The sequence below is a fragment of the Cricetulus griseus genome, chromosome 2, assembly GCF_003668045.3.
Source record: "Cricetulus griseus strain 17A/GY chromosome 2, alternate assembly CriGri-PICRH-1.0, whole genome shotgun sequence".
Taxonomy (NCBI): domain Eukaryota; kingdom Metazoa; phylum Chordata; class Mammalia; order Rodentia; family Cricetidae; genus Cricetulus; species Cricetulus griseus.
The window spans coordinates 244,335,411-244,465,996 of record NC_048595.1 but is presented as its reverse complement, the minus strand read 5'-3'; the positions used below and the strand labels follow the sequence as shown (position 1 = coordinate 244,465,996).

Genomic DNA, 130,586 nt, shown 5'->3' with positions numbered 1-130,586 from the left:
TGAATCCCAGCACTTGGGAGGCAGAGGCAGGTGGATCTCTGTGAGTTCGAGGTCAGACTGGTCTCCCGAGCAAGTGCCAGGATAGGCTCCAAAGCTACACAGAGAAACCCTGTCTCGAAAAACAAACAAACAAAAAAAAACCATGGGAATGTTAAATGTAGAGACACGACAAAAAAGGATGGAAGGAGCCAGTGAAAACTAACCATTCCCGGGTACTACTACTACTCTATTCAAGGACCTGTGGCTACATGTTTTAGGTAGCTTTTTGTGTCAGTGACAAAATATTTGAGAAAATAAACTTAAAGGAGGAGTTATTTACTTTGGCTCATGGTTTTGCAGGTTTCTGGTGATCGTCGGCTGGCTCTGTTGCTTTGGAGCTTGTAATGAGGCAGAGCATACAGCCTCATGGTCAGGAAGAGGGAAAGGGGGAGAGAAAGGAAGGTCAGACAAAGAGAATGGTAATTGGTATTGGGTAATTTTGGGACCCAATAGCCCCTTCAAGGGTACACGTCAGTGACCTCATGTCCATCCAGCAGACTGTGCCTCCCAAGAGTCAGACCACCTCTCAGGAGTGCTACTACCTTGGGATAGGATCTTGTTTCTTTGAACTTTGGGCATATTTATTTAAGACCCAAACCACGATATAGGAGACTTGTCCTTGCATTTTTCTGGTCAAGCAATGTTATAATAGCTTTGGCAACCTTTTCCGTATGGATCCCTGGAGTCAAGTCTGAACTCAGGGGTTGGGGCTGTTGCTCAGTGGTGGAGTGCTTACTGAACATGTGTGGACATCCGGTCTATGTCTCAGCATCCCCCTAACCAAACGAGCACTTCTCAGCTTTGGCCCTCATAGCTATACCATAGTCAGGGCAGCTGACAGGGTGCCTGGAACTCAGGATGCGTGAATAAGCAAGGTTTCTAGGATTCACCCCTGCTACCCCACTAGCATTTTGCCCTCAGGGTTTTGCTACACCCTCCCCACTTCATTTGCCTGCTTCTCAGGAGGGTTCGAAAGAGATTTACTCAACTATGAGATGTGAGCGTTTTAATAAAGCGTGAGAGTCTTTTTGTAGTTGCTGTGGTGTCTCATACCTTTAATCTCAACATTTAGAAGGCTGAGTCACAAAACTTGCTGAGTTTGAGGCCAGCCTGGGCTACAAATAGGAGCTTGCCATCAAGCAATCAACCAAATGCAGGCTAGTGAAATGGATTAACAAGTGAAATGGATTAAACAGTGAGTTAGAGGTTAGCATGGACTGCTTTTGCCCCTGTCTTAAAGAAAAAGACAAAAACAAACAACAGCAAAAATCCCCACAATTTAAAGTCATTAATAAGTAGATTTTGTGTAGTAGAAGCAAAGGTAAGTTAGAAAAAAGCAAGTGCTTTCCATATACAGACATGTGACTCTCAAATGCATATGACTATCTAGGAGTCAGAAAATATTCCTTCTATCTTCTCAAGATTCTCCTACAAGAAAGATAATAGACAAATTATATGAGTAAACATAGTCATATATTAATATGTAGATGATCATGGAAGTTACATAAAACTCAAAAAAAGAAAAAGAAAGGCATTCACGTGAACATTCCTATACACAGACACAGATGCCTTTTAAAAAGTAATAAAATATCTTCAAAGAATGACACATCGAAGGGACACTAATCCACTTGAATATGTGACCCTGCCAGGCCTTGCCCTTCTCACCTACTCCCTCTGCCTTGCTAAAAACCATTAGAATACATTCCTAAAGCAAGCCGCCAAGGTCTATTCCCTTATTTGGCCACTTCCTCCTCCCAGGCTGACTACCAAGGTCTAGCTATAGAAGTATTGTAGTCTAGTAATCAGAAGCCCCGCCTTGGTTTATCTAATTAACATGTCCAAATAAAATTAAGCACCTCATGCTAACAGGGGTTTTCCCTTTTGCTTTTATAAACCACCACTTGCCTGTGTGCCACGCCTGTGTCCTCTCTATCCAGAGGCGGCCCCTAGTCCTCTGGGAATCCCTACTCTTTCCTTTATTCGCTTCCCCTTCTCCCTTGTCTTCTAGCTCCTTTACCATAGCATCCTGGCCCATTCTAACACAGACCTCCCCTTCTCCTCCTCTTAAAAATTACACCTGCATGGTCGTTTGCTGCTCTTTTCTGCCTGAGTCAGAAAGCAGCCACTTTAACTTTTCTTCCCCACTTAAGAGAGAATCTCTCTGTGAAGACAGGTGTTTAGGTGTGGTCTGTGTCTAATCTTGGGTCTGAGAGGAGGCTTCACCTGTGTGAGGGTCTCTTTCCATCACAAAAATTAATAATGAAATACTGAGATGAATTTAAATGAGACTGAATAATTAAAGTCAACAGTAAATTGAATACATTATGGTATCTTGTGATATAGAAGAATATTAAATGGCATGAGAAATTGTTTCTAATATGTTGTACTATTAGAAAGCAGGTTACAATGTTATATATATGATTTTTATGAAATGTATGCAATCATAGTACATGTATACATATGTTTCTACATTAATATACATCAATAATACTTCTGATTTATATAATATATTGTGGTACTGCAGACAGAACACAGATCCTTGCATGCAGGTCAAATGCTCTCTACCACAGAGCTTCATTTCTAGCCCAGGGATAATGTTTCATTTCATTCCATAAATTCTCCTGCATTTAAGGTGGATCTCTGTGAGTTCGAAGCCAGCCTGGTCTCCAGAGCAAGTGCTAGGATAGACTCCAAAGCTACACAGAGAAACCCTGTCTCAAAAAACCAAAAATAAATAAATAAATTAAATAAAAAATTCTCCTGCATTTAAAGATTTTTTTCCTATAAAACAACAGAAGTGAATTCTAGATTTATAGTTACAGCTGTTAAAAAAAACTTTAAAAAGTTTTAAAAAACTCAAATTCTAATAATTAACATTATCAGACTTTTCTCAACTACATGGCTACTGATAACATAGTATCAAGCTGGGGCAGGACCTGGTGGTGTAGTTTAGTGCACATGATTAGGTTGTAAGAAGTCCTAGGTTAAATTCTCATCAACAAAAATAGGGAGTGGCTGATGATAGGATGATAGGAATATAAATGTGTTATATTAAAAAAGAACATGTTTTATGGTTTCCCTCTGACATAATGGACTGTCATCCTGAGGTCACTCTTCGTTACTGAGAGACGTAGTCTTGTGTTGATATTTGATTATGTCTTGTAAAACTGTATGACTTCACCTGCCTTTGAGAGCATTTGCATCTGTCATTTATATGTAGGACAAGCAAGTTTCTGGAATAAGAATTAGAAAAGCTGCTCTGGTAGATGCTCACAAAGGAAAGGATGATAGCCAAAACCAGAAGCAAGGCCCTGTCTACATAGATAGGAGTCTGGTAGGATGAATGAGCCAATTAGTGCCAAGTTCAGAAGGTCAATGGGAGCTCTCGCTACAGGAACCATGTAGGAATTTGAACCCGAACCCTTCTTGTGTAGCCATCTAGACAGTGTACACTGTCTTACACAAAAAAGAAAGGCTGGGTATGTTCCAAAGAACTTACTATCTCAACAAATTCTGTAACTCTCACAGGTTCTAAATAACACTTTTGATTCTTCCAGTGCCGGAGCAGAACACAGTGTATCAGGAAGAGTTGGTCTCCTTTGAAAAGGACCAGCCCATGATGACTCTGGTGGAAGATGGCACCATGCAGTCAGCTGGGTCAGGAGAGCTCACTGAGGCAGGCTCTGGGAATGAGTGGCAATCTGGGTTAATTCATCTGCAGCACCAGACACAGTTGAGGGATAGCCCGATAAATTGGAAAGACCCAAGAGACTTTTATCACAGATGCTAATGGAAGCTAATTTTTAGCTTCAGGCTGGAGAAGCTTAAAAACGTTAAGGTTGCTCATTGTGTCTTTTTTTCCCTCCGTTCTTCCTTTCCTCCTTTCCCTCCCTCCTTCTCTTTCTTTGAAACTCATTTGGGTGTGCTACAATATTTATTTATTTTTGATAGCTATGAGTGGTTACAAAATAGATCTGAAAATTTTACTCATTCCTTAACTAAATACATACAGAGTGAAGTCTGTGTACTTGGTAACACAAAGATGTGAAAACCCAGTTTCTGTCTTGAGTGGACTAATGTGTGAAAAACAGTAGCATGGTAAAAGAGCTAGCCAGGACAGGCACAGGTGTAATGAAGCCGGAAGGCGGGGCACCCAACCCAGGTGGAAGGGTTGGCTCCAGGCACTGTTCTCTTGAGGAGTCACCATATTCCCAGCACATCATTACAGTAGCTCTGGTCCCCTGGGACAGCGGGGGTGCCAATTCTGTTCACAAGATGGTTGATCTTGGTTGCCAAATTGATTGGATTTGTAATCAACGTATGTGACATGTTTTCTTGATCATAATATTTGAAGTGGAAGACCCACCCTAAAAGCGAGCCTCTTTGTCTGTGGCAGCCCAAAATAAAGGAGATGGAAGAAGGTTGCTTTTATTTTTACTTATTTATTTATTATTGAATTTTGGTGGATTGTCTTCACTCTTTCTGGCAAGTTTATCTACTTAGCTGTTTTGCCACTGCTGCATTCCTTTGATGATATTAGGACCCAAATTTAGTCTTCTAAGGTGGCCTGAAGACCAATGGCTCTTTAGGAATCTTCAGTGTATTCAGCACCGGATTGAGACATGCAGACTTGTGGGCTGAGCAACTGCTGTATTTTCAGTCTTTCTAATGTGAGACAGCCATTTTCGGACTACCGAGAGTACCCAGACCTCACTATATAACACGGGGTGATAAAGTGTAAAAGAGACTAGGCAAAAGAAAAGAGGGTTTGGACTTAGGAGAGGAAGGTAGCAAGGGCCAACTATGGAAAGGTGACCAGCAAATATATGGTAAACAAAGGCATTGAGTACAGTTTGTTATACAGGAAAGCTTTGCTCTCTGCTTTCTGGTATGGGAAAACAAAGGTACCAATCCATCCAGGGTTCCCTTTGGGGTCTTAGTTTCTTTAACAAAATAATTTAGAATTACAGTTTGTAACAAAACACCATGACCAAAAAGCAAGTTGGGAAGGAAAGAGTTTATTTGGCTAATACTTCCACATCACAGGAGGTCAGGACATGAACTCAAACCCCCGAGGCAGGAGCTGACACAGAGCCCATGGAGGGTTGCTGCTTACCGACTTGCTCAGCCTGATTTCTTATAGAGCCCAGGACTACCAGCCCAGGAGTTTCCCAACCCACAATGGACTGGGTCCTCTGCCATCAATCATTAATTAAGAAAATGCCTTACAGCTGGATCTTATGGAGGTCTTATCTCAGTTGAGGCTCCCTCCTTTCAGATAACTCTAGTTTGTGTGCCAAGCCACATAAGACTAGCCACCACAGAATCTAAGAGAAAAACCAGGGCAGGGGAGCTGTAAATCCTGGCCGATGTTGGGAAGAGCAAAGTTGAGAGAAATCATGCTTTTTAAATTTGGCATGGAGGTCAGAGAAACAGTGAGAAAGGTCAGAGAGGCAGAGAGCATGCTTAGACCTTGGCCTGTAATAGAAAAACAGATAAAGGAAAAGGAAAAGCATGCTTAGTGCCTGCCCTTGAATCTGAGTTCAGAGGGCATCCTATTCCAGGCTTTTTACTTTTTTTTTTTTTTAATTCTTCTCTCAAACAATTTCCCCTCCCTCCACTCCTCCCATTTCCCTTCCTTGTCTTATAGTTTTTATTGCCGTGAAGAGCACAGCAACTCTTATAAGGAAACACTTAATTGGGGCTGGCTTACAGTTCAGAGGTTTAGTCCATCCTCATCAGGGTGGGAAGCATGGCAGTGTGCAGGCAGACATGGTACTGGAGAGGTCGCCGAGAGTTCTGCATCTTGATCTGCAGGCAGCAGAAAGAGACTGCCAACACTGAGCATAGTTTGAGCACGAGACTTGAAGCCTGCCTCCACAGTGTCACACTACTCCAACAAGGCCATACCTCCTAATAGTGTCACTCTTTATAGGCCCATGGGGGCCATTTTTATTCAACACCCCCACCCAGCCCAGAAGTGTTACAGCTCTGAAGGGTAAGGTATCCTGGCAGTCAGCAGCCAAGGAATACCATAGAGTCACACCACACAACAAACCTCACACAAGTGATTTATTGGGAAAGTCACAACTGGGTGGCTGCCTCTGCATGGGAGAGAAGCAGCAAAGAGCTGAGTAGGAGGCAGGCTTTTATAGGGTTTCTTTGGGGAATGGAGCTTTCTAGGTTGGCCTTGGATTGGTGGGATTTTGTGGCCTGATCTTGACCTTCTTTTTTTTCCTTCAAGGTGGAGCTTGGCTGCCTTTGTCTTTAGGGGCTGGAACCAGTCATTAAGGCCCTTAGAATAGCCTAGGGAAGAGCCTGGTCACTCACAAGCCTGAGGGTCTTACCTGCCCCTCTCTCCCCCAGATCCACTCCTGTTTCCCTTCAGAAAAGAGCAGGCCTCCCAGGGATATCAATCAAACATGGTATAACACATTACAGTAAGACTAGGCATAAACCCTCATATCAGTGCTGGGTGAGGCAACCCAGTAGGAGGAAAAGGGATCCAAGAACAGGTGAAAGAGTCAGAGATACCCCCATCTCCACTGTTAGGAGTTCACAAAAACACCAAGCCAACAACCGTAACATATTGGCAGAGGACCTAGGACAGACCCATGCAGGCTCAGTGATTGCCTCTTCAGTCTCTGTGAGTCCACACAAAACCCTGCATAGTTGATTCTGTGGGCCGTGCTCTCCTGGTGTCCTCAACTACTCTGCCTCCTACAATTCTTTCTCCCTGCCTCTTCCTTGGGGTTCCAGAGCTTGAGGGGAGGGACCTGATTGTGATCTCCAATTTGGGCTTTCTCTGGGCCTAATGATTGGCTGTGGCTCTCTGTATCAGTTCCCATTAGCTGCTTGAGGAGGCCTCTCTGATGACCACTGACTGGGCTAGGCACCAGATCTATGAATATAGCAGACTATCATTAGGAATCTTTTTGTTTGTTTTTTCATTTTTTCTATCCTAGTTCTCAGGGATATCAAAGCCTGGTCATCCAGGCAGTTTTGGTCCTGGGCTTCATTACTTGGTATGGGTCTCAAAGTAGACGTGCCATTGGTTGGCTACTCCCACGAATCTTGTGCCTCAATTGACCCAGCACATCTTGCGGGCAGGATAGATTACAGTCTACAGGTTGAAGGTTTTACAGCTGGGTTGGTGTCCCAATCCTATCACTGGAAGTTTTGTCACAAGACTAAGGATTGCACCACAGATACAGGGTTAGAAATAGAAGCACTGTGCCTTGTTTTTGGTTTTTTAAAGGACATGCAGGACCTGCTTTTCCCAGGTATGTATAGTATTATTTCTTTGGATTATGCTGTTGTTACACAAAGCCTGGGGGGGGGGGGTCCAGACTTTGCAAATTGGCTTCTGGCTTCCTACCCATGTTAATCTTGCTGTTTCAGTCTGCTGTCCTGGCTCTCCAGTCACATTAAAAAAAAAAAAAAAAAAAAAAAAAAAAGTCCTTACTAAGAGAAATGCATCTTCTACTTCCAGACAGAAAAGGGAAGGGCAAAGAATTGTTTCTCTGTCTGTGGCTTCTAAGTTGCTTTTAGCTCCAACTAATCCTTATGCCAAAGTGGCATATTCCCTACCCTGTCCAGCTTAGCTGGTCTTGAACTCCCCATGTAGCCTAGGCTGGCCTTTGAATTCAAGATCCTCCTGCCTCCCTTACTTATTTTTTTTTCTCTGTAATTAGATAATCTGCTCCTATAAAAACACTGTCTTACCCGCACAAAAAGGGCTGGAACCTTAAACATTAAGTAAGGTTGTATCTTTGTATCTCTTTACCAGCTTCTTGGTGCTATGGGTAGAGCAAACAGACAGCTAGAGGTCACAGTAGCCCCCTTTGAGGTTTTCAAGTGTATGGTCTTCATGTCAATTTCTAACTATTGTTTTTTTTTAAGATCGGGTCTCACTATGTAGGTCAAGCTGTTCTGGAACTTGCTATGCAACCCCAAGGTGGCCCCGATCTCCAGCTACACAGTTCTGGAGTGTGGTGACAAAGGCTGTCCCACTAAGACAACTTGTGTCAATTACTGTAGTTATATGGGGGTCTTCTTTGTTTTCCTGCCCATTCTGGGATATATTCATGATAAGTGAAGTGTTCTCAAAGTGGGCTGGATCAGTTTGTTGTTCTTGGTCCAGCACCCTGTTTTCTTGAATTAAAACATGCAACATTTTTAACAAGCATAGTAAAACATACCCTTTAGATACGTAAAAATTGCTTAGTCAGAAAACTCATCTGATAATCAGAACCCACTGGCGTCATTCACTCAAGACAAACAGACGACTACAACACCACACCTCTCACTGGGCAGTATTTAAGCAGAGACCAAGAGCAATGCCCTGCTCTGGACATCTGGAGAGGCAGCACCTTGATCTGCCTTGCAGCTGGAGAGGCTAAGAGACTGGACCTGACCTTCAGCTAAGAGACGACCCACAGGTGAGCAGCCTTGGGGAGACAGGCTTAGGACCTTAGTTAGGAACTTAAAGACTGTGAACTGTGTGATGACCCTCAGCATAATAAAATATAACGTTTGCTATACCAACTATGCATAACTACCTGCTTGCCCCCCCCCATGCCCTCCCAAACAAACCACCAACAATAATACAAAAAACAAACTCAATAACGCCACCATTCGCCCCTAGCTGGGAAAAACTAATAATATTCTGTACCAAGGCAAAAAGTATTCATACCTTACTATTTTTTAAGTTAATTGCTTTCTCTTCTATTTTACTTAGATACTGAGGACCCTGTTCTGCAAAGCTCAGTAGATGATTTCCACTCATCTAGCTATTCCAACTTGTAGCTATTAAACTGCTGTTAAAAATTGCAGACTGCGTCCCAATTTGGCTTTTTTTTTTTTTTTTTTTTTTTTTTGGTAAAGCAGAGTAAATAAAGCATCTCATACCGATGTACAAGACCTTGCTCTTGTACATGTCGCTCTTCCCACATATTTTGCAATCAGAACTGTGTTTTCAAAGCTCCAGGCTAAACCAAACACCCGGATTCTCAAGAGACAGCAGGCCAAGGAATGCTTTCAGCCCGTCCCAATCTCGCCCCTCGAAGCGTGGGACGGGAAGGGCCGCGCCGCAGGAAACAACGGAGGGCGGCCAGAGGTCGGAGCCCAGCGCGGCCCCGGGGACGGCCCCGCCTCCCGAGTCCGGCCCCAATCCGGGTACCCGCGCCCAAGCGGCTCGGCCCCTTCCGGCTCCTCCCGAAGCGGCGAGTGCCGGGGATGCTGCGCCTTGCGGGGCTCCGCGCCTCCGCAGGCCTGGCCGCCGCGGCCAGCGCCCCCGCCACCCCGCGCCCCCCGGGCCTCCGCCTCCTCCTCCGCCCCGCGACCATGGAGCGCCCCGCCGCGGGTGAGAGCGAGCGCACCGCCCTGCGCGCCCAGAGCCGCCCCTGCCTTGGGGCGTGCTCGCCGCCCTGCTCCGCCTCCCAGGCCTCCCGCAGCCCCACGCCCCTCGCGTTCCTTCCCTCCTGCACCCAGACACTGGGCTGTGCCTGCAGTCCGGTGCACCCCCGTGCTCAGGGCACCGTGCTTGCACCCCCGTGCTCGGCACCGTGCTTGCAGCGATGCGTCACGGGTGCACTACTCCACACCGCGGGTGACGACTTGTTTTTTTTACCTCTTCGGATCTCGTGACACATGGCCCAAAGTTTTTGCAACATCCCTCCCTACTGTGTTGGGGCCGTAAAAGAAACCAAGGGGGGGGCAAAAAACCCTCCATTTTATTTTATTTATTTTTTCTAAATGCAAATTGAAACTTCTGAACGCCATTTTGTATCATTTAGGGTTTTATTTGAGGTTTGGAAATGAGCACTTTAAAAGTGGCGCCAATTTGCTGGCGCCCAGAATGAACTTGAGCTTGGGTCGTCTTCTGCTATGTGCTGAACTTGGGTAGGATAATTAGGGGCTGGACTTTGAGGGAAAGGAACTAAAAAGTAATTAGGGGAAAAACAAGTGTTCATTAAGATCGCTATATCCTAAACGTATACAAAGCATAAGAATATTAAAATATGTTGTACAAACATGCTAAGAATGTAAATACTTTATATATAAAGTATGTAAATAGTATAAATGTGTTTATGACTTTCATGTGAATGGAAAGATCCGTATCTTGTGGGGAGATGCCAAAGTGTTTCTGCTTGAGATGATTTTTTTTTTTTTCTTATGACATGCAAGGGTGTGGATAATAGAGCAGACATGGAAGGGGAGAGGACTCCTCCCACCCATTTACAGTGTGGCTTTGCAGTTTAGGATGCTGTTAGCTTATCTTACATGTTTCCCATATAGTAACAAAGCTTAAGGTACTTGTCGAAGTTACTGGGTCCTTACTTTATGTAGTGATCTGTCAATCTCTCCTTAATAATTTATATTGTTCCCTTTCCATGATGAGGAAGGGAAACATGAAGATTAAGTGGCTTGATTGCCTTGAAGTTTAAACATTTCTGGAGACCTGCTACTCTACTGTTTTTAACAGCTAATTGAAGTAGCTAGACCACAATGAACGACAGGCCCTTTTATAGCTGTTTAGCTCAGGGATCAGAAGAGAGCCTTGCTTATACTGGGACTGTATATCACTGTTCAAATATGAAGCCTGTTTTGTATGTCTTAGGCAGTCTGTCTTTATGTTTTCTGTTTGCTTGACTTTGATGATATTATTGGCTGAAGTGGAGCTATGATTTGAATATTTGATTGTAGTTAGATGATATTTTAGAAGGCACTTTAAATATATACATTGACAGTTTTTCTAAAAGTAACATTCAGTTTAAAAACAATTTAGTACAGCAGTTGGAAAGTGTTTAGCATTCAGAAATACATTTTAGCCTTTATTCTTCCTCTTTCTAACTGTAAATCTTGAGAGCATACAGTTTTCCCTCTGCTTTTTAATTAATCTTACGTTTGTCTGTTTTTGTAATGCTGGAGACCAAACCTAGGGATTTGTGCACACTAAGTCTACCAGAGCTACACCCTTGACCATGAATCTTTTTTTTGTTTTTTTATGATTTATTTATTATGTATACAGTGTTATGCTTGCATGTATGCCTGCAAGACAGAAGGAGGGCACCAGATCTCCTTACAGATGGTTGTGAGCCACCATGTGGTTGCTGGGAATTGAACTCAGAACCTCTGGAAGAGCAGCCAGTGCTCTTAACCTCTGAGCCATCTCCCCAGCTCCCATATGTCTATTTGTCTGAGAGTCACCTTTCCCCTGTTGTTACACTCTGTCATATCTGTTGTTGTCAGTCACCAGAGTGAGCATGCAGTGTTTAAATGACCCTCTTTTCTTTTTCTTCCAAGCAAGGTTGTGAGGAGTTGTGTTAAGTGTATATGATAGAAACCCACATTTTTGAAAGAACCTTAGACCATCTTCTTGGTCATGATTTATTGGCACATTGCTTTCTGAAAGATCTGTCTCAGTTTACAGTGCTGCAGTCAATACATTGTAAGGTTTATGGTACAGGGCATACATAGTTGATTCTGAAAATTGTGGGTCATGTACCAGAGTCACTTGATACAGATGGCAGCTCTTGAATCTACTTTGCTCATGGACAAGTGACTAAATTGTCTAGTTGGCGTAATGATAGTCTTCACTGATAACATAGTTGTATGGATTAAGTGATTATTTCCCAGAGTGCTCCTAGTTGAGTGTGCCCAGCATAAAGTACCTACGTGTTGGTTAGTGTTAGTAATGCTAATTTCCAGTTTCAATTCATTTTTGTTATTAGTGTAACATTTACCCCTGTGGTTGTTTGAATTTGTGCAAAAGATAAATTTTGTTTTAATTAACGACAGAACAAATTTTTGGGTGACTAAAATTTTTTGTGCCATGTAGCTCACATGTGCTGGAATTGCAGGTGTGACTCAACATGCATGGCCTAGGTGACTTTAATTTATTTATTTACTTTGTAGAGTTGAATCTCAGCCTGGTACCTGGCAAACAAAGGCTCTTATGGTGGTCTATCCCAAACTTTATTAACTTTTAATTTGAGACAAAAATCTCACTAAGTTACTTATATAGGGTGATTTTGAATGTACAGTCTGGTCTCAGCTCCCCAAATACCTGGGGTTACAGACCCATGTTACCAGGCCCAGCATATCGAAGCATCATAGCAGTCACAACAATGAATTTATGGTTTACATGCTTAAGGATCAACTGGTTGAAAGCAGTTTTTCTGAAGTGAAGTCTTTACACCTTGTGTAAGAGGAAGCATTGTTGTGGTGGATGTATTTAGTTATATCCCTCAGCCTTTGCCCAAATCCTAGCACTTACAACCTAGTTCAAGGCTTCCTGTAAGGGGAAAATAGGCCTTAAAATATACCTAGCCTGCTGAACATCATTGCTTAGCAACACAGTCCACTCTAAGAGTATTGATTCTTTCATGTCAAGATCCTGGGGCCACCTGGAAGCTGGGGCTTACTCCGCATTACGTGGGGGGGGGGGTGATCTCATTTTCCCAGTCTGGGAAGAGAACAACCCCCAAATTTGAATATTTCTATTTAATGTTCACTGCTTTCCTGAATAGCTGTCAGGAAGGAAAGTTGAACAGGTATCAAGATTCTGACCGTATTTCTCAGACTCAAGAGACTCTGTCCATCCCATGCCCTGCCTCCTTGGCTCTGAGATCTTGAACCCACCTCTTGCCCTGCCTCCTTGGCTCTGAGAGGTTTCCTCCAGTCACAGTAGTAGGAATAATAGCCAGCTTTTGCACCATCGAGAGGTTGAAAAGTTGTACTTGAAGCCATTGTGAGTCAGGAACTTTCCACATGGCACATAGACTCAGGAAATAGTATTGACATGCTAGTATCATACTGGAATATCTATCATTAAATGATCAGATTGAGAAAAAATTAGGAGAATCATAGTTGGGTTTACTTCTTTCATTCTGATTTCTATGAATTCTTCATGTTTGTTGTGGGTAGTATATCGATAATATGTTTAATTGTATAAGTACTTTAAAGATTTCTTTATTGTTGATATTGTTATTTTGAGTTACAGTCTTAGTCTGTAGCCCAGGCTGACTTTGAACTCAGTATTCTTTTGTGTGCTAGGATTAGAGGCATGTATGTGCTCCCATCCCTGGCTTACAAGTGCTCTTTTGTTAGAAGCTTTTTGTGTATAAGTTGCCTTTTGGGTGATGCTCCTCTACATGGAGCTGCCTGTCAAGATTCAACATGCATATTGATCTCTTTAAACTTTTAAACTGCGCTTGGGTTTCAGAATGCTAGTATAGACACAGAAAGCTAACATTTGACTTATTCTCATGATTTTCAAGTGTTCTGAGCTGGTGAGTAGACCTATAGTCATCTAAAATTTGTTGAATATATATGTACCAGACACTCTGTCTTAGTTTAGTTTTCCATTGCTATAAGGAGACGTCATGACCAAAGCAGCTTATAAAAGAAAATGTTTAATTGGAGGGCCTTGCTTATGGTTTCAGAGAGTGAATAATCCATGACGATCACCTCAAGGAGCAGGGCAGCAGGCAGGCAGGCAGGCAGGCAGGCAGGCATGCCGGCATGCCTGGTGCTGGAACGGTAACCCAGAGTTTCTATGTTTTGACAACAACTATGAGGCAGAGAGAGAGAGAGGAGGAAGGGAAGGAAGTAAAGAGAAGGAAGGAAGGGAAGGAGGGAGAGGAGGAAGGAGAGAGAGAGAGAGAGAGAGAGAGAGAGAGAGAGAGAGAGAGAGAGAGAGACTGCACCCTAATTGAGAATGAGTTTTGAAACCTCAAAGGCCACTCTTGGTGGCGCATCTCCAGAAAGGCCATACTTCCTAATCTTTTCCAAACAGTTCTACCAAATGGGGACAAAGCATTGAAATGTATGAGCCTATGGGGGCCATCTCATTCAAACCATCACAGCGTATCATACTTCTCAAAGTCTGAATTGTATAAATAGCATTATTAAGAATGTACTTTTAGTGTTTTTTTGATAGTGAACGTGACTGAAAAAGATACTGTCCTTTTTTAAAATCCAGAAAACAGGTGTGTGAGAATAATTTTAGAAATCACTCAAATTGTAATAAAATGTGTATTTTTAGTATGCATATTAACTATGACCGATTATGAGAATTATTATATTGTAAAATAGATATTATACATTTAAAAAAGTACTGGGGCCTTACACTTTGCTAGGAAGGCACTGTACCACTGACTTATATCCCCAATCTTCTATTTTATTGTCTGCCTGGAGGAGGAGAAGGTGGAGGAGCTAGAGTATATGTTTTAAAAGTCAAGACCAGTGGTGCCCAGGCTGGCATTGAACTCATTCTGTGGAAAACACTTGAATTGAGATCATCCTTCTGGGTCTCCTAATCACTAGGACACAGGCCTGGATAATATTGCAGGCCATATTCTTTTTTTTTTTGTATTTGTTTTACTTATTTAAATTTTTGGGGTGCTAGAGATTGAAACTAGGGCCTTATTCATATGAGATACTATACTTCTGAACTACTTTCCTGGTACCATATATATTATATATATATAATTTATTGTGTGTGTGTGTATGTATGTATGTATGCACACACGCAAGAGCTCCTAAATGTGTGTATGGTACAGTATCCAGGTGCCTAAAGAGGCTAGAAGAGAGTGTAAAATTTCCAGAACTGGAGTTACAGGCAGTGGGTGAGTTTCCAGATGTGGGTTCTTGGAGCTGAACACCGGGAAATGAACCCTGGTCCACTGGAAGAGCAATAAGTGCTGTTAAGCACTTGAGCCCTCTCTCTGGCCCTGTAAGGTACCACCTCCTCCCCCTTCAGACTTATTGTTTTATTTTGTGTGTATGACTGTTTAGCCTGTGTGTTCTGTCTGTGTACTAGACGTTTGCAGTGCCTTCGGAGGTCAGGAGAAGGTCTTGGATCCTCTGCAACTGGAATTAACAGATTGCTGTGAGCCACGTGGGTGCTGGGAACTGAACCCAGGTCTTCTGTAAGAGCAGCCAGTTCTCTTAACCCCTGAGCCATCTCTCCAGCCATGTAAACCATATTCTTAATGGAATGTGTTTTGCAATTATTGCATTTGAAAATATAGAGGATTACAACAGAAAGGGATGTATGTTTTCTTTAATAGTCTGCAGGGCAAGTTAGTTTTCATTGATTGCACTGGGTGAAAATTATGTAAGTATTCCAGGGTTTTGTTCAGTCCAAGTTATCTTTTATGTCTACTACTTGAGGCATGGTGAATAGTGGTACCGGGGAGACCACCAACAGGTAAACTTAGCAATTAACTTTATCACTTCAAGTCTTCTTCTCCTTAGCCCTCTAACCATGACATTGTGGGTGTTTCACCCATACCAAGAAAACAAAGACCAAATATGAAATGTGACTTAGTGTATGACATGGGAGGGCTGTTACAAAATACTGTGAGGACGATTTGATTCTCATAGCTGAATTTCAAGAAATGAATATTTAGAACCATGTATTTAAAATCTCTTGTGTATGTGGGAGGGCATGCATGACCTATGTATGGAGGTCAGGGAATGATTAGAATTGGTTTTTTCCCCAGCAACCACATGGTGGCTCACAACCATCTATAATGAGATACGGTGCCCTCTTCTGGTATGCAAGCATATATGGAGGCAGAATGTTGTATACATAATAAATAAATAAATCTTAAAAAAAAAATTGGTTTTCTCTACCTTTGCATGGGTAATGGGAATCCAGTGCAGGTTGCCAGACCTTCATGGCAGAGCCTTTACCCACTAAGCCATCTCATTGGCTCCCAGAGTCAAGTATTTTTAACTACATTTCCAGTGTTAAGTTTAATGGTGGAGTGGAAGAGTTTATGGAGCTTGTAGAAATTAGAACACAAAATGTGAGTGAGAAGGGATAAGAGGGTAAAGTCTGTGTGTGTGTGTGTGTGTGTGTGTGTGTGTGTGTGTGTGTGTGTGTGTGTGTTAGAGAGAGAGAAGCCATGATCAAAATAGACCACATTCTCATATGAAAATGTCACAATGAAACCTGTAATGTATAATTAATATATGCTAATATAACAACACTAAATGAAGCATTTTTAAAGTCCCACATATTATTAGACATGAGAAGAACACAACAAACTAGTGAACAAACAACACACTTCATTGGTTTGTTGTCAAAACCCCACTGAACACTGCGTGTTAGAAAAGGATTAAGTCTTTGGAAAGCTTCCTAAAAATGCACGTTTAAAAACAAGACTGTGTTAAAAAAGCAGGTCACCACCTCTCTTTATGCAGGTTGCTATGTATTGTTCACATAGCTGAGGTGTTTTGGTTTCTGGGTAGTAGTTTGACAGCAACAGTTTAATAATATTTGTTGCTTTTTCTGGTTTGTTGTAGGAGAAATAAATTCCAATCAGTGTGAAAGTGTGCTAAGAGAAGAGACGGTGTCAGGGGAATTAGAAATCAGCACTGAGAATTCTCTGACAGACATGCCATTTGCTACTGTAGATATTCAAGATGACTGTGGAAGTAAGTACTGTATTATTTAAACAAATACTTGGAAGCAGTGGATGATACATTTACTAATGCATTTCATCTTTATTTCATTTTAAATACTTGTCATGCTTTTGAGTGCTAGCTGTTACCTGATACATTATTGTGAAAACTGTCACAGGTGATAAGAAATGGCTCACACACAAAAAAAAAGAAAAGAAAAAGAAAGGAAGGAAGAAAGGAAGAAAAGAAAGAAAGGAAGGAAGAAAAAGAAATGGCTCACAAAATTTTGGACCAGATCATTCTGTAATTACTTCTGAAAGTCATGGATTTGGGAGATCATTTCATGGTTTATAATGACCCACTTTATTTCTTTAGAGCCACTTGCAATTTCAGAAGTACCTACCCATTCATGTGTAAATGGTTAATGACTTTTGGGTATGTGTAGGCACTTTGCTATGCATTGAGAGCATCCGTCCACCCATTCATGAACCAGACAAGCATGATCAATTCAGTTGGTCCTTTAGAGCATTATCTACAAACTTTATGTAACCAGTACTTGATTGAAACACTAAAACAGAAATTTCAAGTCACTGTGGAAATAGAACTATACATGATGGCTGGGATGCTGTCCTCTATAAAGGTGACAGATTTTCGTGTGATTCAGGAAGAGATGAAACCTGTTCACTGTCCAGCTGTACGTACTTCTGATCTGTCCATATCTTACTCATATTTAATGTGTCAGAACAGCTTGCAGTAGGTGTGAGTAATGAGCTCCTTCCAGGATTCCAGAGAGCAAACAGTGTTCTGTAATCTCTGTGGCCTTAGGACTACTGATGAGATCAGTGACCACCATGCATCAGGAAGGAGGGGTGCTTTGGGACCTGTGTTCACTTCATCTTTTAAAAAGGATGGCTGCTTCTGCTCAGGGTAGGGCCTCGGGAAGGATGGCCCTTATGCAAGCAGGATTTTTTTTTCTTTTTGGCAGGATTTGGTATAGTTCTTACTAGAGCAATGGTGAATGTTAATGCCCCATGTAAAATGGGACTTAGGCCAGTCTCCTGAAATCTGTTCTTAACTGTGGAGTATTATAGCACACTTTGATATTGTAGGTCTTAGGAGTTTTAAAACTATTTGAATGTTAGCCTATATTCGGGACTACAGAGTGGAAGATTTCTTCAGTGGGAAGATGGGTGTCAGATTCTAAACTCCAGTTCATCCAGTGGGTAAGGGGAGAAACTGTGTGTTCAGTTTTTATTATTAAATTTTCTCCTTGTGTGACTTTCGTCATTTAAGCTGTGTGAGTGAGACTTTAACTGTAAAATGCAGATTGTAATTCCTTCTTGTTTTAGTTCATATTGATACCATACCGATCAAATACAAATGTGTATAAGGAAGGGGTTAAATATAAAGTGTCCAAGTGTTTCTTTATAAAACCCTTCTTTCCTTGTGTGTGTGTACACAGTTTTGTGTGCTGGTACACCTGTATGCATATGGAGGCTGGACAATGACATTTCTACCTTAGTTTTTTGGAGACAGTCTTTCATTGATCCTGCAGCTCACAGATTCAGCTCGGTTGGCTGGGCAGAAAGCCCTAGGCTTGTCCCTGCCTCCCAGCCCTGGGGTCACAGTCATATCCTGCTATGCCTGGCTTTGATGTGGTGCCCAGGATTAAATGCTGGGCCTTATGCTTCTGCAAGAAGCACTTTCCCCATGGAGCCATCACCCCAGCCCCTATAAAACCTTTGAAATATAACTCTGAGTTGTTTGACTGCAACTTCTTCCAATCCCCCACCCCTTCTCTCTCTTGTTTTTTCAAGACAGGGTTTCTCTGTGTACCTCTGGCTGTCCTGGAATTCCCTCGATAGAAAAATCTGGCCTTGAACTCACAGAGATCTGCCTGCCTCTGCCTCCAGAGTGCTGGGATTAAAGGTGTGTGCCCCATCTCTTATTTTTAATAGTAGCTTCCCCTTACAATATAAAGAAAAATAATTTGTTAACTAGTTAGCTAGAAATTTTTAACTAGGTTTTTTTTTTTTGTGTGTGTGTATGTGTGTAGTAGGAGTTTTATATAAATATGTAAGAACTAGGAGGGTTTTTTTGTTTTTTGTTTGTTTCTATGTGTTGTCCTAGCTGCCCTCAAACTCAATCTTTGACCAGGCTGGCCTCTAGCAAGCTCAGAGATCCACCTGCCTCTTCCTCTGGAATGCTGGAATTAAAGGATTAAACCACTACCTGGCAGAAGTAGGAGTTTTTAAAAATTAAATTAAAAATTTAAATTATGTGTATGTATATAGCTGTATGGGAAGGTTTGTGCATGTGAGTGCAGTGCCTGTAGAGGCCTGCAGAGGGCATCGGATCTCCAGAACTGGAGTTTGAGGCTGTTGTGAACCACCTGATGTAGATGCAGGGAATCTAATTTGGCCCTTTCTTGGCTGTGCTTATGACCATGCAAAGTTAGTCTTTTGGTTCTGTGTAGACAACAGCCTTAAGATTCCAGGTGGCTGGTGCAAGCTGGTGACTCCTTTGGTTTCCCTGGGGTGTGGGAATTGAGAATTCACTGCTAAGAGATTCTTGTTTCTAGCAACTCTGACAGGACCACCAGGAGAGTAATGCTAAGGAGAACATCTGGGGAGTATACCCCTTGCCAGAGAAAACACTTCTCTTGACATTTTAGATGTTGATGTCTCATTTTAGAGATGATGGCTCTCTCAGTGTGCACTAGGTCATCCTTTCTGGGTCTGGTTGGCTGAAATGGGGTTTTGCAGTTTTTGAGGGGGGTTGTTTTTATACAAGAGGATATTTTGCTAGAAATATATAGGAATGTTAAATGTTTTTGAATATTATAATCAGGGGCTGGAGAGATGGATCAGAGGTTAAGAGCATCGGCTGAATATTATAATCAAATACAAGAATATAAGATATACTTAGGGTTATTTACTAGAATACAGAGATAGGCAATAAATATATTAGCCATAAATGTATAAATGAAAGAAAGTCTCATGCATGGTGAAGAGTTAGAGCAGCCTAGTCACACATTTGGCTGGTGATTAGGCATGTTCCCCGCAGACAAATCTAGCTTGAGTGAGGAGGGCATCAGGACTTTTGGGTTTCTTTTCTTGATGAGAGAAGCACATTGTGGCTCAATTGGCTACAAACCCAGGAAGCATCCAGAAAATGTTTGGTGTTGCTGTTCTTTGCCTCTGACAGTGGGAGTTAGCATGGGAGAGTCATTTTGCTGATAGAATAGCCCGGCCTGCTTCCCACAGGAGATGTGGGAGCGAGAGCTTTAGTTTCACTGATTCTAGTTATATGATATTGTCAATTCCAAACAATCAAGCAACATTTTAAAAATTGTATTTTTGGGGGCTGGAGAGATGGTTCAGAGGTTAAGCACACTGACTGCTCTTCCAGAGGTCCTGAGTTCAATTCCCAGCAACCACATGGTGGCTCACAACCATCCGTTATGAGATCTGGTGCCTTCTTCTGGTGTGTAGATATACATGGAAGCAGAATGTTGTATACATAATAAATAAATAAAATCTTTTAAAAAATTATATTTTTGTGTGTGGGTATGTGTGCATGTAAGTAGGTAGATAGGTATATGTATGAGTGTGTGCATGCCAAAACACACATGTGGAGGTCAGAGGACAACTTGAGGGAAACTGTACTCTCTCTCTGCTGCATAGGTCCTGGGAATTGAACTCAGATCATTAGGCTTACTGTTTAGCAACCTTACCTGTTGAACTGTTGCTCCAGCCCTAAGCCACATTTAAGTCAAGATTCAAAAGAAAATATTCAAGAATTGGTTTCTAGTTACATGTGAAATTCAGTTCTATAGAAATTACTAATCCTTATTTTATGCCCTCAAAATTCCTTTTATTTATAGGTGTGTATATTGTAAGACTAAGTCTCTTGGAGCTCAGAGTGGCTTTAAAATCATTATGTAGCTGAAGCTGACCTCGAACCTCTGATCTGCTTGCTCTTGTAAGCCTCAGAACATAAGCATGCATCACTGTGCCGGGCTTCCTCATGCTGAGTTCTGATAAAACTTTTGGAGATTTTTGAGATAGAGGAAATTACTATCTTATTATCTATTAACTAATTAAGTTATATGTATCTATATATCTATATATCTGTATATATGTATATCTATATCTATTTGAGGGGTTCGAGACAGGGTTTCTCTGTGGCTTTGGAGGCTGTCATGGAGCTAGCTCTTGTAGTCCAGGCTGGTCTCAAACTCACAGAGACTCACCTGCCTCTGCCTCCCAAGTTCTGGGATTAAAGGTGTGCACCACCACCGACTGGTGGTTAAGTTATATTTTTGAAAATTTAAAACATAAAATAATTCATCTAAAATTTTTGTATATATACAGATATCAGTGATTATTCTGTGTCAGTTAAAAGAGGTAAGTTGTATTCTGCGTCCTTTATATTATTAATTGGGAAGGCAAATGCTGTATATAGTACTGTGTCATGAATAATGCATGGATATGTTCCGAGAATAGGCTATTTATTTTTTATAACATAATTCTTTATCGATTCTTTGGAATTTCACATCATGCATCCCATCCATTCCTACTTATTTCCCAGTTTGTCCATATCCTCCCCCCACCCCATAGCATACCCTCCCAAAAAACTCCCCCAAAATAAAAACAGAACAACACACACACACACACACACACACACACACACACACACACACACACACACTGATCCTCTTTCTTTCCAACACCTCTTCATTCATCCTAGTGGCATCAGGAGCTGCAGTGTGCCACACACTATACCCTTTTGTCCAATCAGCCCCAACCACGAAATCTTCATTGCAATGAGTCATTGGTCTCATTCAAGTCCTCTGGCACACCATCGTCACTGGACCCTCACCAAACTCCTCTCAGAAATCCTTCTGTTGCCCTGAGTCATGGAGACCTTACAGTTACGGTTCTGCAGGAGCAGTCCCTTAGCACACTCTAATGGGTCATGATGGTGTGGATGTTAAGGGGGCACCCACCCATTAGGCTGTTATTTTTTGTTTGTTCAACCATCAAAGAGAATACTGCAGATGGTTGTGATATCATTAGGTGATTTTTGTTTTAAAGATAGTGACTCCATGTGTAGCCCAGGTTGGCTTTGAACTCAGTAAACTTCCTGCCTCAGTCTTCCCAACTGCTGGAATTGCAGGTGAGCATAGCCACTCCAGGCTACTTGAAAGACTTTTATCTGCTTAGATAACAAGAAAGGAAATATCAAAACAAACTCTCATTTATTCCCAGTATTTTAATGAAGAGCAAGTGTGGAAACAATCAACCCACAATACCAGATGGAGTACTTAATTAAATTAAATTAATTTCTCTTCTAATTCATTCCTTTGTAGTTCTAAATAAGTAAATAGAATTGAGGAAAAATTAGATAATTTACATAACTTGACACGTAGTGCTTTAGTGAAAAAAAAATATATGCAGTTGAGAAAGTAACAGCCCTTGTCAATGACATCAAGTTTATCAGTGCACATTAAATGGCTACTGAAGTCATTATAAAAATTAACAAGTATAATAAATTAAGTTTATGAGTTTACAAGCTGTACTTCTACGGATGACTTTTTGCTAACCAGTAAAATTACTATAAATAATCTGCTGAGAGATCCAGGGCAGACGGCCAAAGTTGTTTGCATTTTGTGACTTTAAGCCATCTATTTTATCAGTAAGCTAGATGATTATATCAATATTTATTTTTTTATCTTTTCATGTGAAAGCAAGTAAATGGAATAACAGCAAATTGTCCTTCAGAACACAGCCTGTGTTCCCAGAGTTGGAAGGAAAATGAAGTGAGGGAGTGAGAAAGCAGAGAGAGATAGAGTGTTTTGGTTCTACAGATGAACTTGGTAATAACAAGAAGACTCTAAAGAAGAGAAAATGTGACAGTGGCTTACAGTGTCACAGGCTGATTGTATCAACAGGGCACTGGATTAGAGGGAGAAAACCCAAAGCAGACTACCGGGGTGTAAAACCGTACCATGTACACATGAGTGGTTATTTTTTAGAATAACGGTTCTTTGACTTCTCCAGAGGTAACGAATTCTGTTCTTAATTTTTTTCTTTTTGGAATCATTATGAACTGATGGATTTGATCGTATCTGATAAAATTCACACTACTAAATTTGTTAGTCAGTTTGATGCTCACATTGTTTCCTCTTCAGCCAATGGAAGATTTTTTAATTGACATTAGAGCCTGTCTGACATGATCTACTTGCTACAATTCAGATCATGAATATCCACAGTGGCCTGAGTATTCAGTTTTCAGTGCTGCTGGGAAGGGGTGGGGCACTGTGATAGGAGGAAGTGGGCTAGCAGAGGAAGTTAGGTTCCCAGGAAATGATGAAATAAGCAAACACAAACCAACCAACCAACCAGCCATCTACTTTCTTAGTATAGAGGGAGCGTGAAGTCAGACATAATGGCTCATGCTCATAGCCCTCAACTTGAGGGGCTAAGGAAGGGGAATTGGTTTACATAGCAAGACCCTTCCTCAAAAAACAAAACAAAACAAAACAAAAAAGACTTCCTATGGGAGACCTAACCCTCTCCATGGAGCAGATGAGAGGAGAGGGGGAAATAGAGAGAGTGGGAGGGAAGGAGGGAGAGGGAACTGGGATTGGAATGTAAAAAATAAATTAATAAAAATTTTTTAAAAAAAAGCAAAAACAATGAGGAAAAAAAAACCTTTGGCATGTGGTAGAGAATGCTTGTGTGTGTTGCCCTAAGGCATAAATCTACCTGACCTCCTTTTGTAAATAAAGTTTTATCAGGACACAGCTATATCCTTCCATTTGTTTTGTCAGAATAAGGTAGCTGAAACACAGACCTATGGTCTGCAAACCTTAAAGCATTTACAATGATGTTCTTTATTGGTGTTCTTGCTGACTCTTGCTTTAGATTTGAAAATGACAGTAACACACCATTGCTGCTTATTACATATACTGCATGACTTCTTCCTTTTTTAAAACTAGGCTATCTTTGTTTAAATGTGTGAGACACTTTCTCACTTTGTTTTCCTCTAGTCACTGATGTACCTCAAATGAATTCAAAGAGGAGCAAAGAAAAAGAAGGCATCAAGAATGATCACATAAAGAAGAGGAAAAAAGCCACGAAAAATTATCAGCCCAACTATTTCTTGTCTGTTCCGATTACCAACAAAAAGGTGATAGCTTCTATTCTAAGTTTTATTCTAAACTATCCTTAAAATATATTAAATGTTTGTCAGCCCACTTGCTTTGAGATTCTAGTAATCTTTTGATAACATTTTAGTAGGACCATGTTGGGAAAGTTTCCATTTAAGTTATAGAAAGTTGTTTACATAATAGTTTTGAAAGAATAATTATTTGAATAATCTCATTTAATGATAACATGGACAGGTGGAAGCCAGACCTTTGGAGACCAAGTACACAGAAGTCATTGACTTCCCTGAAAACACATATCTTGTGACTAGATGAGAAACCAGATTTTTTTTTTTTGTTGTTGTTGTTGTTTTGATTTGTTGCTTAGAGATCATTTCGTTAGAGTCACCCAATGTGTTCAGGTAGGAGGGTTATCAGACTGTGGTATCTGTCAGCCACTGATCTCCAGGGTTGATTTGGTTGATCTAAAAGCCATACTCGAAGGTCCATATCAAGGTGATCCCCAGAGTCTCGTTCAGTGTATTGGAGGTGGCCTTTAGAAGCAGAAACTGTGAGCCCATGGGAAAACAGAACTCAGAAGCCTCTGGGGGAATGGGAAATGGAGCTTCTTGCTTCAGAGGCCTTCATATGATGGGGATCATTGCAGTGTTGTTTCTTTAAACATTCTTCATTGCTATGTAGGTTGAGTATCCCTTGCTCAAAATGCCAATGACCATGATTGTAGACTAGTTCGGATTTGGACTAGTAGGGTATTTGTATGTATATGATGAATATTGGGGTGAGATCCAAGTCTAAACAGGAACATTTGTTTTCCATACTTACCTTCTTCACATATTCTGAAGGTAATTTAATGTATGGTTTCTAGTGCTTCTGGGTCTTGGCTACAACCAGATGATATCAGATGTGAAAATTTTCACCTTGCATTGTAGTTTGGATTTGTGGAGCATTTTAGATTTTATGTTTTTGAATTAGGGGTACTCAACCTGTTTCAATTTAAGACTGCATGTCAAACTCAGTATAAATCTATTAAAATCTAAAAAAACCATTGTTGTATAAGTAGTAGAAAATGGGACCAGCCAATGATCTTATACTGAGATATTTTTAAGACAGAAAAAAATACTGTATCTAACTGAAGCTAATGCAGTGACATGGGCATGAAAGCCCCTGGGAAGAATACTTCACAAGACTGCCTTTACATCCTAGCCTAAGGTCAGGGCCAGATCTAAATCTCATTGTGAGTCTAGTATACTCTCCTTGACTAGGCCAGTGGTTCTCAACCTGGGGGTTTCAACCTCTTTGGGAGTCAAATGACCGTTTCACGGGGATAGCCTAAGACCGTTAGAAAACACAGATATTTACATTATGATCCATAACTAGCAAAATTACAGTTACAAAGTAGCAATGAAAGTAATTTTATGGTTGGAGGTCACCACAGCATGAGGGACTGTATTAAAAGGTCACGGCATTAGGAAGGTTGAGAACCACTAGACTAGGCACTCTTCTAGTGTTGCTGAGGATCAAACCTTGGGTCGTATGTTTGCTAGGTATGTGCTCTACCACTAAGCTATAATCCCAGCCCTCCAGGGGGAGCAGAAAGGATATGTGATAGGTAGGGTTTTAGATGGAGGGTGGTGGTGGTAGGGGAGGACAGGTGGGAGAAGCGAACTGGGATTGTCATGTAAATCAATCCTGTTTCTAATTCAAATAAAAAAAAAGTTGAAAAAAAAGAATTTTAAGTCAAATAAATAAACATCAGAGAAAAACCAACTAAGTTTTGTTGGGTAGTCTGGGGAAACACCCATCTTTGAGATAGAGATTAACCAGATAGAAGATACAATAAGGAGAGAAAAATGACCTTGGATTCATGTTCTGGTTTTACCAGCAGTAAGGTGGTCCTTGGAAGTGTTTCAGTGACATACAGCTTAGAATATGAGCTACTGTGAATCATCTTTGGATGCTTGTCTGTTGTTTTCGTTGGTTTCCTCCTGCTTTAGGACTGTGTACACATGGACATTAGGTGAGAGCGGGAAGTGATGCTCTGATGCTTTAGCCAGATGGAAGCCAGGCATTGAGGAGAAGACCAAATGGTAGACAGCTGGAGTGACTTCCCTGAAGACACATGACTTCTGCTAGCAGAGAAGCCAGGTTTTGTTTGGTTTTGATTCGTTGCTTAGAGATCATTCCACTAAAGAGTCTCCCAGTGTGTTTAGTTATGAGGGCAGTCAGGTTGGGATATCTGTCAGCCCATTGATTGCCAGGGATGATTTGGTTGATCCAGATGGCTAGGCAGGTGTCTCTTCCTCCCTTACCAGCCCGACTGCATCCCTTCCAAAGCTGTGTCGTTGGTAAAAAAGAAGACCTTCCCTCATGGAGGAGGGCCGGTCTTTGTCAAGGGTATATGAGTAGCTGCACACACCTCCAAACAAGCTCTCAACGTGTTTGGTTTGGACTTCTCCACCTTAACTAGGCAGTTCATTTTATTGATTAATTGTACCTGTGATTGGACCCAGAGGGCCTCCTAAGTGTTAGGCATGTGCTGTACCATTGAATTACATCCCCAACACTCTTCTTACATGTTCCTATTGAGAGAGGGCTTCACTCAGCTCTTCACGCTGGGTTTGGACCTGTGATCTCCCTGCTACAGCCTCCTGAGGAGCTGGGATTCCAGGCTTAGGCCCAGTAGGCCATTGGGTTTATATTTCTCCCTTCATGCTTTGTTCTTTGCATCCATCCTCGGGTGTCTCTATCCCCTGGCTGCCAATGCTTGATTCCTCTGCTTTTCCAGTGAGGGTTGATGGGGGTATGTGATGGGATGCAGCACATGAAGAAGGGTACCAAGTGGAATAAGGCAGAGAAACTCTTTCCATCTTCCACTAGGATTTGGTCCACAGGGCATGTGGGAGGAAGGATGATGGAGTCCTGCATGGCTTGGAGTTCACAGACCTGGTGACCTCTTACTTGCCTTACAAACTCTCCTGGTTCAGCTTGGTCAGGGGATAGCCATAACTTCAGATGCTCATTTTTCCAGGCTCCATGCTGAACCCACCACTCACCTGCTTACTTCAGGCTTTCCCCATTGACACCAGGATAGAGATGTACTCCCAATCCCTTCTTTAAAGATGGCTGTTCTGGTCTTCTCCACTTCAGTCCTTTTTTCTGTTTGAGCCTCTCTTGCCTTCTTGACAAGGTCACCTCCCCTAATCTCATTCCATTCCTTAAAGGTAATTAGGGTTTCTGGTCATCACTTGTCATTCTTGCAGTTTAATTGTTTTCCCTACAAGATGTTGTATTGTATTCTCTGTGCCTAAACTGGTGCTTTCCAGGAAGGAGGGGGTGAATGCATTTGCACACACAGACTCCATCCTATTGTCATTTCAGGGACCTAAGAGCATTCCCACCATACCAAACTATAATCAGAACTCTTTTTTTTTTTTTTTTTAAGTGTGGTGCTGGGGGTTAAACCCAGGTCCTCACAGTCCTAGTCCCCAAAGTCTTAAGAATAATAAGTACAAATGCTGATTTTGTAATGTAATATCAGTAGCAAAATATTTTAGAGCGGGTAGAGTGGCTTATAGCCATGGGAAATGCAGCTTAATTTAATGCTGCTGTCTTGGGAGACTTACTTTTTGGGAGCAGCAAGTTTATCAGGCTTACATAGGAATATGGGGAGAAGATGTAAGAATTGGACAAGAGGAGGACATATGTACCAATTCTTTTGCTGAGAGTTTTTTGTGTTTGTCTGTTTTAAAGTATCTAATGTTCACTTTTCTTTTAAACGGACTTACCAGGCTGGGTAGGAAGGCCTGGGAAAGAAGGACCGTTTGTCACATTGTTTCAATGGAAGAATGTATTCCAAGTTCCAGTTTAGTGACCTGCAAACAGGCTCTTGGAAGCCAGTACATTCACAATGAGTTGCTCTACTTTTGGCCTCAGCTTCTTGGCACCCAGTTTTAAAGAAAAAAAAGAGAAAGCATTCAGAATTACATGGCTCTTTGATTTTAAACATGTTTTTAGTAGTTAAGAATTCTTTGTTATAGAAATTTTTTCTTTTTTCTTTATTTTTTTCATTCATTTATTTAGCTCATAAATAAAGTCATGCACAATTATGATACAGAATACAGTATGTTCACAATGGCATGGCTAAATTAAACCAATTAACATGTTATATCAAACATATTCATCATTTTTGTTTTGAGAACACTTAAAGTATACTATCTCACAACTTTTAAAATATAGCACATTGTTATCAAGCATATTTATCATGCTCTCAGTAGACCTCAAGACTTTACAGAGTCCATGCCTCTTGTCCAACTGCAGTTTTATATCCTTAAACCAATCGTTTCCCCATTGTCAAAAGAACCACATTGAAGCCTAATAGCCACAGTTCTGCTCTCTGTTCCCATAAGTTCATCATTTCTAGGTTACACAGAAAATTGAAATTGTGTGATATTTGTCTTCCAGTGTGTCACTTATTTTTTTTTGGCAAGCATATAACTTTACTATTTATTAAAGATGAAATCAAATTTGCATGCTCAGGTGAGCACTCACTGAAAAACCTTGGATTCATCACATATTTGAGTTTCAATTAGCATATATATATATTTATATATAAAGAGCAATAATGGCAATATGTTATGCATCAATAGCAGCAACAGCTTTTCCAGGTTCTGCAGTCATTTGAACAAAATTGTAGAGACATCCTGCACACTCCATTTTAGAAAAACAAAAAACAAACAAAAACAAAAAAACAAACAAACAACAACAACAAAAAAGTAAAAACAAAATCCCAGAAAACAGCACAGTTCTGTTACTCTTGTGGTACTTGGCACCATTTTTTTTTTTAAATTAGTTTCTCAGTCATCATCTGGGAGGAGACCATTCTGAGCAACATCATTAAAAACAGCTCTGATAAAGCATGGTCTCTACTGTGTATCATAAAGCAGAGCCACATATGAGTGAGTACATATCATGTTTGTCTTTTTGTGATTGGGTTACCTTGTTCAGAATGGTTTCTTCGAGTTCCATCCATTTTCCTGCAAATTTCAAGATTCCATTGTTTTTTCTGCTGAGTAGTACTCCATTGTGTAAATGTACCACAATTTCTCTATCCATTCTTCAGTTGAGGGGCATCTAGGCTGCTTCCAGTTTCTGGCTATTACAAATAGTGCTGCTATGAACATGGTTGAACAGATGTCCTTGTTATATGAATGTGCTTCTTTTGGGTATATGCCTAGGAGTGGAATTGCTGGATCTTGTGGTAGACTCATTCCCATTTTCTTGAGGAGTCGCCATACTGATTTCCACAGTGGCTGCACAAGTTGGCACTCCCACCAGCAGTGGAGAAGTGTTCCTCTTTCTCCACATCCTCTCCAGCATAAACTGTCATTGGTGTTTTTGATTTTGGCCATTCTGACAGGAGTAAGATGGTATCTCAGAGTTGTTTTGATTTGCATTTCCCTGATGGCTAAGGATGTTGAACACTTTCTCATGTGTCTTTCAGCCATTTTAGATTCCTCTATTGAGAATTGTCTATTTAGTTCTGTACCCACTTTTTAATTGGGTTGTTTGGTGTTTGGGGAACTAGCTTCTTGAGTTCTTTGTATATTTTGGAGATCAGTCCTCTGTCAGATGTGGGGTTGGTGTGTTATAGAAATTTTTAATTTCATATTTTTAAGAAATATGGTTAGAAAATACATTAGAATGTCAGCAAGGTAATATACTAACTGGTAGCATAGGAATATGTTTTGCTGTTAACATGTACTTTCATATTAGTTTAAAAGAAGGAAAAATTGATGGCTTATAATAAAACTTGTTCTTTAATGGCTATGACTGTATAATTATTTATCTGGCTGTTGACCATGTGCAGATTTATGTGCTTTCATATGAGAGATAATATCTTGTTGGTTGTCTATGTAACAAAGTAGCCAAGATTACTGACTCATAAAGAGAAATTTTGGCTCCCAGGTTTGCAAGTTGCAGGCCTTGATGGATTGGCATTACTTTGGGGCCTAAGGCGAGGTTACACCTCATGCTTGGAGCCTGTGGTGGAGCAAAACTTCTCTCTTGGCAGGAGATAGAAGACTGAACTGGGTTCAGAAATCCCTTCAAGGGTACTCCACCAGTGATCCACTGACTTATTACTAGGCTCTCAAGGAACCACAGCTCAGAAATGCCACCTTGGGGACTAAGCCACTGACACATGGGCCTTTGGGGGACATTCATGATCCAAACTATTGTAAACAAATCAGCATTGAAAGACATGCAAGAACTCAAGAGAAGCTGCTCAAATTAGAAGTATACTGCTTTAAGTGTTTTGTATGCTAATGGGCAAACTTCCTCCAGGACTTTTTTTTTTTTTATTTAAATTAGAAACAAGCTTGTTTCCTCCAGGACTTTTTAAAGCATTTAATGCTATTTTTCTTCACTTTTGTAATGTGAAAGCTAGTCTTAATGAAAGCATGGGAGGTTAGTGAGTTCAGCCCTGAAAAGAGAAAAGTATTCAAAGTCATCTAATAGTAAACCCTTGGTAAAGAACACATTTCTGTTTGAGGTTGACTTTATTCCAGTATTGCTATAGTATTAGTTTTTCAAATGTTTTTCATGGTTGTTGACAGGCAAGGAAAATGAGTATTTAGCTCTCTCCCTGTATTTTGCTTGCATGTATGTCTGTGTACCACGTGTATGTCCAGTGCCTATAGAGGCCAGAAGAGGGCATCAGCCCCTGAGAGTATTTGGCTAGGAAGTAAAGTTAGGTAGCATATCCCCCCCCCCCCATCTTAGAAATCAAACCTAGGTCATCTTATGTGCTAGGTAGTACACTACTCATGAACTATACCCAAACTCCTGGATAGCATACTGATAAAATTTTAGCAACTCTTAGTGAGGCAACAGACTGAGCAATGAGAGGGTAACAACTCTGAAGGATTCTAAAAACAATGTTCAAGATGAGGTCAAGGATAGTCTTCTACTGTTACTACAATATAATTTGTGTCTCTCATGTGGAAACATGCTAATTTATACCATTTTCAAAACTTACATTTACATTGAGTCAATTAGAAGGTTTCAAAGACATAAAGATGACTTTTCTAATTGCATTAGTGTAGGCATGTGGACTATGAATTAGTGGTGATGCCTAATAGATGAGTGTTTGCTTTTCAGTTAACTCAGTGAGTAGAATATTTAAGATTTCAGTCAAATTTTTATGTGTAGACGTTTCTTCTAATGTCATATTTAAGTGAGACTGTTAGTATTAAGTTTGAAAGTGTACTTTGTGCAGATACACTAGTGGCGGGGGATTAGGAAGATGGGTAAGGTTTAATGGCTCTGAGGAATTTTAAACGGTGACTGTAAAAATTAGCTGCTTTTAATAACATACAATTAAGATACTGGAGTGTTGTTCTTGTCTTTTATAGATTGTAATTGGGAATAAAAAGCATTTAAAAAGTCCTAAGATGGTATCAGGGAATCTATAAATTAATTGGAAGCATCAAAGCATAGTTAGAAATATGTTGCTTGATTAGATTAGCTTTTAACTTTTCATAGGTTTAAGTTAATCCTATATTACAAGTGTCATGTAACTTCACAGAAATAAGAGTCTTCAAAGTATTTTACAGTTTTGCATTTTTAGTTGTACAATTACTGGATACTTCAAAGGCACACATGTTCTAAAGCTACCTCCCTATGTAAGATGCTGCACTAAAATGCTGACGATGAGCCTGAGGTCAACTTCATTTGGCCTGAAGCTTGTTCCTGGCTATCTTCCCACAGAGACGGTTCTGGCAGAATTTTTGTAAGTTGACATAAAGGGCAAACCAGGAAGAAATTTAGATCAAGAGGTGCAGTATCCGAGGTCCACAGAAACATCTCTGTAATCTGTAAGCTGCTAGTCGGGGGACCCATGGATTGTCTTTACTCTCCCATGTGAGGGGGAAATTCGGGTGGGCAGATTGTGACCTAAGCAATGGACCTTTTCTTGATAGATCTGAAGTTTTTCTGCAGTGGCCTTTTGGTGCTGGTAGAATACCTGCTGTATGAGAGAACTGAGTTAGTTCAGATGGTATTTTGGTAGGGAACATAACATCAGATTCTCTGCATATTAAATAAGTGAATTTCCTCACGAATTACAGGGCTGACAGTGTAATGATTGAGTCAGATAAGATGGAACTTTTCTGAACCCACAGGGCATACAGTCTGTGTGTACTGCTGATCATTAAAGGCAAAACCTACCAGCTTTCATCAGCTGGACTACCACAGAAGGAAAAGCAGAGGTCCTCCACTGTGAACTGTTCAGAACTTTCAGAAACATCAGATAACAGTGTTAGGGTCTAGAACCACCAAGGATCTTAGAATTACAATTTCGTTTATTGCAGATAAGTATACAGAAGCCTTCTACTTCCTCTTAGGTTTTTACCTGGCAGGATTTGTAGATAGGTTTTTCTTTGGGTCTCCAGCTCACAAAAAAATGACACAGAGACTTATTAATTATGAAAGCTTGGCCTATAGCTTAGGCTTGTCCCACTAGCTCTCATAACTTAAATTAACTCATTTCTATTCATTTATATGCTGTCACATGACTTGTGGCTTTTACCTCTCCTCATGTGTTGCTCCCTCTGCCTCTGGCTGGGGACTCTGCCTTTCTTCCCTGAGGACTCTCTGTTCAGAAGTCCTACCTTTACCTCCTGTCTAACTATTAGCTGTTTAGCTTTTCATTAAACCAGTCACAGTGACATATCTTTATACAGTGTAACCAAATATCTCACAACAAGGGTTAGAGTGCTTCAGGGATCAATTAGTAGGACCTAGTTTTGACACCCACCCCACCCCACACAATTAGTGAAAGTCCTTGGACTGTCTATAGCTTTAGGGGGTGGGGCAATTGAAGCAGTGGCCAGTATACTAGAACATTTATACCTGGACTTTTCCCTATGTTGTTTGAAGAGGAAACCCACAAGTGACTGGAGGCTTAGAGAGATCTGGGTTTCTATTTTATCAGTTCCTGTTTGTGAGGAAGAGAATAGCTCTCAGACACCAGAGAGTCAGAGAAGCCTGGAATTACTTCTTCCTCCGAAGAGAACTTGATGTATGTCCTCAGGATAGAAGGTTCTTTTCATCCCACTGTGACACAGTAGGAAGGTGTGCATTTCTGAGAGTGGTGCAGAAGACATGTGAAGTGGCCAGACAGAGATTCTAAGGATTTGACTTGAACGCTCCCCTCCCCCAATGAAATACTATCTTTATATTGAAGGGTGTGTTGATTTACCATAGTAGAGTGAGTGTAAGGCAGGGAGGATGGGCTTCGTTTTCTTTCAATAGTGTGTGCATGATTTCCCATTGATTTTGGTCTTAGCTTGCCCATGCTTGTGTGTAATGTAGTGTCTAGTGGAGCCCAATTAGCATTGATCTTTATTTCAATAGTTGAGACCCTGAGGGTTCACCTGCTGGAGATTTGTCTCTACCAAAAGGCATAGTCTCTTTCGAAGACTGATAGCATAATGGGCAGTCTTTTCTCTTTTAGTGTAACTCTGTAATGGTGACAAAAATCTATAGGCACAGGGTTCTTGGTTTAGGACCTCTTGAGATAAGACTTGAGAGGAAAACCTCTTGGTCTTTGACCGTGTAGCATTTTTTAGTCACATGGACATGAGGATCTGGATTCTTTTCCTTATTTATTAATTTTTTTTATATCTTATTTAGTTTGTGTGTGTGTGGGCATCTGGTGATCAGAGGAAACTTGTAGGAGTCAGTTCTCTTCTTCCACCATGTGGATCACGGGGATTGAAGTCAGGTCCTCAGGGCTGGTGGCAGGTGCCTTTAGTCACAGACTAAGCTGGTCCTCATCTTGTTCTTACTGCTCTTTTAAACTGCTTGACTTCGGTTCAGGCTTATGTTTCTCTGCATATTGCCAAGCCCTCTGACAAACATCCATAAAAGTCATGTCAGTGCCAGTAAGAAACACTAGTGCTTTGAGTCTGGTTAGCTTTGCTGTGTGATGCTTTTATTTATTTGCAAAGTTTTCTTTTTCTTTTTTTGGAATAACGAAGTTTAGAGAATTAAAAAGAGAAATACTCAAGCTGTGTTTTTAATGGAGATGTTTAACAGCGAGATTCCTAATCTAGCAGTGCAATCAGACAGTGAGTCATCTATTTGTTTTCCTGCTTACACGATTGAATAATAGACCATTCAGTCTTCTGTGGGAGACAATGGGAATTGCTTGCATAGGCCTTTGGCTTTTAGCTGTTTAGAAGCGGCTGTTGAAGAGGGGTCAGTATTTCCCTCAAGCATATGCCACCTGCTGGAGCTATCTCATGGGCCTGGTGCCTTGCTTTAGTTTGGGTCCTCCACGTTCTTGGAGGTCATTGGGATCTCCCTTGAGTTCTGATCCTGCCACTAAACTTGGAAAATCTTGGGCACAATAACATTTTATTAAGTTTGAGTAAGGAATGATTTGTGAATCAGGGACACCAGACTTAGAAGAGGTTTAGTATTCTTGTTTCCTTGTGTCAGAGGTAAGTATTTATAGGAAAAATGTGGGGGTAAAATAAAGCAATTGATTGTACTTATGAAGTTGCCTTTTATGGTTTACTTTGTTGGAACAGCCCTAGTCACATAATCATTGTATGTTAGTTGGGGGCTTACGATTGGCTGAGGTTAATTTATGTTTCTGTCTAACAAAACGAGAAATGACTAGAAATTTTGCTGCTTTTTTTTTCTTCTTCAGTTTAAGCCAAGTTGAGACTATTTTTTTTTTTTTTAATCACCTTGGACAATTTTAAGGCCAGGTTGGTGTCACTTTACCAGGGTCCATGGACATGGGAAATGACCTGATGGACAGAGACGGGCTTTATTCTGACCACAGAAAGTACAGTGGGGATTTGTAACAAGGAGCAGAGGTGAGGTCAGAGGATAGAACATGGCTAAGAAAAAGCATAGCTTGACAGGACCACTGTCAAAGTAGGCCACAGGAAGGTGTTCAGGATACCAAGGATGGGAGATTTTCTCCAAGATGATGTCACAAGAGTTTTACTCAGAGGGGGTTCTACAGGGACAAAGGAGGACCGGTGGGCCCAATTAAGCAGTGGACTTGGAGCCTGGATTAAGGAGAAAGTCTAGGTCCCAGGACATTGTCTTATGATTTGCTCAGTACATTCCACAAATAATGGGGCCATTGTTGAGGATAACACAGGGGCTCCAGAACCAGAACAGCCTGCTATGCTCATGGCCCGTGCTCTCCTTATCCCCCCCCTTTTTTTTTCTGTTTTGTTTTGCTGGATGTTGCCTATTGCCAGCCCAGCTTCTCCTTTTCTCTTAATAATTCTGCAGTCCCAAGGCTTTTTAGGAATTCTCTTAGGCCTTTCTCTGGGCTTGCTGTTTTACTTCAGATTACTCTCCAGTGCACTGACATTTACAGCTTGACTAGCATCTGTGGCTCTAACAGGAAATGGAGGAGGGAGATACATAACCCCTCTTCCTGTTCCAGAGGAACAGGTACTGAGAGGGAGGACAGACAGGCAACCCAGCCTGCAGGCTTTCTCCTGGATGCATGGTGTTATAATGCTTGGATTTCCTTTAGCTCTGTCTCCATGGTTATGCCCCACCCTTCACAAATCAGGAAGAAAATGCCAGCAGCTATTCTTATTGGAATTCCTCTTATCCCAGAGAATCTTCACAGCGATGAGGAATAGGCCCAACAATTCACTGTGGGACAAATAAATATTACTTCTAACAGAAATGGAATGTTGCCTGCTGATTTGGCCTTTCTCTGAAAGAATAAAGCTTTTTTTCCCTTAGCTATGGTCATGATTAGTGAGTCAGACCCATATTACCAGGACACATTTTTAAAAGAATGTGTGGCAATGGGGAGTTTCCCCACCCAGTCTGCAAAGTCAGAGTGTTGTGCTCAGTGCCTGTCAGACAGACACACATTTGTGATTTTTCTACATTTATATAGCATATCAAGCCATTCCAGTCAACTCTCTAGCAAGTGTGACAACAAGCAGATGATTCTGTGTTTGGTTTCAGAATCTTGACCTCACTTTAATTTTGGTAGTTGCTTGTTTATTTTACTTACTCATTTAAATTTTACCTTATAAAATTGTTGCTTACTCAAATTTTTTTTTTGTGTGATTAGATTACAGCTGGAATTAAGGTCTTGCAAAACACAATACTGCAACAGGATAAGCGACTGGCCAAAGCCATGGTGGGTGATGGTTCCCTTCATATCACCTTGCTAGTGATGCAGTTGTTAAATGAAGATGAAGTAAACATGTGAGTAGTGTGTCTTTCTTGAATATTATCTTCCAAGTTATTACTCTACTGTGAGTAAATAATAGGCCAGCCCAAGGAGGCACCGAGATTCTAAAGAAATATTCTTTATCCTGATTATCTTGATCGATAGTCATTGTACAGAGGGTTTTTACTGTTTATTTTATGGAACAAAGGATAGTCTCAAACTTGAAGCATCAACTGTGGCCTTGGACTTGGTGATTCTCTGGCCTCAGCTGCCTCAGGGCTGAGGTTTCAGACACGTTCCACTATAGTCTCTTTATTTTTATTTTTTATTTTTTTGGTTTGTCCAGACAGGGTTTCTCTCTGTGTAGCCTTGGCTGTCTTGGGACTTTCTCCATGGACTGGGTGGCCCGTGTTTGGAGGGAAGTGTGTGGAAAAGAAATGGCAGGCAGAAAAATTAAAGATACTAAGAAAGAGACACAGAATAGAGTCAGGAGGGCATCTAGTGAGTGCTGAACCACCCACGTTTATTGCACACAGTCTTTTTATACTCCCATCAGAAGAGGGGGAGTGGCAAAAGACAAAGAGCAAGCAAGCATTATTGCCTTCTCAATATCCCAAACATCAAGTAACTATCTCTGAGTTAAGGAGTCTGTTCTTTAGGCAGGGCATGCAGAGACCACATCCTACACCAAGCATCCTGTTGCATTCATACTCTTTGGCCAGACATCTTTATTGTTTCACCTTGGAAGAGCAAGGGCAGGCAAAAACTGTGACCTTAAATCAAAATGGAATGAGTTGATTCTGTGAGTTCCCACAGTTCCTCCTTTTTAATTATTTTTATGACACCAGCACTTCTGTCACAGGACAGACATCTGTGACTGTCTTAGGTTGTCTTTCTCGGCCTGTGGGCAGGGAAGTCTGGGGAGAGAATGCCTTCTGTGCTCCATTCTTTTCTCTTAGGTCTTCAGCTGGTTTCATGAAGCCGGCCCACATTCTGGAGGAGCAGAGCTGTTAGCTTCCAAGTGATGAATGATCCAAGGTGTGGCCTCTGTTGGGCATCTAAATAAAACCAAATGGATCAAGTTTTCTGGGGAGACTTTTTTTTTTTATGTGAACAATTAAAAAAAAGTCTCTGAGCTAACATTTTTGTTCTTCCAATATTGTGTAGTATGCTAGGTATCTAGATTATCCATTGCCTGTCCATATTCATTTTTATTCTTCAGAGTCTATCATCTTTTTTTTGTTTTGTTTTGTTTTTCGAGATAGGGTTTCTCTGTGGCTTTGGAGCCTGTCCTGGAACTAGCTCTGTAGACAAGGCTGGCCTCAAACTCACAAAGATCTGCCTGCCTCTGCCTCATGAGTCCTGGGATTAAAGGCGTGTGCCACCAACGCCCTGCTAAGTTTTATCTTTCTTATGGCCTGTTTTAGTTGATAGTTCCATGCCACCTGAATGTCTTGAGATCCCTCAGTCTGTCTGAAGGAACCGGCTTCCCTTTTGGCAGCCATAACAGCCGAACACATGCTTGCCATAAACCTGCCTTGGTCACGTAGAGGTCAGATGCCTGTCTCGTGACAAGGAACCCATCAGAAGTTAGTCACTAGAAAGTCAGATGCCTGTCTCATGACAAGGAGCCAATCGGAAGTTAGCTGGTGGCGCTATGCTTTACGACCCTGGGTGTGCTTTATGGACAATTTCACAGCAATGACGTAGAGAGCATAGCAACCACCCTGGGAGGGCCTATGAGCCATAACAACCAGTTGACCAATCAACACAGGGCAAGCCCTCCAAGCCTGGAGGCACACCAATCGTAAGCCTGTGCGTACCCCTAGACACTCCCCTTACGCTGCCCTATAAGATCTTTTGGGAGACCCAAGGAGCCGTCTTTTCTAGCCATCCGACATGGCGGGTGGGTGAAAGACCCGAGCTAACATGGGGTTAGCTCGTTAATCTACAATAAAGCCTCATGCAGTTTGCATCAAGCTTTCTCCATTCTGTGTTTGGGGTGGCCGCCGTCCTGGGCTAAGATTCTGGAAGCCTCAGCTTTCTGAGGGTCTTACAGTCTATGGTAGGTATGTAAGGGTTGCTCTCTGATCGTATGCTTTGCCGCACAGAACTCAGTGAAGTGCAGGATTTGATTCAGAGTGTGTACAGCGTGTCCTATGGTCCCGGATGCAGTTAGGGACACTGGACTTAGGCTGAGGATGTGGAGGTACAGTGAGAAACGCTGACGTCTACAAAGGTATTCTGCGTCATCATTAGCGCATGACTGGGAAGCTTGAGAATATAATCAGCTCAAAGCTGTGTGAAGATTCATTTAGAAATAGGAAATCACTACAAAAATCTGTTTTTTAAAAACTTATTTGTTTGCAGATTAATTCAGTGATGGTTTTGTGAGAAGTTTGAAAACCCTGTTCATGCTGCCTGTACTTATTTCTTTTTTAAGTAATTGCTGCCCTCTAGTGAGTTTAATTTTTTTTTCATAATAAGGTGAATCTACCAGAATTATTTTCGGATTTAAGTAATCATAAATTTAAGACCATACAAAATTCGATAATGTCTAACTCAAAATGTAAAGAGAAATAAAGATTTGAAACATAAACTGGTCATGAGTGAACATAGGCTAAACAGCTGTAACAAGCATTTAGTTCTAGTTGGGAAATAAAGTTGAACTTACACTTTATTTATAGAGTGGAAGCACAATAAATCAGTTTAATAAAGTCATCGTATTTTAAGAGATAATGCCTGCTTAAGTTTTTGTAGAATGCATTGTAAACAGTAAGTCCTGTTTGAGTAAATATTAGTACTTTTATTTTTTAAAATCTAGGACTTGGACTGGGGACATGATTTAGCAGTAGAGTGCTTTCCTACACTTGGTGCATGCCTGTCATCCTAACACCTGGGAGGTGGTAGCAGGGTGAACAGAACTTCAGAGTCATCCTTCTGTACATGAGAGCCTGCCTCAAAACACCACATCCAGAAAGAAACCAAACAAACAAAGATTCAAACACTCCCCACAACCTAACAGAGCTCTTCTGTGTAGTGGATTGTTTTGGGATGTGTCATTAGTAAAATATTAGTAAAAAATGGAGTCTTTTACATTGTAGCCCTATTTTTCCCTGAGGTCCTAGAGGTTGAATCTAGGACCCCATACACAGCAGGCAAATGCTCTACAACCGAGCTATAGCCCCAGCACTTTGAGTTACACAGCTACATTTTTTTTTTTTTGGTTAGCAATTTCTTTTTGTTTGCTTGTTTTAATTTTTATGTTTTGAGTCAAGGTCTTACTATACTTTAGGTTTTATGTGGTCCCAGTAGGCTTTAGATTTGCAGTTCTCCTGTCTCAGTTTCCAGAGTGCTTTGTTTACAGGTGTGCTACCACATCTGAGACGTTTCTTGATGAATAATGAAATAGTATTGTCTTAGGATTTCTGTTGCTGTGAAGAGACACCATGACCATGGCAACTCTTATAAAGGAAAACATTTAATTGGGGCTGACTTACAGTTTCAGAGGTTTAGTTCATTAATGTCATGGCAGAAAACAAGTGGTATGCAGGCAGAAATGGTGCTGTAGAATGAGCTGAAGGTTTTACATCTTGATCATCAGGCAACAGGAAGTGGTCTGAAACACTGGGTGTGGCTTGAGCATATGAGACCTCAAAGCCCAGCTCCACATTGACACACTTCCTCCAACAAGGTCACATCTACACCAACAAGGCCAAACCTCCTAATAATGCCACTCCTCCCTATGGGCCAAGCATTCAAACACATGAGTCTATGGGGGCCATTCCTATTCAATTAGTAATTAGTAATTATAATTAGGAAAAGACTTAATTCATCTCTTCTATAGTTGTTTAAAAATGAATATTGGTTTTTACCTCAGGTTAGATCTAAAAGATATTTTGAACTTTGAAATAATTAGCATATATATAATTTATCTTTTAAAATGGATTTCTTTATTTCTTATTTGGTTTTGTCTATTTTATTACTTATCATATTGCTGAAATATATTGTCTCTCACTAGTGGTACTGATGCGCTTTTGGAACTGAAGCCATTCATTGAGGAAATCCTTCAAGGGAAGCACCTGACTTTGCCCTTCCAAGGGATTGACACTTTCCAAAGTCAGGTTGGCTTTGTGAAGCTAGCAGATGGAGATCACATCAACACACTTACAGAGATAGCAGGTGAGACAGACAGCACTGTACTCAGGAAATGTCATGTGTGTCTTTCCAGTGTTTGTCCTAGAGATTTGGTGTCCTTGAATTTGGAAAGCCAGTATAACCTCATTTTGCACATGAACTGCTTTGGTGTTGGTTGTTTAAGTAGTGGCTAAAAGTGTGGTAAGTTCTCTTGAAGACACTGTTAATTCTGGAGCTTTCTCTAGAAGATACTAGACTGGATTCAAGTATGACCTGTAAGTCCAAAGGGTCCCTTTGCTTTTCATGAGATTTGACATATAATTGGCACTTGATAAATACTGAACAAATGAATGTCAATCACCATGTTCCTATTCAAAGGCTTGTAGGAATTGTCATCTCTATTACAGAAGCCAGTCAATGGATCTGTCCCATTTTTATTTATATAGGTCACTCCTCCCTTTTTGGCTATTATTTGCTGAAGAGAATGTCTACTCCTGAGTGGTGAAGGCCTCACATTTATTGGATGCCATTTATAGCAGATACACTGAATTGTAATAAAGTGGGAATTGAATGGGTGGGTAAATTTTGAGTTTGATTTAGAGATAATATGTTGGTGTTAGCCTACAAACTATAAGCAATGTTTGTAGTGTTATCTTGTGCCATTGTATTTTAGGATCACTCATTCTTGGTCCAAACGCACTATCAGTGTTTGGTCTATGCTTGCTGTGCTTGGTTTACTGTTTTTTTTCTTTTGTCTTTCAAATCAGACTTTATCATTTTGCAGTATGTTTTTAATTTATTTTATTTTAGAAGCACTCTTATTTACATATCCATCCCCCCATTCCCTTGCCTTCCCATCCTCCCATTCTCCGTTGCTCCCCACCAACCCCCCAACCCATTCTTCACCCCCTCCCCAGGGATAGTGAGGCCCTCCACGGGGATCATCAAAGTCTGTCACATCATTTGTGGGAGGGCCTAGGCTCTCCTTCCTGTATTTGGGGTGCAGTAGTATCTCTCCATAGAGAATGGGCTCCCAAAGTCCATTTGTGCTCTACAGATAAACACTGGCTCCACTGTTAGAGGTCCTGTAGACTGCTCTGGCATCCTAGCTGGCACTCACATTCAGAGGACTTGGTTTGGTCCAATGCTGGTTCCCCAGCTTTACGACTGGGGTCCGTGTGCTCTCGCTAGGTCAGATCAGCTGGTGCTGTTGGTTTCTCCAGCACTGTCCTGGCTCCTTTGCTCATCCCTCCTCCTTCTCCGCAACTGGAGTCCAGGAATATGGTTCAATGTTTAGCTGTGGGTGCCTGTTTCTGCTTCGATCAGCTACTGGATAAGTGCTTGGGATAGTAAACTGAAATGAAATTCCCCATCTTCTGTGAAGCAGTCGTTTGCAGGAACAAATGGATGAGTGGGTGTGTACCTGTACCTAGAGCTGGGTGCAGTGTCCTGAAGGCATGCAGGAGAAGTTTATGTTGAGGAAGTTTTCACAGGAGACAGCATGGAGCTGAGATTGGAAGGAACTCAAAAGGCATTCTGGGTAAGCAAAATGGAGGAGGAAGTTAGAGGAAGAGAATGTGCAAGGAAATCAAGACATATTTGGGGACTCTCAAGTAGTTCAGTTTTTATCTTTAAATGTATTTATTGATATTTTCTGTATGTGGGAGCATGTGTGTCTGTCTATCTGTCTGTGTCTGTGTGTGGGATTGCATGTGCCATACCGTATGTGTGGAGGTCAAAGGGCAGCTTTGTGGAGTTGGTTTTCTCCTTTCACTTTTATATGGGCTCAGGGAATTGAACCCAGGCTGCCAGGCTTGTACAGCAAGTGCCTTTCCTGCCTAAGCTGCCCCCTTGGCCTGTACTTCAGTTTTATTGGTGTTCAAATTACAAACCTAGGAGTATCGGCAGAAATAAATAAATAAATAAATAAATAAATAATCATATAATAAGGGAACAAAGAAAGTGAAAAGATAATAGGAAAATGGTGAAGTTTTAGACCAGTGGTTAAGGAAGTAAAGAGGACTATTTTATGAGGCAGTGGGTGATGGGATGGCAGATCATTGCAAGTGTGTTTAGGGTGACATTCCAGAGACTCACAATTTCTTATTTTCTTGGGTATTATTCTCTGCATGAAATGGTGAGAGGAAGCTAACTTAATGTTTGCTTGACCTTTACATGCAGAGGCAGATGTATTAAAGGGACAAGAGAGCATGGACACTGGCAAAAGAGTGTGGACAGTGTCTGACGCTGTGTTATCTAATTTCTATTAGAGTGTGAGGTAAAGTGGGATGGATTGATATTGAAGAATGGGGCAATAGAGCTGAAGATTGTGTTACTAGAAGCCTCCAAGTGAGACAGCTGTAAGGGTTAGTGATGGCCAGAGAACACTATATTGAATTTTGAGAATTCAGGGGAGTTGTTTTTAACAGAGGCTATTGGAATCTTATTCCTTTACGTTCACAAAGAGGAGCCAGTGATAGGAATTCAAAGACAAAAATGATCAAAGCTCATTGTAGAGTTCAGTAAGGTTACTAGAATCAGTATAAAAATATGGTAGATAATTGAGGACAGTCGATGGCCTGGTGGGAAAAGGCACCTGTTACCACGCCTGACTGAATGGATCCTCTTGGCTCATGTGGTAGGAGAGAAGCAACTCCTGCAAGTTGTCCTCTGACTTCAATATAGTCACTGCATTTGCTCATGTGTGTGTGCATGCACACATGTAAGTAAATGTAAAAAATCAAAGCAGATACATTGAATTATCTAATTTTCTAATGAGTCATCATTTATAATGGCAACAAAATCCTAAGAATGTGAACAACCTACCCAAGGATATGCAAGCCTTTTGTGGAGAGAGTATTTTACTATCTTTGCTAGGAGAGAATATTTTAAGTATATCTTTGCTAGGTGCATTTATCAGATGCTTTTCTCATTTTTTCCTTTGTTTCAAGAACATCTCTTCCACTCCATGAGAAATACATTTCTAGACTAAGCCAGACCTTCAGCAAACTGCATACTTACTTACATAAAACTATGTCTCTGAAGAAGTGATGTGGTAAAGTTGCTCTCAAATGTTTTGCCTCTTTTTTAAGACTTTATAAGTACATGCTTTATAGAAAGTTTGTTTATGTATTTAAAAGTAAAAGTTAAACAACCAAAAAGCTGACTGGAAAAGTTTATTCTTTTTTAAATATATTCTTCCTTTAAGACAAAGTCTCCTTTAGCCCAGGCTGGCCTCATACTTACTGTGTAGCAGAGAATGACCTTGAGCTTCTTACCGTCCTGCTTCTACACGCCCCTCCATGCCTAGGTAATGAGAGTTCAAATTGAACCCAGAGCTTTGTGTGTGCTAGTCAAATACTCTCTATCAGAACTGTGTGGTTTTTTTTTTTTTAACATTTTTTTTTAAAGAATGGGCTTCTTTTTTTTTTTAAATTCTTGTTTCATATGCATTGGTGTTTTGCATGCATGTATGTCTGTGTGAGGGTGTCGGATCCCCTGCAATTGGAAATCTAGACCATTGTAAGCTGCCGTGTAGGTGCTGAGAATTGAACCCTGGTCCTCCAGAAGAATAGCTATTTTAACCACTGAGCCATCTCTCTGACCCAGTAAATTGTCTTTGAGGTGATGACATTGGGTGCTTAGCTTGTGCTTCCTGAGATAGAAAGGCTTTTGCTGTCAGAGGCTTAGGTTTTAGCTTATTTTAATTTTGACTACAGGACACTTTGTCTGTCTTCCTTGTTTTAGCCTTCCTTTGTCTCATTTTTCTTATTTAATGATCATTTATCATGCTGTATGTTCTTTGGAGTCATCTTAACTCCTGTTCGGGGTAGGGTATGTACAAGCAACCATTCTAACAATGACACTTAGAAGCCAAGTAGGATGTCAAAAGCATTAGTTGGCCAAAGGGAAGGCAGCTCTCAGAGTTTTGAGGACAGATCATTCCAGAATCGATGCCCACAGTCAACAAACTTAATGTAGCTTTTCTACTCCAGGGAAAATGCTAGACTTAAATCTTTTCTTTTGTAATATAAATATCACTGAAACATTTCTAATTAGTCATTCAGTCATTGTCCTTTTAAATAACTCAATGGGTGCTTGCAACATTAAGAATTCCATCCATTCTCTGCAAATCTCACAAAAATGTTTTCCAGCATTGATGAAAGCGCCATTGTGTGGTGAAGAATGTGAACTCTCACCAGCTTTAATGGGAACAGGAACCGATGGATGTCCATTTGTCATTCTAGCAAAGGCCGCTGCCCTTGTAATGCCTTTCTTTCTTCCAAATGCATTAGGGACTACTGCTTCAAAGTATTTATATTCCTAAAATTTCAGCAAAACATTACAAAAAATAGAAGGAAAATATCACTGCTTGGTAAACTTAACTTTTAACTTGTTATGTGAGTATTGTACTTTTTTGTTTATAGTTTTCATGTATACTTACAAAAAATGTAGATATTTTAATAGTCATGGAAGATTTTAATTTATCTACACACTGAAGCAGCAGATTTTATTTATTTATATGGTTGTTTTGGGAAAAGAGTTTGTTCTATATCCCCTACTGGCTTGACACTGTCTCCCAGGCTGATCTTGAATTTGAAGCAATCCTCCTGTCTTAGTTTCCCAACTCTGACATTATATATGTGTGCCACATGCCAGTCATTAAGGATTACACAGTGCACTGAGAACACCAGGCACTGGAGTTTAGTTCATGTAGTCAGAATAATAGACTTTTTTCAGTATTTTATTTTTTATATGTATTGGATTATTTTTTGATATTGGGGATGGAATGCAAGGCCATGGCTAGTCTTCATGTATGTTCTGTCACTGAGTTCCAGCCCTAGTCTCTAGATTTAGTTTTAAAGGAATTCTTTCAGATCAGATTATGTAAATCCAACCGCGTCATCACCAGGATCTCTCTCTCTGGTCTCCCTCCAGTTCCATTATCTTTTTGAAAGAAGCCAAGGAAGACACACAGGTAGGCTTGTTATTCTGAAGATGAGAGTGGGCAGTGGCCAAAGGGACCACTATCCTGTCTGCATGTTAGGCAGGTTTCTAGGTCTCCACACCAGCCAGCTTCCTGGATGATTTTCCTGTCTAGGTGATTGACCCTGTTAGGTAGAGTCAATGGTACATCCTTGCTTTTTATCAGATAATCTGCCAGATAGTGACCTTGTAAGGGTTAGGGCTCATGAAACCAGCTTTAGATAGTTATCCATGACCTTCGGGGCAGTTCAGGATGTCATACTTCCTCCCAGTGCCAGAGCTGTGACTCAGGTCTCATTCCTCCTACATTAATGGAGTCCTGGAGTTCTAGTCTTTGTTTTTACAGGTTGTTGATTATGAGACAAGGATTTGCCCCTTTATGTCCTCTAAGCCTTCAAATAGCTGACTAGCTATCTAATGGTATCAGTGCAATAATTTAATATTTTGTTTTTGTATTATATCCTATTTCTCCAAATGGTATATTCTAACTTTCAAAAGAATATGTTTCATCTATCAGGATTGTCATTTAAAAAGCTTTGTTATAAACTCTCTGTCTCTCTGTCTCTGTCTCTGTCTCTGTCTCTCTCTCTCTCTCTCTCTTTCTCTCTCTGTGTGTGTGTGTGTATGTGTGTGAGTATGTGTGAGTATGTGCCTACACAGGAAGATTAAAATTTTGTTTGTTCAGAACAATGGAGCTAGACTTAATAGAAAGCAGAAGAATTTGTAAAGGGTGGAAATAGTGTGATTTACTAATTTTAACTGAGAGAAGTTTTGGTTCTTAAGTGAAATTATTAAAGTATTACATAGTTATTACAAAGAGGAAATGACTTTAGATGCTACTATTTGAACTTATTACTGAAAATGATCAGAATAAAGAATATTAAAAAGCTGGATGCAAGCCTGATTCCAGCATTAGGGAGGGTGTGGCTGAAGGGCATGAGTTAGAAGCCTGGGACAACACAATGGGACCTTTTCCAGAAAAGAAGTAATTGAGAAATTTTAGTTTATAAAATTGGAGAAAAGTCTTAAGTGCATTTAAATATAGAGTCTAAATTAATGAGCTTCATCCATTGATGGGATTTAGGATATCATGCCTTAAATTTCTCTCTCTCTCTCTCTCTCTCTCTCTCTCTCTCTCTCTCTCTCTCTCTCTGTGTGTGTGTGTGTGTGTGTTGTGTGTGTGTGTGTGTGTGTACATGTGGAAGGTAACATGTATGGAGGTGAGAGTTCCATGTCTTTGTGTCTTGTTTAATCATTCTTCACTTTTTTTTTTTTTTTTTTTGAGCTCATTGATTTGGCTTGGCTGGTTGGCCAGTAAGCATTCCAGGGATCTACCTTTCTCTACCCAGCCAGTGCTAGGGTTGCATCTGTGTGCTACCATGGCTGCCTTTTTACATGGGTGCTGGGGATCTGAACCCAGGTCCTCATTCTTGTAGGGCATGCTCTTTGTACACTGGGCCATCTCTCCAGTCCATACCTTAAGATATTGTTTATTTATTTTAATGATTAACTCATTTTTATTTTATGTGCATGGCTGTTTTGCCTGCATGTATGTCTCTGCACCGTGTGTATGCCTGGTGTTTATGGAGGTCAGAAGAAAGCATCAAATCCCATGGAACGGGAGTTACATATGGTTGTGAGCTACCACGTGGGTGCTGAGAACTGTACCTGGGTCCTCTGCAAAAGCAGCCAGTGCTTTTAACCACTGAGCAATCTCTCCATCTCCAAAAGCATTTTAAACTAAGGACTGAATTTGAAAACCTGGAAGGTCATTCTTTGACCTCCTACCCTTCCTACTTTCTGAAGAAGATTATGAACTTAGGGAGAATTTTCTAACCATCTCTGGAAGCAGGTTGCCTGGCTTACTTTTGAGAGGGTGCCTTCCTTATACCTGGAAGGAAGGACTGTCCTTTTCTCTGAAGGCATGGGGATCCAGACGCCTTGCTAAGTTCTCCAGCCTGATACCACCAGTCACACTTCCCATCTAATTGTACTACTCAATAACTATCCACTTAAATTAAACCCACCTTGAAGGATAAACAGGTTGGGGGCTGGAGAGATGACTCAATGGTTAAGAACACTCACTGTTCTTCCAGATGTCCTGAGTTCAATTCCCAGCAACTCCATGGCTCACAACCATCTATAATGGGATCCTCTGCCATCTTCTGTCATGCGGGCAGAACACTGTATACATAAAATACATGGAAAATCAAACAACCCCAGAGAAGTTCACCTGCTTCTGGGGGGTGTTAGAAAGAGTGTGGTCCTCAATTTCTTATGAAGAGTCCCAAGTCACATAAAACTTCTACTAATTAAAACTGTGTGCTTTTCTCATTACTTGGTCTTTTGTTTCAGAATTCTGAGCCCTCAATATAACAAAGTAAATGATGGCCCCATGTCCCTGTGTCCTCCACGACTTTGCATTACCCATGCAGATATGCTGCTACTCATCCTTCGAGCTCTTCTGACCCAAGTAGTTGTTTTGTGATGAAGAGGCCGAGCCCATCTTTGTGTTCTCAGACCCTTGGGTTGTGGGGAGCTCTTGGACAGATGTCAGTTACTTGACCCCACAGGCTCTGCGTCACATTTTCTGGCCTTGATCTTGTTTCCTAGAGTAAAACAGCAGGGGTTTCTTTCCTAGCAGGATCCTGTAGCCTTAGGGATTATGAAGATACAGAAAACTGAATTTATATGACATTTCTTTACATTTCCAATGATGAAATTGCTCTGAAAAGCTTTTTGCATAGAAATGGATATAGAATTTTGTTCATTTTTGTAAGCTAAATGCAATTTTGTTAAGAAGGTTGTTAGATTGAGAGATTGCTAAAACTCTAGCCTGTTGGAATTATAATGGTCTTTGCATATTTTTGTATAAAATGAGGGAAGTGCCCTTAGTTAGCATGATAAATGATTCCAAGTACATTTTTTGTCATAAAAGAGAAAATGAAAGGCTTTAGAATGCTCATTTGAGCATTATGCTTTCTCTTATTTTGACTGTCATTTTCCCTCTAGATGGAGAGGACAAACTATTTCTATCCTTGTAAGGAATTTGTTCCATTCCCAGCATACCCAGGCTGCTGTGTTCCTGTGTGAAGAACTGGACTTCCAAATACAGTTTGCTACTGTCTCATGGGCTTGCTGACCCTTTGCCCTGTGGCCTGGGTTAGGCTCTCTGTGGACATGTCAGAACGACTTTGCCACACTTCCTCCCTGCACCAGAGACCAGGCTGTCTGCGCGCCCTGTCTCATTTCTGCCTGTTTGCGTGCATCATCCTCCATGCTCCCTTTCCTTCTTCCTTTCTCTCTTAACTCTTCCCCTGTCCCCGCTTCCATTTACTTCATCTTCAGTCAGACATATAAATGAACTTGCTTTGTGGCTGGTTTTATTTTTAAAATCATTTTACAATTATTTTTAGAAGATCCATTGCATTTTACTTTGTGTTGTAGGTATGTGTGCTTTGAGTGTATGTTATGTGTACCGTATGTGCATGGAACTATGGCAGCCAGAAGAGGGCACTGCATCCGCTGTCTGGAGTTGAGCTCCGGATGTGGGTGATGGGAACTGCACCTGGGCCCTCTGCAAGAGCATCAAGAGCTCTTAACCGCAGAGCCGTTCTCCAGCCCCTCTGACGAGGATGAATTCATGTGGTTACAGCACAGCTGTGAGGTGGGACTCATCGTGGCCCTCTGTTACCCGATAGAGAAAATGAGGCTAAGTGACTTGCTGGGGAGCGGCAGAGCCATCATCCAAATCCAGGCGGTTTGACTCCGGATTCTGTGCCGGGTAATTGTATGGTAATCTGTTAGTTTGTAAATTAGGTGCTGGGATCCCCAGACATGTTCTGAGGATACCCCTCTACCTTCTTGGCTTAGCTGAAAGCCATCTTTTTATCTGAAATTGTGGTTTCTGTTGGTGGGTATCCTGCTCATTTCACCAAATCCATCATAACCAAGGCCAAGAGATGTCACCCTAGGCTCCTGATACTTTGTAGCAGCTTTCTTTGGACCACCAGCTCCTAAATAACAACCTGGAGACTTTTTATTAATTGTGAAAGCTTGGCCTTAGCTTAGGCTTGTTCCCAGCTAGCTCTTTAAAATTTACATTAATGTATGTTCTTCCACAGGGCTCATGTAGTCTCTCTTCAGTGCCATAGGCATTTTCTCCACCTCTGGTTGGTGAATCTCCACCTGAGAGTCTTTTTCAGAGTTCCTGTCTCTTCCCGGAAGTCCTGCCTATCCTCTCCTGTCTAGCTATTGGCTGTTCACCTTTTCATTAAACCAATCAGAAGATGCCTTAGGCAGGTGAGGGAAACAGAGACACATCATCACAGAGTACAAAAAGATTGTCCCAACAGTACTCTGTCATTTTGTTCTTGCCTTGACCTCCCAGATGCCTTTTCTCATTGGCATTTCATGGCATCTGACTTTATTGTCTCCACCTCCCCTTTCTACTCTCACCTTGGCCTTTCCTCTCACTCAGTGAGGCTTTTTGTTTCTCAGCACATACTGTGACTACTGCTTGCTTCTCTAGTAGAACACAAACTGTCTGAGCTCAATGGTCCAGAGTGAGCTTTAGAGCCAATCAGAGCCGGGAGCCAAAATCAGCCCTTTGGCTCCTGTTGCTTTTGTCAGATCATTTAGCACAGCATGGAAAAGTGGCCAACACAAGGACAGAGAGAGAATTTATTATAGTTTCTAAGGTCAGAGTTGGGTGTGTACAAGAACACAACAGCACACCTGGGCTGGTTTTAGAGTGTGCAACCCGACAGTTTCTTTGTGCTTGCCTGTGGCAGACAGAATGTCATTCAATACAGGAAGCTCTGATGTTGAAGACTTGCTTTTTAGGAATGGAATGTTTTAAACTATTGTTTGACAGTTTTACATAGTAATCAATTGGAAATATCTATCCTAAATGAGAATTATAAAGTTTTTAAAATTGAAGTTGGTCTCAACATTATGTCAGCCTTTATTTTGAAATACAGCTCAAATCTTTTGTGCAAACTGCCTAAAAATGAATCAGGTTTAGGCAGTAGAAACAGGTCTCCTTAAAATAGTTAACATTGGGAATGGCAAAAGGCGCTTTTATTTGTTGGACATTTTAGGTGACTGAAGAGTGATTCTAAAATTTTATTTATTTTTTCATATTATATGTCACATAATTGTATAGTAACTTACAGTGATATTAGAATCTTCCATCTGAAAACCATAGAAAGAAATTGCCCAGAGTTGTAAGACATATTACTGCATCACAGATCAGTTTTTTAAAAAAAACATAACCTTAATTACCATTCTTTTCTTAACCACATAGTAAAACAGAGTATGGTATAGGCCACCTAGTTTACATTTACATTACTCACATGTTTGTGAGTCTGGTTTAGATAATGTTTGTAGTTATTGATTCTGGGTCTGAATGGCACCAAGTAAAGAGAAAAAGGTATTATCATATTTATAAAAATGAAAAAATAAATTTATCTACAGTTTGGCCAAAACTGGTGAGAGAAAAATTTTAATCAGCCTCTGTCTTGCCCACAGCTATGTGACAACTAGAGAGAAGATGAGACAAAGGCGGGGGAATTTTATGCATGTGTAAATTTGGCGTAGGTCCCAGTTACGCCTCAAAACAGGGAGAGAGGTGAGTGTCCTGAGAGTGAAGCAGGGTGTTTTGAATAGGCCGTTTTTACTTCCAGCATGCTGTTCCCATGGATACTCAGTCTTAGTGCGCCTCTTATAATTTCTCCTTATTTTGGGGGCATTCCTCAGTCTTGAGGAATTTGAGGAGCTCTGCCATCTGGCTATCTGTCTGTTCCTGATTAATGTGTGGATCCTATCACCAGCACTGGAAGCATGAAAGTAAAAACAGTAACTTTATGCTTTTGACTGAAAGAGACACTCTCCGTGGAATGTAAATTCCTGGGACCCTGTTTGATGGCACCCCTAGTGAAGGATTGGGAACATGCTAATAACTGCCCTTCTAGGACCATTTAGTCACTACTTTTGGTAGGTAGGCCATCTTGATAATCTTCCTGTCTCCGAATGAACTGGTGTGTGTGTGCGCGCGCGCGCGTGCGCGCGCATTGCATGTGAGTGTGAGTACACATGCCGTGTTGGAGCATGCAGAGGCCAGAGCAGGCTGTTAGTGAAATTAAATTTTAAGAAAATTAAAACTTATGAAGCATCTATCTGCCTGTTTTTTAGATTATTTTTAGTAAAGTTCAACTTATAACTCAGATTAAATGAGATCCTATTTTTAGAATATAAGATTTCATTGAGCCAACTTTCATAAAAATATTATGGTCCTGGTGATCCTAAATAGTATTATGTTGCCTTACCATATTCTACAAATAAGTAAATCTGGTTCCTGAGTTACTGAGCTCTTTGTGTACACAGTTATAATAATTTTGTAATTGCCACTCATCTGTCACTCTCTGCCTTATTGCCTTGACACAAGGTCCCACTGAACCAGAAGCTTACCCTTTCAGTGAGGCTGGCTGGCCAGTGAGCTCTTGCGATCTGCCTGTCTCCTGTTGATGTGGGGGTTGCAGGTGTTCACAGCCATGCTTGCCCTCTGTGCGATGCTGGGCATTGACACTCTGGTCTTCACGTTTGCTGAGCAAGTTTTTACTCACGGAACCTTCTCCCTAGCCCTGGGTGAACTTTGTTCTTTACAGTCATTGATCATCAGTTCCTTGTGAGGTTTAGTGTGGTCCCTGTGGGCAGTCTGTTCCTACATAGGAAGAAAAAGCAGGCAGAAAAAAGAGAGAGAGAGAGAGAGAGAGAAGAGAGAGAGAGAGAGAGAGAGAGAGAGAGAGACCACTACTCCCTTATTTCTTTTTTGCCAAATTACAGCAACAAAAGATGTTCTTTCAAAATTTTCTGTAGAAAAAGTGGACCTTAGGCTAAATTAACCTGTAATCCATTATCCATTATTAAAATGATCATTAGCATTTTGGTGTTACTACACTTTGTTATTTTATTTGTTTACTTTTTGAGACAGAGTTTCTCCGTGTTGTCCTGGCTGTCTTGGAACTCACTCTGTAGACCAGTACTGCCTGGGACACAGAGATAAGCCTGCCTCTGCCTCCCGAGTGCTGGGATTAAAGGCAAGTACCACGACCAAGATTCTTGGGGCAGATGTGCTTTTGCATAATTTTGACAGTGTATAGTGACAACGTTGAAAGCAGGATATCTGTAAAACCTGCATAGTTCTAGCAGAAGATCTCATCTAAGAACCACTGTTGGAATTCTATCCAGGAAGAAAGCTCACATTTTACAGTTAACAAATTATAAAAACAAGTAGAAACATGGTAGGGATTATTTAAAAAGTTCTAAGTCTAATCTTCCCCTAGAATTTAACCTTACCGAATATCAGGAATTACATAATTAAGCTGCAACTGCTATTGTTGTGTTTAAACTGATGACATATGGCATATGGCACAGGGCTGTAGACTCTAAGTACAGAATGGAAGAATTACTGTTTATTCATTAAGAGCACACATATAACAAAAAAATTTAAAAAGACATGAAGTTTGGAGGGAGGGAACTGGAAGTATGAGGGAAAATTGGAGAGAGTAGGTGGTGGATGGATATGATCCATACATATTGTATAGACATATGTAACTTTGTACAAAAATGTATTAAAAACACACATGGAAACAACTACATTTTAAATATTTTTTGTAATATAAGTTAGCTTTCAGTACTTACAAATGATAGAGTTGAGAAAATTTCTTTAGAATAGTTATTCTTATAAATCTTAAATTATAATTTTAAAATCATTTTGAAATGAATAAAGCAAGATTACTGGTTTACAGAGACATGACTCATGCTATTTAAAATTATTATAACTATGTGTGTATATGTAGTGTTCAGTAACTTAGAAACCCAGTGTTAGCTATTTTTAGAGTACATTAAGACAGTAATTAGACAGCGTTATATTAGGAATGTTACGATCTTAAACATTTTATAAAGTTATATTAATAAGACATATACTCTAAAAATAATAGTAGCTATTTAGTCTGAATTATAATTTGCACTTCATTCAAAAAACCTTATGCCTAAGAGACAGATGCCTAAGTAAGCTCTAACTTTGTTCTTTAAATAGAGTTCTTTTGTAAGCTTATTAAGAGCAGCGATATTTTTAAACATTAAGGCCTAGTCTGGGCTGGAGAGATGCCTTAGTGTTTGCAAAGGACCTGAGTTTGGTTCCCACATCACATTGTGTGGTTCATAACCACATATGATACCACCTCCAGGGGATCTGATGTTCTCTTCCAGCATTTACACACACACACACACACACCACACACACCACACACACACACACACCACACACACACACACCACACACACACACACACACACACACACACACACCACACACACACACACACACACACACACACACACACACACACACACACACACACACACACACACACACCACAACACACACACACACACCACACACAGAGAGAGAGAGAGAGAGACAGAGAGAGAGAGAGAGAGAGAGAGAGAGAGATAAAGCAATTTTTTTTTAAAAAACAACTGGCTGTGGGTTTATATTGAAGTTTGAACTCAGAGATTGCTATAAGTGACTTATTAGTTATGGGCAACTCAATCACACACACACCTTCCCTATTACTATTTATGAACTCCATGGAATGGGGTAGAACTTTTGTAACACATTTAGATCTTTAGTTACCTCAAAGTGTAATTCTTGGAGTTTTAAGATGATATTATCCTAAAAATCAGAAACCATATAGATATTATCATTATTTAAACAAATCATTTGTTACTTTCCCCCACTTACTTTAGGGATAAGGACAAGAAAGATAAATTAGATTTCTTCATTTCAGAATTCTAATAGGGTGGGTATTGTGGTGCACACTGTACTCCTAGGATATGGAAGGTAGTGGCAGGAAGATCAGAAGTTCAAAGCCATCCTTGACTATTTAGTGAATCTGAGGCCAGTCTGGGCTGTGAGACCCTCAAAACCAAATAGCCATACCAAACAGAAATTACAGCACAAGACAGAAACACCAAGCAGCACAAAAAGGAGAAATTTTGATAATGTTTTTCTCTTAATTTTGAACTCTTAGACTGCTTATACTAAGACTGTTTGTGGTAGTAAATTTACAATGCACTGGTTCGGGATGAAGCAGGTTAATTTTATTGGGGAGAAATCACTTACATGAGAAACTGATAACCCAGGGTCAGCGCTTTGAGCATCCAATCTTAGCAGCCCTCTGAGACCCAACCAGAATGCAGCAAGAGAGTCTGCTTTCCCCCCTAGACTTAAATCTCACCTGCTCATTATGAACCTGTGACCACACCCACACCCAAACAGGCATGGTCAGCACCACTGGTACCTAGTAAGATCTCTCACTACATTTCCCCTTTTAGTCTAAAGAAAAAGATTTAGACTTGATGCAAAACTATATACAAAGATGGCAAATAGCAAGTATGCACCAGGAAAAGGAAACGTAAGGACACACGCCCTCAGGATCTATTGCCAGTGGAACAACAAGAGCAAATGGCAAGAACTACAGCTGTGTACTTAGTGAGAGCTTCGGTGTTGGCCAGTCAGTATCCATGTGTACTCACGTCTTTACTTCAGACACGTCATGGATGTTGTTTATAGACACGAGACCTGCATGTTCATGATAAATGGTGTGAAAAGCATGAGGTTTTGCCTTCACATCTTATAAAGTTTTTCTGCAAAAACACGTTAAGGATGGCATTTTTGAAAATCTAGGGCTCAGGGTGTAGCTCTGTCACAGAGCACTAGCCTGGCATGCACAGAGCTCTGGTTCAATTCCCAGTACTTCAGAAGGAGAAACTCTAAAAGCACTGTGCAGGGAGACAGCAGCAGACCACTGGCATCAGTCACACAAACAGATCTGATTGACACGCTAAGAAAGCTGTAGTTGCCAGTTCTATTTGGAATAGTCTTTTTTTTTTTAAAGAGATATATATAGAGAGGGTCTTGCCGTATAGCTCAAGCTGACTTGACATTCAGTTCCTTCTGCTTCAGCATCCTAAGTGGTAGGATTGCATGTGCCACTTTGCCTAGATGAAATAATCTTTGAGTTGAAGCAGCCTTTACAGTGCATCAGAAAGATGTCTGTATAGGGTTGTTACTACAAGAGATGACGGCTGTTTTAGAACTCACAAATCAAACACAGTTCCTTTATGCAAATTACAAGCTCTACTTTTTAAAAATGTAACATTAAAAGTGATTTTATTTTTAGCTAGGCAGTGGTGGTACATGCCTTTAATCCCAGCACTTGGGAAGCAGAGGCAGATGGATCTCTGTGAGTTCAAGACCAGCTTGATCTACAAGAGCTAGTTCCAGGACAGGCTCCAAAGCTACAAAAAGAAACACCCAAGAAACCAAAATAAACCTCCCCAAAACAATAACGAAAACAATAACAAAAAAAGAGGCAGGTGGATCTCTGTGAGTTCCAGGTCAGCCTTGTCTACAGAATGAGTTCCAGGACATCAAGGGCTACACAGAGAAATCCTGTCATGAAAAACAAAATCAAACAAACAAAGACCCAACCAAACAAAACATTTTAATGTGTGTGGGTGTTTTGCCTGCATGTATGCCTGTGTAGCATGTGTGTGTCTGGTGCCTGCAGAGGCCAGAAGAGGGCATCAGATCCCCTCAAACTGGGAGTCATAGATGGTTGTTGGCTTCTGTGTGGATGCTGGTAATACGACCTCGGTCTTCTGGAAGAGGACAGGGTTTATTTGGACATATGGCTCTGGAGGGCTAAGAATCCTTCATGGCAAGGTGCCATGGTGGCTGAAGCAGAAAGCTGAATATTTCCATATTCAATGACAAATATGTATCAGAGAGAGGCAACCGGAAAGGGCCAGGTCTTTAAACTGTTAAGGCCCTCCTCTAGCAACATACTTTCTTCATGGTGGAAAATAAGAGCAGAGTACAATAATGTAAGTAATGAAGATGAAAATGTCACAATGAAGACATTATTTTATATTCTGACATAAATAAATTAAAAACTTTGTTCCCTGTAAACTTTATTCCTCTGAAATAGTTGTTCTCCAACTGGGAGCTCCATCAGATAATGCCCTATGTGCTTTGTTGTGACTTTTTTTTAAAGTTAGACCGTTGGCTGTTTTTTGAGCTCCCAAACAGGCTTATATTATTAAGAGGAAGAGATACTATGTAATATGTATACCTACACATATATGCACATACTTAAATATATGTGTATAAAAATGAGTATATTTACAGTTTTGCACAAAATTGTGGAGAGAAAATTTAACATGAATAATATAAACCCAAAGACAAATATTGGGGTTCAAGCTGAAGATCAGAGAAGCAAAGCAGCCAAGTCACTAGGGAGTTCTCACCTCTATCAATGCTTAGACCAAAGGGGAGATCCACCAAACCTCAGATTGCACCTCCAGACTGCACTGCTCCTCACCAAATCTCAGAATGCTCCTGAGACTGCAATGAGCTCCTTATATTCTCTCCAGTGCCGGGATTAAAGGCCTGAGCTCTGTTTTTCTTTTAGACTGATTCACTCTCATGTAGCCCAGGGTGGCCTTGACCTCACAGAGATCCATCTATCTCCTGACTGCTGGGATTAAAGGTACATGTCACCACTGCCCAGCTTCTATGGCTGTGGCTAGCTTTATTAGGTCATAAACAATATATTACCACAAGAAAAAGTCTTTATCTGTCTGATCTGCCTCTTCATAGAAGTGCTATGAAGTATAGGAAAGGTGAAAGAAAATCTAGGACGTGTGTGCCATGTCTTAGTGTCACAGTCAGGGAACTACAGGGAGATCTGCTCTCCCCCACCTCAGAAGAGTCATTTTCCCGATGCTGGCACTATTGGGGTGGGCTACTTTCATTCTTAGCATGGTATTTCCATTAGGGACCCTAATTCCTAAAGTCCCAATTACAGTGTTGTCACAGCCTTAGGAAATGGTAAAAGAGGGGAAAGGGAAATAAGTGGTTTGTAATAAATGGTATGTAATTCAAAATACAGGATTCTATTAAAATCACATTAATAGTTTACCATGAAATGACATTCAGTGACTTCTTTATTTTTAAGTATGAATTTATTGCTGCCACATTTTAAAAGAATTAATTTTAATAAAATCCATATAAAGATAAATAAGTAAAAATCTGAAAGAAAAAAGAGAATGCTGTTTTGTTAGGTTCGTCAAAGTGCTGTTTATTAAATTGTTTTAATGATCATCAGCAAGAGCTTCTGATATTTTAAAAATGTATTTAAACATTTGACTGCATGAGCATGTGTGCGTGTGTGTATTTGTGTGTGTGCAGTGGACAAACTGTAGGAGTCTGTTGTCACCTTCCACCGTGTGGGTCCCAGGGCTTGAACTCAACTCTAGTTGTCAACCATGACACAAATGCCTTCAGAGGTATCTTACTGCCCCTTAAAACACATTCCAAATGATTGTTCTTCAGGCAACTCTTTTCGCCTTTACCTCTGAGATAAATTATATTATTTAGGAAGCATACAGAGTTGACGTTTGAAGGATGCCTGATGCATTTGTTGTATGATTTTAAATTTAGTGCTTGAAGGAATTTCTGTTACTTTGGAAGAATTGACAGCCTCTTTAATTTTTCATGAGCTCCCCTTCAAAATAAAAGTTAACAGTGATGACAAATGACATGTAATCATCACACTAGTGGAAACTTTTATCTCAAAGGTGATGTATGTATAATCACTACCCAATACTTAGGCTAAGCAATAGATTATGCTGTTATTAGAAACAAAATCAATACCCCTCAGAAAGAAGACATCCCTTTCCCCGTTTCTATGTACCTAGACAATGTACTGAAGAGAGAAAACATGAAAATTAAATGTGCTGTGTGATAGATATTTAAGAATATTGTGAATAAATATCATCAAAGATTTTAGGCCTAGAGAGTTATGAGAGAAGTTATGTCAAAATCAGATGTAACTAAAACCAGTAAATTTAAAACTGTTTCTTTAGATGCACTTGGTTGTTATATCAAATAAAGAAATATGTGAAAATCTAATGTAGAGAGCAAAGAATGGCTCAGAGCATATGCTCCCAATCCCTGTGTGAATTCTGCTAAGCTAGAGTCCTTTTTGTCTGCTGCAGTTCCTGGTAGTTCACAGTACCATGACTCCTGTGTACTGGGCACTTGTCCTCAGGAAATACTGTGCATGTGTTCCTGGGTATACATGCTCAGTAAGTAAAATCAGCAAGTGTGTCCACATCTTTCTGCTGGATCTGTTCGCTGGGTGGTAATTCTTCTAAGTGATAATTCTTTATGATTTAAAGACTGAGATTCCAATCTTCAGCTTGTGCCTTAATTCCATGAGTCAAACCTTAGGAGTTGAGTACATTAGCCCACCCTCGTATGCTTAAGCCATAGGACTTTGCCACTGTTTGAGCAGTCTTGACTTAAGAAAATAACTTTTCTGTAATTCAGCATAATATTTCAGCTCTGATTAGGCTTCTAACACCCAAGAAGGTGTCAATATAGAAAGGACCAAAGTGGAATTAGAGTAGAGGGCAGTGATGGTTGTGAACATACTTTGATTGCCTCATGACCTACTCTTGCTAGATTCTGGGCTTTCTGCTTTGCCTCCCCTTTGTATGGATTCTTCTAAACTGAATGTCTGATTAGATGCACTGTGGCTTCAGTGGCCATCTGGGGTACCCCGTGGTCAGAAGAAGAGATTTTGCTGTCTTGGGCTCCCTAGACCTTGGAACATCTTCTTGACTTCATAGCCTTCCATGCTTCCTGGCCTCTCCAGGGCTCTTCTGTGAACTTCCCTGCTTAGTCAGCCAAAGTTACAGTTTCTGCTCTCAGCCAGCAGCACTGATTTCCCAACCTTTTAGTGTTGTGCCGTGTACCCTTTATTACTGTGGAAGATGGAAGAAAAAAGGGCTGGAGAGATGGCTTAGAGGTTAAGAGCACTGGCTGTTCTTCCCGAAGTCCTGAGTTCAGTTCCCAGCAACCACATGGGGGCTCACAGCCATCTACAATGAGATCTGGTATCCTCTTCTGGTGTGCAGACATACGTGCTGGCAGAACACTGTATACATAATTAATAAAGTCAGCATCTTCTTTATAAAAGATGGAAGAAAAGCCATGTGATGTCAGTGATTAGCACAGGGTTTTTATACATGTCCCAAGTCCACATAATATGATCAGAATATGTGTCTCAGCATACACCAGCATGCTGGACTTCTGTGGGCACTGGGTGTGTGAATTTGGGTCTTTATGCTTAAGCAGCAAGTGCTCTTACCCTGAACCATCTCCCCTGCACTGTTTTGGGGTTCAACTTTATCCTTTTAATTTACTTAATTGTATGTGTCAACCCTCCCTCAAGCCACTTTTGGATAAAGATTACAGAAAAGGTGTTTATTAACAGTCTTTCAAGAGTATGAGTTTTTCACGTATAGGGCAAGGGATTCCAGCTTCCTGGTTGCATGCTCTGGTCTGTGGCTTGTGTACTGACAACAGTATTTAACTTCCAAGAGGTAAGGGAAGTTCTAATTCATTCTTTTTGTTAGCCTTATCTTTCCAGTACAGCCATATGATAATTTATCAACCATACCTTTATTGGTGGAGATTATAGTCAGTCTGTGCTCATTCAGGATACTTTTCAGTATTTTCTATGTAGAATTGTATGCACCAATATTTTCTTTTTTCCTTTGTATTCTTAAAGTGGAGTTGCTAGTTCAGGATGCTATATAGTTTATGTCTTCATAGTCACGGGACAGATAATTGTTGTGGTACCAACATTACCTCTGCCCTCCTCATCCCTCTCTTTTGGTAATTCTCCCTTCCCGATAGTTTCTCTTCTGCTTTCAAGACACAGGCCCTTCCTTGGGAATAGCCTATCTGATTAACAGAAGAGGAAGCATTGCATTTCTGACTCTAGTAAACACTGATGCTGCTACCTCTAAAGCTCAGGAATGCATGCGTCCCAGCCCCAGGCATTTTTCTTGTACAAATATATCATCAATGCGAGACTGGGTATTCTGGGGAATGCTTTGCAGATCCCTAGAGTTTGGTTTCGATGTGGGTCTCATGCTTAAGTGCTCTTCTCTGAATCCTAGCTGTCTTGCTCTCTCCTTGTGGTTCTTTTTGCTCACTGTGGAAAGTTGCTGGGCTCCATCTAGGCTTCTCCTCCTGTATACCCAAGGTTTTAGGTTTTAAACTGGAGCAGTCAATAGGCTTAGCCCACGATGTTTGTTCCTTTTTTTTTTTTTTTTTTGTGACAGGGTTTCTCTGTGGCTTTGGAGGCTGTCCTGGAACTAGCTCTTGTAGACCAGGCTGGTCTTGAACTCATAGAGATCCTCCTGCCTCTGCCTCCCAAATGCTGGGACTAAAGGTGTGTGCCACCACCACCTGGTGTTTGTTTCTTATTTTATAATGTGTGTGTGTGTGTGTGTGTGTGTGTGTGTGTATGTCTGCACATGACTATGTGGCTGCACACAGGTGAGACCAGAGCAGGATGTCTGTGTCCTTCTCTGATGTTCCCCATTTTATTGTTTTACGCCAGGGTCTCTCACTGAAGTTTACTTATTTCAGCTAGAATAGCTGACTGGCAAGTTCTCAGGAACCATGTGTCTCTGTTCACAATGCAGGGGTGAGGTGGGGTGTATATTCCAGGCATGTGCAGCCAAGCCCAGCTTATGAGGTGGGTGATAGGGAAATGAACTCAGGTGTTCACGCTTGCAGAACAAGTCATTTTACCCCCTGGACCAAGACCCTTTTCTTATCTTGTTAGAGAAGGTTCTTTGCTTCATCTTACTCACAAGTTTTAGATATGACAGGTGGCAGCAGACCAGCCAGTCCTCTCCTAGACCATAAGGAAATCACCGAGATGGTCGGTAGAGTCAGTGTCATCCTGGAAAACATGCGCTTAATTTATGGGAAGTGCTCCCTTTTCCCGTCGGGGTTTTGTGCATTATATTGCACGTTTGCAATCATTGGAAGCTTGACTCTCATGTTTTCACACTCTCTGTATTTCTTTTTCTCTGTCTCTAAGAAATACCAAGTGGCTATCTTTTTATGTTAGTTTTTAATTGATAATATTTTATTTCATGCAGTATATTCTGATCAGAGTTTTTCCTCCTCTATCTACACCCAGATCCTCCCCACTTCCAGACCCTTCCAACTCCATGGCTTCTTCCTCCCTCCCTCTTTAGGAAACAGACAGGTAAATAAAACAAACAAGCCAGAATAAGACAAACAAATGTGAAAAAAAAAACAACAAAGCATGAGCAGCACATGCACATGTAGACACATGCAGGCAGAACCCATAGAAACACAAACCTGGAAACCATAATATGATCACCTTTATACTACAATAGCCATCTCTTGAATCAGCCCTTCAATAACTAAAGGTAAGTATGTGTTACAGTAGCATTTTGTGTTCTTACTTTCTTCAGAGACTGCAAAAAGAACATTTCAAGAAAAAGGCATCCTGGCGGGAGAAAGCAGAAGCTTTAAGCCTCACTTGACCTTTATGAAACTGTCAAAAGCACCAATGCTCAGGAAGAAGGTGAGTGCGCATATCTATCACTGGGCTTGCCCTCATCCCCCCACCCCCCAGGGCACACCAGGCTTTAGCATATTTCGAAGTGTGACTTTTTTTTTGGCACCTTAACTTATTTGTTCCTAGGACTCCAGGTCAATTCGGCTATAATCCAAGGGTGCTGAAGATCTCAGTGTGCTTAGGAGGCTGTTACAGACCTGCCGGGTTTGCTGCAAGGCTGTGGGGTGCACTTTGACATCCCTGACCACTCGCTGCTGCTTCTTTTGCGATTCCTCCCAGGAGTAGCCTTTAGATGGCGCCAGAGTTCAGTTGTGCTGCTTTCTTGCTTAGGGCTTCAGCTTCCTTCAGCTCTCAGGGCTTCCCGTGGAAGCCTCTACTCACTTGCTGCTCATGGCAGTTCACTGTTCCAGCCCAGGTTGAGGGATACTGTGGAGCTCTATTTTTTCTAGGTCTTTCAGTAATTCCAAAAGACAGTCTTGAGCTTCCAACAATAGCCTCCACTCAGGGGGCATGGACCGAGGGTACCATGGACCAGAAGCTAAAATATGCATGGGATCCCCCAACCTGACCCCACACGTGAACACACACACACACACACACACACACACACACACACACACACACACACCACACCACACCCCACACCCACACTGCTTGCATGGGATCCCCCAACCTGACCCCACACGTGAGTACTTCTACACACACACACACACACACACACACACACACACACACTTACTTACTTCCGTCAGGGGTTCCTTATGCACATGAAGTTACCAGAATATCTGAGATAAGCATGCCGATCCGTGTCCACGCCCTGCACCTCATTCCCTCAGCTCCTGTTCGGGCTCTTTTGTAGCTCTGTAAATGAAGGTCATGTTTATTAGTAAGTATAACCCTGCCCCCAGGTTTAGCATTTTCCCTTCTCAGAGTCCTTTTTGTTCTTTAAAACATGGGTTTGGCTGATCATCCTGTGCTTTTGAGCTTTCTACAAACTACTGTTAAAGATGTCCTCAAAAAGATATCTTGTATATTTTTGATAGCTATGCTACAAATTTGGCCATATCTACATAAGGCCTGGTTACAGAATCTGTTGGGTAAAATGATTATTGTAAGTGATAGTGTTTGAAGCCTTGAGTTGCAGCCTGACTGTTTACTTGTTCACTCACTCATTGTCTGTCTTGTTTTGCTTTCAATGGATTGCCTTCTTCCAAGTGGTCTCCCACTTAATCCCAGAGTGACAAATCAGTGGTAAAGGTAATTCCCCCATTTCAGAATGTTGCTTTGTCTTTACAATATTAACCTGCAATGGAGCACCCAGTGACATTTACCATAAGTGCCTCATGCTGCAGCATCTCCATTCCAACCTTCCAGACTGTTCTTTCATGGTGTCTTGGCACTTGGTTGCACAGAACTGACTTCCTCCCCCTAGAGTAAAGGGACTCGAGATTCAGAAGGTTTCAATGCCTTCAGGGAGGTCATATCCTTTAGTTTCAGAGCCCCATCTCTGCGTCTAAAAACCTGTCTTATTCTCGGTCCCCTGTTCTCTCCCACCGGCCAACTTTAGTTCACTCAAATTCATTTCTATATTTGAGGAGTATCTGATACAAATCACAATGATTCCATAAGTATTTATGCAGTATCTATTGCATGCCAAGGACTGGCTGCTTAAGCCTAGATTGGTAACCAAAATGCAGAGTTCCTGCTCTAATGGTGTATAGACTTGAAATCAAATTGCATTCTAGACAATTAGATTACAGACAAATTACAGTAGTTTCTCTCTTCTCTATGGAGGAGATATAACAAGGCCCCCAGTAAATGCCTGAAATCACAGATAATACTAATCACTATGTTGTTTTTCCATTTGTGTGTTCACCCACTTAAAGAAATAATAAGTATACTGTGGCTTATCTTTGGCATAACAAATGTCAACATTATTACTAACACTTTGAAGCCATTATTATGTAAAAGGAAGAATTACTTAAATATGAGCACTGTGTTGCCATGACAGATGGTCTGATAGCTGAGATGGTTGCTGAGTTGCTAATGGGAGGGCCCTGTATACACTGGCAAAGGGATCATTCCCATCCTGGGTGGAGCAGGGTAGCACAGGGTCTCTTGCTGCTCAGAAGGGTGTACAACTTAAGACTTGCATTATCTGTCTCTGGGATATTTGTTCACTGGGCTCTAGTGCCAGCTCTCACCTTCTTTTTTATTTTGAGATAGGGCCTCACTAAGTTGCCCAGGCTGGCCTTGAATTCACAGCCCTCCTCTGTTAATCTGCCAGGCATTAGATTTACAGGTCTATACCATCTCAAATTTTCTATGTAAGACTTTTAAATGGTGGTTGACCAAAGAGAACTGAACACTTAGGTGGAAGGTGAGGCATCTGATCTGTACTTCCCTCTGCACCAGGCTGACTTGCCTGGTGCTTTCCTCTGGAAACTCCTTCCTACACAGCAATGGAATGATATGTCGGCAGCTGCCTCGGTGTCCGTAATCCAATCAAGTTGAACCTAAAATGAGCTATTCTTGGCTTTTATCACCAGTTTTTAGTGTTAGTTGGGCAGATGAGAAAGTAAAAGAGGGAGAAGTAGGTAATAGTTGCCCTTCCTACTTATGTATGGGACGCAAATCACTTCAAGTCCTTTTTTTCTCACTTTAAAAGTTATTTTAATTGTAAAGTAATATAGACGTATGTATGTATGTATGTATGTATGTATGTATGTATGTATGTTTGTATGTATGTATGTATGTATGTATATAATCCTGCAGAATGAAAGGAATGAAACTTTGCTCATTTTCTAGGCATGGCTTCCCTGTGAAGCCCAGGCTGGCCTCAAACATGAGGGTTTTTTTTTTTTTTTTTTTTGCCTGTGTCTCCTGAGCTTCAGGATTAAGATGTGTAACTGCACCTAGCCAGAAATTAAACTTTCTATCCTAGTTCCGTTTATGGTAACTTTGACACCTCTCCCTTGGTGAGTTGGTTGGTTTCCATTTCCCTGGGGGGTTGCCTTCATCTTAGAGAATTAAGTGTTTGAAGTAGAATTCCGAGTCTGGGGCTCCCAGAATCACCCAGATTGCCTTTTAGAACAATGAGTCAGTCTCTCCTGCCAATCACAGTATTTGAGAGCAACATTTGTTAGATCAATTCTTGGTGTAAGGACAACAAAGAATTTTAGTAGTGACATGTAGAATTGTAATAGCCCTTTAAGTTGTCAACAATGTGGCCAGTCCTGAAAAACATTTTAAAAAGTTTATTCTTGAGCCTGGGGTGATAGTTCAGTAGTGAGAGCATTTGTTACTCTTGGTGAGGACTCTGCTTCAGTTCCTAGGACACAAGGCAGCTCACACTCACCTGTCACTCCAGTCCAGGGAACCTGATGTCCTCTTCTGACCTCCATGGACACCAGGCACACACATGGTACACATATTTACATGCAGACAAAACACTCATACACATGAAGTGATATCCAGAAATAAAAAATTTAAATGTGTATACTTTAACCAAGAGGCCTTTGTTACTGATACTATCATAAATGATCTTAAAATGGGAATAATCTTAAAAAGGAAGTTTTGTGCATGAAGATGTTTATAGAAACATTAGCAATACTATAGAAAAAGGTTCCTGTCTCAAAAAATAAAAAAATAAAAATAAAAAAGGAAAGAAAGAAATAATGTGTACCATAGAGGAATGTTTAAGTTGGCTATGGTAAAATGTATCAATGATTTAAGCATATGTTAAGATATATAGCTATAATTACTTTATAACAGTATAAAAAAATAAATGAGATTTTGAAGATGTGCTGTAATTAGAGATTTGTAACAAAGTTTGGGCAGTTGCTTTAGACAGCACTCAGTGTGTCTTTCTAATGTATTTCAGAGGTGAAGAGTGAGCTTCCGGTGCTCTTTTAGCCAGTGACTTTTTCTGATGCACTTGTGAACAGAGCTGATGTTAATGTCCTCAGGATGCAGTGAACTCTTCTTGGCATATCAAGGATCTTACTAGACTGCTTAGGGTTTTTCTGCGTTCTGGCCAAAAGATGGCCTTGGTGGGCCGTGTTTAGTAAGAGGTGGTGATGAGCGTGGCTGATGGTCATGGCAAGTCAGGATGGAGGGAAAGCCACTGGCTTCAGAGGTCTGAAGCTTCCCATTACCTTAGAGGGTGCTTATTCAGTGTCTAGGAGAAACCTAATAAGGCGTTATCTAAAGTTCTTTTTATTATTTATTTATGTGTATTTATTTATGTAAGTACACAAATGTCATAGTGCACACACATATGGAGGTCGGAGGACAACTTCCCGGAGTCCATTCTCTTCCTCCTACCACGTGGCTTCCATGTTTCAAACTCGGGTCATCAGGTTTGGCAGCAAGTGGCCTTGAGCCATCTTACCAGCCCCTGTATTTTATATTTTGGCTTGACATGCTAGAAGGACATCTGGAAATCATTTTAGGTGTGATATTGAAGCCCTCCCAAGATACCCGTGGTGCTATTGTTGGGACTGATGATTATTTTTTTGTTGTTGTTTTTAAAGTGGTGTGCTAGGCAAAGAAGAGCTGTAGATCAGCAGAGGCAAACTTCTAAGACGGCAGGAGAGATATACAGTCACCTACTGCTAACTAGAGGAGATGCAGTCATAGAGGTTAGTTCTTCCTTCTTTCCTCCAATCATCATCATCATCTTTTAGTGACCCGAGAAGCTATTGTCTATGCTAAGCTGAAAGAAAAAGTCAGAGTTGGAGCTGTAATAATTGGTTTAGGAAGGTAAATATCTCATTAACATCATGGGCAGAGCCCAGAGCCATGAGTGCTCCAGCAATTCTCCAGGAGTGCTCCGGCAGTGCTCCTCAAGAGCTATGGTAAAAATTCTCAGTGGTGGTCACTGTGGGATAAAGAAGTCCCTAAGGCACTGGGGTCTTGTCTTCTGGAAGGACACATGTTTGTAGGTGACAGCACACACTAAATGTAGCTGGAAGTTCTGTGTGTTAGGTTTGGAAGTTTGAAAATACAGAAACTCTTCCTTGAGTCTCCTGGTGTGGAGATTCCCCTGCAGAGCTGAGTGAGGTGAAGGACAGCTCTGGGAAGCTGAAGGCTTTTCTTGGAAATTACATACTTTGCTAACAAGAGGAGAAATTTATCCTGTGTACATGTGAGTTTTGCATATTCTTAGTTTCTTGATATTGTACTGGGCATATTGATAATATTAAAATGAGCTATTCTGACAATCACTGCACTGTGTGATTTTAAGAAAAAAATCAAATTTGGCCTGATAAAATCTGAGTAAATTACTGTCTGTGAAATAGTAAATGCAGGGTGTTCGTGTTTTCCCCCCTGTTGTTTGACATGCGTAGTCTGTAGCTTGTATGCCTCCATGCTTTTCATAATGAATCCTGTTAGATTGTTTTTTTCTCATAAAATGACCTCCTGTTCTGTGATGTAAACTGAAAAACCTGCAGGGGTAGAAGTGTGTGCTAACCCTGCGTGGCAGAAGACCAGTTTCAATCACACAGGGCCTCAGTGCACATCTGGATTCCTTAAGAAATAAATGTGATCTCCTATTCCTGGATCCATTGTTTTTAAATACAGATTCTTTTCTGCACTTGTAAGTCCCCAGATTTGGGATTTTCTGATTTACTAGTATGGCATTTACTAATGCAGGTTTGGCTTATTAACTGGTACTGAAGCAGGCACCTACCAGATGTTTGGCTAAAAGCCACAGAGTCCTCTTTAGTCCTACACTCTGTCTAAAGCAGAGGCCTGTACCCTCCTTGTGAGTCCCCATCCCCCTTGCTCTGGCTAAGGGCACAAGTCCTGGGCTAAGCTGACTCTGCTCCTCATTGTCTTTATATTGTACCTTGACTGAGCTAACTCCCTTCATCTGGGACTTTGTTGTTTTCTGCAGAAAGAAAAGAGTCGAACCACTTGCCGATTCTTAAAACTTCTAAGTGCAGACATCATTCCCAGTCATGGGTTATTGTCCCAAGTAAATCTTCTGTTCTCTTGTGAGTTCACAGAGCTGTATGACTTGACTTGAAGAGCATATTTTGAGCAATCGTATAGTCATTTTCAAAATCATTCCTCAAATGTGTTTGACAAGTCCTATTTCCAGGGATCATTTTATAGCTCTAGTGTTTGGTAGAATAGAGTTTAAGAATTTACTCAAGTATGCATGTGCATGTGTGCATGTATTTTAGTCACTTTCTATTAACCAAGGCAACTTAGAAAGTTTAATTTTCTTTTATGGTTTAATTTGGTATACAGTTCCAAAGAGTCAGGGCCCATGGTAGTCACAGAGGGGAGCATAGCTGCAGGCATGCAAGCGTGGTGAAGCATAGCGCTGAGGTAGAGCTGTCCTGATCTACAAGCACAAGGCAGAGAGAAGAGGCGGCTGGGAACCGTGCCAGCTTTTGAAACCCAGCAATCCCTCCCACCAGTGACATACCTCTTCTGGCAAGGCCACACATCCTACTCTTTCCCAAATAGTTATACCAACTCAGGACCGAGCATTTAAATATATGAGCCTATTGGGGCCATTCTCACTCAAACCACTATAGCTTGTGTGCAAGTATGTTTGTGTGTGTATGTGGGGGGAGTGTGCACGTTTGTGCACATGCATATGGAGCCAGAGTACAGGCCAGTGTTATCCTTAAAAATGTCATCTACCACCTTTGAGACAGAGTCTCTCATTGGTTGGAAACTTACTAATTAGGCTAGACTGAGTCCCAGGAGAGCCTAACCCAACTGGGAAAAAAAATAACAACAACAAAAAAACATTTTGAAGAACAGAAATAATTAAACTGGGGATTGAAGTTAGTATCGGAGAAATTAGTTGCCATGAATTCTAGAGTCCAGCATAGTTTCCATGGAGTCACGAAGGGAGGAGACTTCATGCCACAAGTGGACTCACCACAGCAAAGGACATGGACAGCATCAGGGAAGAAATTGATGTCAATAGTAATTTTCCCAGATTTTGCTGAGATTCAGCAAGCCTTTGCCAGGGGTTAATTTTGGATGCTGAGCTTTTCTGGAAATTTCTGAACTCAAACATCACAGAATAACAGGGAGCCCTAACTGTGCCCATAGTGATAAATGCCAGAGAAGCTTGCTGGCCTGGTCCTGCAAGAGAAAGTAAAGGCAGTGAGCAGGGTACCATAAGTTCAGGGTAGTCAGCTAGCCCAGCTTCTCTGCCATTGAGTTTGCACTGGCATCTCCAGCTCATGTTCACTAGCAGCGTCCCTCTGAGGCCCATGATGCTTTGGGTCAAAGGTCTAAGTTTGTTTTGAGCTTCCTGTGCCTGGAGCTCCTGTGCCTTCCCTGGTGTCCCTTTAGAGTCACCTTCCCAACTGTATGTTACCAGCCTATTGCACCTCAGGATTCTCTGCATATTGTGAGTGCTGCGTCTCAGGGATGGACTATCTTGTGTCTTGCGTGTTACAGAATGGAGGACTGCTCCAAACCCAAGCACCCCAGGAGTGCTGTCACTCACCTTGAAAATTTAAGGCAGGTCACCTATTCCCTCTGGGTGGAAAGAGTGATGGTAGGTTAGGGTTAGCTGAAATGAAAAAGACAGTGTTTCTGAACATTTTTACTCATGAGTATTTAAACCCATAGGCAAAGTTCTAGTTTAATTTAATTATTAAAATAGAGTTTCAGAACTTGTATTAAAAAGGTACAATAACAAGTTATTCAAGCTAATTGGAATCGCCCATATTTGCTTTGACTTTATTAAATATAAATGTTCTGTCTCAAGTTTTACCATGTGTGACAGGAAACTTTGTTTTTTTTCCCCCCATAAAAATCCATTTCCAGGGATTTGGGGATGTGTATCATCTGGTAGTTAATTTCATTTTCTTACTCAAGGATAAAAGACAAAATGGAATGTTATCATCTTGTAGGGAACTGGCATGCCTCCACAGTGGTTAATGACAGGTGGAGACAAAAGAGTGCTTATGGTCAGAAAACTAATAGAAGTAAGCAAAGCAGCTGAAGTAATTTGCGTGGAAGTCAGTTTTATCACTGGAGTGATTGGGCAGGCTCATTGGGCAGCCAGCTGCTGTTAATTATAATTAGCCACACAAGGAAAGAAATGCTGTGTTTTTCTTGAGAGCCCCCTCTCGATATGAGCAGAAATGAAGGTTGAAACGCTGAAGTATAATTAGTTTACATTGGAATTATATCCCGGCTCCTAAATATATGAGCCAATTTATTGTCACGATTCACTGGAGTCTTATTCTTATGAAAAGAGGTTCTTTAAAAACAGATTAGGTCCTGGGGAGACAGCTCAGTTAGTAATGTGCTTGTCGTGTGAGAATGAGAACCTGAGTTGGGTCCAGCAGCCAGGTAAGAAAGCCTGGCCGGGCACAGCTGTAACCCTGGCACTAGGGAACCACTCTTAGCTACAGGAGTCCTAGTTTTGTACTTGAAACCAATCTGATGACAACGTTTTTAACTGCTGGTAAGGTTTGTGGCATCATCTTGGATGCGTAGGTATGACATTATTCTTACACTGTCCTCAGGCTGATGGCCAGAGCATAAACTAATCGTCCTCTCCCCTCCTAGCTAACACTTGATTGTGGTGATTGGCTGCATGACTTCAGTTAGAGCTTGTCTCTCGACGGTAGTAACAGGTTGAGGCTCCAGCTCCCGTCCAGAAGACTGTTCTGTTGACTCCCCCTAGTGTCTCACACTTTTAGCCTTCAGTCCTCCCTGTTTAAAACCCTTCCATCTTCTCGAGTTACATACACCTTGCGCCTCTGGGTTCTTAACTTGCTCTGACAGTCAGGAAATGGTAAACCAAATTAAGTCAGGGCTGGGAAGAGGTCACCTGGAAAGAATTGGAATGGATCGGGAAGCCCTTGATACCTTCACCACACACAAGCTTCCTGGCAGGTGCCTCACTTGTACAAAGTGAGGGTGAGGCTGACATAGGCTGGACAGGTTAAGCTTGGCTATGTTTATACACTCACATGATGTCACATACTGGGTATAGACAGTTTATGTCATTTCTTCAACTCTAACATCCTATGATATCAATTCCTTCTACTTATTTTTTTCTTTTCCTACTAAGTGCATTTTACAGTGCCCTGTAGCTTTCCTGAAGGGGAATTGAGGTTGGCTAAGTGGATGACCGTGGACATGCATGAGAACAGAATGTGTAGTAGATGCGGGTATCTCAGTGTTCCATCCTGGGTTGCATCATGCCTGCAGTGGTGAGAATATGTGCCCCAGGGACCTGTTCACCCTGTAACACCGCCAGGTCCATATAAAAGAGCATCAATCAGTATAAATGTTTGTGAGCTACAGCCAAGCATCAGTTTTATTTTTATTTTTTATCTTACCATCAGGTTTAACTATTTTTCCCTTTTTTATTTAAATTAGAAACAAACTTGTGTTACATGTCAATCGCAGTTCCCTCTCCCTCCCCTCCTCCCCTGCCCCCCACGGGTCCCCTATCCCACCCCCTTTCTGCACCCCAGGGAGGGCGAGGCCTTTCATGGGAGATCTTCAAAGTTTGTTATGTCATTTGGAGCAGGGCCTAGGCCCTCCCCTGTGTGTCTAGGCTGAGAGAGTATCCCTCTATGCGGAGTGGGCTCCCAAAGTCCATTCGTGTACTAGGGATAAATACTGATCTACTACCAGAGGGCCCATAGATTGCCCAGACCTCTAAACTGACATCCCCCTTCAGGGGGTCTGGAACAGTCCTATGCTGGTTTCCCAGCTATCAGGGGTCCATGTGCTCCCCTTTGTTCAGGTCAGTACAGCTAAGCATCTTTCTTCTGCTAAATGCCAACAGCTTCTGGAAAGAAATGCCGGGACCAGGAACCACTGTGCTTTTCTTCTGGGGATTTTGCAGTGGCTTGTCCCATTAGAAGTGGTTTAACTCTCCCACAGTGACTGTTTTCCTTGCCACTTGATGCTGCCAAGGAGCACTGGGCTCCTCTCAGAGTGTTAGGACAGCTAAAGGGAGATGTCAAGAGTGGGTGAAGACTGTGCACCTCTAGGAGCTGTTTCTGCTGTTATTTCCTGAATGTGTAATATTGTATATAATATAGGTGATGAGGTCTGTGTTTCTTAAAGAGTAGAGATCAACCAAGCAGGAGTGCTGAGAGCAAGTTAATAAATAGAGGGATCATGAAGAAGGCATATCTGAAAAACCCCCTACTGAACTGTGTAAATACTATAGCTTAAAATAAAATAAGCAATTGAGAACTATCCAAGAAATCATTGTTCTGAACTTTGGCAGTGTCTTCTGGCACCTTACTTATTTGGATATTTACAACAAGAAACGGGTTCTTTTAATGAACTGGATCATTTGCATACCTTTTCTATGTTTAAGCAACATCTGAGTTCTTTTAAAAATATGTATTTTTATTTTTTATCTATGTGTGTGTGCATGTGTGTGTGTGTCCATGTGAATGGATGCTCATATATGTGGATACCCATAGCAGCCAGAAGAGGTGGCCAAATCCCTTGAAATAGTAGTTACAAGAAGTTGTGAGCCATCAACATGGGTGCTGGGAACCAAACTCCGGTCCTCTGGAAGGAAGAGCAAGTGCTCTTAACTGCTGGTCCATCTCTCCAGTCCCTAGAATTCTTTCACCATCTCTTTCTACTCATAGTGAATGAAAACCATTTACTGTGTGTATATAGTTATCACTCAATGCAGTGTATTAAAGGCAGCCATTTTAGAATGCTAGAGGTTCCTAATCTAATTTCGACATTGGCTCCATTGCGTATAATTGTTTCTCAAGAATGATCAACATTCCCAGAATCTTAATATCTTAAGTAAATAGCATAGACATTGTTCTGCTCCCATCTCTCATCCCCTTGCATCTGCTGTCTGCTCCTGTAGCCCCTGCCCACAAAAAATAAAATCTAAGATAAAAAGGGGAAAAAAAGAGAAGAAAGGGAAAATCTCCTCATGGAAGCTGCAGTGTGACAGTGAATCACACAGCAAACCCCTTTATCCATGTATATTTACATGCCGGTGTTCATCTCGAAGAATCATTCATTGGTTTGGTTCCAGACCCCTGGTCTCTGCTACAATATCAACATTGGGCCCTCACTGGGACTCTTCCTGGACATCGTGTTGTTGACCTGCGTTGGGGAGATCCTGTAGTCTTGGGTCCACAGGACTGTTCTCCTACTTGTGCTCCAACAGATCACAGATGGGGTGGACGTTGGGGTGGGCCAACACTTAACTGTGGTTCGAGGCCTAGGAGTTGCAGAGTTGGTCAGCCCACTGACCCTCCCCTGTTTTCACCATCACGGTGAGCTCTCCAGCATTGCCCTGGCTACTTCACCCCTTCCAGTGTTGAGCATGGGGCAGAGCCAGCTCTCCCGCTCTCACATCCTTGGGGTTGGCTCACCCACACCTACACCTTCAGGGCCTGCTCCACTGTGTTACCCAGTCAAGGTGTAGGGGCCACTCTCCCAAGTGCTGCAACTAATGAGGTGCAGGGACAGCTCTCCTGCTCTTATGACTCTTCTTAGGATGGGTGGAGTGAGGGTTGAAGGATGGGGAGGGGGATCTCTAGCCCCACTCAAGCCACCACATAACAGATAGGAACAGGTCTCCTGCTCTTATGACCTTAGGGTCGGCCCTCCCACATGAGGCAGGGGAAGGGGGGTGCTATCACACCTCTCTCCCACCCATGCTGTCACATGACAGATGAGTAATGTGGACAGCTCTCTCATCTGCCTCAGGTGTTGATGGGCAGAGGTAGGGGAGGAAGGTGGGGGTGCTCTCCCCTGTCCATGTCAAAGGCTACTTTTTGAGTTCATAGAGAATATGGGCGATAGGAGGTGCCATTGTTTGCAGATTGATCTAAAATAATAAAGCAGCTTCATTTTGTTTATTTCCATCTCGCCTTATGTTTCCATCTGTAAACTTATTGACAGGCACTGGTAGGCGGGATGTCCGGACATTGGCCAAGCAGGAAATGGGTATGTTCAATGGAGGAATGGCCACATTGCCTGGCCCAGAGTAACAGAAAGAGAAGACAGCAAGGCTGTTCTTGCCCAGGGTGTTGTTGTTTGCTGGGTCCAGGATCCCCTCACTGTTCCTGAGCCAGTAACACATGTCTTCCCTTGGACGTCACAAACCAGGATGAACTTGAGCTTGCTTAGTTGTTTTGACTGAGAGAAGCTGAGGAGGCACCAGGGGCCATTTAGTGTTTACTCTTAGGGTACAGATGCAGTGGAGTGTGTAAACGTCAGGAATTGTAGTTAGAGGGGCAGAGTGATGGGGAATTTTAAACTGAGCTTTTCTTCATATTTCTACACGAATACCAATGTCTTTATAGTTTTGAGTACCACTATGTTAATTTTTATTAGGAACAGTGATCACTAAAAATAAAGTATTTTTAACAATTCAGTGTTCTCCCATTCCTGAGATGTACAGATGCCCATGGTTGCTTTTTTATTTTATGTGTATTGGTGTTTTGCCTGCATATATGTCTGTGTAAGGGTGTCAGATCCCCTGGAACTGGAGTTATAGACAGTTGTGAGCCACTGTGTGGGTGCTAGGAATTGAACTCAGGTCCTCTGGAAGAGCAGTGCCCCTAACCGCTGCACCATCTCTCCAGCCCAGATGCTATGGTTGCTTTTTTAACCAGCTAATGCCCTAAAGGTTAGACTAGTTTAGTTTGGTTCTTAATTTACATTTTTAACTTTGGCTTTAAGTCATTGTCATAGGAATTGCTTTAATTGTCACATGTATTTCATTAATTTATTTGTCACATGTATTTGTCACAAAAACTAATTGTGTTCAGGAATAAACTGTTGGAAAACATAGCAGTGACCCTGAAGGTTAGGCTTATTTTCAGTAGGACAAACCCCTCCTTTGTTTTATTTGCAGACAGTTTATGTAAATTGTGATTATTATAACAAATAACATTAAGAAGTTACCATCTGTTACAAAAAAACCTCTTAACCTTCATAATAAAATTGCTGCTTTGTTGTTCTGAACACAGTAGCTTTGTCCCAGATTGTGAACTAATGTGAGATTTCCCATTCCACACTCTTAACTGCATTAAAGATAGATCTAGATGCTCAGGAATCTAGTCTGAACACCCTGTGGCACATTTTAAATTATGTGTATCGTTGATTTGATGTAAATGACCTTGTGAGTGCTTCTAGAGTAAATAGTCTCCATTATTTATCATCAGATTCAACCATCAGACAATTCTAAATACACTGGCCAGGCTCTCTCGGCGTCTCTGAGGAGTTGGCTGTTTGACTGCCAAGTTACAATCCATGAAATGGCTCACAGCTTCAGGGCACACTGCACCAAAGGCCACAAATGACCATCACTGATCACGTGACCATCAGTGATCGTCTCTGACTGGGGCTAAAAGGAGGCTAAAGGGAAGCAAAGCTTGAGTCATCTCTAATAATTAAGACAGCCTTGAATGCTTTCTGTTTGATATCGATTTCCACTAAGTATTTGCTTCAAAGTATAATATCCTGCCTTGACTTTTAATAGAAGTTTTTTGTTTGACAACTTCATACATGTAGGCAATGTATGTCGGTCATATCTACCCGTAACATCTGTATTTAACTTCCATTTTTTTCCCTTCCAGTGTTATAGTGTATAACCCACGTGGTACTTTTTGTTTGTTTTGTTTTTGTTTTTTTTCTTAGCTTTGGAGCCTGTCCTGGAACTGACTCTGTAGACCAGGCTGGTCTTGAACTCACAGAGATCTGCCTGTCTCTGCCTCCCAACTGTTGGGATTAAAGGCATGCACCACCACTGTCTGGCTCCAATGTGGTACTTGTACTGAGCACAATTGCACATAAGTCCATAAAACGTCCACTGCCCCTGTTAATTTCCAGGGAGACTAACCTTATGTGAAGTATTAGCCTGTCACCCAGCACAGTTGAAACACCAAATTTATAGTATTCTTAGCATACTCTCAGAGTTTCTCTACATTTGAAGCAGTCTCAACTCAGATTTCCTTATAGGCTGTGTTTTCCTGGATTTAACAATTTGAGGCTTTGCTTCGCACTTTCCTAACATTTTAATACCTTCTTCTAACTTTAAACAATAGAGCACCATGGAGGCGGGGTGGAGTTGGCCTGTGACAAGTGGAAGTTGAGTAAATTGGAGGTCCTGAGCTTGGATATAATGCCATCACACCAGTCACTTTAACTTGAAGCTCTAGCCTTGAATGGTGGCACCACTGAGGCTATTTTGGCAATGCTATAGGTTCCTTACAAATTAGGACCCACCCTTCCTAGCCTTACCCCAAGTGATGTCATTTTGATATAGTCACCAATTTCCTCAGAAAGATGGCTTTTCTTTTCTAATTTATTTAGTTTTTGAGATAGGGTCTTCTTGCATAACACAGACTAGTCCATTTATCATAAAAGAAAAGCATCATATGCTAGAGCTAGATGGTGAGATGAATTCTGAGTTTATTAGAAAAGAGAGGCTACCCAATACATTCTCCAGAGAACAAGATTATGCTAATGTCCTAATATATATAAGATTAAGCGTATTCTCATCTCTTTTTAGATTCTTTATTGAAACTTTTATTTTGATAGAGATAAAGCTTCAAACTCTCCAAAGGTGTCATGCCTTTCTGAACATACTTTCTGTGTATGTTATGAGTCATGGAGTTAATTCCATTTTACTTGCTAATAAAACCCAGTACCTAGAAGGCACATCGGAAGTCAGCTGTGGATTATTTTTGCAAAGTAATTGGTGCTTGTCATTTGCTAAAATTAATTAGCCAAGGAAGTTAGTTTACAGGCACTTTTGTATTTTCTTTATTTCTGTTGGGCCAGTGAGATGAGTCAGTGGCTAAAGGTGCTTTTAAAAGCTTGAGTTCAGTTCTTAGACTCCACATGGCAGAAGGAGAAGAACGACTCCCTGGGATTGAAGACCCTATGCTAAGCTGTCATTGTTTGCTGTCACCCATAAAGGAACCATTGCCTTTCCCTTCCATCTTCCTAAGGGCGCGCACACACACACACGAATGCATATACATAGAAAGAAAAACATTTAGAAGATAAATAAAATCGTTTTCATTTACTTAGAACTTTTTAAAAAATAGGGACACCTAATTTTATTTGAAAACAAACCACACATAACCCCAGCACAGTGATAGTAACTTTAGTACCCCACTCTAACCTCTACATAGGTCAACTGGAAAAAAATCTAAGCAGAGAACGTCTGGAGTTAAATCACATCATAAACCAAATGAACCAAATACCATAAAAGAACGTTCTACCCCAAACTAAGGAATACTGTCTAAATATGAACCATAGGGCTACTACATTGTGAAACTCATAAAATTTCTACTCCAAATTGTCTCATTGAAATGAAAATCAGATGCAGTATTCTGGGATCTTTTATATTTTTGTAGGTTTTTTCCTTCTATTTTTCTTTTAATGAAAAATAGATTTTTTTTCGTATAATATATTCTGATTATGGTTTTACCTCCCTTAGCTCCTTTGAGGTCCTCCCTACCCCCTCTTCCATCTGAATCTACACCCTTTCTGTCTCTTTTTAGAAAACAAACAGGCATCTAAATAATAATGATAAAATAAGATAAAATAAAACAAACCAGAACAGGACCAACCAACCAAACAAGAGAAAGAGCTGAAGATAAAGCACAAGAAACACATTGGTGCAGTAACTCAATTGTTCACATACACAGGGATCCCATAAAAGCCAAACCAGAAGCCAGAATGTATATGCAAAGGACCTATAAGGTTAAAAAAAAAATGGCCTGACAAAACATTTTGAGACAAAGAACCTCCAAAGATGCCATTGAGTTCCTCTCGTGTTGGCCATCCACTGCTGGGCATGGGGTCTACCCTGAGAACAGTTTATATACCTAGTGAGACTCTGTTGTGGAAAACTAGTTTTTCATTTGTGAGTGGTTGTCAATTGGCTATAGCTTCTGGGGACTTGTGTTCACTTCTTCCAGTGCTGGGATCTCATTTGGTGCAGACTCCTGCAGACCCTGTGCATGCTGCCACAGTCTCTGTGAATTCAGTTGTGCTTTGGTCCTGATGTGTTTAAAGGCCTTGTTTTATTGGTGTTTTGTATCCCCTCTGGCTCTTACCTTCTTTCCACTTCCTGTTCTGCAGGCTTCCTTGAGCCCTGAGGGGAGGGAAGTTGATGGAGGCATCCCAGTTAGGACTGAGTGCCCCAAGATCTCTACCTCTTTGCATTTATCTGGCTGTAGGTCTCTATATTTGTTCCCTTCTACTGCAGGAGGAAATTTCACTGATAATGGCTGTGGAAAGGAACTGATCTATGTCTAGCACAATGTTGTTAGGATGCATTTTATTGCTACAATCCTTTAGCAGAACAGTAGTATTTGGTTCCCCCCCTAGGTCTTTGGCCTATCTGGTCTGATGTCCTTGGCTATCCAGGCAGTGTTAGGGATAGGTTCCTTTTCATGGGATTGATCACATATTGGTTGGTTATTCCCACAAGCTTTGCATCACTATTGCACTAGCACACCTTGCAGGCAGGTCATCATAGTATATTGAAGGGTTTGGTAGCTGGGTTGGTGTTTACCTTTCTCTGATGACAGCCTATAGAGTACCTTTCAGGACCATGAACACTAGCGAGTAGGATTGAAGGCTTTAGGTGGGCACCGGCTTGATTTCTCCATGTTCAGTGAGTTCCATAGGTGTTATCTTCAGCAATAGTGCCTCACTGTCAGTTTTTGGAGAGCAGTCAATACCTCTGGCAGCACCATGGGTTGTTTGGGGGTTCCCAATGGGGCTCCTTTGGCCACCAACTCAATTAGATGTAACCGATTTCTGGTACTGGAAACTTTATTTGGTGATGAGAGATTTCCAGTTGGAGTGCCATGTTTCCATTATTAGGCTATTTCTTTTAGATAGCCTTCCTGCATATATAAATTTTAAAGAGCTTGTACTGCACTAGATTTCCATATGACTCCCCAAATGGCTCTTAGTTTTATCTGTCCATTCTGTATTCCCTCCCTCAACCTCTCTCCCCCACTCCATTTGATCCTTCCATTCCAGTTGCCCCCACCCTCACCCATCCATAACTGTGTAGTCTATTTCTCCATCTAAGGGAGATCCATCTTCTTCCTGACCCCAGTCCCTTACTCTATACCCAGCCCATGGTTACATGGATTGTAGCTTGCATATTGGAGACTTACCAGCTAAAATCCAAATATTAGCAAATATATACCATATTTGCCTCCCACAGACCTAGGCCTCTGACTAGATGTTACTTTGTATGATCTGGGTTACCTCACTCATGATAGTTTGTCCTAGTTTCATCCATTTACCTGTAAATTTCATGATTTTATTTTTTAAACAGCTGAGTAATACTCCCTTGTATAAAGAAACAACATTTTCTTTATTCATTGATTGACATCAAGGCTGTTTCCAATTCTGGCTATTATGAATAGAGCAACAATAAATAGGATTGATGAAGTGTCTTTGTAGTAGGTGAAATGGCCTTTAGGCATATGTCCAAGAGTGGTAATGCTGGATCTTGAGATGGATTTATACCCAGCTTCCTGAGGAACCACCACACTGATTTCCATAGTGTGTATCCAGCAATGGATGGGTGTTGCCCTTACTGCACGTTCACCAGCATGAGCTGTCATTTGTTTTATGGGTCTGACTGGTGTAAGATGAAATCTCAAAGTCATTTTGATTTGTATTCCCTGATGACTAAGGATGTTGAACATTTAAGTGTTTCTTAGCCATTTGAGATTCCTCTGTTGAGAATTCTCTAGTTAGCCTGGCAGTGATAGAAGGCAGAGGCAGGTGGATCTCTGTGAGTTTGAGGATATCCTGGTCTACAAAGTGAGTTCCAGGACAGCTGGGGCTACACAAAGTTTTTTTGTCTCAGAAAAACCAACAAATAAAAAAAAATTCTCTGTTTCAAGCTGTTCCCCAGTTTTTAATTGGGTTATGTGTTTTCTTGTATCTTATATTATATTATATTATATATATGTATGTGCCTGCACACACACACATACGTACACAGTCCTCTACCATATGTGGAGTTGGTAACAATCTTTTCCCTTTCTATAGCCTGCTGCTTTGTTCAAATGATGGTATCCTTTGCCATACAGAAGCTTTTCAGTTTCATGAGTTCCCATTTTATTAATCACTGTTTTTAGTGTTGGCACTAAAGTGTTCTGATGTTCTGTGCATGTGTTTGTCTTATTGGATGATAAATAAGTACTATTTGGCCAATGAGGCAGCAAGTTAGGAGGGAATAGGAGTCAAGGAAGGATTCTGGGAAATGTAGTAAAGAAGTGGTGATCTAGGCAGGAAGTGATATAGCAGGGAGACGCATATATAAGCAAGGGCAAGAAGGAAGTCATCCCTTTTCACTCTTCCTCCTGCTCTCTGCTCAGAGTCATCCACCATGTGAACCCAGGAAGACAGGTCACTGGCATCTAATAAGATAAGTCTTATATAGATTATATAAGATTATAATATATAGATTTATGATAATTAAGACTGAGCTAGCAGATAAGAAATTCTAGTCTTTGGCCAAACAGCATTTGTACCTAATATAAGTCTCTCTGTGTTACTTGGGACCTTAACATGGTGGCAGGCAGAACTCGGGTGGCCTGGCAGAAAGTGTCCATGTAGCAGCAGGGTTCGGGCTGCCTGGAGTAAAAAGACTTACCGTTACAGTGTTCTGTTCAGAAAGTTGTCTCCTGTGCCAGTGTGTTCAAGACTGTTCCTTGTCTTCTATCAGATTCGGTGTGTCTGGCCTTATATTGAGGTCCTTGATCCAGTTGAAGTTGGACTTTGTACCGAGTGATAAGTATGAATCTATTTGCATTCTTCTACATGCAGCCATCCAATTTGACCAGAACCATTTGTTGAAGATACTGTCTTTTCCCCCTCAGTATGTACTTCTGGCTTCTTTATCAAAAATCAGGTGTCCATAGGTGTGTGCCCTTATTTCTGGGTCTTCAGTTGAATTCCACTAATCAACTTAATCTGTTTTTTTTTTGTTGTTGTTGTTGTTGTTGTTTTTTGTGTGTATGTGTGTGTGTGTGTGTGTGTGCCAATACCAGGCCATTTTTATTACTATAGTTCTGTAATACAATTTGAAATAGGGAATGGTGAAGCCTCTGGCAGTTCTTTTATTATTCAGGATTGTTTTAGCTATCTTGGGGATTTTGTGTTTCCACATGAAGCTGAAATGATCCTTTCAAGTTCTGTGAATAATAGTGTTGGGATTTTGATTGGGATTGCATTGAATCTATGGATTGCTTTTGGTAGAATGCTGTTTTTACTGTATTAATCCTACTGGCCCAGGAAGATCTATCTTCTGATATCTTCTTCTATTTCTTTCTTTACTGCCTTCATCTTTTTTTTTTTTTTTTATTAATCAAGCCTTTCACTTTCTTGCTTAGAGTTGCCACAAAAATTTCATTATTTTTGAGACTATTGTGAGGGTTCTTTCTCAGTCTGTTTGTCATTTGTATACAGGAGAGCTACTGAGTTTTGTGTATTGATTTTGTATACTGTTATTTTGCTGAAAGTGTTTGTCAGCTGTAGGGAGCGTCCCGGTGGAATTTTTAGGGTCACTTATTTATATTGTCATATCATCTGCAAATAAAGATACTTTGACTTCTTCCCTTCCTATGTATATCCCCCTGATCTCTTTCAGTCTTTTTATTGTTCTAGCTAATACTTGAAGTACTGTACTGAATAGATATGGAGAGAGCAGATGGCCTTGTTTTATTCCTGATTAGTGGAAATGCTTTGAATTCCTCTCCATTTACATCGTTGTTGGCAGTAGGTGTGCTCGAATAGCTTCTATTATTTTGAAGTATGTCCCTTGTATCTCTTATCTCTCCAGGACTTTTATTATGAAGAGGTATTGGATTTTATCAAGGATATCCCCCAAAGTGTTCAGCCTGTGCAAGTAGAATAGAATTACCAAACTGTGTGTGTATGGGGGGAGCAGTTAAGAGCAGGAGGCCAGTGTAAACAGAGCACAGGCATGTTTTATTATACCGTTAAGTATTAAGGGAAGCAGCTTGTTGGATAAATGACATGATACTTAGAGAGCACATAGAGAGAGAGACAAAAGCATTTTGCAAATCTGTATATTGTTATTGACTTGGCATACTTGCTGAAATAATGGAACTGGTTTTCAAGAAGTACTGAGGTTAAAACCATATCCAGGTGAAAAGTAAAAAGTCATTTTTCATTTGCATAGGAAAAATGAAACAGAACAAAATCACATGGTTTCCTGTTCTTATTTAAAATTTTCTATAAATTTTTATTAGCAAACGGAAATTTTTATTAGTTAAAAAGTAAAAATTTGCAAAAAAAAAAAAAGTGAAACTCATAGACTGTGTCTCATCAGGACTTGGGTTAAGGTGTCAGAACACTGCATGATGTTGGGGAAGGAGGGGTGTTATTTCCTGCTGGGAAACTACAGTGGTGGAGAGCACCTCACTACAGTTTCCAGCATCAAGCCGCCTCTGCTGTATGGACAATGAGGAGAGACCAATGGAGATACAGAAGAGCCACTGTCTCACTGTCCCAGCTCAAATCAGTTTTGTCGTCAGGTGATTTTTATGTAAGGGCTTACATAATCCGAGTTAGTGTTATTAGAACTTCGTTTGTCCTCGCTCTAAAATTCTAAGATATGCACCATTCTAAAGTCATTCACCCACACATCTGTCCCATTGCAAATGGTTACTCTGTCCTTGGCTTTCATAATTCCGAAGCCAAAAGATGTGTGAGGCTCCAAGTGCTGCCACATAATTTAGCACTCTTAATTGATGGCTTTAACACAGCCCATGCCAGGTGTGAGACTTCAACAACAACTCCACAGCAGTTCCATGGCGCCAGGAGACAGTCTGACTCCAAAATGTAATCTCAGGTTCTGAGAGACTGATAGAAATATGAACTGCTGCCCCGGTGAAATGATAGATTGACATGATTTTGTTTTGTCATTTCAAGGGAGTGAAGAAAATAGAGCCCGAGTTATATGAACAATTTATCAACCACAGATTTGGAGAAGAAATACTGTACCAGATAGATCTCTGCTCCATGCTGAAGAAAAAACAAAGTAATGGTTATTACCACTGTGAGGCTTCGATTGTGATTGGTGAGTGACGTTGATATCATTCAGTATCTTTATTTTTGAATTCTTAACACGCTTTCTACAGTAAATATTTCAGGTTAGTTGTTTTCTAAAACACTGTGGTTTTTTCCCCTTGTTCTGTTGTTTTATTGTAGTGGTTCAGTGGAAAATATGTAGAGAATTTTCCTCTCTCAGCGTCTATACTTGTATGCTTTACCCATGATCATAATGTGGTCTTGAAATGTCGACTGGAAATTTGTTTCAGTTTAATTTTATTTTTTGAACATAAGGAAAGCAGTTTTTTTAGGGAGGGCCACACGGCCACACCGCACACTGGCACACCGCTCTCTGGGCAGGATTAGCACGGTAGCTGCCTATTTAGTGACCTGGCTCTGGATGCTTCTCTATAGGAAGTTGAAATGTAGGTGGTCTGTGATGGTCAAGTCTTCTGTTCTTCTGTAAAGAAAACATACTTGGAGAGGAAGCAGAGATGCACACACAGATAGCTCTGTGCTATTGGTGAATGCTGTCAGGAGTGTGCAATGGGACCAACTCCAGTTAGTTCCCAGGAGGGAAGTGCGCACCAGAAAGGAACATCTTAACCAGACAGGCCAGCTACCACCTTCTGGAAGGGGGATGCATTTCACAGGAGCATTTCCAGTGAGATACCGTGACAAAGAACTGAACTCGAAGACAACCCGGTTTTTATGCTTTTAAAGTAGCATGAAAGCAAGAAGATAAATATTTATAAATATCTCAAGTTCTTCAGCCAAAATAATTTCTCTTCACATCAGTCCTGGAAAAAGCTTGTTTTGGCCCTACTTATATCCTGAAAGCACCGGTATGTGCTGAAGTTTATTGAAATCCTCATTACAGATCTTCAGGAAGTCATCATTTACTTCCCGAAGATCATTTGGAACAGCAGGTTCAGATGAAGTCTGAGTTTTGTATCCTGAAACACTTCAATCCTGTCTCAAGGAGGATTTCCGTGCTTTCAGAACCTGAGCGAGTGTTGTCTTCCCTCAGGTTTTGCCAAGGTCCAAACACTTGCACAGGAATGCAGGTCTTTCTGTGTGGTGTGGATTTTGGCCGGCACTCCCGGTGTCCTGTGTGACTGTGTAACAGCCTTAAGTGGGGGTACAGTGCTTCATCCCCTTCCCCACTGAATTAAGAAAAAAGGAGGAAATGTAGATTTTACTGAAGATCCTGTGAGATTTGCATTATAAAACTAGTAGCGTGCATCAGCTCAGTAGCCAGGAGGGGGCGCTATTTCACCAGCTCTGCTTCAACTGGCTCCAGCAGGTTTCTGCTTTCCTGTTCTTTGGCAGGCTGGTTACCAAATTCCCGGGCTCCACGGAACGTTCATCTCGCCTTCCTTATGTAGCCCACCTTCTTCTAACGCACAGTAACTGTATTTCATTCTGTCTCAACCAATTCTGAATTCTTGTACTATTTAACTTTTTAAAGTGTTTTTTACTTGTTACAAATACTTCCTTTATTCTTTCTGCCCACCACTTTTAGTGATGACAGTATGAATTTTAAAATGATATCTGCTCTAATGTAATTTATTATAATTAAGTTTAATATAAACTAGAGTTTTTTTTTTTTTCTTTTCCTTTGAGGATGTACATGCCTGGAGGCCTGACATCAAAGCTGGGTCTCCTCCCATATTACTCTCCAACTTACTCTTTTGAGGTAGGGTTTCTCTCTGAAGCTGATCGGCTACAATGGCTGATGTGTGGGCTTCTAGGATCCTCCTGTGTCTACCTTCCTGCACTGGAGTTGCAAACAGTCTCCACCATGCCTGGCTTTTCTGTGGGTGCTGGGGACTGGAACTGGGGTCTCATGCTTGCATACTAAGCACAGTCAGCCGTCTTACCAGCGTACATCTGAGCTATTCATCCTCAAGCGGTTATCGTTATTCAGATAAAGAAGATTAACACTCGAATCTGGTTACTAAAAGCTGTGAAGCAGGGGTTCAGTTTTAGGAATAAAGTGTTGTTGTAGAGGTCTCTGAACATTCCTCCACTTGGTATCGTATATACTAGAAATCACACATTGGCAGCCCTACATGTTGTATTCAATTGGCAAAGAGTTTTTGTTTGTTTCATAATTTGAACCACTTGTTATGGTTTTAATGTAAACTATCTCTCATAGTGTGTGTGTGTGTGTGTGTGTGTGTGTGTTGTTTGAACATTTGAACCTCAGCTGGTGGCACTGTTTGGGGGGGGCTATGAAACCTTTAGTTGTTAGAGAAAGTAGGTTGCTGGGGTGGAATTTGAGGATCTCTGTTTCTGACTTGCAAGAATGTGAGCAGGCTCCCATTCCATAGTCACCAGCTGCTTCTGCTGCCAGGCTTGCTGTGGATGGACAGTAGCCCCAGCTGTAGGCTACAGCAGGCTTTCCTCCTCCCAGCGGGGCCATCCTTCTTATCACATGACAGAAGCAACAGAAACACTTGCCAACGTTGGTGTGATTTTGTATTAGAACCTTTAGATTTCTGCCTTCTTGTGAGCTCTCAAAGTGCGGCTGCATTGTCTCAGTGTCCTTCATGGTGCTACCATTTCCTGCGTGGAGTATGAGACTCGCTGACTTGGAATGTAGCTGCTTTTATTAGCATACTCACTCTCCTACAAATCTGTTTAACTTGCCCACTCCCTACGTGGCACCAGGGTCTGCCTGAATATCCATCCTGCCCACTGTATATCTCCACCATGAGCCATTTCTACTTGGTCTTCTCTGTACCTTCCCATGGAGTAAATGTTAGAGGAATTGGAGAAGCTGTGCTGGTGTCCCACTGTTAAGAATGTCATGCGAAGAATGTAAAGGGCGCCCATGTCAGGTGAGCGACAACGCACCATCCGACAGGACTTACATGGGAAGGAAGTTTTATTGAGGAAGCATGGGAGTGGGGGAAGGGAAAGAGAAAGGGGAGAGAGAGAAGAGAGAAAGAGAGAGACAGAAAAGAGAGAGAGAGACAGGGATCTATCTGCCTCAGAGAAATGGCAGAGAGCGAGAGGGAGGGAGGGAGAGAGGAGTTTGTCTCTTTTTTTTTCAGATTTTTTTATTTGAATTAGAAACAAGATTGTTTTACATGACAATCCCAGTTCCCACTCCCTCCCGTCCTCCCCTACCACCACCCCCAACTAAAACCCCACCTATCACATAGCCTTTCTGAATTTGTCTCTTAAAGGGACCTTTGCACTTGTGTACAGAGCCAGGGTACTGCCTGGCATACATGCAGGGGTGGGCACTCTGCCAGATCCTCAAGGGGCGGGGCCAAGTGTGCCTAGATTACAACACCCACCCAGGCCAGTGAGGTTTAGTCTCTGAGGATTGAAGGAAATGCCAAAGATCTGTGTTGGGTAGCCAGGGGACTCTTAAGCATTCAAACTCAAGAGTAGTGCAAACAAAGTACTTTCATATTTATTATTAATGCAAGCAAACATGAGGTGACATTTATAGTTCACTTAAGCGAATACAAGTACAGTAAGGGAATATACTTGGTGTTATGTCTTGTGAAAAGAGCCAAGAATTTTTTTTTTTAGGTCTTTGTCTTCTTTTACAGAGATAATGTGTGGGCATGTGAGACCATTTCCCGTATGCCTTTGTTTTTAAGTGTATTCACTTATCATAGTTTATGCAGTTCTTTCTAGAAGGCCACTCTGTGGGAGAACATTCTGTACTTTGTCCCATCCCATAGTTCGCAGTAGATTTACAGTTTCCTTATACAGGCTCCCTCTTGTGCAGGCAATGTTCTCCAATGTTAGAAAAGATACATTTTAGTTGTCTCATAAATAAAACTGCGTGATAACGTGCCTATTTATCATTCAGCTCCTTGCAAACCTAATTTCATGTATCAGCTAAAATTTAAGTCAAGAAAAAGAAAGAAACCCAGTTTTCCTCATGTAGCCAGGAATGAAATATAGCCCAGAAAGTGTACGGCTATGTGGCTTGAATTGGGCGTGTTAGTGGTACTCAGGCAGCAAGTGTGAGTGTCGAACTTACAGTTCCTTAGGGAAAGCAACTGACCCCTTTGTAAGAGTGATGAGCAATTTAGGGTTTGCAATGACTAGTGTACTTTCAGGGTCAGACATACTTTGTAGGAAACAGCGGTGAAACTGGAAAGGTCTAGAAGTTTTATTTCTAGACCAGTGTATTTATGTATGACTTCTCCAAGCAGAGAGAGAAACAATAATTTTGGGGTGACTCCACATTTTTGCTTAATAATAATTATTTAACACCAATTTGGTGAAATGATTACTCTTCTCTTGGCTATCACGATAGAATGACGAATAAGACCCAGCCCTGAAGAAAGATACAGTATCACTGGTAGCTAGACAGCCTTTGAGAAATGGAGAGGAAAAAGAATAGAGGAAGAGAGCATGTCCCTAACAACACAGGATTTGGTATGGTACCGTGGGAGTAGATTGCAGTTGTCTCTTTTGGGAGAGTGTAGAAAAGAGGTGTAGGAGAATTTAAATGACCGGGTTGCCACTGAGCAATGGTGGATGGCTAGTAGAGTAAGGAGACTCTCTAGAGCAGCAGGGAGGGAAGCCTTGGCAGGAGGCATTGATAACTCCAGGAGACACCTTGAGTGAACCAACTGTTCCAATAGCTGAGGAAGCTGGAGTAGTTGAGGTTTCTGGGCTTCATGTATGAGCTAGTTGGTGAACAGATGGATAGCACCATCCATGCCTAGGTAGTGAATGGATACTGAAGAGAACTGAGGAAATAGCTGAGGGACAAATTGAGTTTAGGACTTGGAGTCCTACAGATGCTTCTCATCTTGTGATAGGGTTGTAGCCTGATAAGCTCATGGTAAGTTAAAAATATTACAAGTAGAAGGTGCATTTATACAAGAAATCTAGGGAACATCATAGCTTAGGCTGGCCTGCCTTAGCATGTGGGTTAACCTGTAATTGGGTGAAATCATCCAACACAAAGCCATGTGTTTATGTGAGGGTCATAGGCCAACCTTGGGTGCCGTTTTTCAGGAGTGGTCTATCTTTTTCTTTGTCAGATAGGGGTTTTCACTGGCCTGGAACTCACTGAGGAGGCTTAACTTCCTGATCAGCAAACCCAGGGTATCAGCCTGTCAGCCTGACTTGTCTCCTCAGAGTTGCAATTACAACTTACTGCTTTTTTCTTTGCCATTTTATTTCATTTTAATTTTTTAGCCCTAAATTTTATTTATTAAATCTTTTTCATAAGCTGGGTGGTGGTGCCTCATGCCTTTAGTCCCAGCACTCAGGAGGCAGAAGCAGGCAGATCTCTGTGAGTTCGAGACCAACCTGGTCTACAAGAGCTAGTTCCAGGATAGCCCCCAAAGCCACAAAGAAACCCTGTCTCTAAAAAACCAAAAAAAAAAAAATTTTTTTTCATACAATATGTTTTGATCATACTTTTTCCATTCTCTAGCTCCTCCCAGATCTTCCCCACCTTTCTATCTATTCAACTCCATACCCCTTCTGTCCCTCTTTCTTTAAAAACAAGCAAACAAAATCCCAAGAACGCCGCCCCCTTTCCCCCCACACCACAGCACACACAATCAAAAACAAAAATATAAGCAAAAGATCAGTAAGATCTCACCCCCCCAAAAAAAGCCCAAACAAACAATGTGAGATCCTGAAGTGTGGCCGTTATCCCCAGTGAGACTCACTGGAGAGACTAATTTTTCCTTTCTAACTATTCACCAGATTTTTATGTAGCTCGGGTGACTGAACACAGGTCCTCAGGCTTACTCAGTGCACCAGGCACTTACCAACTGAACGGTCTGTCTAGCCTCCCTGCTTTGAGACAGCCTCTGAAGTCACTAAATATCTAAGCTGACCCTGAACTTCTGAGTCTCCTACCTTTGCCTCCCAAGTGTTGAGATCTACTAATAAAATTTTGAATATCTCCTCTAATGTATTAAATGTGTGTATTCCAAAGGCACTGGCCTCCCAGCACTGTGTGTAGAGTGCTGATTGTTTGAGCTTATGATCATGTGATCTACAGACAGCTGCAGCTTCCCCTAGTGTCTGGAGACAGAGTCATACCGCACGTTTGCTATCCCAGGATGGGATGGTAATTTAGATGTAAAGTATATTTCCTGTGGAGTATGTATTGCTTTTGCTTCATTGTTAAGTTGAAAATTGGTGTTGAACCATTGTAAATCAGGACAGTCTACAGTTCGTTGTGTTCTGTGATATTTTGATTGTGTTCTGACAAATAAAGCTGCTTGGAGTCAGAGGGTGAAACTAGCCACTAATGACCGAAATTAACCACAGAGGTTTTGGAGGACTATAGAAAGATAGGACAGAAAGTAGTAAGGTGGGGAATAGAGGAATCTCCATCTCTTTTGGGGGAAGGAGAGTAACACTTCACATTGAGTCTGGTGGGTGCTAGTGGACCAACAGAATACCAGGCCCAGACTGTAGGGTTGAAAACCTAGGAGGATTCTATGTGAGCTGAGTCAGTGAATTGAGGCAGAGAGGCTGCCGGTTGAGAATGTCCTCCAGGAGACCTGGTTGTTCACTGTTTACAGTTTGCGGTTCCTGTTAGTGTTAGCTGTGTTTACCAGAGCTTTTCTCATTCTTGAACCAGGTGATGGTTTAGCTAAAGGGAAGGACATCTGTTGTGCATATGGAGTTGGACCTTTCCGACTGAAAACCCTTCCCTCTGACTTGAGTGTCCGACTCCAAGAAAGAACTCTGAAGACACACGCTGCCTACCTGGGCTTGTGTCCAGTTACAGAGGACACATTCTATAGTGTGTGCACTCTATAGAAAAGAACACTGCCAAGAGTGGAGAGGTAGCTCACTAGTCAGAGCACTTGCTGTTCTTCCAGACCCGGGTTCAGTTCCCAGTACCAAGGGGGCTCACAACTCTGGATAACTCCAATTCCCTTTCAGGGAATTTGATGCCCTCTTCTGTCCATGCTCTCCTTCCCCTTGAAACTCCCCCCCCCCAATGATCTTCAAAAAAAAAGATAAAAATAAATCTTCAAGTTAAAAAAGAAAGCAAGCCTGTAGTGCTGCAGGGTGACTCATCACTGGCTTGTACTTCAGGAAGGAGTAGAGGAAGGGGAATCAGTGGGTTTTGTTTAGCACCACTGGGTGAAAAACTTAAGAGAAAAGTATGAGAGCTTTCTAGAATCCTTGAAGCTGACCTTTGTTTGATAATCAACACAGTTAAAACATTTAGCTTGACAATATTTGTGTGACTCATATCCATATGCCCACTTGAAAATCTACTTAGTGGAGAGAAGTATTCCGTGGTAGATACAGCTTTAACTGACTCTGTTCATTTTCTTTTTGCAGTAGAAAATACACTTCATTGTGTTTTTTCTTATGGGTGAGTCACTGTCTTAATAACTTGCTAGGCTAAATACCTTTGTGGGTTTTCAATTCTTTAAAAAAATATTTTAGTTCCACAAGCTTTTCATAGTTGGTCCCTTAGATACTTTAAAGGTGTCCTTGAAGGCAAAGTTATTTTGCCCTTCTCACTGGGTCATCAGTTAGACTGGTTATGCAAAAGCAATGGTGGGTAAAAGTGCAATGGCAAGGAGAAACCAGGATAGCTGTAGTTAAAGACACTTTCAATTTTTTAGTTTTTGAAAAACATTGTGTGTGTGTGTGTGTGTGTGTGTGTGTGTGTGTGTGTGTGTGTGTGTGTGTGTGTGAGAGAGAGAGAGAGAGAGAGAGAAGCATGTGTGTGTGTATATGTTATGTCTGCGTGTGAGATGCATGTGTGTGGTGCATAGACACGAGTGCATACAATTGCATGCAGAGGCCAGTGCAGGACAGCCATTGTCCTCTAGTGCTCACTGCCATATTACCTTGAGTCAGCACTCACTGAATTAGAAGCTCACTGCATTGGCTAGGCTTGAAGCGTTTCTCTGCCCACAGCACTTGAGTTATATGCCTGCTCCCCCATGCCCAGCTTTTCATATCAGTGCTGGCCATTTGAATTCAGGTTCTCTTGCTTGCAGATGAAGCATTTTTATCCACTGAAACATCTGTTCGGCCTCCCCAAATCCAGTTGTTTTTAGAAAGGCATGTTCATCTGAGAATACTCCTGCTGAGTAGTTAGAAATTAATTGTACTTCCTCTCAATCTTTGTCATTTTAATTCTTCATGTAACAAAAAAAGTTGCACATTCACATGAAGCATTTCTGATGAGTATTGGATCAGATTGGCTTGAAGAGACGTTTCTTGAGTGATTGTGGGTGGTACAATCTGAAGCAGCCATTTTCATTCCAACTGCTTTTGTTGAACAATTGACAACTGCGGTATTGACAGATGCTTTTCTGAAAATAAAGAAGCTGACTTGTCACAGTATGTACAACTATTGGCATTACTTACTGTGCATGATAAAATTCAGGTTTTGGGAAACTCGTTCTGGTGAGATGATTCAGCGAGTCAGGGTGCTTACTGCCATGCCTGATGTTCTGATGTCCTGGAACTCACTCATCTCCTGACTTTGCAGATGCCATGCTATGGCACACTTGTGTCCCAGTGACAGAAAAGGGTAAGAAGAATATTGGAAATCTCTACTATATTACCATGAGCTTGCTAGCCTCCAAAAACTTTTATTACAGGAAATCATGGGGACAAGGTAGAGTTGATCGAGTATGTTAATGAACCCTTTCCCCAGTTTGTTTTTATCTGTGGCATCATGTTTTAGGTTGTGTAATGGGAAGCACCAAGGAGGCCTTGGTGATTCCCTGTGAAAGTGTCATCACGGTCAAGATACAGACCATTTTCATCATCAAATGTTACCCTGTTCCTGACCAGTCCACACTTGAAGCCTTTCTGATGAGATAGGGGTGAGTTTTGATGTCCTAGATGAAGTTGTGTTGAAACCTAGAACATGTCCATAACTTAGTAGACCAGTGTTTTCCAATGACTAGCTCACATTTCCAGCTCACACAGGGAGCAAAGATCCCCTAGAGGACCAAGACAGACACAGTATCAGGATGGGAAGGTTGAGAAGTCAATGTTGACACAACTTGAAGAAATCACTGTCAGGCTGGGGTACAGCATGAAAGGCTCTTCACAACTGCCTGGGTTCAGTAAATAGTTATAAATAGAACCCTTTATAGAAGTTCTTTGGAAGGAGAGACTGTCAAAAATTTTCAATCTCACTAAGACTTCTTAGGGCAAAACATTTTAAAGGCTCTCCGGAAGTGCCTGGGTCTAAATGTCACAAAGACTGTAATGGTCAGACAACTGTCAGACTTTTGGTCAATATTTCCAGCATATAATTCCAATAAACTAATTTTAATGGCCACTTGCTACTCTGTATTAAAAATATAAACTACTTTGGTTTTCTGTCTTAACTTTTTCCTCCTCCCCATTTAATCTCCACCTGAAAGTAAAAATGTAACAACTGTAATACAAATACAGCATCCTCTCAGGGACCAAACTCTTGGAAATAATTATTTTTGCAAGATTTATATTCTTTAATGTAAGAATGTCTGTTTTGTGATGGAGGTTAAGAGGCTGATAGAAGGGTGGTTAAGAGCATTTCACATCTTCGACTAATTAAGGTGAGCCATCTTAACCGTGCTAGAAGGGAGAAAGTTTGTCATCTAAGAGAACTGTATTCCAGTTTTTGTTTGACAACTTTAGTTAACTGGACATTGGCTTTGTTTAAAATTGTCATATAGTTTAATGACAGCAATATAAGATACTTAATAATTTCCTTTGTAACACAAATTGGTTGGCCATATAATTTACCATCTGAGTGGTATATTATGTAAATGAAAAAGAAGGATTTATTTACTATTGTGCTATGATAAAAGAAGAAAACTGGGCTGAAGAGTTGGCTCACTGGTTAAGAACACTAGCTGGTCTTCCAGAGGTCCTGAGTTCAATTCCTAGCAATCTGTAATGAGATCCGGTGCCCCCCCTCTGGCCTGCAGGGATAATGCAGACAGAACACTGTATATATAATAAATAAATCTTAAAAAAAAAAAAAGAGCCGGGTGTTGGTGGTGCACACCTTTAATCCCAGCACTCGGGAGGCAGAGGCAGATGGATCTCTGTGAGCTCAAGACCAGCCTGGTCAACAAGAGGACAGCTTCCAAAGTCACAGAGAAACCCTGTCTCGGAAAAACAAAAACAAAAAAAACCCAAACCAAAACAGAAAACAAACAAACAAACAAACAAAAAACAAGACTCTCCTAGCTTGGCCAGGACATGAAAAAGTCAAACTTTTGACATGTTAAACACTATATTTTAATTGATAGCCATTCCTTTTTCTATCCCAGTTATCCTCATATACTTTTGGATGAAACATGTTTTCTAAGAAGAGAAAATTTGAGATTCCATTGTTATGTGCCCTCATTCAGATGAAAAGCATCTGAAAGCTGGAACTCTCAGTTCATTTCTTCCTATTTGTCCTAGTCACACAAAGCTTCAAGATAAGTAACGGAGAAGATTAACCCAGGTGTGGCTTGTGGTATTTTAGCGGGTGTGTCAGGTGTTAATCTGGATGCTGACACCAAGTGGCAGCTGTGGTCCAGGCTATTCTGAAAATCCATTCATCTGTTGACCTGGAGTCAGACCTTACGTTTTATTAAGGATCTTGGAGGCCTATATTAAGGAGGCAGTGCTCAGTGGGAATTCTGTTCTGACAATGATGCAGTGATAAATTGCCCTGTAAATTATTTGTAGAGCCTTCCATTTTAAGTGTATTTTCAAATAGTTAAATGTTGAGCTCCCAGAAAAAAAAAATTAAAGTATCTGAATAGCATTCTGGTTGAGGGGAGTAAGTTTTCTTTGTGTGGGCTCTGGTAGGCTGTCCATTCTCCATTGGATAGCTGTGTGTCTGGGAGTATATGGGCAGTGCAAACTATTTGGTGGGCTTAAACACAAAAACAAAACGAGGACACAATTTGGGTGGCTTGGGAAAGGGGTGGGACTAGTTGGTAAATGTGATCAAAATACATTGTATGAAATTTCCAAAAAACAAATAATAACAATACATGCAATTCTGTAAGTGCCAGGAGATAAGCCGAGGAGCTACAAAACAGCATTCCTTTGACTGGGCAAAACTGCTGTAGTCATTAAGTGGCATCAATTGTAGTAACATGCAGTGAGCCCATGCAAGATGGGCCTTTGCAACCATCAGTCAAGGGAGGCAGCGAGGGGCTCGCAGGGCTCTACTCTTTGCCTCTGCACTCTTGGCTCTCCATGGGTCCTGGAGAGAGTAAATCACCGTCTATTGTTGTATACCCTATTACCCTATGCTGAGCCAACCAGGCTCCAGTGGATGGCTTCAACCCCACAGGCGCATGGATAGTCCTGGTTAAGCTTGCGTCAGAAAATAAAACAATAGACAAGAGTGCCAGAGAGAGATTTATGGGGAGGTGGGAAGACAGGGCAGTCTGTATGCACGACATACATATGTGAAACTGTAAAAAAAATATTAAAAAGAATAAAAAGAGTATAGAAAATTAGTATGAGGAGATCCTATTAACCCACCATGCTACCTATGAGTAAAAGTTTCACCATCCTAACTACTGTTAATTAAAATTTTCTAAGTATTTGGCATGTAGTTTCTCATATATAGTGTAATATAGGTGATACTGTCATAGTGGAGTGCTTACTGAAAACATACTCTTACTTTTCTAATAACGGAGCACCTTATTTTTTTTAAATAAGATTTATTTATTATGTACACAATGCTTTGTCTGCCTTCAGGCCAGAAGAGGACACCAGATCTCATTACAGATGGTTGTGAGCCACCATGTAGTTGCTGGGAATTGAACTCAGGACTTTGGAAAGAACAATCAGTGCTCTTAACCGCTCAGCCATCTCTCCAGCTGCCAGAGCACATTATTAAAGACTTGCATTTTTCCTGAGCTCTCTTAGATTGGTTCATGATCAACACTGCATTTCCAAAGCAAAGATGCACATATGGGTTTCTGTGTAATGTTTGATGTTGCCTATATGTATTAGTTACCTTTTTCATTGTTGTAACCTAATGCCTAGCAAGAAGCAACTTGGGGAGGGATTTAGTCTGGATCACAGTTTGAGGGTGTGTTTCTTCCTGGCTGGGAAGCAATGGTGGCAGGCATGGCAGCTGTGGCAGTAGACTATGAGACTGCTTGCTCACTTCCTGGCAGCAAGAAACAGAGAGTCTGTACTGTCTGGATTTCTATTTTTTTCTAAACAATCAAAACTATTAATTTTATTGTGTGAGCATCACCCACATGGAGGCCAAAGGCTGATGTTAGGTGTCGTCCTCAGTCACTCACTCGGTATTTTTGAGACTGTCTTTCGCTAAGCCCTGATCCTGCCGTTTCAGGTAGATCAACTGGCTGACAAGCCCCCCAAATCTCCATTTCTGTCTCTTCACTGTTTGGGATTACAGTTACATCATACCCAGGTTCTTTACATGAGTGCCACAGATCAAATTTAGGTCTTTGTTTGTGCAGCAACACTTTGCAAGAGCACCATCTCCCTACCCACCCCCCCATTTCTTCCCCCTTTATTCCATCAAGGCCCCTAGCCTATGGGGCAGTACTCTTTCAGGATGGATCTTTCTTTCTCAGTTGATCCTCTCTGGCACCCATCCAAGATACCCAGAAGTACATCTCCTAGGATATTCTAAATCCAGTCAAGTCAACAAAGATGAGTAACCATCACGATGCATGTTTGTGTACATAGGGTATACACATACATGGATGAAGAGTTTCATTGCTTTAACTGTGATAACATTGATAGATTTATATATTATTACAAATGATCTGATGATGAGATTAAATCACAGGAGACACAGTGTGAAGCTCAACCAGTCCTTCTCTATTTCTGTGAGGTGTGGTAGAACCAAAGAGGATGCAAATGAGTAGAGAGACAGCTCATGAGCCAGGGGAGTGCGGAGGGAAAAGCGCAGTGAGCAAGGGTTCCTAAACTTAGACCTTGTTCTGGTTGCCGTTGTCAGCTACACAGCTTTGTGCACACAGCTTAATGACCCCAAGCCATCTATAAATTTAGGCCAGTAGTGTGACCACTTGAGTGTGCTGTGAGGTCTTACCGATTCTGTTAGCATCAGGCCTGACCGTGCTGTGCTCACTGACTGGTGCTTATGATTGCTGCTTTGTGACGCGCGCGCGCGCGCGTGTGTGTGTGTGTGTGTGTGTGTGTGTGTGTGTGTGTGTGTGTGTGTGTGTGTGTGTGTGTGTGTGGCTTTCTTAAGCCCAGGAGAGGACTTAAGGACAGGATTAGTAAAAGGAAAAGAAATACTGGTTTCTTCTTAATCTCTATTGGGAAGACAGGCAACAGGGAGGATTCACATGCTGAGGAGGGTCAGGGTACTGAAACAGTGTATTCAGGGATTTGTAAAATGTCTTTACTGACCATCTTTTCTGATGGAAGAGAGTATCATTTGTGTTTAAGCTGAGGTCTGAATAACCCCGTCAAGTACCTTCTATGATTAGGATTCAAAATTCAACTATTTTGTGCAAAACTGCACTTTTGTTATAGCTAGACTTTGGTTATTGCTTCATGCCTGATTAAATGCTAAGGAAATACAATTCTCATTCTCCAACTCCATATGAAAATCCAGTTTCCAGTCTCTTTTCTTGTATTGTTATCCTTAAAACAGGAGTGAGTGAGACGCAATGGTAGAGAGTAAATGGCTTTGGTTGTCACACCGGTAGAATGCGTTCAGGACTCATTGATTGTGCCTGCATTAGTGGTTCATTCATAGCTCCCTCTAGGCAGTTGAAGCGTTGCTAACTTCTGTCTATAAAGATTCCTCCTTCACTTTAGAACATCTTCAGTCTGGATTGTTATAATTTATCATTCAGTTTATTAAACTGATAATTTTGAACCTGTTATGTGCCAGACATTATGTTGTGTATTGAATATCAAAGATGGGCCAACAGGAGCTGTGCTCTCAGGTTGCTTTCTTAGTGGGAAGTCAGGCAGACAATTACAATTTAAAGTGGTAATGACTGTAATGAAGTTAATGGGATTGAAGCAAGGGTAGTTCTTCTTGGACCTTGTCTAAGGATATAAATACTACAGATTGTGTTTACTTTATGCTCTTTCTTTTCAAAAAAGGTTTTAACACTCAAACACTTAGCTTGCCCTTAAATAAGTAATGCGTTAGCTTTTGTGATTGCATTGTTAATACCCAAAGGACAGACTACCGAAGACATGGCTGGACAGTATTTGTAGATGACTGATCTTTCTCTTTGTTCTGTCACTGCTGGGCAGGTTTCATCCCTTGGGAATTCTGGGTCTCCTCTTGCTCTCCTAGGTCCTTGGCTGAAAGCATAGGGCTCGCCCGCTTCTGGACCTGGCTTTCTCACCCGCTCTGGTTGAGCTTCTCAGTTTCAAAGTTAATTTCACCCCAAGAGCCTTTGCACCCCTTATATTAGGCACATAGGATGTGTTCAGTGTGTTGAACTGTTGACTGGCGTGCTGGAAATGCTCAGTGTTGCAGACCTGCTGTAATTGTCAGCCGCCTTCTGCCTCCTTACTCCACTGCTCCCTGCTGTCTGTCCTCTGGGCTGGGAAGTAAGTTTTCCCATGTAATTGATTTCTCAACAAAGAAAAAGTCTTTGGCCACATGTGTTGTTTAAAGTTGGACATCACTTGCAGAAAAGAACAGACTGCTAGTAACCACAGAAGAGGCATTTGAAAATTGGCACCAAGAGGAACTTCATTAGCTGAGATTTGGAAACCTGTTGTGGATTGATTGGTAAAGATTGAGCTGGCCCTGGTAGCTCATGCCTATAGTCCAGTTACTTGGTAGACTAAGGCAGGAGAATTGCTGTGAGTTTGAAGCTAGCCTGCACTACAGAGTGAGGCTTTGTATAAAAACACAAACCAAAAACCAAATAAAGGGATTTATTTTATAATCTTAGTTTCCTACTTCTCTCCCTTTCCATAATGCACATATGCTTTGGAAATATATGTTATATTTATATAAAGCATTCTTCTGTATGCTTTATAGAAAAAAACTCTTTCCAATTACATGCTAAAATTATACAGTGAATGGTAATTACTACACATTTCTATAACTTTTAACTTTCAAGAAGAATGAAAGCACAGCAAAGAGAGGTTGAAAGTATGTAGGACTCTGACACAGTGTCAGTGATGATGAAGCGATGAATAGTCCTGGACTTGAGAGTCAGACCTTAACAGTGAGACTCCTGGAGCATTGATAGCCAGCCTGTCCTCTCCCTACAGACAGACCCAGGTAAGGACAGTGTTTGGATATCAGTGTCCAACGATGTAGCTTCAAACCTTTGTTTTGGTGACAACATGACTACAAAGAGGCAGAAGCAGCATCCTTTAGGTCTAGGCAGCAGACATAGTTCATTGTGAATTCTCTTTTTACATGAACATTGAGAGATCAGCTCAGTTGGTAGAGTGCTCGCCCAGCATGAACAGAGCCTTGGCTTTCATTCCCAGCTCCATCTACACCAGGAGTGGTGGCGCACGCCCATCGTAGAAGCATAGGGAGGTGTTGGCACAGGGTCAGAAGCTCCACATCATGGTTAACTCTGTAGCTAGCTGGAGGCCAGCCTGGCCAGGTGACCCTGTCTCTAAACAAACAAACATAAAGAAATAAAATACAATATTGGATACAGTAGCCAATCTCCTTCAGGCCCAATAAATTGTCTTTTGAGATCCTAGTGTTTGTGATTTATGTTTCAATAAATTATTAACCATTTATGTGTGTGCACACATGTTCATATGTATACACATGTTCCTGTGTGTGCAGGTACATGAACACATATGGTGTGTGTGTGTGTGTGTGTGTGTGTGTGTGTGTGTGTGTGTGTGTGTAGACCAGAGGTCAAGGTAGGTTGTCATCCTCATTTTTTGAGGTAAAGTCTCCCACTGAATCTACAGCTTACCAGTTTGGCCAGACTGACTGGTAGTGAGCCCTAGGGATACCCCCTTCTCTGCCTTGCCACATTGGGATTGCAGGCATATGCCACCATGCCCAGATTTTACATGACACTGGGGATCTGAACTCAGATACTTATGCTTGCACAGCTAGTGCCTTACGGATGGAGCCATCTCCCTAACCCTTCAAGCCCCCTGGCTTACATTGAAACTGTGGCATTGTTTTCTTAATAGTTCCCTTGCAGTTGCTGCCTGCTGTATCATGGAATCTTCTGGTGTCCCTTGTTTTAAAGGCATGCATGTTTCCTAAGGCTCTGTTCCAGGGTTTGAGTGGATAAAGCAGGCCTTCCTTTATGATCTAATGTTTTTTTTTTTTTTCTCACCACTAGTTTGAATAAAAGATACTTTTCAATTTTCTGTCTTACATGTTTTCATAAGCTATTAAACTCATGTTTTCTTTAATCAACAAATTAGCAAAAAGGTTGAGAAGCAATGATAATAATAATAATTTGTTCAGCCTTATGTTAGTTAATTAATCAAAGTTTGCCGTTATGAAATAGGGTCTCTCTGTGTAGCCCAGGCTGGCCTGGGACTTCAGCCCTTCAGCCTCAACTTCTTTGAGTGCTGAGATTGCATGTGTTCACTGACACCAGCTTTAGGGTCAGAATCTTACAGAAAGGTTTTCCTCTTTATTTTGAGTAGAGCTTTTCCTTGCTCTGAAGTCCAATTATATATATGCACACACACATATATACAGAGACAGGGTTTCTGTGTATTGCTTTGAAGCCTGTCCTGGCACTTGCTCTGTAGACCAGGCTGGCCTCGAACTCACAGAGATATGCCTGCCTCTGCCTCCTAAGAGCTGGATAAAGGCATGTGCCACCAATGCCCGGTCCACCAGTTTTATTTTTAAGATAGCCTTCACCTTTTTAAGATGGTCCTCAGCCTCCTCAGTGGGAGGCTAACCTTTTAAAAATCTTCTGGCCATAGTGAATCTCTATATGTTGCTAAAGTGAGTATGTCATCCCTTCGTAAAACACTGTGGTGGCTCATGAATGGCATAGGTCATTGCCACTTGGAGGTGGCTAATGAATGGCAAAGGTTGCTGTTTCTCCTGCAGGTTAGCTCCTTTTTGGGATGTTCTGGTACTCACTTGCTTTGACTGAATTGTCTCTCCATGAGTGGGAGGCAGCATTTCTAAGCTTGGTCTCCAAAGGGATCTGTTGTTAGGTCCTTTGTCTTAAAATGAAATTATATGATATTATATCATGCTAGCAGTGTTTGGTAGCATAACATAAAGGCATTTGGTAGCAGAACATAAGGAACTAAGTCAAGCTTTTAAGTGTATTCCCATGAAAACTGGTTAATTTTTTTATACAAATTTTTATTTAGATTAAAAACAATCTTATTTTATATACCAATCCCAGGTCCCTCTCCCTCCCATCCTCCCATGCCACCTCCTCATCCACTCCTCAGGGAGAGTGAGGCTTCCCACGGGGATCATCAAAGTCTGTGACATCATTGGGGCAGGGCCTAGGCTCTCCCCCGTGTATCTAGCTTGAGAAAAGACTGATTAAATTTTATACAGTGTAATTTCTTACACTTTTGGGTAGGAGCCAGAAAAACTGATATCGTGGCCCACTCTAAATACTCTCAGGTTTTTCCCGACTTAGTTTTCTGAGCTTAAGTTGGAGATTGTGTTAGTTCTTGCTTCCTAGAGCTTTTGTAAGGATTAAACCGACGAGTAAAATATTCTAGAAAGTACTTTGCAAGTGCCTGGCATGTAGATAGTACCAGTGGTTTAGAACTCCTGCCTTAAATTTCTCCATTGTTTTCTACCTTTTTATTATGGTTGATTCATCTTTTGTTTTATCAGTTTGGTTCTTTGTTTGGGATAGGGTCCACCTATGTTGTTTAGGCTTGTTTAAATTCAAGATCCTCTTGCCTCAGTCTCTGAAGTACTGGATCCTAGGCCTGTGCCACCATTGCCAGCTAGCTTATCTTACTCTGGGTGTTTGTGGAGAAGTCTGTAGCATCAGATATCCCTCCTTAGAATATACTTAGCTATGGACATATTTTTATACTTTATGCATAATTTCATGTTTTTGGAAGCTGCAGCAGTTGGGCTACTTACAAAGGTTGAGTTGATAACCATCCATCAGAAGGTTGTCCCAACTGGATACTGGAGTCAGGCACCTTCTATTTGGAAATCTGGCACAACCTGGCATACTCGCAGGGCGGAAAGCTGCCAGAGGAGTAGGCAGGATTGCTAGCTGGGCCTAAAATGTCTGAGGTATAGATACATTCTGTTTTCTTCTTCCTTATTCCCAAGTACTCTCTACTTTGCAAAGATGTTATAGGACTTGATAATAAATTGACCAGTAAAGATTTTCAGATTCTGACAGGTTAATCTTTCATAGTTGTGACAGATCTTGGATTCAAACTTACAGTTTTATAATTCTAAAGGTTATGCCAGGTCTGGGGAGATGACCCAACCAGTGAAGTGCTTGTTACTCAACATGAGGCCATGGGTTCATATCCCTAGAACTCACATTGTTTGCTTACTAGTCTTACGAGGTTCATATATCCTATCACTTTTAAGAGTATTTTATAATTACACACAAAATCTTATTTTGTAGTTTAAAGTTTGAGCCTCAGGTATTGGTGAATTTGGAAGGAAATGGTGGGATAGTTTAAGTAGGCTGATGAAACAAACTGGTTCTGACTATGAAATTTTACTTAAACAGTTGCTGTGTTCATTATACAGTCAACAGAGTACTCCCTTAAAATATAGACAAACCAAGCATTCTATTACATTTAAAATACTCCAAAAAGGGAAGTCCACTTAAGCATAGGTAATGTTCAAATATCAGTGTTAATTATGTAGATAGACATGGGAATTTCACTTAGTCACACATTTGCTTTTATCACATAGACTTTTATAGTATTTAGCATCTTGAGAAATTGAAGTATGTATTAATGTACCCCACGAGCACGGGATAGCTTACATCACTTAATGCACTCTAAAGTGTTCTCAAGATGCTTATGAAACCCTTAAGTATCAAAATTCTAGCCTAGCATAGTGGTTCATGCCTCCAGTCCCAGCTACTAGGGTGGCTGAAGCAGGAGGCTAACAAGTTTAAGAGTTGCCTGGGCTGCAGTGAGTTCAAGGCCTGCCTGTCTAATAGAGAGACTGTGTTTCTCCCTTATTGGTCAGGGGGTGCGGGGAGAAGATGCTGCATAGTGGTACATAAACTACATAAGCTAGCTCACCTAAGGCTCTAGGTTCAGTCACTAGTGCCATCAAAATTCTCTGTGAGAAGACCGTTGAAATTGTATTCTACTTCAGGTCAGTTTTTTTTTTTTTTTTTTTTTTTTTTTTTTTTTTTTTTTTATGCAGCACCTAGAATTTGTAAGATTAATGAGTTTATTCTTCTAAACTGTTCACTCTCCTGGTTTGTGTGGCTACGAACGTAGTTGTGCTGTGCTCAGATCCACTGGAGGTTTTCATTATGTTTCCCTCTCCTTGCAATATTTAGCAGATTGATACATGTGCCTAGCCAGGTCATAGAGGAGTGAAGGAAGACGCCGGCCTGGAGACCCTGGTACTAAGACCAGCCTTTCATTCCTGCAGTGTCAACACACATGGCCACACCCTGAGAGAGACAACAGCTCTTAGACAGCGACAGGAAGTCCATTATTTTCTCATAAATCACGAATGATATCATGCCTTTTGAAATTAGTAGTTTTGCTGCCCTTGAATTTGGCAGTCACCTTGTGCCTCCTTTTAGAATCATGCCCTTGTCCCTGATCTGTTTCTCAGCCGTGCATCAAGATTTGTGCTTATTCCCTAGGCTACTACTGACGTGTTTGATGCTACAATTTCAAATTTCATCATATTGACTAATGCTTTAGGAGGAGAATAAGGGAGTTTCCACAAACAGATGTGGAACTTCAAAGATATGTGTTAAGTGCAGATAACAGCTGATTCTAGCCTTCCCCACCCTGTCTCCATTGTTTATACAGTTTGTTAGGTATTTAATGGCACTTGAGACAAGTGGAGTTTCCAGTGTTCTGCTGTGCTGGGTTTCTCTGTACACAAGACGACAAACAAAAGTCTCATGGGCATAAAAGAAAGCTCTTCCTCTTTAAATAGCACACAGAAATGAAGGCTTTAAAAAAAAAATCCTGGTTTGAATTTCCATGTGTAATTGCTGCATTGGTCTGCGTGAATAAGGACTCGCGTTTTCTCATTTACCTTTTTAAAGACATATGCTGACAGCCTGGCTTCCACATGTAGTCCTTATCTTTGGGTGCTGGGAAAATTAGGCGAGCATATGGCCACTTCGCTCGCCCGTGCGTCCCGGAGCAGTCGCTGGAGCAGGAGGGCCGGGAGGAGGAGCCTTTTTGCAAGGCAGCGAGTTCCCTTCCCTTTCTCTCGGTGGTGGTGCTATACGCCGGCTCTCAGCACTCCGGAGCTCCCAGCTGCAGGAGGCTGCTAGCCGAGCAGACCGCGGATTAGCCGCAGCCTCCCGGTGGGGCATCCGGCAGGAAAGCCGAGGCCATGGGCCAGCTGTGCTGCTTCCCCTTTGCCAGAGACGAGGGCAAAATCTGTAAGTACAACTTACGCCTCGCGGAAGCGTTGGTGCTCGCCTATAATGTGGAGGTAGCCTTAGCTTTGGGCTTTCCCCCCGGGGAATCAGCAGGAAAACGAGCTGTGGTTCTCAACTGTGTATTTAATGCAGGTGTGAAGTACAGTGATAGGTTGACACTGGAAGCTCATTTCTGATTGTCCTCTGCTGACATTCTTACAGCTCTGTTTCATGGCACTGTCTAGCCAGAGTTTAGTTTTGAGTTTCTTTAAATCACTGCATTCGGTTCATAGATTATACAAGTCAGACCCCCTTCCTCAGAGCTGAAACTGACGAGCTTTGGGAGCAACATTCAGTCATATAGATAGCATGCAGGGGTGCTGTTGGTTCCAAAATGATGCGGACTGGACATTTGCAGATACTTTCACGTGTCCTCTGCTTTGTTCTTGCAGGAGGGTTCAGGTGTAACCATAAAGCCACATCAAAGGAGTGGTACTGCTTTGCCCCTGCCAAAATCCTGGTGAAAAATACTCTGAATATTGTATAATGCATTTTAGCAAATGTCAGGCAGATTCAGTATCTGCTCCTGGCCCATGAAGAGTTCAGGTGGTGGTGTGTGCATCTGAAGACCCGCAGAGGCTTGCATTCATTCACTTACGGTTTAGCTTGTGTGTAGGCTGCTGGCTTCAGAATTAGTGTGAACGAGCTGTCTTATGCTACTTACCCCGAAATAGGAAATTTTTACTTCCCTTCGAATGAAATCTTTCCAGTCAAATCTCTGAATTTGCAGCCGTATATCTGCCTCACTAGTGTGTGATTCTCACTTAAGTGGGCTCACAGATTTCTTATCTAGTCCAGCTACCCGAAGATCCCCATCTGGTTTGTGTTTCCTGAACTTCATTCCTTAGGAAACTGAGCAAGGGCAGGTTTAAGAAGTTAATATATATTCTATACCTATTACTCACCCGGGAGTCCAGTCAGTTTTCCTAAGAAACCTTTGGGGAGGACTTTGGAATAAACGTTGAGAGACTTTGGAACATACAGCTGTTAACAAGGGCCAATAAATGTCTTTGAATTTTACTTATGAAAGTGACTCTGTGCACTGTGACAGACCAGCTTTTATTACCTGAGACACACAAACCTCTTTCTAAACCTGGGCAGTCGGGCACTTTCAGGTGTGTCAGAATGACCATCTGTACTTCTGGAGATCTGAATGCCTAGATTCGCTTTCTGGAGGCCATCTTTGTCAGAAAAGTCTTGGTGTGGACAGATGCAAAGACAGGAGTTCTTGCCTGACTCTCTCTGTGCCTCCTGTTCCTTTTGTGGGCCTTTTCTGCCTGCTTGGATTTGCTTTTTGCTCCTGTCTGTGAGCAGTCTTTGTGGTCTCAGTGCAGGAATGTGTCCCTTGCCTTTCTTATCCAGAACTGATGAAGAGTGGTCTTGTGTTTGTAGACACAGTGCTCCTAATACTGGTTTATGGGAAGTTCTCTTTAATGCTTTTTGGGTTCCCTTCCTCAAGTTCCAACCTTCCTAAAGGAGAAGGGAAATAGTACTCTGTATCTGATGACGCCTTCAGGCCCAGAAGCACAGAAGCAGTGAGTGCATCACGCCCCGCTGGCTCCCCACGCTCACCCAAGCTGACCCCTGGTCCCCCACATTCCTTCCACACCATTCTTTCTCCTGTCTTTGGCATTGTCATGACTTCATTGTTTTTTTCCCCCACACTAATTTACACACCCCCTGCATAATGCATGTGTATTGTAGACCAGCTTCTGAAGCTGTATTTAATTTCTGCAGGATGGTCCAAAGAGAAAGCCTGTTAGGCATGACTATGTTGTCAATAATATATGCTTAAAAGGACTGACCAAGTTGGGGGTGGGTTTTAAAACATAGCATAGATGTCATTGTCCAGTGTTTCTCAAGAAGGGTATAAATCGGCATTGACTGGACATGGCCAGTCCGTAAGTTGTGTTGGTAATGTGTGGGAAAAAAAATCTACAAAAGATATTTGAGAAGGCCTAGAGTCATTTTGCTCTTGTTACTGGATTGTTAGTAACATCTGAAGACACAGGTACAGTTTCTTGTTGTGTTCCCAGATACTGAGTAGCCTTGTTAGCCTGCTCCAAGGCACCTGCTCTTTGAGCATCTGCTAGGGCAGAGCAAAAAGGTGCTCATGTCCAGGCCCCACTCTCCTAATTCTGTCATAAAGGGTCATGGCCCTGAGCAATTCTTCCAGAGGGTAGCTCAAATTAGAGAGAACTCAATGGGATTTTGGTGAAAACTTCAATTTTTGGGTATCATTCTCAAAACACAGGTGAGTTGGAAAGCCCATCCTCCGCGGTCCTACAGAGATACAGCAAGGAGAGACCCAACGGGCCAAGTGGTAAGAGTCAAGTGGTACCCTCTCCTTTCTCTATTTTCCCTGATCTGGCCCTTTGCTGGTGGTGCTGGTGGATGGAAGGGACTCTAATTTAATTGATTCATCAGAGCTACCATTTTAATCAATTAATAGCAAACAAAATGATTCTCTAATCAACCAGCTGTACAAGGGCCCAAGTTCATGCTGAAAGTTAACTCCCCATACCTGGGACGCTTGGTCATAGGGTGACTAGCAGAACTCATCATGGTTTGTGTTTCAGTTAACCAACTGAAAGTAGCAAAGCCATTTTTGCCTGTGCTCCAGCGGCTGAACACTTTTCCACAACTTTTTTTTTCTAACACTTTTGGACCCAAGTAAATAGAATATATTGGAAATGAGTTGATGATTCTTAGAAACTTTTATTTTTATATTCTTTATGGAAATATTCCTGACATTGAAATCATTGCAGATATGGCAATAGTAACAATCTCTGTAGCTATTTTTCAACATAGCTTTTTTTCATAATTCAAATTTTTCATACAATTTTTTCCTAGGACTGTTTTTTCCCTTAAATTATCCAGTTGTCAATAGTCTGAAAAGTAGTCACTTTTGCCTGAATGAAAGTGCCATGGCATAGGTGTACCTACCACTACTTAATACCTTGTTAAGGAACCCTCAATGGAAACTTGGAAATTAGACAGCCCTATAACTAACTACTCAACATTTTCATTGCTCTTTTCCACTACCCAGTTTCCTGTTTTGAAGCACTCTGCCTTTGTGTAGAATTAATGTAGAGTGGCCATCAGAGTGACCTGCCTCTTGAGGCAGATAGTCTCTTTCACTGCAAGTGTGCAAGCATAGGAGGGGCAAACAGCTCATCCCTAGGGCAAGTGGGCCGACGAAGTGAGATGTTGACAACTTGGTTACTTCCTAGCACTGGGATTCTGTGATGTTGCTTTTCTGTTTTCTACTTTGTGTGGCTTCATGCTTATATTTCACACCTCTTCTCCATCTTAGCACATGGATTTCCAGAGCCTCACATTCAGGACATGTTATGTATTTCTGTAGTTGCACCAGACTCTAACAATGTCTAACCCACAGGTGCCGTGCTGTGAGTGCTTGTCAATGAAGAGGATGGTACTGGCTTCCTGTTAGGCCATGAGTATGGGAGAATTTGGGATGACTATGGTTAAGAACTGTGGATGCGTGTCATGGCAGCAGAGATGGCTTAATAGTTAAGAACACATACTGTTTTTTTTTAATATTAATTTTATTGAAAACAGATCTTTTTCCATACAATATATTCTGATTATGGTTTCCCCTCCCCCAACTCCTTCCAGTTCCTCCCCTCTTCACCTTTCATCTACATCCACACCTTTTCTCTCTCTCCTCTGAAAACAAACAGGCATTTAAGCACTAATAATAAAATAAGATAAACTCCAACAATCTGGAATAGGACAAAGTATACAAAAGAAGAAGAATCAAAGAAAAGTACAAGGAACATGTATAGATGCAGAGACACAACATGTTCTCACACAAGGAATCCTATAAAAGCACAAAACTAGAAGCCATAATATATACAGAAAGGACCTGTAAAGTTTGAAAAGAAACACCCTGATGCAACATTATGAGACAAAGATCCTAAGATGCCAGTGAGTTCTATTTATGTTGGCCATCTACTGCTGGGCATGGGGCCTGCCCATAAGAGTGGTTTATTTCCCCAGTGAGACTCTCTTGGAGAAAACTAATTTTTAACTTGCAAGTGGTTATTAATTGGAGATAGCTTTTCGGTTAGGGATGGGAGCACATGTCCATTTCTCTTCTCAGCCCTAGAATCCAATTTGGTACAGACCCGTGCAGGCCCTGAGCCTGCTTCCTCGGTCTCTGTCAGTTCACATACAAGCACATACTGCTCTTACAGAGGACCCCAGTTTGGTTCCCAGTACCCACATTGGGCAGCTGATAATTCACTGCCTGTGAATTCAGCTCCATGGGAATCTAACAGCTCAGGCCTCTGAAGGTACTTGTACTCGTGTGTACATAGCCAACTCTCTCACACAAAATTGAAAACAACTCTGTAAACAACAAGAAAAGCCACAATATCCTCCCAAAGCCCCCAACATACACAGATAACAAGACAATAGTTCTTTAACCAACCAATCAAACAAACAAACAATCAAAAGCTACTATGGAGCCGGAGAGATGGCTCAACAGTTACATGCATTAGCTTCTAGAGGATCAGAGTTCGAATCCTAGTATCAAGATCATAGCTCCAAGGAATCCAGTGCCCTCTTTTGGCCTCTGTGGGCACGATCGCACATATGGCATACATTCATGCAGACATAAAAATATAAGTCTTTTTAAAAAGTATTATGATTTTAAAAGTTTATTTATTCCCCCCATTTGATTCTTGTAGCTCAAAGGCTAGGGACTACAAGAATCATGGGGATAGGACTTTACAAGTTCTCCTTCTCTCCCTTCTCCACCGCTTTCTCTTTGCTTTCCCCTATTTATTGGGTGCCTACCATCTGCCAGATACTGTGCCAGGATTATTTTCAAAATGTTCACGAAGCACGATTATTAGTTATATCCTTCCTGACTGCCCTGTTTCCGAGGGAAAGTTGTTGGCAGCCAGAGAAGTGGGGAATTTCTCAGTTATAGTCCTTTGGGATACTGGGGCTGAAGCTGGCAGAAAGCCTGGATCCCAGACTGCTCAGCATCTATTACCCTTCTGAAGCAGAGAAACCGGTGTATTGTGTCATCCAAGACGGCACTATGCATTAGCTCTCTTTGGGTAATGTAGTGGTGGCCATCATGTTATACAAGGTAAAACATTTAGCCATAGTCAATACTGATTAGATTTCCCCCACACTAAATGATGTACACCCAGGAGGTTTGTTTCTAAAATCGAGTATGGAAACATTAGAACAAATGCTGGCAGTTACTGTTCTGGTTTCACCTTCCTGGCTGTGTTAATTCTACAGGCTGTGGTGGGCACTGTCTTTCCTTTCCTTGAACATTGCAGGAAATGCTGCATAATTTTCCTTAGGAGTACCTGGGTTGTAGGATTATTCCCAGTCCTCAGTGCAGCCACCAGCTGCCATGAGCCACATGCAGATGCCCCATTGTCCAGCAATGTGTTATGACCTGTCCTTTAAGTCATCTTTCCCGAGAGCCCAACAGAAAGGGGTGGGGATTTCTGCTGGATCTCGTTCTCCATCAATGTGTCATGACCTCATATATTCAGAGGAGTTTCAGGTGTTAGCTTATATCTCATAAACCTTTGAAGACATTTGGGAAACCATTTCCCATGGATTGTTTAATTTTGGGTGCTTTACCCATAGTAAATAGACACAGAAGAGCTTGTAACTGCTTAGTGTCATGTGGTAGACTGTGCAGGGTTTTGGAGACAGAATGACCCAGTTTGTAATTTTAGTTCTGATTTATTTACTGTTTAACTTCACTTTGTACCTAATGCTAAGTAGTATATACCTGTCTCGAAAATTGAATAACCAAGATTTGGCTAATATTTATAACATGCATGCCTGCTAGTTGTCCTTATTAATATACTTGGGAAATGTGGTTTCCCTACAATAAATAAAGACTGTGTTAAATGAAACTCATTTGGCACAATGGTGGCCTAGGCAGGCAATTAGGATTTAGAATTTCAACTTCATACAATGTCTTTTTTTTTTTTTTTTTTTTTTTTTTGAGAATTCCCTACCTATGTTCTTTAGGTCCTGTCTCTCACAATATCTTGTTTCCTGCCCTGGGAGAAAGGTGTGGTCCACACATTGTCAACCCAGTCTCCTTAAGATTCAAAAATGGGCCATTCTAAAAATGAAACTCAAAGATAATAGAAGAGCCAGGGGAGGAAGAAAGGCTATGTCTAAGGCCTTCTCCATTCACTCCATAGGTAATAGAAGAGCCAGGGAAGGAAGAAAGAGGCCTTCTCTACTCACTTCATAATAAACTTATTTCTTTTGTTAAAATTTTATCACCTGCCACCATAGACTTTGGACATATTTTAGTGGACTTTCCATGTATATAGTAGGTATGACTCCCTAGTCTGCCAAGCTGACTTAAAATATAGCTGTGATTATATAATTAACACATTCTCATTGTTGTAGAGAAGTTATCTTTACTGAGTTTATTATATTCTGGTAGAAAGATCACTAACCCCAGTGAAAAGTGACAACTCCCTGACTTTTTTTTTTTTTTTTTTTTTTTTTTTTTTTTTGGTTTGTTTTTCAAAACAGAGTCTCTCTGTGTAACAGCCCTGTCCTGGAATACACTTTGTAGACCAGGCTGGCTTTGAATTCAGAATCTGCCTGCCTCTGCCTCCTGGGTGCTGGAATTAAAGGCGTGTACCGCCATCTGACAACTCCCTGACTTCTTATAAACATCCATCTGTGTTTGGTTGCAGTAAGATCCAGCCTTTTGTGAGAGGTGCCCAGCAGAGTGTTTCCTTTTGTTTCAACTCTCAAGGCTGAGCTCTCTCCACCTGGAAAGCTCTGACCAGGTGTTCACAAGACTTGGAATGATTGATGCACAGTTGTTGTTGGAGGTTTCTTTTTTAAATTTGCATGACTTTTTAAAGCAGAAAGCTGGTGGATTCCAAGGTTTATTGTCCTCTCAGTAGTACAAGCCAACATGGAGGATCTCTCTGTCTAGCAGGTGATGCCACACCCTTCCCAGGCCAGGAAGGTTGCAGAACTGACTGACTCAGGCAAGCCAGGCAGAGCAGGTTAATTGCCACAGAGACTGGCAGTTGCTTTATGCTGTTCTCATGGGTGGCTTTTACAACCTGACATGAGCAAACACAGCTTCTACAGAACACATTTTAGGAAATTAATTGCCCCATGATGAACATTCATAATGTCAGAGTTAGAAGTTAACAGACTTGGAACTACTAAAATAAATCTTTCAGTTGGGAAACAGCCATAGACCAAATAGAGTAAGTATAGCTTGACCTTCATGCTGTATTAGCTGGAGTGCAAATGCTAGTTTCATTATAAGCCACATAAAATAAATTTGAAACATAATTTCTTATTTTCATATAGTATTTCCCCAACTCATTAATTTAGCTAAGGATGTTTATAAACATAAGGTATAGGTATGAAAAACTAGGGAAGAAGTGATGAACCAACAAGATGCTTGGGGTAGAAGGAAGTAAGGTTTTATATCCCCCAGATCTAAAATGGCGGAGTTCACTGTGCTGCTGCTGGAGAAGGAAGAATGACCCCAGTGGAATAGAGTGGGCCATTTGCTTACCTGCTCCATAGCATCTGCTCCCATGTTACTTTGTAGTCAGAGAGCTGTTGGCATTTGCCATGTCAATAGCATCAAACTTTAATTGTATGTCTAACATGTCAGAGCAAAAATAAAAACTCATGCTTTCTAAGCATTTTAATTGTAAAGACAAAGTTCGCTATAAAGTCATCATTTTGCACAGTTTTGAATAATTTATGATAGCATATAAACTGGCATATGGGTGATTTGTTAATCACCAAGATGGGGATGAGGTTACAAACAGACCCCAGGAGGCCAGTGGGTTCCTGCTCTGGGCCCAAATGAGAGAAGGCAGAATTAGTTGTCTTAGAGTATGTGGAAAATTTGGAAATGTGGAAATGCCCTTTATGGTTCTTTTGAGACAATTTTAGGAACAGTGGATGTTTTAGCAAGACCTTAGGCTTGTGGCCTTAGACATCAGGTAGTTGGCTGCTGAGCTGGCTCAGTCAAGAACCCTTGCTTCCTACTGAGTCTAATGACTTCATTTGATGCTACTTCATTTGAGTCTAATTCCTACAGATTGTCCTCTGACCTCCACATGTGCAGACCAGCACCGAACTTGATAGGTTTTTGCCCATCATCAGGGTTAAAGGGAACCAAAGGTTCATGTCAGGGCCCAAGGTGGCATGCAAGTCTGAGGAATGCTGAGAAGTGTTTGGGAATCAGAGTAAAAATAGAAAGGACAATAAAATGTGTTGAGGCAGAGAGAGGAATCAATACATCAATACAGATTCTTAATGAAAAGAGAGGACCTATGAGAGGATGCATTGGCTCGTGAGTGCACAAGACAGCTGCTTGCACACTGTCAGCCCTCCCCCTTATTTCAGTCATGCACACACACACGGGTGTCCATGTGTGTTCATGTGTGTGTATGAGGCTTTTTTTTTTTTTTTTTTTTTTTTTTTGAGACAGAATTCCTGGCCTAGGGCTTATTCAGTTTGGTTAGGCTCTCTGTCCAGCTAGCCCCAGGGATCTCACCTGTCTGTTTCTGCTTCCCCAGTGCTGAGATCATGAAAGTGTGCCACTGCCTTGGCATTTTTGTGTGGGTTTTGGGGGGTTGAACTCTGCTCCTGGTGCTTGCAGGGCAACCTCTTACAGAATGGCCACCTCCCCAGCCCTCCCCAACTTTCCCAGCCCTCCTCCACCTCCCCAACTTTTTGTGATCCAGCCTTCTCCACTTCTGCTTGGTGGTGGGGACAGGGGCTTTCAGCAGCTTCTGTGTTCTCACCCTCACTGGCCTCACTTGGTTATGAGGCAGGACTTCCCTCTGCTCAGGGAAACAATGAGTTTCTCTCTCCTTCCCACATATAAAATCAGGAACTGCATCTGAATAGCTTGTGTGTCACTTCTGCCCTCACTTCCTACAGGGCTCCTGGAGAGCTATTGAGTTGGGCTGCCAGGTCCTCAGGGTAACCTGGGTGAAGTGTTTAACAGCTCTGCAGGAACCCAAGCCTGTGATGGAGTGATCTGATAATCTTGTTTGGTTGGGGAACGGGTGGGAGGAAGGTATGGAAGAAGTGTGAGATGAAGGTTCGGAAGGGGGGTGTGGGATGAAGGATGCCACAAGGTCCGTGCAGCAATGGAGCAGGGTGGTCCAGGGACCTTTGGTCTCCTGATAGGAGAATCACCATGTTGCTGCTTTTTTCTGAGTCTGAGGACACTGGGAGTCCAGTGGCTCTATGATCTGTCCCTTAGTGACCCACAGTCTTTACTTGCTTTTTAAAATTTTAAATTTCTTTTTATTGGTCCTTTTTTTCCTTCTACCTTAACTCTACTACTATGTTTTTATGCTAATAACTATGTCAGATCTTTCTGGGACTTTTACAAAAAGGAATGAATGGCTGGAAGGAAGCCCTGTGATGGAAGGTTTGTCACGATTACCAGGAAGATGAGAGCAGAGCTGAGATGTGAATGACTGTGACATTTATCACAGATGCGTGATGTTCTGTAGTAGGTGTGTTCTTGCAGGAGTTGCATACAAATTGAACTTGATGTGATTATTTTTACAATGCTACACATCTAAGTTGAGTGTATCTGGAAGCCTAAAACCATCTGTATCGTGCTATTTCTGGTGCAGTCTGCTTCTATGTCTGCTGGACACCTTTTGCAAGATTAATTAATTTACGGTAGTTTTTCTCTATACCAAAATGGGACATCATTTGATTGTAAAAGAGAGTAGTTTAAGCTATACAGAAAAATACATATCATTGCTGGAGGCAGCTACGCTTACTACTATACCACCTGCACGTGCAATATAAACTTGTCTGCAATTATTTCCACACTGTTTCAAGAAACAGTGGTGGCGCTAGAAGGATGGCTCAGTATACTGGGTAAGAGAGAGGACTGCTCTTGTGCAGGACCCAAGTTCGGTTTCTAGCACTCAGGTTAGAGAGCTCATAATCACATGTTCTCCATCTCCTGTGGATTCCATGCTGTCTCCTGGGCTTTCTAAGCACCTGCACTCACACACACTCGTACCCTGCACCTTCACAAATGTACACAATTTTTGAGTATCTCTAAAAAAGAAAGAAAAAAAAAAAGCCAAGTGCTTACTATTCAGTCAACCAGTAAAGTCAGTGCTTTGTATTATCTTAGTTTTAAAACAGCCTTGGACTGGAGAACTGCTGTTATCTGTATTTTATAAAAAAAAGAGTGAGACATAGGAAGGCTGTGTGACTTCCATGGGGGCACAGGCACGACATTCTGAGCCCCTAACTTGAGAAGAGACCTTATAGTATTTTATGATTATAGATCTCATTGTAGAAAAAATATTATAGAATGTATACTTGTATAAAGTAGTAGCTAGAGCTTAGCATGTGGCACAGTGTCAAAGAGTACTGTTTTCGGGCCGTACTGATCTGTGTTTGAGTTACAGCTTGGCAGATTTTGGCCAGGTAGAGTTAAGCGAGTCTCCCGTTTCCACATCCTCAATTTGACATATGTAGAAATTGACTTGAGCTTTGGACTAATGCATGGGGGAGAAAGTCCACATTACAGGTGCCTAATGTGAGGCAGGTTTATTATTAAGAGATTTCGTAAATACAGTTCAGGGTGGTTGGAAAGCAGCAGAAATAGGTCCTAGAACAGATGGTGATGGACTTGGCCCCTCATTCTCAGTGCTTCGGGGAAGAGTCTCTAAGCCAGCATTTCTCAACCTGTGGGTCGTGACCCCCATCAGGGTCATATATCAGATATCCTGCGCATCAGATATTTCTATTACGATTCATAACAGTAGCAAAATTAATGTTATGAACTAGCAATCAAATAATTGTATGGTTGGGGGTCACTACAACACAAGGGACTGTATTAAATGTCTGAGAATTAGGAAGGGTGAGAACCACTGCTAAGCAGGGGGTCAGACTCTGGCTTCTTCCATAAAGGGGAGCAATGAGATCAAGTTATGTTTGGTCTCTTTCTACCCATGTTTCCAGCACCCTTTTCCCTATGGGACCAAGCTCATGGCCAGCAGAGGAAGTCAAGCATAGTGGTGACTGTCCCTTGTCTACTTGGTGCCATCTGTGTTTGTTCCTCGCTGACATTTGAATTGACTGGTAGCAGTTCTTCTGTACATGGAGAGCAAGTGTTCCAGAAGCAAACAGCCGCTGATGGACCAAATGCATGTCCATATACACACCACCCATGCAGTCAGGGCTCAGCAAACATACATGCGGAGCTTAGTTTTCTGTGGAGGGTTTCTGATAGAAGTTTCTAGTAACTTAGTACTTATAAGACATTGAGAAAAGAAAAATCCATCGTAAGTTACTTTCTTCAATCATTTTTTTCCTAAAGTTAAACACATAAATTAAAGAGGTCATGAGACTTCAGTGTTTCTAGGAATGTGGTGCTGTTTCGTTATTCTTTTTTTTTTTTTTTCCATATATGTCCAGAAAAGGTAGCAAAGGTGGCATTTGTCTTGACTTGGTTTTGCTGATTGACCATCTTATCCTTTCATTCTTGATGTTTCATCTGTCATTGCTGCTTTATAAGTGCCCAGTGGACTTTATTATTTATTATGTATACAACATTCTGCCTCCATGTATGCCTGCAGGACAGAAGAGGGCACCAGATCTCATTACGGATGGTTGTGAGCCACCATGTGGTTGCTGGGAATTGAACTCCGGACCTCTAGAAGAGCAGCCAGTGCTCTTAAACTCTAAACCATCTCTCCAGCCCCCAACATGTACCCTATTTTATGTGTTTATACCTGAGAAACTAGAAAAGTTTGCAGTCTGAATCCCACTCTTCTCACCCACACTAGAGTTTTAGTTTAGGATTAGGTGACTGAGTTAAAGACACCTAAAATTGAATAATTTCAAATATTTCATTTTTTTGTTTAAATACATGTTTCAGGTTGAGGGTGTAGCTCAGTTGGTAGAGTGCTCACCTAGAATGCATAAAAGTCTGGGTTTGAAACCCAGTGTTGTGTAAGCTGGCTGTGGTTGGCACAGCCATGATGTCCCAGTACTCCTGAGTTGGGGTAAGATCAACTCAAGCTTACCTGCAGATAGATACACAGGGAGTTCGAGGCCAGCTAATGTGCTAGAGACTCTACCTAAAAAACAGAAACATATGCACGCACACACACACATTCACACATTACACACACACATGCATGCATGTGTACATGCACACACACATATACACAGTGCACACATATGAAGTATTCATGATGCTCTCTGTATTTATTTTGATAGTTTAGTTCCCTTCTAGGGAGATGACTGCTTATTTACAACAAAATTAAGACAAATGAGGAGAAATCACTCAGTCAATAGCAAATGCAGTGTTTCTTAATAAGCAGTAGGTATGTGTGAACCAAACTTGCACACGTAGCAGTGCTGTGAGAGTTGACGTTATGCCTTCTCAGTTGAAACAAACCACTGTTGCTTGCAGATAGAACTTAAACATTTGTGCATATCTTAGAATATGGAAGTTTTGATCCTACAAGGGGATACATGTTGAGCACCCTCCTCAGCATGGTCTCAGAGCTTCCCAGCCTTGTTACTCTCCTCACTTCATCAGCTGCCATGTGTAGAGCAAGGTGCCATTAGCCACACAGGCCACACTATTGGTATGTCAAGTAGTGTTATGTCATGCCAAGCTCTTCTTGATCCACTTGAGAAGCATTGACACAATTTACAAGATCTACTCAAGTGTCATTTCCTTCCTTCTACATAAGGACATAAAGCTTTGAGTATTTTGTCTTTTATTTGACAAGTCTTCTTCATTTTTAATTAATGTTTTTTTTAAAGATGGGGTACTTGGCCTGGAATTTGGGATATCTGTATAGCTAAGGAGGACCTTGAACTTCTGATCCCCCTGCTCCTCTTGACTGCTAGGATTAGAGGTATGTCCCAGGTTTTCCAGCTTATGAACCAGGGCTTTGGGCATATTAGGCTACCAATGGAGCCACTCCTAGCCCTTGTCTTTAGTCTTTTAAATTTTTGTGTTTATTTAACATGTGCAGGTGTTTTCTCTACATGTATGTCTGTGCCCCGTTCATATGCCTGGTGTCTACAGAGGTAGAAGAGGGTGTCAGATGTCCTGGATTGGAGTTACAGATGGTTGTGAGCTGCCATGTGAGTGGTGGGAATTGAACCTTGGTCCTTTGGATGCACAGCCTGTGTTCTTACCTGCTGAGCCACTTCTCTGGGCCCTTAGTCTTTATTTGTATATTCAGTTTATATTGTTCCTCTTTTCTTCAGAGTATCTGTGACCTTTCATTATTTACTACCATGCATGTCTACTGAGTTGTAGGTTTTCTGAAGGAAGGACCATGTTGGGTTCATTTCTATATTCATTGTGCAGCTGCTTATCACAGAGAGAGGGTGTTTTGTGGATGTTTCTGGAAGGAAAAGTCGAAGTATGGAGGAGAGGTGGTAGAGAGAGGAGTGAGGAAAGAAGAGCAGACAGGGAAGGAGGGACGAGAGGAAGACAGGAAGCTGAAAGGGCAAAGAAGGAAAGAAGGGATGGAAGGAGGAATTGTGTTGTGACAATCATATGTGCTACTTAGCACTGAGACTTTTCAGTGGAGAATGAAGTACTGTGAATGAAACTGGAATTTCCCCGATCTCAAGTCAATCATCTGGTCACTGGCATTTCTCACATTTCCCTGCCTGCCCAGCAGGCTAGGTATACTGGGCAGGCTAAGTTTTGTGGTCAGAGAACTCCAGGTTCCTATTTCCGTGACTGTGGATCCTGTACAGGTTTGGTAAACTCCTGGTGTATTCTCTAACACTCATCTTACCTCATGAGAAGCCTGTGAAAACAAAGTCGGATACTGTTTCTGCCCCTGCCTGGCAAAGCAGGAATCCCTCTAAATGGATAGAGGAAGCTGCCCCTGTTATTGGTGGTATAACCTATGGAAGCCATCTCAGCGTGGCATTTCTCCTGACCTGGGTGTGTCCATATTGTGTATAAAGAACCAAAGTGGCAGCCATAAATTATGATTTATGTTATTTGATTAGATCGGTTAGCAACATTTACTCAGCTGACCGACCTTGGTGAGCACAGCGTTTAGGATGGGAAAGTATGTCTCCTTTCTGCTCCAACTGAGCCCTAGTTTAGAATACAAGCTTAAAAAGGAAAGCATGCGTTATCACAAACAGATGCTTTTGTGAAATAACCAAGAAATAAAGAGTTGGCTCTTATGTCCAGCTCTCTTGAAATAGATGGCTACTTAGATGCCCACAGAGTTAAGATTCTAAGCATGGCTTCTTTTTCAGGCTCCATGTTTTCTGCTGGTCAAGAAACAATTGCATGAGAACATTTATACTTACGACATGTTCTTTTGTCCCTGAAATGATTTTTCAATGACATTCATCCTTCTACTGATACTCCTGTGAACCCAGATTTGTGTTGATAATCCCTACCTCATTTTTTAGAATTCAGAGTTGTCCATCTCAGTCTGTTTTGCACTGAGTGATCCAGAGTGGCCTTAGTGACAAGTCAGGGACCTTGAAAATTCTCACATTCCAACGGGAACAAATGCAGGAATTGAAATTCAGGGAGGAGACTCCATGGTTTCTATATGATAGGGATTTATAATGTGGACTCAAGTAGATGCTACAAAGAACACAGAGCAAGTCCCCAGGAAAACGAACTGCAGAGAGTCTGGCACCCCCATGAAGCAGATTCCAACAACAGAGATAGTGATCACCTGCCACTCTCATGCTGGGTGCCTATTTAGTTTTTACTCTTGAGCAGATTGCAGTAGATGATATGTCTGATACACAGGAGGGAAAAAGAAAAACAATTTATTTGGCTCCCATTTACACTCACAAGTCACTCCAGTCAATTTTATGGAAAATATTTTGATATTGAACACAACAGAAAACTATGATTCACAAGAAAAGCAACTGAGAAGCAGGCCTGCAGCTGTGAGATTACACACATTGCAGTTGAGATGTCCCTTAAAATAGTGAGGTGTCAGGAAGTCATCCACGGGCTAATTGCAGAGTGACAAGCATGAGACTAGTCAGCGAACCCGATTTGACCCCTCCCCTGCGGACTGTGAATTGCTAAGGTTTCTTCCTAAAATGTCTGGTAATTTTTTTCTTTCTTTCTTCAGTACAACCAGCTTTCTGGGCTCTTCTCCTGATTTTCAATAATTGGTTTCTTTAACAGGTGCAGGTTATTCAGCTCACCAATTTTCTTTTCCCCTCTGAAATGCAGTGGGATAGTTTGTGTCTTTCAAGGACAGACACTGTGTCATCTTGTTTGTCCCGGGATAAAATTGCTCATGTATTTAAATATTAATCTCAATGTTTGTATAGTTGATGGTGACGGTCTCCATCCCATTTCTGATAGTAAGGCATGCTTAACTAATTTTTGTGCCCGAATTAGATCTAGATAAAGCTTTACCAGTTCCACTGATTTCTGCTCCCAAAATCAACTCCCCATTTAGTGTTATTGATTTTTTGTAGAATCACCCAAGCTAAAGTCTGGTTCTTGGAGGGTGGGACCAAACCGAGCTCTGCATCCTTCCTGTAAAGCTGACCTTGGGGTTAAGCAGTTCTCTTTTTCTGTGTTGTTGATGTGGCAGTTTTCGTAATGGATCTTTAAGTTTTCTAATTTTCTAATAAAGTTCTTAATAGTATGACTTTTGTTAAAAATTGGGGTATGTTTTGTTTTCCATTTAGCCAAAATACCCACATTCATTTATATTCTTCCCTTCAGAGAGTCTATTCATATCTATTCTCTATCTAGCTCATATCTATCTTTAAGTAATGCTGAGGACTGAACCCAAGACCATACATTTGCTAGGCAAGCACTCTACCGTGAGCTAAGTCCTCAACCCCACTAAAAGCCTTAAAGTATAGGATTTATTTTGAGTATCTTCAGTCTTTGAGCTGTTTTGAGGGGTGTTGCTTAGCTTCAACCTTATTGAAGGATTCTCGAGATATCTGTTATGAACTTCTTATTTGATGCTATTGTGGCTTGAGACTGTGGAGTGGGTGTAGTCACTGCTTCCTCATTTTCCAACTTGCTTTATGGCTGAGAAAATGATCTCTCTCGCAAACCTTTTCTATGCACTAAAAATGATTTTTATTCTGCTGTTGCAGAGTGGGGTCTTGTATAATTTTTATTGAGGTGGATTTGTATTAGTGTAGTTCAAAAAAATCTGTATTTTCGTGAATTTTGCCATGCCATATGAGTTCTTGAGAGTGGTCTTGAAATCTCAAACTGCAATAGAGACTTTCCATTAACTTTTTAATTCTGTCCGTTTGCCCCAGGTATGTATGTGCTGTAGTTTGAGGATGCTTCTCCTACCCAGGTATTGCCAGTGAGGTGCATTGGAGGGGAGAGGCTTTCAGCATGGGACCAGGGGCCTTGATAAAGGGGCCATGCCAAGCACCTCGGTGCCTGTGTGCCTTTCTGCCCTTTACCATGTCTGGACACAGAGGGGACCCTCACAAGTGCAAATTCCAGAGCCTTGATTTTGGAATTTCCTCTAGAACTGTGGGAAATTGTGGGTTACTTAGTATTCTAGCATAGGAGTATGGACAGAGAGCACTTTCCTTTTTGGGAATTTTATACCCCCTTGAATTGATTCCTGTATATTATATGATCTCTCTCAAGTAATAATTTCCAAGCTGTTCTCGGAAATCTGCATTGTCCCGTATGGATTATTTGGCCTTCTTTTGTTCATCATCACTGTGGTTCATCTCCCATCCTTTACCTTTGATTATTTTTTGTGTGTGTGTGCCTTTATATTCGTAGTGAATTTTTTGGTAGATGCCATAGTTAACTCTTGGTTTTAACCAAATTAAAAAATCTCTGACCTTGGGGCTGGAGAGATGGCTCAGAGGTTAAGAGCACCGACTGCTCTTCCAGAGGTCCTGAATTCAATTCCCAGCAACCACATGGTGGCTCACAACCATCCATTATGAGATCTGGTGCCCTCTTCTGGTGTGCAGATATACATGGAAGCAGAATGTTGTATACATAATAAATAAATTATATACTTGAATGCCCCCTTAAAAAAAAAATCTCTGATCTTTAGTTGTTGAGTTTGAGTCATTTGCAGAATTAGGGACTATAGAAGAGAAGCATCTCCTAGGAAAATGGAGGCAAGAGAGTCCTTAGGGAAATTGAGTTACAAATACAGCTTTGTCTTTCCCCATCCTTGATATGACACATGAACCATGGTCTGTAGGGCCCAGGTATAGGAGTCATCCTAAACCATGTGAGTTGGGAGCTCCTCTGAGGACCTGTGGCCCAGGGACCTGGCTCCATACTGCAATTCGGGAGTAATGGGACTCAGTGAAGGTACTGGCTGGGCTAATAAGAAGTGTGAATAAGAAGTCCCTTCTCCTTCCAAAAAGAAACCCAAAGGGCTCCTAACTTTGTCCTCGTTGACAGCTTTGGCTGTGGCTGCCTGGACAACTGCCGCAGACCCTCCAGACTGCAGGCTATGTGCTTGTGTGACCTCATCTACTCTCTATTTCTCTGAAGATGACAGCTGATACTCATTTTAGTGGCTTTCCAGTCCCCATCACAGTTTATAATTGGCAAGGGAGTGTGAATAGAAGGGCACGCCACCTGTGGCCCTCTCCTCTTGTGTGCCCTTTTGTACCTGAAGCACAATGCTTTCCCCACATACATCTTTTTACTGAATCTAGAATCAAATATACCTATATCAAACTATATTCTAAGGGGTTTAGTGTTTTATTGGTGTGTTGTAGAGAGAGCCTGGGTGCTGACCAAGAGCAGCTTCATTTACGTGAATGGTTTCCTGGGACATACAGCCAAATCCTTCTGCAGAGAGGGGTCCAGGGACAGTGTCAGTTTAATGTTGAGAGAAGCCTTGCCTGTCCTTTATCACACCTCATTATAGGAAATGTGCAGGCCTATGTGAGTGCTATGATAACTCTGTGACTAACCCACAGGTCTGTAGTTAGTGCCTCGTTTTAACTAGGTAGACAAAAGACAAGATGACCACAGTTAAGAGCAAAAGTCCTCTTCCAAGATATTCATAATTAGGTTTCTGGAACAGCAAGTGTAAAATATGCAAGTACTGGGAAGATGCTGAGGTAGCCTTCGTTCAGATCCAAGGGAAGTTGTTCTTTTCATTCCTTTCCTTCACTTGTTTTCAGCCCCCAGTCCTTACAGTGTAACTCACACTTTCCCTAACTTTTAGCCCGTCTACCTCCATCTTCCTAGTGCTGTGATTCAGGCATGGGACAGCCATGCCTGGCCATTTTAACAGCCCTGACTGAGACCTGTATGGCCATCTTTGAGTATTCAAAAGCATCACCAAGGCAGCTTTCCAGACTGCTTTGCAGTCCCCAGTGACTGTGAGCAGTTGTTTGTGGGGAACTGCCGTCAAGCCCTACAGGCTACACATGCTCCTCTGTCACTCTCACCTTTGCTGGCAGCCTGGCACATTTTTCTCACACAGTCTTGTCACCTGTGTCCCAAGGCCTACCTTGCCCACATTTGCCTCATGATTTCACCTTTGTTGAAAACACTCAAGAGTTAGGTGAGGTATTCTTTTAACACCAAGTGTTGGCAACTTCAGTTTAGTGTGAGATGCACAGGCTTATGGAAGCAGAAAGCCCATGGGGCCCCAGCGCCTTTTCTTTGTGGCAACAGTAACAACCTCTCCCATTTCCCCCACTGCTGTTTCAGTGTCAGGTTCTGTGTTGCTTTTGTTTGTTTTGATTTTGAGACAATGTATCCTTGCCACCAAGGCTTGTCTTGAACTCACTGGGTAGCCAGTGGTGATAACCCTAACTATGGCTCCTCCAACCTCTATCCTCCAAGTGCTAGGGTTATTGGCATGGCCATCAAAGGTATCAGTGGCTTTTAATACTCCATTTCTCCCTGGGTACTTCCTTCCCATTTTCTGACCTTTGCTTCCTTGCTATTATTATTTTAATCACATTGGAAAGCCTCTTAGGTCAGGTGCTGGACCTGGGGAACCTTGTCCTCTTTTCTTGCTGCCTGTCGTTCCATGCATCCTTTTATAGTTTTTCGGCATGGCATGGCGTGATGGAGCCAAGCCTTCCTACCAGCTTTTCTTTTGTGTGTATGCCTTTGAACATTCACAAACCTCTCAGCTTTTCTTTTGTGTGTGTGTTTTCTCTTGATAATGCAAACAGAATCCATAGGGCTTACAGTATAATAGAATATGTTCTTTTTGTAGCATGGTGACAGCCACAGAGCTTCTGCTGTGGCCTCAGGGGTCAGAGGAGCTCTGCTTTCCCAAATAAGGCTTTGACACTTGTGTAGTGACAGCTGCTAATGTTCTCAGGTGTGGATGTTCTCATTTTGATGTGTCCCCGCTGTGTGTGTGTGTGTGTGTGTGTGTGTGTGTGTGTGTGTGTGTGTCTTTCCCCCTTCCTTCATCCTCTCTCTCTTCTTTCATTCTTGTGCTATATTTTCTGCTTCTTAAGAAATCAATTTACTGTCTATTGGTTTATTCTTGTCAGTACAAATAGGCACTTAGATGTTGTCAGAAGGCAGTGGCAATCTCTAGAGCCTTTCATGTGACATCAATCCAGATTTTGTTGGGTCAGCTCAACTCGTATGTTAAAAGACCAATGGAACCATACTAAGACTCACCTAGACGCTCTGAAATTTTCTTGCCACCACTGATGAGTTATTTTTGTTTTATGATCACAAAAAATTAACCTTATCACTGACTTGTATTGGTACCAAAGCACTCAAGTAAACATAAACAAAGCCAGAATAATAGGTTCAGACCATGAATAAAGGGTGCCACATTCTTATTGAGTTGCGTACTCCTCATTGCTCATGTGAAGTTTGTTGAAAAATATCTTAACTTTGTGCCTTTCAGGACATACTGTGTTGAGCAGACTTATTCCCATTTAGTGAATGATATTTTGGGATAAGTTCATTTTTTAGCCCAGAGTTGTGCAGGCCAGAGTCTCACTTACCTCCTGTCACAGCCTCCTAAATGCTAGGATTATTGGCCTAAGCTACCACATTTGACTGTGTTTTGTAGTTTTAAAAGAATTTCTATTATACTTTTATTTTTTTTTTAGGATTTTCATGGAAATCATGTAGCTGGGTACAGTAGTTTATGCTATAATTTCTGCATTTGGAAGTTTGAGACCGCTGGCTTGTCATCTGTTTTGGCCATTCTAGAATATGTAATGTGTTTCATGCCATCCTGGGCTACCGAGTCTCAAACACTACCACTAAAGATATTTCAGGCAGATTTCTCAATATGATATCAACGGCACAAGTTCATCTGTTAAGAAGGAATGAAAGTCAGTAAACCAAGAAAGGATAGTTTTGACCATGAGTTTGATGCTTTCTTTTGTTAGGAATATTTTTGTAAGTATCTTGCTGGAATCAAAAGAGAGTTGTATATATTGTCATAACTGTGATGGAGGCATCAGGGAATGGCCTTTGTCTTGTGGGTTAGGATGACACACTGCTGTCCTTATGCAAGTATTAGGCAGAGGAAAATATAGCATAACTTTAGTCTGAAATGTCTCTGTACATTGAAGTAAGTATACTGAAAACTGTAAGACAAGTTCTTGCTGAAATGAAGATTCTGACTTCTTGGACAAGGACGTTCTTACAGAGTTCTGTGATAAGCCTTCCCAGGACACACATGTGCATGCATGCATGTACACGTACATACAAACGTTTCAGGGTGCCATGTGTCCTAGCTGGCCCTAAGCTCTCCGTGTAGTCCAGGATGAGCTTGAATTTCTCATCCTCCTGCCTGAACCCCCCCCCCCCCCCGAGTGCTATGATTATCATTGTGTGCACCTCGCCCAGTTGCTGTGAGATAATATTAATAGACTGAGTGGGTTTGCAGCAAGTATGTGGAGAAGCTTGAGTCCAGGTCTGATCTGGAAGATTTGCTAATTTGATTATCTTTGTTTGGTTAATGAAATAATTAGTTATTGTGGATTGTTAATTTCTGATCATCATTGGGAGAAATATTTTGTCTTATTGATCAGGTTCATCAGGCAAAATTAATTTAGATTTTTCACATAGATATTTGAATTATTCTGGAATTCTCTGCTCTTATTTAGATTTAATTTTACATTTAACATTTCTGGCCGTGTAAATTTGTGGCCATGTAAATTTCTGGCCACAGTGTGCTATTTATATAGGGCGATAATAGCATTCAAAACTGTTGCTACTGCTTTCAAGGATTTCAATAAAAATTCACTAGGCAGAACCCCAAAAACATTTATTGAACTCTTATTGTGATGAATAAACTGTGCCATCTGTTAGCAGAGAGGAAGGGAACAGAGACTTATCATAGTTTCTGTACTCAAGCCTGTGTGTGTGTGTGTGGGGGGGGGGAGATACGTGTACTTGTGGGTGGATGCATGTGTACACGCAGGTATACACGCACATGTGTATGTGTGCATATAGAGGCCAACTGTTTCCTTGATCACACTCTGCCTTATGTTTGGAGACAAGGTGTCTCAGTAAATCTGGAGTTTACCAATGGGGTAGACTAGTTGGCTGGTAAGCTCCAGGGCTCCTCTTCTCTCTGCTTCCCCGGTGCCAGGGTTACAGATGGGTACACTGTGCCCAGATTTTTATGTGGGTGCCCAGCATCCAAACTCAGGTCCTGTGCTTGCATGCAGGCATGTTCCTGACTGAACCATCTTCCCAGCCACTGGACTATATATTTGCGAATTCATAAAGAATGTTCATAATTAATAAAAGATTTAAAGAAAGCCAACATGATCTCATTTTGTTTTATTCTCTGCTGCCTTTCTATAGGCTGAGAGAATATAGGCTATATTTCTATAGGCATATAGTAGATACTTTAGACATACTTGTTGAATAAATAGCCCAATGACCATGTACTATATATACAGAGTTACTGGAATCCAGTAGCAATTTGCCCATCAGCTGAGCAGGGCAAAGAAGGTTTCATGGAGTAATTTTGATTGGAAGGGGAAAGGTAGGGTTGTCTAGTGATAGGGAATGATCTTGAATCCTCTAAGGGTATTGGAATTCAACCACGGAACTGAGGCAATAGTGGCTGTTTGGGCAAGTTTTGGAAAGTCTTGAAATGTAAGCTTGTTTCCCTGCTAAGTAGAGACTGAAAGGGATATTTTATCTTATTTTTTTCATTAACAGATTAAATGTTTTTTGTCTGTTTGTTTTTGAGACAGGATCTCACCATGTAGCCCTGGCTGGCCTGGAGCTTGATCTGTCTGTAGATCAGGCTGGCCTCAAATTCACTGAGATCCTCCTGACTCTGCCTCCTAAGCACTGTGATTAGAGTTGTGTGCCATCACTCCCAGTCTGAAAGGGACATTTTAGAAAAGTTAATCTACAGGCATTTAGTCAGGTGCCTTGTAGGCAGGAGAAATTGTGAAGCACATATTGACAGTGTTCTGCAATTACGTGTGCTGATGAACGTGTCAAAGATAAGCACGTTTTCAGTTTGATTGACTTGGATAATAGTAAAAGCATGAACAAAAATAGAACAGCCAGGAGGGAAATTAATATTTTCTGGGAAGGCTTTTATATTTCAAATTTCTCTCTTTAGGAAAGGTGTTGAGGCAGGGTCTTCCTCTGTGAACCATACTAGCCTGAATATGAGAATACAAGTCTGTATCACAAACCCAGGGTATTTCAAATGTCTTAACATTTAAAGTCATAGAGACATTGACAGAAACAACAAGGTACACAATATTAGACCTGAGAGGGATTTTGGAGAATGGGTTATTAATTAATTAAATCCAATCTTATTATCTTACCAGTGAGAAAGATGACTAGAGTTCTGGAGCTGTCCATAAAAATACAGTCCCTGGCCTGGATGTGGCACCTAGGTCAGAGATTTAGAAAGTCATTTCCAGAGCTTTGAAAGTCACTTAGATAGCATCTGGTTTTCTCTTTTAAATTTGAAGAGCTGTTGTACAAATAGTTGCATGTAATGCATGTGGAAATATCACCTACAGGGTAAATATTGTGCTATAAGATTGAAAGCAAATATTTTAACTATGAGGCAACATTCCCATGCATTCTTATTAGTAAAATCTGAACTTTGCCTAAAGCTATATTAGTAATGATGTTTTCTTTTCAGAATATCATGATGTATCTGGTTAGTAGATTCTTTGTAATTATCTCCAAGTCATAGCTTACTCAATTCTGAACATGTTTTGAACTGCACGTGTGCTTAGACTTCTGATCTTCGGCACCATCTTGCCACATTTGAGGGCAAAGCAGTTGCTAAGGCATCTCTCTAGGTTGGTCATAACCCATCCTCACTTTCATTGGTGATATCTGTCCCTAGGCAGGTTGGGTGTGGTTATCAGCAGAATTGGTCCTGCATGTGTGGTGTAGACAAATAACTGGGCTCTGAAGGCAGTATGGGACCAGCAATTACCTCTGGCACATCTTTTGTGCTCCAAGCCCTGTTATAGATGAGGATAGAAAACAGTATCTCTCTTCCTGCTTACACTCACTGTTTTCCTCCTGTCCCAGACCCGAACATGCAGATGTAGCACTGGCTTTGTCATCATGAGCCCTTGGGTGATTGTCCCACAATGAGCTCATCTTACTGTGTGCAGTGTGATGGCTTCTTCAGCACCATCCATCTGATTTCCAACCTACATCATTGGAGGGAGGGAGTGTGCTGAGTGGACTTAGTGGAAGATGCCCTTTACTTTTCCCCAATTTGGAGAGTGGCAGGGTGGGATGTATAGCATGAGAACATGGGAGAAGTAGCTCTTTTTCAAAAGAGTAATGTGAATACTTTACATACACCTGGATCATCACCAGCAGGAGAGCAGAAGGATCATAAAACAGTCACATCTAGGAAGTTACCATCAGGAGATTTTTAAACACAGAACGCTGGCCTTGCAGTCCTGTTTTAAACTGCTGCTGCTGGCATTGGTTACTGCATTTGCCTTGATGTGAGTGCTGGAGAAAACCGGTATCTATGCCAAGCATCTTAAAATGAATGATCACAAGTCATGAGATGACAAGGGACTCTTGATTCCCTGGTAATTAGCATTGGAGAGGGAACAGCAGATCAGATCTCCTTGGTGAATTCATGTGCCTGGGACCTCAGGTGGTAGGCACAAGCAGTAGAGGAACACAAAAGCCCTATGGAAATGGGTAGGCCACAGCATTTCGGGCCAGGGCATGTCTAATGGACTGTCTTCAGCAACAGACAGGCTCATGCTTGGACAAATGTCATAAGAAAAGGCAACCCACTCTCGTTGGATTTATAGATCCCATTTGGCAGAGTGAAGGACACTTGCTCTTTTAACTAGCTGAACTAGCTGGGCCTGGTGGCCTCGTTGCTATGGCAATATGAGCTCAGTGACCTCTCTTCTCTTGTGGAATGTAGGTGAGAAGGACCGAGGGGAGCCTGAGGATGCTGAACTGGTCAGGCTCAGTAAGAGGCTGGTGGAGAACGCCGTGCTCAAGGCTGTCCAGCAGTATTTGGAAGAAACGCAGAACAAAAAGCAGCCGGGGGAGGGGAACTCCAGCAAAGCTGAAGAGGCCAATCAGAATGGCAAAGGCAGTGATAACAACAGGAAGTGAGAGTGGAGCCTATTCCAGCTGCTCTGTGAAAAGCATCCCGGCCCCTCTGCGAAGTCGCAGCCTGACTTGCAATGTGCTATTTAAGGGTCTTGTTCGAGCCCCGGAGATCGCCTACCACATCGATGATTGATGTGTCGGCGTGGCTGCGACACAACAGAAGAGAGTGGGGTGCTGGGGCCAGCAGAAGAAATTAGTCTACAGAAGAACAGTCCCGAGTTCATGTACCATCAAGCATGCACAAGGGCGAGGGGGCACCTCCGGAAGGCACGCGGGCCGAGGGACTGGACTCGCCGCCGAAGGAATACTGCCGTTTACATTGCTTAGAGCATCTGACTACTTTATCTGAGGCCAAAACTTGCACACAGCTATCAAGTACTGAGTTCAGTTTGTCACTGTTGAAATGATCATGTGTGTAGTGAGTCCACAATGTTTCACATTTGTCCCCACTGTACTCTTACCATAATCTTTATTTGCAGTAAATTAAGTTTCATGTAAATTATATATTTTTGGCAAAACGCAATCTTTTCTATGAAATGTGGGTAACATTTTAAAGGTTTTTCAGCCTTATTTTGATAAGTCAGTGTGCCATATTTGATGTATTTCATTGATATTTGAACTTTAAATGTATTATATAATTTTTTCCCCTTAGGCAAGAAACCAGTTGGGATCCAAGACTTAATTAATGAAGCTTTGCACCGAGAAAGGATGGAGCTGAAGTCCAAAGTGAAACAGATAAAGGAACTTTTGCTAAAGCCTGAGACTCAGGCCATGATTAGGAAGGAGCTTTTCGAAGGAAGAGTTCTTAATGATGGTAATCACACGATGATGCTGACTTCAGTGTGACTTTGCTGTAGCTCTTCACTGCTTATGATGGTAAAAACCTTATGAACTCTCAGTCCAGCACATAGCCCTTTGGTAAATAACCAAAGTGTTCTTACAGTTTCTACAAAGCCCACAAACCAACATTTGGTAAGGAATCAACAACTTCTTGCCAAAGAAAACATATTTTTGCCTTATCATCATCATCAGCTAAAGTTGAGTTTTAGAATGTTTGTTTGGGTGTTGACTCATTTTATAGATATAACTTCTTAGTTAGCTGTTGTGAGATGTTCCATGGGTCCTTGCAGATAAAAAACAAAAAGCAAAGAACGTTGATTATGAAAAATCCTTTGTAGACAAAAATACAACAAGACAAAACCAACAACAGTATTCTAAGGGCCGCCTGCCTCCTGTTGATATGACCCTTTCTTACTAGCATTGGCCAGGCTCGTCCAGTCTCACGTTATGTTACATTTGATGAGAATTTGAATGCTTATTGAGTATCCGTACTTGAATGAACACTTATAAATGTAATCATTGCAGTCACTGGTTAAGAATGTTTATGATATCCACATGTATTATTTTTCACTGATGAAAATGTAGTTTGCTTTTTCATTTTTTAGGGAACAAATGTTCAGTGTTTTTATTTTCTGCTTTTCTGAAGATGAGCCCCAAGCTGCACTGTGTTCTTCCCCATTTGTATAGTTTGCACTGGTTCACTTTTGTATTTTTTGGTTGTGAGCCTAACCTTTAACGGCTGAGCCATCTCTCCAGCCCCTGGTTCATTTTTAAAAGAGCATACTTAAAATGTTTCTCCCCATGTGATGTTTATTTGTAACAGCTTTTTCAATAGTCATTTAAAAGTTGCTGCTACTAATAGATGTTGGGGGAAGGAAATGATTAGAGATCAAATGTGTAGTCGTCTCACTTATACAATCCAGTTTGCTCGTGGATTTTGGCTGTTTTTCACTGGGTAAATGATACTACATTAATTCATATTGTAATACTTTTATGAGTTCCTACATTTCCATGCCTCTTAATAAATGTACTGTTTCCCCTGCTGCTTTTCCTTTTCTTTCTTCTGGAAACCACTGGGTGCTTGTTGGTGTCCCAAAGTCACGAGCGGGGTCTCTGTGGTTTCATTGTTTCCTGTCTTTGTGCTAGGGAAGCACGCGATCACATCATCGTCCACTCCCACTGTTTCATGGTCTCACATTAGTCAACTTCATACACAAGTAACAGCAGAACAGAAAATTCAAAGACAACCTAAAGTGAGGTCTTCGAAATAACTAACCCTGTGTCACTAGTCTCTTCATCACAATGATGAGAGAACAAGTTCATCTAGATTACAGATCTGCTAACTACTGGCTATGAACCCCTCCAAGAAGCCAGCCATGAACCCCTTCTGAAGGGCTGGCCATGAGCCCTCTCCCTCCAGCAGCTGGCTGTGACCCCGCCAGCAGTGGGCCATGAAATCCCCACACAGCGGCTGGCCATGAACCCCTTCTGAGGGTCTGACTATGAATCACCTCTTGGTGGCTAGCCATAACTCCTTTGTGAGCTGCCTACTGGGAACCCTCACTGAGCAATGGAGGTCATTACAGATTTCCTTGAGTAACACTAAAGGAAGGAAGCAAAGATGCTTAGGCCTTTCCTTGTTTTTCTAATGAGGACAAGGAGTCAGAGGTTGGGCTCCCTAGCCAAAGCCACAAGGATGTTAGGAATTTGGAACTGAGCCCGCAACCCGGTGGCCCCAGTGTTCCATTGCTGCTTTGGTGAAATTCCACAATCCATAGGAACAAGTTCAGATTGTTATTTCTTAGCATCATCTATATCTTCTCCTCAAGGAGCTTTTTCCAATCTGAGTAGCTTGAAAGAAAAGTATTTTTTTCAACCCCAATTCCATGTCTTTCTGTTAACTTTAGTTGTCCGTCAATTTCCATTGTTAAATACCCTTGAAGACCTGGGCTATGTGCCAATGATTTGGGCACATGGTTAAATTCCTTCCATTAAGTGGTCCTAGTAGGAAGTAATTAGTACTTTGTAG

At 41.4% G+C, this 130,586-nt stretch overlaps 1 protein-coding gene and 1 long non-coding RNA gene across 9 annotated transcripts; both read left to right on the top strand.

The window, feature by feature from the left end:
* Positions 1-9,251: 9,251 nt before the first annotated feature.
* Positions 9,252-129,600, top strand: Akap7 (A-kinase anchoring protein 7). Of its 8 annotated transcripts, XR_003482818.2 has the most exons (11): positions 9,252-9,403; positions 16,360-16,491; positions 23,516-23,655; positions 35,760-35,896; positions 39,883-40,043; positions 61,428-61,540; positions 66,070-66,177; positions 82,487-82,634; positions 105,377-105,445; positions 127,524-128,128; positions 128,370-128,500. XR_003482818.2 is itself a non-coding variant. In XM_027402900.2 (10 exons), exons 1-10 carry the CDS (start codon positions 9,277-9,279, stop codon positions 127,718-127,720), a joined length of 1,332 nt encoding a protein of 443 aa, XP_027258701.1. In that variant the 5' UTR covers positions 9,252-9,276; the 3' UTR covers positions 127,721-128,443. The 8 variants fall into 8 exon arrangements, 7 of the variants coding, with proteins under 7 accessions (XP_027258701.1, XP_027258702.1, XP_027258703.1 ...); XM_027402900.2 differs by having other exon boundaries at positions 127,524-128,443; XM_027402907.2 differs by lacking the exon at positions 9,252-9,403 and adding an exon at positions 9,631-9,649 and having other exon boundaries at positions 127,524-128,443.
* LOC118238353 lies at positions 41,092-51,823 on the top strand. The gene is made up of 3 exons (XR_004768419.1): positions 41,092-43,308; positions 48,640-48,768; positions 50,517-51,823. It is a non-coding gene; the product is annotated as an uncharacterized LOC118238353 (long non-coding RNA).
* Positions 129,601-130,586: the final 986 nt, after the last annotated feature.

Bases quoted from the DNA above. Each gene is read 5' to 3' on its own strand.
- Akap7 (XM_027402900.2), top strand. From the start codon at position 9,277: ATGCTGCGCCTTGCGGGGCTCCGCGCCTCCGCAGGCCTGGCCGCCGCG. The intron at 82,635-105,376 runs GTGAGTGACGTT...CTCAAAACACAG, and splicing joins TGAGGCTTCGATTGTGATTG to GTGAGTTGGAAAGCCCATCC. The intron at 105,446-127,523 runs GTAAGAGTCAAG...TGTGGAATGTAG, and splicing joins GAGACCCAACGGGCCAAGTG to GTGAGAAGGACCGAGGGGAG.